The sequence below is a fragment of the Monodelphis domestica genome, chromosome 7 (assembly GCF_027887165.1).
Source record: "Monodelphis domestica isolate mMonDom1 chromosome 7, mMonDom1.pri, whole genome shotgun sequence".
Classification (NCBI taxonomy): Eukaryota; Metazoa; Chordata; class Mammalia; order Didelphimorphia; family Didelphidae; genus Monodelphis; species Monodelphis domestica.
Genome location: NC_077233.1, coordinates 159,837,135 through 159,981,313, shown reverse-complemented (window position 1 = coordinate 159,981,313; position 144,179 = coordinate 159,837,135). Strand labels below are relative to the sequence as shown.

Below are 144,179 nucleotides of genomic sequence, written 5' to 3'. Positions count from 1 at the left end.
TTACAACGCCCTGTGAGTTAAGTAGCTGGACCCTTCCATATTTATAGATTCAGTTTTTATTATATTAATTTTGCTTCAAACAAGTTCTGATAGGATATCCCCTAAGATCCTGGCCAGAGCTGCTCCTTGTGGAGGATACAAAAGCACAGGGAACATCCCTGCCCTCAGGAAGCAAAGCATTTTAGATACAGGACTTTGGGGCATGAATAATAACTGACTTTTATGAGGCCTTCAAGGCTTATAAAACAGTCTGTACATATATTCTCCTTTGAGATAGGTACTTCTCATCTAATAACCCTCACTTTATAGATTGGGAAACTGAGTCTCAGAGATATTAAATAAAATGTCTATGACACAACCAATAAATACCAAGTCCAGGAAGCTTTCATTATCCTATCTTGTGTCTTTAGTTCATCTGTATATATTATACTTGATATACATTATTTTATTTGAGTTTCATGATAAACCTGTGAAGTGGACACTGTGCCAATTTTATAGGAAAGTGAAATTCAGCTTTCCCCAAGGTTACCACACTATTCTTTCAAGTATGATTCAAACTCAGATCTTCTGAAAGTAAGAGCAGGGTTTTTTCTATTCTACTCTTTCATCTTAAAGGCCAAGTTAAAGAATATGAGAGGTTGAATGATATAATGGAGAGTGAGTTGATTTTGAAACTAGAAGACTTAGGTTCATTTTTGACCTCTGATTCATACTGACTTTATGATTTAGGGCAGGTCATTCAGCCTTTCCCTGTGATGTTTAGGAATAACTAGCACCTATGGTATGAAGACTTGGGAGCCCTTTTCAGGGCTGCTCACCTGCCTTCAGTGTCCATCTGGTACTCAAAGTGGCACTCAAAATGGCACCCATGGCTCCAAGAAAGCTACAGCACAAGCAGTGGCCACAACCTGTTAACTACTGTCAATATGGAATCTAGAAAACCCAACCTTGGAGCCTTCATCTGATGAACCCCAAGTTTTAGGGTTAGCTTGTAAGCAAAGATCCCAATTTTGTCACCATTCCCAGAGGGAAGTTTCAAATTTAGCTAGTCTCAGACTGAGCAATTGATCTTAAAGTAAATGACAATATTAGCTTAGGTGGAGCTGGCAGGTCTAATATTAGTTTTCCCCATTGTATCAGGTCCATTCCCAAGAAGATCAACACCAGGGCAGGGACTATCCTTTTAGTGTCTATTGTGATTAGGTCACTCCCTGGTACCCCAGCCTCTGGTTACCTGCTTGTAGCCTGTCAACTACTTTGAACACTCCCATTTCCTTATAACCATGGTAATGTCAATCAATCATATTTCCCTGTCCCTCAGTTTCCCAAAAGGCATATAAGTTCCCCAAATTCTTTTGTCCTCTACCGTGGTGTCACTGGCAGGGATATTGTCCCCAGAGTCCCAGGGTGTAGGCCCTGTAAAAGTTTTTGCATCAAGCTCTGAGTAAAGGGAAAAATATTGGACTTATCCCTTTCATGATTAAAGACTTGGTTTTTCTGACTACTTTTCTGTGTTATTCCAAGTTAACACTACCTTAGCAGATGGACTAAACCAGGTTGAGGATATCCATAAGCCACCAACCAGTTTGTGCATTAGGAGCCTCTCTATCCAGCCATGTGAAGACTTCTCCAAGTGGAATGGGTGGATGAGAATAATTGACTCCAATGGCCATGAAGCAGATACTGCTGAGCAACTAGAGCTTGGTTAGACATGGAAGAAGCTAAGGTCATCCACTGGATCCAGGGCCATCACCAATTGTCTTCTCTTTTGTCTTGCCAATGGACTTTGATAACTCTGGAAGAAAGAGTGAAGCTGACTACTTTGTGCAACTCTGTCTCACTTAAATCCAATTCATGCACAAGTTGGTTATCTTGAAAATGAAGGAAAAACAACAATAGCTTAAGGTAACTCTAAGGCTGTATGTGGAAGAAGTGTTGACCTGCATTGGTAAAGGTGTTGGGGGGGGGCTTGAGATGAACCCCCAGGGTTCAGGAAGGGAACCTTTTGCAAGGATGCAAGACTCAGAACCTTAGCCTAAAAATAAAAAGAGAAATGCATTCGTTTACAAGGTAATGTTGAATCTGACCAGGAGGACTGCCTCCTAGGGGAACAGCATGGGTGGAAAAGCTGTTCTCCCAGCATGATTTCTAGGGTCTTTATACTCTTTACCACAGTGAAGACATGACTTTGTGCCATGCTGAAGACATGACTCTAGAGTGGTATACACTGAGGCATGGGCAGGGGGGAGGTTTGCCTGAAGACATAAGAGGTGACCCTCATAGTTTAGGGGATGTAACAGGTAGATGTCTTAGATACAACCTGATGGTATCAAGGCATAGTCTGGAGGTGAATCTCTGCCCATCTGGAATCTAAAGGATGATCCAAGGAGGATAATCCTTTCAGGGTCTCATAGGAGTTATCTATCAAATGTTCTTGGGTTAGGAGTCACGAGGATAAAAGAGAGCAAAGGAATTTGCCTGCTTATAGTTTGCTTGAAACACATTTATGGGTGGTTTGGGGTGGGGAGCAAAATGTCCATGCCAGAAGGAATTTCCTCTCCTCAGAGTTCCCCATAGTAAGGAAATCATTAATCTAGTCCCTCTCCCTAAGTTAAAAAAAAAATATATATATATATATATAGTTAGATGGCTAGTTATCTTAGAATTGTAGCTATTTCTTAAAAACTTTATTAAGAATTGTGTATATATAATTGTGTGTGCATATATATAATATATACATATTATATCATCAGACTGCCTGATGACTTATCTGTATTATATGAGGGGGCAGGAGGAGACCCTAAAAGTTGGGGAGGCCTGTTTATAAAGGACTGGCAGAGGTTTCAGGGGAGTAAGGAGTGGTCATGGATATATGGTGGACTAGTGAATTTGGGATCCAAAGTAGAAGCAAGTAGGGAATTTTTTATTATTTGGACTGTTACCTGGATTGTTTCCAGTTATAATGATCTTTGGGATATGACTTCCTATTGTACTTGTAGGGGAGAAATGCAACCAGTCCACCAGCCTCTGGGTTTTTTTTGTTTTTTTTTTTATGAAATAAACTGAGTAGCGGGAGGCCTTATGGAACAAGGAAATACAAGGATAGGATGAAATACAATTGGAAGTAATGTAGTTTAGCTATTGAAGATTTGGCAGCAACAACATGTACCACTGTTTTATCTACTGACCCATTATCAAAATGACATGTAATTTAATTCCCCTCACCTCACATATGTGATTGATTGCATTGGGATATCCATACTTTCTTGCTTAGTCCGTTATGGAATAAAAGGCATGCATTTTCAAGATGGTTGGCCAAGGATTAGACCATGCATGAGGTACAAAGCAAATTGGCTTCAATAGGGATCAAGCTTTTCCATCATTTGCTGGTCATTTCTCTGTCCTCTCTCTCTCTCTCTCTCTCTCTCTCTCTCTCTCTCTCTCTCTCTCTCTCTCTCTCTCTCTCTCTCTCTCTCTCTCTCTCTCTCTCTCTCTCTCTCTCTCTCTCTCTCTCTCTCTCTCTCTCTCTCTCTCTCTCTCTCTCTCTCTCTCTCTCTCTCTCTCTCTCTCTCTCTCTCTCTCTCTCTCTCTCTCTCTCTCTCTCTCTCTCTTCCCCCCTCTCTCTCTTCAGTTTTTATTAATTATGAACAGTAAGGAATTCTTAAAACAAAGGAGAAACATTAGGAGATAAAGATTCCAAATAACTGTACCTCTTATTGGTGGGTAACTTCAAATGAGTCTTTTTAACATCAATGTAAAGGGAATAAGAATATCTAGTTACAGAGCTGTGATGGATCTCTGAGGTCATCCAGTATAATTCCCCACCCCCCTTCTCCTTTTTACAGGGAGAAGCAATTGAGTTGCAGAGACTCAAATGACTGAACTAAGGTCATACACATAGATGAATGAAGGTTGTTAAGGACTGCTATGGAACATTCTCATTTCTCATTTTCATTTTGAAGTGAAACTGAGGAGAAAGGGGGAAAATTATTCAAGTAGAGACGGTGATTTGATTAAGGCCTATAAAACACCAACAGTAAAATAACAATAGCTAAAATTTATATAGTGCCTACTCTATGCTATTTGTTGCTGTTGTTCAGTCATGTCTGACTTTTTGTGACTCCATTTGGGGTTTTCTTGGTGAAGATACTGGAGTAATTTGTCATTTCCTTTTCCAATTCATTTTTATAGATAATGAAACAGGCAAACAGGATTAAATGACTTGTCCAGTGTCACACAGTAAATATCTGAGGCTGGATTTGAATTTAAGGTGAAATTCCATTCAATGAAACCATCACATATAAGCGATCTTAAGATGGGTCTGTTGGTCCATCTCAATAAAGGTTTGTCAAATGAAATCTTTCAGGAGAGCTTTAAGAAAATCAGTGCCTTCTAGAAATACTCACTCACAATAAAACCCCAAATCTCTCACATCCGGATACAATCAATGGTCTTCCTTCTTGAGGATCCCAGTACCTGCTGTGCTGTTAACATCTGTTCTACAGCTGTACAGTGTTTTTCTTTTTTGTTTAGAGGCTTAAATCTTTCAGAAGCTGATTAAGAAAGTTCCCACCCATGACGTTTGGCTCCAGGTGAATTAGACTAGAGGACAATTTCCACTAAGGCAGTTTTGATCAGTAAATTTAGAACAGTGCTTAAAATGCAGCAGGAGGGGATCTAGATTAGTTAGCTACCAGAAAACATTTTTCTGGCAATAAGAATCGGTCCTGGAACAGGTTACAGAGCACAGGTTTGCTATTTCTTTCACTAGAGATCATTAAAACAAGGATAGATGCTTACCTCTATGAAATGTTTTAACTGAAGCCAACTCAAAAACATGGGAAAGACCAGCTGACTCCTGTTGACAATTGCTAGCTCTATATTTCGTGGATTTGTAGGCCATTAAGGTTGGGAGAGACCTTGGAGATCATCTCTTGTAGCCCTCTCATTTAACTGTGATCCTATATTAAGCATCAGTAGACTCAGTCATCACCTCCAAGTTTCATTTGGCTGTTTATGGTCTGCAATTGGACTTCATTTTAAGGAAAATGTGATTGAGAGGGGACTAGCCAGATGGATGCTGCATTTATTCACGCACACCCTCAGGCACCCACTGTCAGGCTTCTTCTGAAGCTCCTGTATACTATAAGCTGAATAACTAATGACTATTCAAGATAGGAATTTTAAAAAAATAAAAAAGCAAAACCTCTTACTTTCCATTTTAGAATCAATGCTGAGTATCAGTTCCAAGGCAGAGGAGTAGTAGGAACTAAGAAATGTGGGTTAAGTGACTTTCCCAGGGTCACACAGCTAGGAAGTATCTGAGATCATAGTTGAACCCAGGACTTCCCATTTCTAAGTTCAGCTCTCAATCCACTGAGCCATCTAGCTGCCCCCAAGATAGGAAGGTTATGTAAGTCCTTTTATAATTTCAATCCCCTTCCCCCATCTAGTTCTTAGGCATTCCCTACTCCATGCCTCGTAGAATTCATTTTGAATTTATTTTGCCTACATTTTATTCAATGAGTAGTGTGGCATAGTGGATAGAGAGCTGGCTTTTAAGTTAGTAAGATCTGGATTCAAGTCCTTCATCTGCCAGATACTATCTATGTGATTTTGGATGTGTTATTTAACTTCTAACTACCCAAGATAGATTTTTTTTAAACCAACACACCCAGCTCTAATGAGAGAAAGAGAGTGAGAGAGAGAGAGAGAGATGGATGAATGGATGGATGGATGGATGGATGGACAGATAGATAGACAGACAAAAAGATATAACTATATATGGATGTACAAAATATATTACATTACATATTATAGTATGCATATTATGGTAGACTGAACCATAATCATAAAATTATATGATTTTATATATAATCATAAAATCAGAAGATAAAAAATGTCAGAGCTGGAAGGAACCACAAATGATGAACCTGAGACCCCAAAGATAAAGTAATTAACTCAGTCATATGGCTAAAAAAAGTAGCAAATAAGGAATTGGGACCAATGTCTTCTGGCTCCTAATCCAGTTTTGTGTTGTTTTGCTCCTACATATAGGTAGGTTCTATTGACCTTGACCAAGTTACTTATTCCATCATTCTAGGCTTTGGTTTGTTCAATTATAAAATGAAGGATGTGGACTAGATTACTGATGTAACCCTTCTGTCTCTAACTCTACATTAATTAAATATTCACGTGTGTGTTGGGGGGAGAGACAGATAGACAGAGATAGAGTGACAGGCAGACAGAGAGAGAGAGGGAGAGAGGTGGGGAGGGAGGCAGAGACAGAGAGGAAGAGAGACAGAGAGAGGGAGAGATGGAGAGAGAGAATGAGAGGTGGAGAGAGAGAGAGAGAGAGAGAGAGAGAGAGAGAGAGAGAGAGAGAGAGAGAAATTCCCTTTTCATGTTATAATCTTCCAAGTCATAAGCCTTACACTTTGTATAATCCACATGGGCTAATGATACCATATGCACATATTGGTTCCTCAAAAAATGTTCATTTAACAAATTAATTTGAATGGACAAATTAATAACTCAGATGCAATGGATTTCTTTCTGTACTGTGACAGCTTCCTGTTACCTAGCTGAAACCATACCGGAAGGGCAGTGTGGTATAGTGGAAAGAATATCAGGACTATTTGTTATTACTTTGGAGAAAAAGAGTATATATTGGATATTGGAAAAACTTAGGTTCTAGTCCAAACCATATGACTGAACAAGAATAATAATTACTCACATTTATATGGCTTGGTAAGGTTCTCAAAACACTATGCATACATTAGCTCATTTCACCCTCCAACTAACACTGAGATAGATGATATTCCCATTTTACAGTTATGAAAACTGAGGCCCAGAGAAATTAAGCAACTTGCCATGAAACATCATCCAAATTCAGGTCAAAGTCTAATGCTCTTGTCACTATTCTCTGTAACAGTTCTGCTTACCTCACAGGGTTATTGTGAGAATCTAATAACTTGACTTGTAATATAATGAAAAGAAAAGAAAACCAACACTAAAGGCAGTCAAACTGATATTAATTAGTATCTAATCTTGGTCCTAGAGAAAATGACAATGAAACACTTCTCTATAGAGAAGTGAGGGACTACAGGTGCTAAATGTTGCATATACTGTCAGACCTGATCGCTTTCTTAGTCAGGGTAATGGCTTTTCTTTGTTAGATAATAGGTTCTCAAAGCCCTCTTCCCCCCAAATAAAAATGAAACTGAAAAACTATTTTAAAAAGGCACCAACAAAATATTTGAAGTGTTGGCTATGAATACATGGGCCAAGATGTTTGCTTTAAATAAATTTGAAATTTACAGAAAACACAGAAGGAAAAACTGACAAAAGTTTATTTGTAGAATAAGTGTGAATTTTTATTTTATCAGTACTGAAAATAATATTAAATTATTTGGATGGAAAAGTCATTCTTTTTTATTCCTTAAATAAGAACATTTGTTATTACAATAATATGTTTTTTGCTTCAATGTTTGTTAGCACTTTCTCTCTTCATTACCAGTACATGAAAGCTATTATTGTCCCTTAGGAACCTAGGTTGTAGTGAACTGCTACTTTTATAGGGAATGCACTGACCTCAACAGAAATGTTACATCCGTGTGTAGGAAAGCAGCAAGACTGAGCATGATTAAATGACTAGATTAATCTTTCTGATTCTTTAGTGATCATTTTCATTGGCAGAGAAGAGTCCTGATACCCTTAGAACTATCCCAACTTTTACATGTATTTGTTTATTTTTCCATAACTGTGTGTAATCTGTCCCTCTTACTATACCCCCTATCCACCCACTCATCCACCATTGGACAAAGACAAGAACAAAATGCTGGGGCATAGGGAATGTGGGTGGGGTGCAGAGATCCTCATCATAAACATACACAGTCCTACAAAACAAATTCCTACACTGGCCATGGCTGAAGAATAGATGTGTCTCTGCATTTGGGCATTCATCACCTCTCTGGCAGATGAGAAGAACATTTCCTCTTCAGTCTTCTGGACTTACAGCTGACTTTTTTTTAGCATAATACTAAAGTCTTTCCAAGTTGTTTGTCTATAAAACTACTGCCACTGAATAGATTGCTCTCCTGGTTCTGCTCATTTCACTCTATCAGTTCAGAGATCTTCCCAGTTTCCTCTGAAACTGTCCATTTTGTCATTTCTCATCTACAAACTATCTTAAAGAACTACAATTAATTGGATTGATGGGTCCTGTCCAATGTTAATTTGGTCTTTAAGACATTTTTGATGAAAGCTCTCAGAGTGAAAGGACTAACCATTTTGTTCAAGTTTTCCTACTCTATAAAGCACCTCAAATCAATAGAGATAGGAGCTAGAGAAGTAATCAATCAATAGTCAACATTTAATAAGTATCTACTCTATGCTAGGCATGGAGCTAAGTGCTCAACATACAAAAAGAGGCAAAAAATAGTCCCTTCCCTCAAGGCTTTCACAATCTAATGAGAGAGAAGTAGGTCAGTAGGTAAGCAGACACAGACTATGCCACCCATCTACATACTGGTAAATGAATGCCTTTGATTATAGTTTTTCAGCAAGATTTTGAGAATATGTATGTCTCATCTTCTAATGGGCTCCCTACTTTGTTTATTCTGGTTAACTCAAATGAAGGAAACTTGAGATTTGAAGCATCACAATGCCCACTTTCAAAATGTGTTCTTAAAGATTCAAGAGGCCTTGAGAATTTTTCTTTGAAGAATATACAAATCAGCTTACGTCAGAGTCTCAATAAGTCTTTGGAGCCTCTCACATTTGGGCACTGATATTTCTAAATGGATAAAGGGTAGGAAGTAATACATTGATGCATCCTGGCTATTTTTTGTCAACTAGCTTCCCATATTTTGGTAGAATTTATGAGAGATGTTGTGATCCTTTCTCATTATTACCAGTTCTTGGCATTCTGAAATATCAGGCTTGTCATCTGAAGCTTATCTTGTCCTTGTCAAATTTATGAATTTATAATAACTCTGTTTTCCTCACCTAACACAGGATCTTGATGTCTCAATAATTACTCTTACCAGTAATGAAAGAAAACATATGCTGTTGCCAGTTGTTTTCACATCAGTCATCTTCTATTCACAGTTTTCCTTTCTACATCAATCCAATAACATGTCACTGCATTACCATGAGTCTGAGTCTTCCCTCTCTTTCACCATTCTGCTTTCAAAGGAAAAATGAGTCTGTGAATGTTTATTTGCCATTAGAAACTTTTTTTCCTGAACAGTTTTTTCCTTCTTTTTAAAATAACATTTTATTTTCCCCAATCATTTTAAAATTAACATTTTTTTAAATTTCAGAGCTCCACTCTACCTCTTCTGCCTTCTCCCTGAGACACTAAAGCAATCTGATAAAGATTTTACATAGGCAGTCATGTAAAACATTTGTCCACATCGGCCATATTGTGGAAGAGAACTTGAACAACAAATAAAAAAAGAAAATTAAATATAACATGTTTTGGTCAACATCCAGATTCCATTAGTTCTTTCTCTGGAGGCAGATGACATTTTTCATTATGAGTCCTTTGGGATTGTCTTGGATCACTGTTTTGCTAAGAATAGTTAAGCTGTTCACAGTTATTCAACATACAATATTGATGTTACTGTATACAATATTCACCTGGTTCTACTCACTTCACTAGGCATCAGTTCATGTAAGACTTTCCAGGTTTTTCTGAAATCTTCTTGCTCATCATTTCTTATAGCAAAACCATTAGGACCTTTTAGGATAGTCTTACCTAAGTCAATAAGTCAGACAGTTAAAAAACATTTATTAAGCACTTGGTATGAGACAGGCATTGTGATAAATACTGAGGATTCAAAGAAAGGGGGAAAAGGAAAAGAAAGATGGTTCCTGCCTTTAAGGATCTAATGGTAGAAGACAATACAAAAGGAAGAGGCAAAATAGATGTAGGGAAGATAGAGAAATCCAGAGGCATGTGAGAAATAAAGAGATGACTAGCCAGTATCCCCCTTAACCCCATAACCCATTGAGGTTATGGGAGGATCTCTCAACTCTCCACCCTCTAATCACAGGGAAAGCAAGGACCCTCTGGGCAGATGGTATGGAAGAAATGTGAGTTTCAAGCTGATTTTGATCTTCCTAGGGTCCCTGGTCAGCCCGTAGCACTGCCTATGCCTACATCTGACCTTTGGAACATCACATTCAGCCTTTGCTCTTCTAGTCTCCCCTAGGGTCAAAAGTTCTACAAAAACTACAGGTAACAAAATAGTAGGATAAAAGATATTTAAGACATTGAACAAATCTCCCAAAACCAATAACCTGGAATATGCTCATTGCTTGCCTCTACCTCTCAGAATCTTTAGCTTTCTTCCTTTTATCAATCAATCAAAAATAATTTTTCAATGTACCAGGGAAGCAAATACAAAGAATTAGATGGTCCCTATCCCCACAGATGAGTGTACAATCTAAAACTCAGTTCAAGTGCCACCTCCTATAGGAAGCCATTCCTGATTCTCCTACCTCTAATAATCTTATAGTAACTGATCTTTTTATAAGTTGTAGTTCCCACTAGAATGTAAGTTCCTTGAGGGTAGGGACTATTTTCATTTTTTCTCTATATCCCCAGTACCTGTCATAGTACCTTGTACATAATAGGTACATAATAATTGTTTTTTTGCATCTAATTCCAATGCAAAAATCAATTCATATTTTATGGACAATTTCTTGAAAAGAGGTCTCATATCTAAAATACAGAGAGAACTTTGTCAAGTTTATAAGAACAAAAGCCATTCCCCAATTGATAAATGGTCAAATGATATGAACAGACAGTTTTTCAATGAAGAAATATAAGCAATATATAAGTATATGAAAAAAATATTCTAAATTACTACTGATTAGAGAAATGCCAATCAAAAACAAAAACAAGATGTCATCTCATACCTATCAGATAAGCTAAAATGGTAAAAGGGCAAAACGTTGGGGGGATATGAAAACATGGGGACACTTATACACTGTTGGTGGAATTGTGAACTGATCTAACCATTTTGAAAAGCAATTTAGAAATATGCCCAGAGAGTTAAAAAACCATAACCTTTAGACTCAGCAATACAACTGTCGGGTGTGTTTCCCATGGAAAAAGGAAAAGAAGCTGTAGGTTCCAAAATATTTATAGCAACTTTCCTTGTGGTGAAAAGAACTGGAAATTGGGAGGATGTCATACATGATTCTAAAGGAATACTAGTGGACCTGAAGAAATGATGAGCAGATAAATTTGTTTAAATTTTGGAAAGACCTAGATGAAATAGTGAAGAATGAAATTAGTAGGACCAAGAGAACATAATATACAACTATTGAATTAATATTTGAAGAATAACTTGTGAGTGTTCACCTCCAAAAAGAACTGATAAATAGAAAAATGAAAAACATAATTTATATACATTTTTTTGTTAGGCAATGACTTCTGTGGCACAGGAAGGGGAGGGAAAGGGTAATATACCTGGGACTTTTAATATAAACAACAAATAAATTAAAATTTTTAAATAAAATTCATCCATAAAAACACATTCATAGGTGAATGTTTCTGTCTTTCAAGGTTTGATGCCAGTCCCACTATGAAATCCTACCCTGACCTCTCCATGGTGCTGTCTCTGTATGTCCTTTGAAGAAATTTCTTTGATACTTTGTAGAATTCTTTTAACACTTAACCTATGCTCTTTTAAGTTCATTATATTTGCATACACATGTCCTCTCTCACCAACCAGACTGAAGGTTCTTTAAGAGTAAGGATTCATTTTTCATCTCTTTGTATCTCCCACTGTGTCTTGCACATAATAGAACTCAGTAAATGTTTATTGATGAATTGCCTATTCTGTTCAACATTTTTAGCACTGACTTAGATGAAGAAGAGATAGCGTGCTTATCAAATTTGCAAATGACACCAGGCTAGAAGGGATAGCTAATGTCTTGAATGACAGAATCAAGATCTAAAAAGATCTTGACAAGATGGAGTAGTGAACCAAATCTAATAATGTAGTCTTTGATAGAGATAAATTGAAATTTCAACCCTGGAGTTCAAAATAATCAGCTTTATGAGGAGAAGTACAAGATGGGAGTTTGGGGGTGGGGAGAGTAAGAAATATGGCTAGACAAGTTCATATGAAAAAGGCAAGGAAGTTTCAGTGGATTACATGCTCTTAAAGAGGCATTGTGGTATAATGGACAACATGCTGGCCTGGAAGATAGGAAGACCTAATTTCAAGTGCCATGTTTTCTATATACTAACTGTGGACAAATCACTGTCTCTCGAAGTTCTAGGTAATTCTCTAAGACCATATTATAGAGAAGGTACTAACCTGGAGTGGTAAAGGAAGTTTCTTCATCCAGGAGTTCTCTACACCAATAAAATCATAGGTCCAGGCCCTTTCCCCATATTTGGAGATTCAGAATGAGTTGGTAATATGACAAGAAACCAAAACAGTACTCTCAGGGAGCCTTCATCAGAGTATAATGTCCCAACCAAATGAAGTGATAGTCTTCTTGTCCTCTGCTCTGATCAGACAACATATAATTTGTGTCCATTTCAAGAAGAATATTGACTGTTCAAAAAGATATTGGAGTACTTCTAAAGGAGAGTAACTCGACTAGTGAAAGGATTCAAAACCATTTAATCCAAGGATTAGCCAAAGTCTTTGGATATGATTAGCTAAGAGAAAATTTGGGGGAGAAGGCAACAGTGATCTTGCAATGCTTGAAGGGTTGCCATATAGAAAGCAGATTATGTCTGTTCTATTTGGCCTCTCTGGACATAAGTAGGAACAAAAAAACAAATGTGAGAGGCATATTTCAGCAAACCAGAAGCTGACTTTTTGGTGCTATGTGCAGAGATGATTCCCTCTTCAAGTGTGGGACTCCTGGGCTTCTTTTCAGCTTGAGATTCTGTGATTCTACATCCTACCTGTTATCACTCAAAAGAAGTTCTATTCCTATAAGTAGGAGGCATTGTGGCATAGTAAAAAAGTATTTTCGATTGGAAGCACTCTGGGTTTAAGTCCTAGTTTGACCATTTACTATTTGTGTGACTTTGGACAAATCACTTAATTTCTAGATCTCAGCTTTCTCATATGTAAAAATAAAGAATTTGGATTAAACTTTTAAGATTCCTTCTACATGTAAATATGTGATTGTTTCCATACTTTACTAATAAAAGTTGTTATTCAATTTTATAAGTTGAAAAACCTTCAGAGTTCCTTATTTTGTCTTGTTTTGTCCTTCATGAACCCATCCATAATCTATGACTTTCAGCAAAACGTGGTATGATTATAAAGTAATGAGAATGATTTAAATAGGACACACAAGAACATCTGTCATTGCTTTATGGTCACACTGTATGTAACAACAATCAGTTTTCTCCAACTCTGTAGGAGAGCAGATGTTTTCTAACTACCTTCTAGATGGAATCTTTTCCTGACCTGTCTAGTTGTTAGGGATCTCTCCCTTCTATTTACCATGTATGTGTATATGTTATATATCCCTTCCAGTAGAATGTAAGCCCCTTGAGAACAAGAATGCTTTAAAGTTTGTCTTTCTATCAGCAGCATCTACTATAGTGCCTTGTGTACAGTGGGTACTTAATAAATTATTATTGTTTTGAATTTTAGAATATTTTTTAAGTTTTTAACAAAAATACATCTGAAATTTTTTAAATCTTTGGCTATGTTCAAAATCAACTCTAGAAAAAGAAGTCAGGTTAGAGTATTCTTGAAAATATCTGAGTTTTAGGCAAGCATAGATCAATAGTCTAGGAAGCCAGAATTAAGACAAGCAATCCCCATGACCACCCTTGTGGATCATTGACTTTTTAGATTGTCTCATAAGAGACAAATAAATCTATATCTACTCTAAACAGATTTCCAGATATCCCTGAGTAGTTCCTGTAGTACTTGGGGACCCATAAAGAACATTAAAGAATCTGAGCTAGAATGTCTTGGCTCTAACTTCTGAACCACTATACTAATCCTTATAAATTTCTAGACAAATGAGTAGCTGGCCTATATTTGAATACATTAGTGGCAAAGACCTCATTACTTTTTAGGAGGATCTATTCCATTTTGTCCAGTTCTAAAATTCTTTCTTGAATTATCCTGCAATCTGTAACCCTAAAGCTTTGCTTTGCACACTAGAACAATATAAAATAAGCTTGAACCCTTTGTTAGTCTTGCCCAACTTCTCCAGATAATTTTTTATTTTGGTTTTACCAATTCTAGTATTAGCTTTATACCAAATTTCAAAGAATTTGTGTTATTCTCAATATAGGCATTCTGTTCTTTAATGCACCTCACAATCCATTCTCATAAGATTAAGATGCTACCTCATTCTATGGGATTCTGGTTCATGTCTTCCCATAAGCCCTCCACAGGGGGAACCATCTATTATTAAAGGAGTCTTCCTCAGGTCCTCTTAGCATTGCATAGATACCAAAAGAACATACAGACCCTTCACTAGTCATCCCTTGATCTTTTTCCAAAGTCATGCATCTCTCGTGGCATCCTTTTCACTGGTTCTTTTGTACATGATTCTTGGCTGGTAATGTGCTACAGCTCAATTGTGCCACCATTTCCCCCTTCACTGGTCTTTGGGAGACACATCACTTTCATTCTTTGGAGACTATCCCAATTTTGTGTCTCTGTAAGGAAGAAAGACATGTCTTCTCAATCCAAGTCACTGTTGAGCAGAACATGATGAGGGCAGAATTTTCCACTATAGACCAGTATAGGTAATCATTAATCTGTACTTTTTTGGATATACTTATTGAATAAGCTATGTGATCAACATACAATTAATTTATTGTATTTCCTTCATCTACCTACCTGGCAGGAATCACCCTCTACCTCCCAACAGCATGTGGTATGGTTATCACTAAGTACAGTGAGCTGAACAGGGCAAGAGGGAGTGCGAGGGCAGGGACACTGGTGTAGGTAACAAAGTCTTTACCAAGTTTTTCTTGGCATTTCAATTTATCATCCTGAGCTCCAGGGATTACAACCAAACAGTATGGCGATAGGAGTATAATGACAAAAAAAATGAAGACTGAGAAATTTTCAATGAGGTTACTATCACTATATATTTCCAATATTATGTTGTAGGGACAACAAAGAGAGCAATATACATTATTAGAGGAATGAGTGATCAAGCAATTTTAGTTGTACAGACCTTTAGGTAACTGATAAAAAAAAAATCACTCCTAGTTGAAGCTAATTTTTATCTTTTTTGTCTCCTCAAATGATCAGTCCAAATCCCAAATCTCAGTCATTGTCTCTAATTTTATGTCCAGACAAATTGTAAATGTCAGTGGTCACTCAGAGTCTGCTTTTAACCGGCTGATTGATTTCTATAATGTTCCAAGCAATTTCAAGTTGTCAGGAAGAACTAATTCTGTCTCGTTACCGGTTTCACTCTTGGCATCTCTGTGACCACTTATTGGTTTCTGACTTCAATGTTCCATTTCTCCTGCTAATTCTAAAGGCTTTTTTTTCTCTTCTACCCCATTCAAAGGTTTGATGTGATAATCAGAGGGAGCCACCAAAGACAATTATAGGTAATGGTATCAGCACTTCTTGCGTGCTCAAAAGTTGAACCCTGAAGCCACATACATCACGAAACCTTCTGCCAAACCAAAATCCATTACAACCCGTGGCCTGTGGTGCTGTATTACTTAATCAATCCACCTCCTCCTGAGCTGTATTCCTCTCCCGACTTGACTGGATATTAAAACAACTTGTCAATCTGTAATTGTAGAACTCTCAGTTCCCTTCTCATCTTATGTACCTTAATAATATTGAATTTGATCTTGACCAGCTGCACATCCTCATGTCCATTTTCTCAATATCTAAAATAGAAACATTCTATGAAATGTTCCATATGGAAGATATCCAGTCATTTCTGATGTCACTATCATATGCAAACTCAATAAATGCATTTTACAGCAACAGGAATCATTAGCTATTTTGCATATAGGAATCAACTATTGAAAGTAAATTTATTTCTTTAAACAGTAAAGTTGTCATTAAATAAAAAGTGATCATTTCAATTTACATCACATGCATGTGGATGTATATTATTCTCAAAATCACAATAAAAGTTATTAAGCTGTTGATACCCTTTGACTCAAAGAACCCATGATCAGGTATTTTCTTCAAGGACAGAAAGAAAAGCCCTTAATACATAAAAATATCCACTTTTGTGGTAGAAATAAAACAGAAACAAAAAAGTACCTATCAATTGGAGAATGGTTAAAAAAAAGTCGTGATATATAAATGTAATGAGATACTTTTATGGTGAAAGTGATGAATAAACATGAGGAATTCAGAGAAACTTGTGAAAATGTATATGAACTGATACAGAATGAAAAATATAAAATCAGTAGAAAAATATACAATGTAACTCCTATAATAGAGATAAAAATAAAAAACTCAATATATCATATGTAGAGAACAACAAGACAGATACATTTCATGTGGTGCTTAAATTTTCGTCATTAAGTATCATTCTAGGTAATTCTTTCAGCCTATTACACAAATACTTTTCAGGCACAGGAAACACTTGTCGTTTAAGTTCAAAAATTCTAAGTCTAATTTACAATTTGCCAAAAGCCTTTTTTATGCTCTCTCCCTTGGGCAACAAGAGCTTTGTTTTTCAGAAACTAAAAAAGATTGATCTTTAGATCTCCCAGACTTATAAAATACCTAAGGTCACTCTTATATTAACAAGAGCCAAAACTCTTCAAACTACTCTCCAATCTTATCTTATTCTAGAATGGACACACATAGCTTCCCATAAGTCAGTTGATTTGTTAATATATTCAGAAGGGGGAGGAACAAAGAAATCAGCTAAGCTGCTTAGTATTGGGGTCAAGCCTGGAATCCATGCTCTTTCACTCACACCATAAAATCTTTGGAGGTGGCAGGGAGACACTAGTGAACACCCATTTTCTTGATACCACTAACTGTCTTGGCTATTATTAAGATCAAATGTGCTTGGGAAGAACTCTGAAATAACCTTTAAAGTAAGGAGACAATAGCTTTAGCCTATTCAACCCAATTTACCCCAACTACCTAAAAAAGTCCAGTAGCAGCAATAGATATTATCCCTTCCAAAATTGTAAATCAACAAAATTTCACTCCGAATGGAAATGCTCTTTTTGTTCTCTAATATCAGAATGGCATAGTAGTTAGAGAGCCTATCTCAGAATGAGAAAGCCCCGAGTCTTCACTCTGCCCCTGACATATACTGGCCGTGACTCTGGGCAGATGATTTAAATCTCAGTGGCCAGGCAACTCTCTACGTGGCAAAGCAGGGGTCGAGAATGAGAGTCAGAGATCCTGAGTTCAAAGCCTACCTGATGTTTACTACTCGTATGACCATGGTTGTCCCTTTACCTCCTTAGGGCTCAGTTTCCTCATCTGTAAAATAAGAGGATTACACTAGAAGGCCTCTAAAACACCTTCGGACTATAGATCTATGATCCTATGCTCTTCATTGGTAGAGAGAGTTCTCTACTCCAGTAAAATCATAGGTGCAGCCCCCCCAAAAAAATTAGACAATGTTAGTGATAATGCAGGCAGTACCTCCCTTATGTTAGATTATTAGACAAGGTTATGAATGAAAAATATAGGCACTAGAACTAGTTTTATTTTAGCCTAAAGACCAATGGACCTCAGGGATTACAGAAGCAAAGGGATCTTTCCAGTTTTCTCCCTTTCTGGTCTGCAAATTTTCTCATTTATTGTTGGGGAGGTGGGGTACCCTGAGGTGACACCATGAGAATCGGAGAGGCAGCAGCATCTTCCCCTTGTGGATTCTGGAGGACAGAAGCCATGGTAAGCCATGAATATCAGGAAAAGAATGGCAGGCCATAGAGGTTCTGTAGGATGAAATTAAGAAGGGAAACAGATCTTCTGCAATGTCCACAGGAGCTAGAACTAAGAGGAAAATGGCAGAGAAGAAAACCAGTGCTACCCTGTTCTTCATCTCCCATGAGACATTTAGAGCCATTTTCTAAGACTCAGAGAAGACTCCTCATCTCCGTGATCCTGAGGGTTCAATCATCATCCTCATTGCCATCATTACCAACACTGGTCTTTAAGGTTTGCAAAGTGATATGTACACATCTACAGACACACATAGATGTGAATATATATATATATATAAATAAATATATATGTATATATATATATACACACGTGTGTGTGTGTGTATGTGTGTGTATGTGTGTGTACTCACAACAACTCTGAGAGGTTCCCTCTGCAGGGACCTGCTATTATGCTCATTTTTCCTTGCAAAAAACTGAAGTTGAGAAACCAGTGATTTGCCCAGGATCATACAACTAGTAAGTTCCTAAAGCAGAATTTGAATGAAGGTCTTAGTAATTACAAGGCCAATAATCAATCCATATATTAAGCAGCTGGGTGGTAGAGTGCCTGATTTAAAGTCAAGAAGATGTCAATTCAAATTCTTCAGAAAGACACTTCCAATGAAACATGTAACCATGGGAAAATATTTTGATATAAAATAAAATAAAATTAATTAATTAATTAATTAAAAGACACTTTTAGGGGGCAGTTGGGTAGCTCAGTGGATTGAGAGCCAGGCCCAGAGATGGGAGGTCCTGGGTTCAAATCTGGCCTCAGACACTTCCCAGCTCTGTGACCCTGGGCAAGTCACTTGACCCCCATTGTGTAGCCCTTACCACTCTTCTGCCTTGGCACCAATATGCAGTATTGATTCCAAAATGGAAGGTAAGGGTTTAAAAAAATATAAAAGACACTTTTAACTGTGTGACCCTAGGGAAGCAATTTAATTTCTTTGTGCCTTAGTTTCTTTATCTGTGAAATGGAAATAATAATAATAATACCTTCCTCACAGAACTGTTATAAGGATCAAGTAAAATTATACTTCGGAAGTTTTATAAAGTGCTTTACAAAGCTAAAAGTAATAGGTAAGGGCTAGTTATTATTATTACCCACTCTGCCAATCTAACTGCTCAGGATCACAGATGAACAGCTTAAAAGGTCCACAAAGGCTATAAAAATCCCTTATTTTACAGATGAGAAAACTGTGGCCCAGAAATTTTAGGCAATTAAAGTGGAACTTAACCCAGATCTTCTGATTCCATATGCATGCTTCTTTCTGAGATGGAAGAGGTCTGCCAGGAGTCTGGACTCAGTCTGGCCTGGTGACCACCGCAGACCACAAATGGTCTAATTTCGAGGTCATGAGCCCTAAGCTCCCACAGGCCCCCAATGACGGTCATAGTTCCTACCAAGTGGGATGCAGAGAGCTAAGTCCTTTGGCTGGGCCTAAGACCAATGGCCCAGGCTTCAAGGACCATGGTACAAAGCCCAGCTGGCAGGGACTTTGGCTGGTTTTTGACAGGGGACAGATGTGACCAAATGCTTTCTGTTCTGGCAGGCATCACTATCCTCATCCCCAGCAGCATTAACCTTATGGCTCCCACCCTTGTGTCTGCCTCTGTGCTCTCTGAATGGCATCCATTTCTATGGAGAAAGAAAGGATGAAACCCTGGAGAGACTTATGAAATTGAAATCCCCACATTCATCTTGACAGATGATTGAAGCACAAGTAAACGAAGCCTTAGGCTGTCCTCACCAAAGTTCTAAAGATGATGGACTGTACCATCCACGCCGTCCCTGAATAAAAAGTTGAGATAAATCAATTTGGTAGGCTTGTTCATAGAGAACTCTCCCAACCTGAGTGCAAAAGGGCTTTTGTACCTAATTTTCATTTGCCCACATTTTTGCAAGCTGTTGCCAAAGCATAATTTGCAAAAATATTTGTGTTCTAGTTTTAGATTTAAGCACTTCTACATAAGCTTTACATTTTATTGTACTATTGGAGAAAAATAATAAGTTCTAAAACAAGTTGTTATACTGTGAAGTTTTCATTGATGAAATGAATGAGCTACCTTTCTCCAATTCACCTACATTCTTTATATCCTAGACTGATCCTCTATTAATTCCCCATTACATTGGGAGAGCAGAAAGTATTTCATTTCTACCTCTGTATTCCCAACCCTATAACAGGTACTTAATAAATGCCTAAGTGTTACAGTTGATATAGAGCAATAGGCCTGGAATCAAGAAGATTCCTCTTTATGAGTTCAAATTTGGTCTCAGACACTAGCTGTGTGATCCTGGTCAAGTCACTTAATCCTGTTTGCCTCAGTTTCCTCATCTATAAAATGATTCAGAGAAGGAAATGGCAAACCACTCCAGTATCTTTGCCAAGAAAACCCCAAATAGGGTCGGGAAAAGTCAAACAAGAAACAACAAAAACAACAACATGCCTTTTGGTGGGTTGATTCTTTTTTCTTTTGTTTTATAAGTGGGTTATCCATTAAGAACAACAGACACCCTTTTGATCCAGCCATAGCACTGCTGGGTTTATACCCCAAAGAGATCATAAGGAAAAAAAAACTTGTACAAGAAGCTGCACTCTTTGTGTTGGAAAAAAAATTGGAAAATGAGGGGATGCACTTCCATTGGGGAATGGCTGGACAAATTGTGGTATATGTTGGTGATGGAATACTATTGTGCTCAAAGGAATAATAAAGTGGAGGAATTCCATGGAGACTGGAACAACCTCCAGGAAGTGATGCAGAGTGAGAGGAGCAGAACCAGGAGAACATTGTACACAGAGACTAATACACTGTGGCACAATTGAATGTAATGGACTACTAGCAGCAATGCAATAATCTAAGACTATTCTGAGGGACTTCTAAGAAAAATCGCTATCCACATCCAGAGAAAGAACTGTGGGAGTAGAAACACAGAAGAAAAACAACTGCTTGATCACATGAGTCGAGGGGATATGATTGGGGTTGCACACTCTAAATGATCACCCTAGTGCAAATATCAATAATATGGAACTAGATCTTGATCAATGACACATGTGAAACCCAGTGGAATTGCTCATTGACTGGGGGCGGGGGAGAAAGGGAGGGAGAACCTTCATCATGTAGCCATGGGAAAATATTCTATATTAATTAAATTAAATTTTTAAATTTTTAAAAATTTGAAAATTAAAAAAAAAAGAAAAGAGCAGACACCTCTAGAAAATGAGAAAAAATAAAAAAAAATCCACTTTCCCTTTGGCAAATTATCTATAGGAAATTAAAAAGCAAGTTTTAAAAAAACAAGCCTCTATTACCTCTAGGACCAATGATAAACTGCTAGTTTGGTCACTTTAAGCCTTTCCTAACCCAACACCAACCTATTTCTAGCCTCTTTAGTCCAACTAAACTGGACTCTTGCTGTGGGAATGGTGCTTCCTTTCCATCTACCTAGCTCTGGGTATGCTGTCTATGGACACCTAGAAAACATTCCTTCTTCACCTTTACCTCCCAGAATTCCCAGTTTTCTCCAAAGTTTGGCTCAAGTTACCCATCTTCTATGAGACCTTTCTGATAGCCCCAATTCCTCCCACCAACATTACTTCACATGTGCCTTTTATGTGTTTTGTACATAGCCATGTGCTGCAGTGTGCTGGGAAGTGTGCATTTTTTCCTTTTAAACCCTTACCTTCCACCTTAGAGTCAATACTATGTTTTGGTTCTGAGGTGTAGAGTTCCAGGTATAAACAAATCATGAAAGCATTAAAGATGTATTCAAAAGTTTACTCTCCTGAGCAAAATGCTCATTTCCCAGATTTATGGGTATATTTCTAATATTTCCCATGATGGATCCGGATCCTTGAGCTGAACTGGAGTTCAAATCTTGTCCTCCCCAGTCCATAGCATTTTGGATAGCTTCTTAGGAATGGCCCAGGCACTCCATAGCATTTGTATGAGATAGGGCCAGTGTGCAGAAGGTGAAATGGACTTCTGGCCTGGGTCTTGGCTCCTCCATTGTTTTAGAGTGGCCCCTTTTATCTTGTCATTGATTTCTGATAGGGTGCTAATTTTCCCACTATGTCACCTCTTTGATTAACTTATACCACAGCCCCCATTTTTTGAAACCTCAATTAAAATCCAGTCCGGCTGTCTATACAAATGGCTCTAACACCATGAGAGCTACACAGAACAGGCTTGATGTTGTGCTGAAGAATCGTGTGTCTCTGGGTCTCTTTTCCTTCTCCATGCATTCCCTACCTTAATTTTTAAACCCTTCAACCTATATTCCCTCCATCCCCAGCTTCCCTTTCAGGTGGTCAATCCATGCAAGAATATTTTGTAAGAGCTGGAGGCAGGAGAGTTATGTGACTTACCCAGGGTCACACAGCTAGGAAATGTCTGAAGCCAGACTTGAACGCAGGACCTCCCATCTCTGGACCTGACTCTCAATCACTGAGCCACCTAGCTGCCCCCATTAGTATCAATTCTAAGAAGAAAAACAAGGACAAGACAATTGGGTTTAAGTGACATGTCCAAGGTCACACAGCTAGAAAGCATCTGAGGCCAGATTTCAGCCCAGATCTTCCTGACTCCAGGCCTGGCATCCACTGTGCTACTTAGCTCCTGTAGTGATAAATATTTAACAACCAGCTCTCTGTGGGATTGGGGTAGGGGGCAGAATGTACAAGTGTTATACTTTTAAATTTAATTTTAATTTCCCTTATTCATATTTTCTCTTTTATTTTGTTAAGTATAGACAATCAACAAAACAAGAACTCAAGCTTTGATGTGTCATTCTTAATTTCTGAAATGCAATGAAAATGTAACGATTGACTCTCACAAGTCTGTTCAAGCTGGCTCCAGTGCAGCACTACTTACATGGATATAGGTTGCCTTCCTTGCTAGAGTAAAAGGGACTCCGAGAGGTGAGTGGACAATAGACTTCAAGAAAAATAACGCAAGAGTTCATAAGTTAAGTGTCTTCTGAGGGAACCTTCTACCTTTCTGCAATGATAATTGGAGAATCCATCAATGTAGTAAGAGTGGCAAGCTAGTGATCCCAATTTCCAAGGGTTTAAGCAAAAGTAAATCTTTTCAAATAGATCTGTTGGGGGCAGCTGGGTGGTTCAGTGATTTGAGAGCCAGACCTAGAGATGGGAGGTCCTGGGTTCAACTCTGGCCTGAGATATTTCCTAGCTGTGTGACCCTGGGTAAGTCTCTTAACCCCCATTGCCTAGCCCTTACCACTCTTCTGCCTTAGAATCAGTACAATACGCAGTATTGATTCTAAGACAGAAGGTAAGGGTTTAAAAAAAGATAAAATAAAATAGATCTGTTGTTAATAATGGGCAGCTAGGTGGCTCAATAGATTGAATGCTCTCACTGAAGTCAGAAAGACCTGAGCTCAAATCCAGCCACATTTACTCACTATGTGAGCCTGGGCAAGTCACTTTACCCTGTTTGCCTCAGTTTCCTCATCTGTAAAATGAGCTGGAGAAGAAAATGGCAAGTCACTCCAGTATTTTTGCCAAGAAAAGCCAAATGGGTGTCACAAAGAGTTGGAAATGACTAAACAAGAATACAACATACGCAAAACACTGTATTTCATGCTAAGGATATAAGTACAAGGAAGCAAAATAGTTCCCTCAAGGAATTTATATTCTGTTATTCATTCAACCTTCAATAACCTTGTGGGGTAGGCATAATTATTATTCCCATTTTAAAGAAGAGAAAACTGAGGTTCAAAAAGGTTAAGTGACTTGCCCAGAGTCACACAGCTAGTAAGTATCCAACACTAGATTTGTATGCAGATTTTCCTTTATACAAGTCCAACATTCCATCCACCACAGAGCATTTTTCCTTTTCTTATTCCTGAGATGTTCCTCAGATATTTCCTTATTATCCCTGCCACCCACCATCACCCCTTGCATCTCTAAGGCATGTCCAATGTGAATTAATGAGAGGTACTACTCTCCTGTGAATGAGAGCTTATGTAAGGAGATTTTCATAATGCAGAATCCTTTTCTATGATTCAATTCTATTTTTTTTTAATCCATACCTTCTGTTTTAGAATCAATACTGTGTATTGATTCCAAGGAAAAAGAGTGGTAAGGGCTAAGCAATGGGGATCAAGTGACTTGACCATGGTCACACAGCCATGAAGTATCTGAGGGTAGATTTGAACCCAGGACCTCCCCTCTCTAGGCCTGGCTCTCAATCCACTGAGCTACTCAGATTCTATTCTATGAATCTTCTATTGCATGGATATGCCCAGAAGGCAACTTTTTGTGGCTCTGGATACAGTTTTTAAATCAATCTTTCTTCAAAACATTCCTCCAAAAATTCCCATTTCCTTCCCCCAGTGAATCTGACCCTCCTGACTTTTAATCATGTCCTAATGGAGAGCACTGAGATATCAGCAAAAATAAGTTCTGGTGTTTGTTACAGTCCATCGTCCTGATTAACATGCCCTTTGCCTCCAGGTAGCATCTTCTGAAGGCTCTTCAGAGGGATTTCCTTGGATCCTTTATCCTACTGTACTTCACGCATTGGTCCTGTGATGTCTAGTGCCTGAGGCAGACCAGTACAGGAGCCTGTCAAGAGTAGCTTAAAGAGGAGCTAATACAAGGGAATTGACACACGAGAACACAAAGCCTTTAAAAGGTAATTTTTAAGCCTTGAATGATAGAGTGAAATCAAACTGACCCACCCACCGACCGCAGTTATCTGGATCCACAAACCTAGTACCTGTCTCTGGGAGTTTGCTCTCACGTTGATTACACTCACTGGAGTAGATTATACAAGATCAAGAACATGGCATGCACTGGGTTTCCCAATGGGTGAATAGAATAGAAATCATTTGAGCACATCCCCGTGGAAAAAAATAATCAATTTTTCATAGACTTGTTATAGGTTTCATAAAATATATTGCACATATATTTTTAAAACTATGAAAATGGCTTTTTAATGATACTTCAAATATATGGCATGGTAAAAAAATTATTTAAAATATGCTTCAGAGGCCTAGAATTTGGCGCCACCTGCTAAAATATAAATGATTTGGATAAGTCTGTCTTCTTCAAATAGCTGTGAAATTTTGCTCATCTAGTTATAAAGATAATACAAAGAGAACTAGATGGCCAAGAGGTTTAGTTATTGGTATAAATCCTCTCTGCCTAATAGCTCCTCTAAATTTTTACCATTTAGTAGCTGTCCACTACTACTATATACTATACTGTATATAAATTAAATTCCTAGGCATAATCCAGGTCACCAACAGGAAAATTAACCATATTGGAAAAATTGCCAGAACCAAGGTTTCTACTAGTAGGCATAAATGTCAGAAAACAAGGAGATGATGTGGAAAAGGGAGGTTCCCTTCTGTCCCAAGCTTCTCCTGGGCTAATCGGCTTAATTTGCCTGCTTAAAGTATATGATTCAGGGCAGCTGGGTAGCTCAGTGGATTGAGAGTCAGGCCTAGAGACAGGAAGTCCTGGGTTCAAATCTGCCCTTAGACCCTTCCCAGCTGTGTGACCCTGGGCAATTCACTTAACCCCCATTGCCTAATCCTTACTGTTCTTCTGCCTTGGAACCAATATACAGTATCGATTCCAAGACTGGAGGTTAGGGTTTTTAAAAAATAAATAAACAAAATAAAGCATATGATTCACAGGACCAAGGCATCCACTCTGTGACAAGCTAGTGAACTAATCTTTTCCCAAGACTATTTCCTTATCATCTTGAAAATATAGACTAATGATCAAAAAGGATCCAAGGAGCAAGCACTTGGAGAGGGTGGGAGGGGGAGGAAAGTAACTCAAGTCACATGACATACTAATGGCAGGTCAATGGATGGTGGTTTGGTAGCTCTTGGTATAGGGCATACAGTCTATTCCATGATCTCTGCCTGTATAGCCCTAGAGAACTCAAGATCACTATGGGAAAGTGTCATCACCTTCTCCAGCCTTGATGAATCCAGTATCTCAGACTTTAGAAGACTGATAACTAAGTGACATTTGGCTTTCTTCTTTTTTTTTTTCATACATAGCCACTCAGAGAGATCATCTACTAAGACATGGAAAGAATAAAGATATGAGTCAGTGGAGGGAATCTCCACACTGTGGACATCACAAATACCTCAAATATTGAAGAATATGCAAAGTATTATGATAGTCATAAATCTAATAAAAAATAAAAACTCCTTGAGGACAGGCATTATTTTGATGTTCATCACTCTTACTTGAACTACTGTAGTAGTAGTCTTCTAATGAGTAGTACTCTCTGCCTAAAGTCTCTCCCCATTCCAATCTATACTCTACACAACTACCAAAGAGATTTCCCAAGGCATAGGAGGTATTTTACCTCCAATAAACTCCAATGGTTCCCTATTACTGTAAGATTAAAATTAATATCCAATAACTCCAAGTATCGTATTTTATAAAGTTTATTAATAATCGCTTGAACTAGAAGGAATAAAAGAACAAAAGTAAAACCCTGAGTAAAAACCACGTGAGTGAAATTCTCCTGCTTGGCACTCCCCCACCTCCACAAACTGCATTCCTGGGAAAAGAGATAGAGGACAGATCTACACACAACTTCTATCTTCCCTATGTTAGTATATTAGCATAGATATGTAAATGGGATGCTGAGAGAGAGAGTCCCTGGGGAGAAAATTCTAATTATACATTACCTTTTGGAAAGAACAAACTCTTTTGGGGAGGGGATATTTAAAACTCTTTACAGTGGTACTTAGACACACAAATTTAATTCATCCCATGACTGAGCTCATAACTCAATTTGCTCATGTGTCAAATCAAATTTCCCCTTTTAAATTAAAGGAAATGCAATTAATCCATTCAGGCCTCAAAAAACCACATTGATTTTTTGTTTTATATGCTTTTAAATATGAAAGTGTACTTTATAAATAATAAATAAATATATTTATAGATGTTAAAATTAATTTTGGTTGAGACTGAAATACAATAATTAAGTGGTCACCAGCATTTAATTTCTAAATCCCAAATGAATTACTAAAGTAAATGGAATTTATGATAGTTTATTTACAATAGAGGGAAGATATTAAGGAATGAGAGAGAGAGAGAGAGAGAGAGAGAGAGAGAGAGAGAGAGAGAGAGAGAGAGAGAGAGAGCGCGAGCGAGCGAGCGCGAGCGAGCGAGCTCTGGCTTCCTCTGATACCAGTTAGAAATTCTAAGCTCCAGCCAGGGGAAGAGAGTCTCAAGACAATGGGCCTTTCCTGGAGGCTTCACACCTCCAGAAAGGGGGTCACTAAGTCAGCCTTTCACTCACCAAGGATGACCTTTCAAATTGAAAAGCAGTCTGAAGTCTCCTGCATGAGTTCCTCCAGGGGTTCAGTTCCTCCAGTCCAACTCCAAGTCAGAGAATCCTCTATCCAACTCGAATCTCGAATTGAATATCGAATCGAATCAAATCCCTTCTTCTGGCCTCTGATCCTCTTTTTAAAGATCTTTTTCTCTTGTGTAACCTCCCCTAAATTTCACTTCTACCAATCACAGCAGACGCTTTTCTCCAGTACTGCCCATTTTAGTTTTTACCTTCTTTGGTTAGATTATATCTTTGTTACTTAACACTTTTTTGGTTACTTCACCTTTTGTAGTTACTTAACACCTTTTTTTGTAGTTAAGATGGGTAGATCTACTTAAAATACTGAGTTATCACATTTTGGGGATTAAAATCTAAAAATAGATTGTGGATTACAATTCAATCTTCCCAATAAAGGAAGAGCTAAGTACCTTCATTGTTACAATCAGGAGATAGCTAAATCCAGTCTTCACATAGATAATAAGAATGTAAAGAAATAAACTTGCTTATGAAATGTTATTTACCTTCAAGATCAGGCAAAGATGCTGGCGGAGAAGGTTTTTATTTCATGCACTATCTTAACATAACTTACTTCCTCCGCATGTAATGCTACATATCAGTCTAAGGAGTTTTTTTGTTTGGTGAACAAGAAGAAACCTTCAAATAAAGGGGATGCCTTTGTGAACTTTGGTGATGATCTATGTGTCAAGATGAAGTGTGACTTTGGAAAATAAGGATAATATGCAATGTTTTAAATTTCCTGGTGAAGTTAAAGCAAAAAGTGAGGTGAAATGAATAAATCCAAAACACTAAATCTAGAATTAAAAAAACATAGGTTTAAATTATTGCTCTTTTTTACTATTAACTTGTAATCATTGGCGAGTTTTTCCTAAGGCCCTGTTTCTCATCTGTAAAACAAGGGGATTAGACTAGATGATCCCAAGGTTCCATCTATCTATAAATCCTATGATTCAAAATATTTAATAATATTGGTAGAACACCAAAAGTCCATCATGTCATCAGGATGCTTCCTTATTCACCAAAAATAAACCAGGATTTGAAAGAATGGGCCCCTGAGTCCAGTCCAGAAAATCCAAGAGAGCAAATACTCAGATCAGATGTTATTGACAAAAGATGTCATTTTCTTTTGGGGCCACAAATGAATGACTTCCATCTTTAGAGAGAATCACGAGCCAGCTTAGACCTGAGCATCTTAGTTAAAAATTAGGTCAACTGAGAAAACCTATATGAACTGAAACAAAGTAAAGTGAGGAGAATTAGGAAAATAGTTTGTATGTTAACATAAAAATAAACAACTTTGAAAGACTTAGGAACTTTAATGAATGCAATAACCAATAAGAATTCCAAAGGACCAATGATAAAGTATACTTATTACCTAACTCTTAAAAGAAGTAGATTTAAGTAGCTAGGTATCACAATGGATAGAGTATCAGGTCTGGAGTCACAAAGACCTGGGTTCAAATATGGTCTCAGATATTTCTTAGCTATGTGGCCATGGGGAAGTAACTTAACCCAGATTGCCTAACCCTTGCCATTCTTTTCTCTGATAATTGATATTAAGACAGCAAGTAAGGGCTTTTTTTTTAAAGGAAGGAAGTTGATAAACTGAAAGATTTTAGTTTGGGGTATAAGAACTCACTATTTGACAGAAACTGCTGGGAAAACTGGAAAACAATATGACCAAAATTAAGTATAGACCAATATCTCACACCCTATACCAAGATAAATGGTCAAAATGGGTATATGATTTAGAGATAAAGGGTGATACTGTAGGCAAATTAGGGAAACACAGAATAGTTTGCCTGTCAGATCTATAGAAAAGCAAAGAATTTATGACCAAACAACAGAGAACATTACAGAATATAATATGAATAATTTTGACTATATTAAATTAAAAAGGGTTTATACAGACAAAAACCAATTTAACCAAGAATAGAAGGGAAATAACAAACTGGGGGGGGGGGAATTTTATAAAGAATTTCTCTGATAAAAGTCTTATTTCTCAAATATATAGAGAACTAAGTCAAATTTATAAGAATACAAGTCATTCCCCAATTCACAAATGGTCAAAAGATATGGATAGGCAGTTTTCAGATAAAGAAATCAAAGCTATTAATAATCATATGAAAAAATGTTTTAAATTCCTCTTGATTAGAGAAATGCAGATTAAAACAACTTTACTATACTACTTCACACCTATCAGATTAACCGATATGACTGTAAAGGAAAGTGATAAATATTGGAGGCAAATTGGGGCAAAAATGTGGACACCAATGAATTGTTGGTGGAGTCAGAAGCTGATCCAACCATTCTAGAACTATGCCAGAAGGGCTAGAAAAGAATGCATACCCTTTTATCCTGTAATACCAATTCTACCCAAAGAGATTTTTTTAAAAGAGAGAGGAGAAAGACTTCTTGAACAAAAAATATGTATAGCTGTCTTTTTGTGGTGGCAAAAAATTGAAAATTGAGGGGATGTCCATCAATTGAGGAATGGCTGAACAAGTTGTGGCATATGTTGGTGATAGAATATTATTGTGCTATAAGTAATGACAAAATGATTTCAAAAAGAAATGGAAAGACTTACGTGAACTGATGCAGAGTAAAATAAGCAGAATGAGGAGAACATTGCACAGTAACAGCAATATTGTGGAATGATCAAATGTGATAGACTTAGCTACTCTCAGCAAAACAATGATCCAGGACAATTCTGAGACTTAAGACTTATCCATATCCAGAAAAAGAACAATAAAGTCAGAATGCAGATCAAAATATGTTTTTTTTTCACTTTAGTTTATATGGATTTTTATTTTGCAGTTTTAGTTTTATACAATTAGTATATTATAAAAATGAACAATATCTTGCATAATACTTTTAGAACCCAGATTGAATTACTTGCCAGCTCTGAAGGGAGAAGGAAGAGAGGGAGGAAGGAAGAGAGAAAATTTGAATCATACATTTTCAGAAAATCTATGTGGAAATTTGTTATTACATGCAATTGGTAAAATAAAATATCTTTATTTTGCTTTTTTAAAAAAAGGAAAGAAGGTAGATCCTCAAGGTGCATAATGAGACAAATCTTTTTACACAGCCAATGGAAAATTTTATTTTGATTGACTATGCATGTTTGTGACAAAGGTTTTGTCTTTATTTTTTTATACTTCAGTAAAGTAGAGTGGGGGAGACACAGGAGGAGGAAAGGAGAAGAAGAGAAAACAAATTTTTCTTAATGGAAAAAATGAGTTTAAAACCTTAATTAGAATTCAATCTGAGACTGGGCAGATTTCTTTTATCCAAATTTCTAACAATAATATAACGATGAAAAATTATATAGCCAAGAGGAAAGAGCAGAGAAGACTAAGGACCAACCTTGGAGGCAAGATCACCTGCACACAGGTCTTGCTTCCTACACATGCAAGATGAGTGACCAGGAATAAGTTATTTAACTTCTCATGGCCCCCAGGAAACTTCAGACTATAAAGAGAAAGTGAGATGATTTCTATCAGTGTAAAGACTTTCCCTATATTTATGATCAGACTAAAAATATAATTACATGATAATAATTAATAGTTCTAGTATTCATATTTGTAATACTAATATAATAGCACTAGTATTAATAATACTAGTATTTAAGATCTACAAAACACTTTGCAAACATTATCTCATTTTATCCTATAATGGTGGAAATTTTAGGCTTCTGGGAGAGGTTATGAGCACTGTAATGGTTACAATGTGGCTACGGGATTTATGTAATATTAAACAATGGCCACCAAGGAATTTACTTATGAAATTCCTAAAATGAAACACTCAAGTCAGAATGAAGTTTATGGAGGTTTAATCACACTGGGAGTAGGAAAAGGAGAGGGAGAGAAGGAGAGAAGAGAAAAGGGAAGGGGGCTACTCAACCTCTGACCAAGGCAGAGTGAGTTCTAGGCCCAAAGGGCCCAGGTGGAAAGAATCAGTCCTTAACTCACGTGAGTGATCAGAAGGAAAGCTGTCTGCGGGCGTCCTCCCTGTCCAAGCTCCTAACACCAACTCCTCTCTCGCTCTCTCCACAGGAAGTGAGCGAATTCCAGAGGCTGTTCCCTACCTCACTTCCTGTGTCTCACAAATGCCAATGGTTGGCTCTAGCTTGGCTTAGGACAGCCCAGGTGGGCAGTTAGTTATTTCTGATTTGTCATTGACTAGCACATGCCCGTGTAGTGTGGGTGTGCACAATTTTTGGGTGCTAGACCAAGATGGAGACTTTTAAAATTCACAATCCTCATAACAACCCTGGGATGTAGATACTATTATTATCTCCTTTTTATAGATTAAGAAAATGAAGCAGGCAGAAGCTAGGTGATTTGATCAGTTACATAACTGTGTGCTGTGAATACAGTACTGACCCTTGAGTCAGGAGGATCTGAGTTCAAATTCAGCCTCAGATACTTACTAGTTGTGTGACTCCAGGCAAATCACTTAACCCTATTTGCTTCAGTTTCCTCCTCTGTAAACTGAGCTGGAGGAGGAAATGGCAAATCATTCCAGTATCTTTGCCAAGTAAACCCCAGATAGAGTCACAATCAGGCATAACTGATCAACAAAAGAGTAGATAGAGAGAGAGAGAGAGTTCCTAGAGTCAAGAAGACTCATCTCCCTGAGTTAAAATCTGGCTTAGACATTTACTGTCTGTATGACCCTGGGCAAGTCACTTAACCCTATTTGCCTCACTTTCCTCATCTATAAAATGAACTGGAAAAGGAAATGGCAAACAACTCCCCATATCTTTGTCAAGAAAATCCCTAATGAGGTCACAAAGAATTAGACACAACTGAAACAACTGTACAGCACACATCTAGGAAGTGTCTGAGGCTGCATTAGAACCCAGCCATTCAGATCTTCCTGACTCTAGGTTCAGGTATATGTGTGTTTGTGTTTATATATATATATATATATATATATATATAAAATACAATATAATATAATATAATAAAGTATAATACAATACAATAATATATGTATATATATATTTTTTTTTTTTATTACAGTGATTCCTCACCTATCCCGGGAGTTACATTCCAAAGACACCTCCCCATAGGTGAAAATTTGCAAAGTAGCAGCAATATAGTTATTTTATTATTTATATAATTTATGACTTTATAAACCCTTCCCACTCTCCTTTTCCACACTTTTATTGACCTATAGTCACTGAACCAATCAGCATCCAGAATACAGAACACAGTTGGTCGCCTTTTATTCCATCAGCTAAAAGTGTGCTGCAATAAGTATAACTTTGTGATACAGAATTAGATATACATTTTTTTCAAAAAGCCAATACAATGAAAAAAATAAAATTAAATTTTAAAAATTTTAAAAAACCAATACAGTGAAGCCACCATAATTGAACCATGATATAGGAAAGAATGACTGTATATATATACATATATATGAAACTTGAAAGTTTGAGAATGTTTTCTTCACAATATCCATGTGAGATAGTAGGTAGCACAAGTATTATTACTCACATTTTATGAAAGAAGAAAACAGGCTCTGAAAGAAATTAAATGGTTTGCCCAGTCAGCTACCAACAAAAACCAGAGCTAAAATTTGAATCATCTGTTCCCAGACCATCCACACATTTTGGGGATGATTCCCCTGTAGATCTAAGACACCCTTTGCTTCATAAGCAAATGGAAATGCACTCTCCTTGTCTAGAATATGAAAAAAATGGGGAAGAAGAGAAAGAGAGAAGTTAACCTGACAGCCAGGGCTTTCAGAAATGGCACCAGCACCTGAAAACAGAAAATGAAGATTTGGTTCCATCCCATTTCTAAAATTAGGGATCTAGGGGGCAGCTGGGTAGCTCAGTGAATTGAGAGCCAGGCCTAGAGACGGGAGGTCCTAGGTTCAAAGCTGGCCTCAGACACTTCCCAGCTGTATGACCCTGGGCAAGTCACTTGACCCCCATTGCCTAGCCCTTACTACTCTTCTGCCTTGAGGCCAATACACAGTATTGACTCCAAGATGGAAGGTAAGGGTTTAAAAAAAAATTTAGGGATCTAAATTGGTTCAGAGTTCAGGAGGTTAAAGGGGGTCAGTGCTTCATGTTGCAGCTGAGTAATCAGGAACATTTAGGAACACGGAAGGACAAAGAGTCCCTTGACTTACTGTGGGAGTTGATAGCCTGGAAAAGAGAATGCCAGAGTAAGTATGGTCTAGGGCCCATAGCTTCATCCTTCAAAGATTCTCAGATTCACATTGTTTCATTTTGAGTTTGGGCATGAAACAATGTGAATGACCATATCAGATCCATGTTTTAGAAAAATCAATTTGGGGGCAGCTGGGTTGCTCAGTGGTTTGAGAGTCAGGCCTAGAGAGTGGAGGTCCTAGGTTCAAATCTGACCTCAGACACTTCCTAGCTGTGTGACCCTGGGCAAGTCACTTGACCCCCCATTACCTAACCCTTAACATTCTTCTGCCTTGGAACCAATCCACAGTATTGATTCTAAGACTGAAGGTAAGGGCTTTTTTAAAAAAATGATTCTCCAGTAAGATCACTTTGACAGTATTGTGGAGTGGAGAGAAGGGGCGAGAAGGACGTACCTTGAGGAATCATTGAGTAAAATAGTTTTTAGACCTATAGTAAGAGGAAAAAATTGAGTTGGTTATATGATAGGTCACCCCTGGACTCAGCACACTCGCCTCTCCCTTGACTGTATCTCTAAGCATGGATGATGCTAGAGTCTAAATCTCCTTAGAGCCAGCTAGAATACAGTGGATAGAGTACTGGGCAGGGAATCAGGAAGATCTGAGTTCAATTTGATCCCAGATTTACTAGCTGTGGCATCCTAGATAAGTCTGTCTGCCTCAGTTTCTTCAATTATAAAATGGGGATAATAAGAGCATTTACCTCCCAAGATGGTTGTGTGAATCAAATGAGAAAATAATAGAATTGGACCTGGCACAGGGGAAGTGCTATAAAAATGCTAGCTATTATTAATGACTATATTACATATCATTTTATATTATTACATTTAACATAAGTATTATATTATTATATTGTATGTTGTATTTACTATTATTATTATTATATCTCACGACTATCCTTCAAGGAAGGAAGGACAAGCATTAATTAGTGTTCTCATGTCACGACTGAGAGACCTTGGATTCAGAAAGGTTCATTGATTTTGCTCATGGACCTGAGTATAGCTCTCCAAATTCCAAGTCCAGGCTCTGTCTGCTTGCCTCTGTAACATATTGCCCAAGGTAGGAAAAAGGACCATTCAACAATGTTCAGGCAAGAAGAGGGTACCATCTTTTCCCTTGTTGACCCGGAGGAGATGGAACAAGGACATAATGGGAAATCTGAATTCCTCATTGAGGAAGGAGAACAGCTCTCTGATCTGACTGCACAGGGAGAAGGCTAATCCAGCTCAAAGGATTGTGTTCTTGGCAAATTATAAGCCTCTTTCTCATTCATCAGCATTCAAGAATACTGAGATCACTTGAAAGTTGTCAGCTTTTGCAACCTATGGGGGGAAAGCCTAATTCTCAGAAATGTAACTACCCTCAAGTAGTTGAAACATTCTTGTTCAAAGAATCTATTTTAAAAAATCACATTTGCATAGCATCCTTTGGTTTCATAGGAATAATAGACATTTATAAAGTTTGCAAGACATTTTCCATGCATTATCTCACTTGAGCTTCATAGCACATCGAGGAAGGCATTATTATCACCATTTTACAAATCGGGGAACTGAGGTTCAGGAAAGTTCAACTCAGTCTGGCCTTGGGTCACATGGCTAGCATCAGAGTCTTTTTTAATACAAGTATGACACTCTACTCTATCACACTGTGCCATTAGCACCTAGGACATAGGAAATCCTTTATAAATATTTGTTGCCCAACTGACAACGAGCCCAGGGCAGAGGCAATGAAGGGCAGGAAAGGGGAAAGAGACTTGGTGTTCCTATGCCCTCGGAAACTTCACCTAATGTCTAAGAATGCTCAGGAATTCCCATGCCTATCCAATGTGTTGCATTGGAAGGAATCCTGGATTTTGAATTGGTGAACTAATATTCACCTCCCAGCTCTACTCCTTCCTAGCTGGGTGACCGGGGGCCCTGAATCTTCGTCTATAAAATAAAACAGTAAGATTAGATGACCTCTGGGTCCCTCCAGCTCTAGCTGAATAATCCGACGATTAGAGCAGCATATTAACTGTCCTTTCCCACGCCTAGAATGCTTCCCTACCAGCCATCTTGGAGTCTTGAAGTCCCTAGCTCCTAGCTCCGGTCCAGACTCAACTCAAACACCATCTCCCTCCCCAAGCTCTTTCCTGGTGCCCCTCATCTGTGCCATTTTCCTCCAAATCCCCTCGCATATATTTGGCTTTTATGCTACGTGCGCACATTTCTCCTGCTTTTGTCTCCGTATCACAGGTACCTAACTCAGTGTGTGGCCCCATAGAAGACACTTAATAGATGGTTGTTGCATCAGTGTCCGACTCATACCCACAGGCTGCTGCACTGAATACTAATACTAGAGATTTCTGCTTTCTTGATCGCGACCTGATCAGGGTAGCCGCCAACTTGTAATTGAGAGAAGAAAAAATAGCGGCACAACATGCATATTGTTTGCTAGTTGCATTTTGTTTGGGAAATCCAAATCCTAGCCCGCAGCAAATCCTGTTCCAAGTCTTCCTGCGTTTTCCCTTTGAGCAAGGAGGCTGTCTGGCTCTCATTAGCCAAGCTTTTGTCTCCCTCTCCTGCTCAGACTCTGAATAGCACTGAACAAAGCCGAATTCTAAACTTGAGGGAACTGCAAAAAGAACCGAATCCTCTGATGTTTACACAAGCTGTGTAAAGTGATCTTAAAGAGGGGGTAGCATTGTCACTTTGTACAGATAACGCTCAAATGAATACTTGCCCAGTGAAAGTAAAGGTCAAACCAGGTAGGATCGGATCAGGATAAATTGCAAACTTACCTGAGTCGAAGAGCAAAGTCAATGCAAGGGGACTCTGATCACTGGACTAAAAGACTCAGGACTGATTTCCCCCTTTTAGAAAAATATGAAACTCCTTGGTGAGCTGAAGCCATCTTTGAATTCTGAACCTCACAAAGGCTTATGGTGTGAAGAGAGAGCAATTTATTGAAGAAGAAACACTTTCTTCTGGTGCTTATATAGACATCTGGATGTGCACTATTTCATTGAGCAAGAGTTTTTTTAAAGTATAACCTTAGGAAAGGCCAAGTACCAGATTTAGTTATTGGAGAATTAAATGTGCCCCTAGAAATCAGCAAAATCCTAAAATGTTCCATTATCATCTCTTGACAATATGATCTACAAAGGAAGATTGTATTTCTAAGTGATCCTTTACCATTTTTGATCCCTTCTATTATAGAGCTGCCTCCACTCAGTAGTAAAGAGTGTATTAGACTTTAAGTCCCCTTGGAAGTCTTAGTTCCATTCAAGGCTCAGCTCTAAAGCTGCCTATTACATAAAGACTTTCTTAATCTTCACTATTAAGGTTCTTCCTCCAACCCCAGCTCTGGAGGGGGAAAAAAAAGAACACTTTGAATTTTCCTTGTATACATTTTGTATTTACTTAGCTCTGTCCCAGTAAAATATAAACTCCTTGAAGGCTAGGAATTTTTCATTTTTGTCTGTATTCCTGGCATCAGCTGACACATGGTGGTTGATTAACAAATGCTCTGTGAACTGAATTAAGCTGAACATCATTAAACTCAAACTTGGGAGGTAGCTAGGTAGCACAGTGGATAGAGTGCCAGGCCTGGAGTCAGGAAGACCTGGGGACAAAACTGGCATCAGACACTTCCTAGCTGGTATAACCCTGGGCAAGTTACTTAATCATCATTTGCCTAACCCTTGCCTTTTGGTCCTGTGCTTGATACTGGGACAGAAGGTAAGGGTTAAAAAAAAAAAAACACAACACTCAGGCTTGTTTCTAAGAGATGCAGCTACTGGATTTTACTCTATTTAAAGAGTCTTTTTTAAAAAACTATCCCCGCCTGCATCCTTCAGAGACATGCCTGGCATCTTTGTAACACCAAATGAGAAGACAATGTTTCTTGCTTTCTGTTACTCTAGGAAGGATCGCAAGGCCTTGTGATAGAAATGGGAAAGAAGTCCACAGTCCTAGTGATTTCCCAGGGACTAGGTCCGATTCTGCCTATTCACTCTCTCAGGTAAACCTCAGAAATCTAAAGTGGGAAGAGGCCTTAGAGATCAGTCCATGGTATATGGTTTTTGAAGTAGAAGCAGATTTTTAACAGTGTCATTCTGTGGCTACCTACTGCTCCTGTCCTGATACTAGACCATCCATTGGTCCATTAGGTCAGGAACATGAGGATAGATTGGAGCATAGGTGAACAGACTGTCATGTAGCAATCAAGACTTTGATGTCTGAATTGTTAGTGGTGTCTCTGAAATCCCAAAGCTCCTGCTCTAACAATTATACAGACCACATGGCAGTTGATTCAATTTAGCAAACTTTATGTAATACACTAAAAAAGATGTTATTGGGTCTCAAGGAGATGCAAAGATGGTATGGATCCCTGAAATTATGATCAATCAATTAGTTAAATATTTATTAAGCATTTACTATAGTCTAAGTCTTGGAGATTATAAAAAAATGGCAAAAATATTTCCTGCTCTCAAGGAATTTACATTCTAATTGGGAAGGCAACATGTAAATAAATAGATATATGCAATATAACGTAATAACTACTCTTTTGTTGTCTGCAGTATTTATAACAAAACAGCTCATTTTCTAGTAGGTTAACTAAGTTGGATACAAATAACTAATATAAAACAGAAAGTGTTAAGTATATAGGAGAGATACTAAGTGCTATGAATTATCTCCTTTTTTCTTTCATTCTGCCTGAATACTCATGTGAAAAAGGCTAGTTTGAAGAGTTCCATTTTACAGATGGATATACTGAGACTGAAAGCTATTATCATGTACCCAAGCTAAAGGAGGTAATCAGGATCATGAAATTTATGAATTTAGAACTTGAAGGGACTTCACTGAGTTCAGCCTCCTCAACATACAGGAGAAGAAATTGAGACCAAGAGAAGAAACATGAATTTGCTCAAGAATAAAGTTAGTTAAAAAAAAAAAAAGCTATAGTTGAACTCAGGTGCTCTGACTCCAAACTCAGTGCTCTTCCCACTCTGCCATGTTTCTGGCATGATGGAGAGGCATACCTAAAGAAAGCCATGCTCCAATTTCTTCTGAATCATCTACCTGAATAACCTTGCTAGATTCTTTCTATTCTCCACGTACATGATGATGCAGAAGCCACAGCCAGTCCAGAAAAGCCTTTGATTTTCCTTTTCATCCTTTGGGGCTACCACCATTGAATCACTTAAGATCAAAGAAATCAGTCAGCTGAGGCAGGAAGAGTTTCTTCTGCCCAACCTGTACCTCACAGTAGGAACAATGCCCAAAGCCCTTTAAAAAAATCATCCAGAAAGAAGCATAAAAAGCTGGGGGAGAGGTGGTTAAGGGATGTGTACTCAATCCATTTCCATTTCTATTGGCACCAGTTCCCAAGCAGCCTTTTAACAGAGATGTTTAATTGATCTTTATTGAGCAGAACCTTCCCTTCTGCTTGTAAAAGAAATTATCGTTTCCCCCCTCCAGTTCAATCTGGTAAAGTTAATAGCCCCAGTTTTCCCTTACAGCAGAGATACTTAATGACCGGAGACTATCATAAATAGAGTTTATTGTCTGAGATACAAGCCCATTTCTAATCAGCCACCCTGGCTCTGACAGCCTTACCTGAATTCGTTGACTTTTGGAGGGTCTCCTTCCAGTTGATGCAGGCTGTCACTTGGTTTCTGTTACTCAATTAGCTAGTGCCTTCGGCATAGTGATCTATAGGCTTTTGCGCTAAGCCCTTGAGAAGACTGTAATGTCTATTGATTGGACCTGCTCATGCTATCACTTCGAGACAAGGCACGAGCACTCTGCAGTCATCTGTTGCACACATTTAGCAGGAATATGTGTAGGTATAAAGAACATAATGATAATACTTCCTGAATTCAAAGATATACCTTATACATGGGCTCGCCCTTGGACGACTGGGAGAGGAAGAAATGAAATGGAATGAGGAATGGAAAAAAATGGAAATGAAATAAAAAAGAATGGAAAAATGGAAATGAAATAAACAAGAATGGAAAATGGAAATGAAATAAAAAAGAATGGAAAATGGAAATGAAATAAAAAAGAATGGAAAAATGGAAATGAAATAAACAAGAATGGAAAAATGGAAATGAAATAAACAAGAATGGAAAAATGGAAATGAAATAAACAAGAATGGAAAAAATGGAAATGAAATAAAAAAGAATGGAAAAAAATAGGTGAGGCATCTCATTATGCTCTCAAACACAGACGTCCTGCTCTGTGGACACTCATACGGTTCTTCACGGAGGCTTAATGAGAATATAAGCAAATCCTAAGATTCACGTTTTATAGACTGGGAAGCCAGGTTTAGAAATTAAGTAGAGTACTATAGTCAGCTCTTGCTTATTTGACATTAATGATCCTCTTTCTTCCTACTGATTTTTTTTTTTATCTAACTCTCCTCCATACCCCACACCAAATATTTTTCCTCAAATAATAGTTCAGCAGATGAACAATGAACTCCTCCATGTACTGACCTAGGAACCACTTTGTCAGAACAGGGCTCCTAGGCACTCCTTGGTGTGTCTTCTAGACTATGCAGTCTTTAAGAACAGGAACTTTGCTTTATACATCATTGTATCTCTCTGCCATTGGTTCACCTGATGGTTTGCTGACCAAAAGTGCTTAATGGGCTCTGGGAAAAAGAGCAGATGAACTTGTATCAGAAAATTTTGTGACTAATGGCTCAGACTGTGCCCTCCAACATCACACATAACCCTTCTCATTTCAGAGGCAGTTCCATCTCCAAGCAGTCCCTTAGCGTGGACAGAATAGAGAATTCTATAAAAAGAAAGGGAGGCTGATCTTCCAATCATGGGTAGGAGAGGACCCAGTAGCGCTCTCCTTGGTCCAAACTAGAATATTAAGCTAATCATCTTACCCTTTGGCCTCTGTCTTCTTATACCTCAATCTTCTGAGATTAGAAAATGTTTCCAGAAACTGAGAATATCATCAAAGTTCATGTTTTAGTAATTAAATAATAGTTGAGTTAGTTTTCTTCTCTCTTTCTTCTTCTTTTTTTGAAATTGGGAGGTATAAAGGAAATAGAATCCAAGCACATTTTTCTGGTTTCCTAGTCTAGCCATTAATGTATGACAAGCATGAGGTGCTAATAACTTTTTCACCCTCATTGCTGAAGCAATAGATAAATCCAATTTATAGCATCATTTTCCTTCCCCTAAAGCAGGCAATATTAATTAAGAAATAAGAATATGACAGGGTGTGCACTAATGGGCTATTAATGTATGCCATGGGCTCCTGGCCTGGTACAAAGCCAAAGGCCGAGTGACTTCCACCACCCAGTAAGTACACTAACAGCCAATTAATGCATATTCTGAAATAGCTTCTCTCTTGGACTTGCCAAGTTACTTCTATTAAAAAACCATGAAGTTTCTAAGTTACTTGTTTCCATGCATCTAGATTTTGCTATTGTGCTGTTTGGTTTGTTAGTTTTCTTCCACTTTTGCAGTGGAAAATGAATCCTCTAGAAGATTTGGGGAAAATGTACCAAAGGTCTCAGGTCAGATGGATTGAGCAAATGGCCACAGGAAATGTTCACTTCTTTCTCTGTGGTCACATTTATAGGAACTATATTCTAGTATATTGTGTTATTTGCTCCCAGAGACACAATTAGCATACTGAAAACTAGGATTTTGGCCTGGGTTACTGATGTTTTGGGGGTAGGAAGTAGAGGGATGCTTATAATCCCCAATCCTATATCCCCTTCCAGAATCTTACCTTTCTTCAGGGCTCACCCTTCCCTCCCCAATTGTTGCTGGAGTGAAGATCAGATTCAACCTGACCCTTACACCCACCAAAATGATGGCACCCATGAATGCCCTCTCCACCACTGTCCTCAGACATTTTAACTCCATCCAGGGTCACACTGTCCTTTCTTCAACTGTTTTTGACCCAGGTGAAAAAAAAATCTCTATTCGTAGAATAATCACAAGGTTATTTTCTCTCATGTTTTGACTATATATGTGTTGACCTGGTATATTTTTAAAACAAGTCAGCAGTTTATAAGAATATGTTTGTCTTTCAACCTAAATGATGTAGGGCAACTAGTATTCTGCTCCTTGGAGAGCTACGTGGTTCAGGGGATTGAGACCTGAGCCTGGACTCAAAAAGATTTGAGTTCAAAGCCAGTCTCAGACATGTCCTACCTATGTGATCCTGGGCTAGTCATTTAGCCTTTGGCTGCCTCAGGTTCCTCAAGAGTAAAACAGCATCTACCTCCCAGTTGTTGTTTTTTTTTAAAGATCAAATGAGATAAAATTTGCAAAGCACTTAGCACAGTGCCTAGCACATAGTAAGAGCTTTAAAAATATTTGTTTCCTCCCTCCTGGCCTGGAAGCAAACTATTCAGATTGACAAAGAAAAGTAGGAATAGATATTAAATCCTCTTTTTTTCTTTAGTACAGGGATCTCCAAAATAAGGAGAAGCTCCTCCTACGAATCCACAGCAACACTTTCTCTCCAACTCAAAAGTTTTAACAATTTGGCCAGGATTATGTAGCCTGTAGGTGTCAGAGGCTGGATGTGAATTCCAGTTTCTCCTGGCACTCAGGGTAGCTGTTCCTTGCACAAAGAACTTGGCAAACCTTAAAGCTCTCATTCTTAGTATTAGGACAAAAGTCACATTTCACTCTGATCTCTTGTATTGCCCACATTTTGGGAGAGTTTTGCATTTTAATTTCATTGGTATAGTTTGTATTTTCCTGTTCTCTAAGTAGGTATACTTCTACATAGGTGGCAACAAAGTGGATAAGATAACAATGGACTCATTGGGCTAAGCCAGACTGCTTTCCTGCACAATTAACGACTCTGCAGATGCTTAAGTGGCAAAAGGAAAACTATGCTTAAAGTGAAGGCTGTACCCAGTGGAATTGCTCATTGGCTACAGGAGGGGGTGGGAGTAGAGGAAGGAAAGAACATGAATCATGTAACCATGGGAAAATATTCTAAATTAATTAATTGAATAAAATTTTTCAAATAAAAATAAAATGAAGGCTGATCATTACTGTAGAGTTTCCTATTCTGTGGATATTTTTTAATTTAGAAAAAGTAACTATCTTCCTTTGATGGTTAAAATTTCATTTCACACTAAGATGGAAGCAAGGGTCTTTCAGGGTCCTTACCTAGACCTAAAATTCAAGGCTTATTTGAAGATCATGTCCTGGTACATTTGGCTTTATCCAAGTGAAGGAGTTGCCTTGGTATCTTGGAAGTTCAAGAATGGATCACTCTCTTCTCCTTGGGACATTCTTTCAAGTTGCTGAGAAACTGTTATCTCCTGGTTCCTTTTCTGCCTGGATGACTGCTCCTTTTCATTGACCTTTGCTGAAAGTTAATCCTTTTGTGCTCACCAATAATGGGTGTTCTCCAAGGCACTGTTCTCTTCTCCCTCCATACTATTTCTCTTGGTGATCTCATCAATTCCCACATATTTGATTATCAACTCAGATCTATTTATCTACCTATTAATAATACCTAATAATCTACCTAATCTCTCTCCTAACCTTCATAACCAAATTTGCAACTGCCTATTGAACATCTCAAACTGGATATCACACAGTCATTTTTAATTTTACATGTCCCAAACCATACTCATTTTCTTTACTCCTTAATCAGGTTTTTTCCTCTTCCAAATTTTCCTATTTCTGTCGAAGGCCCTATCATTCCCCCCAATCACCCAGGCTCACAACCTAGGTTTCACTCCCTTAACTCAACCAGTTGCCAAATCCTGATGATTCGACCTTTTAAATCTCTTGCATGTTCTCTCTTCTCTCCTCTGACACTGGTACTCCCCTACCTAGATTCCTATGAGAGCCTCCTGGTGGGTCTACCTATTTCAGGTCTCTCCCAGCTCCAGTCTATCCTCTACTCAGCTGTCAAATTAATCTTACTGAAGTGAAGTTCTGACCATGTCATCCCAATATTCCAGTGGCTCCCTATTACCTCCAAGATCAAATATAAAATTCTCTTTGGCTTTTATAGCCCTTCATAATCTCACTTGCTTCCTACCTTCCTAGTCTTCTCACACTTAATTTCCTCTCTGCACACTGGGATCCAGTGACAGTGGCTTCCCTGCTACTCTTCACACAAAACAAATTCTGTGTGTTTTCACTGGCTGTCCCTCCTACCTAAATTTCTCCCTCCTCATCTCTACCTCCTGGCTTCTTTCAAGATTTATTTCAAGTCTAATCTTTCTCACAAAACCTTTCCCAGTCTTCCTTAATGTTGGTGCCTTTCCTCTGAGATTATCTCTAATTTAATTTGTGTATTTTTTGTTCTTACATAATGTTTTCATGTTGTCTCCCTCATTTGACTGTGAGCTCCTTGAGAGCAAGGATTGATTGTTTTGTTTTCCTTTGTATAATCCAGTGCTTAGCACATTGCCTGCCATTTAGTAGGGACTTAATAAATGCTACAACTAGGTGGCACAGTAGCCAGATCATCTTCATTGAGTTCAAATTTGGCTTCAGATACTTACTAGCTGTGTGGCCTTGGATAAGTCACTTAGCCCTATTTGCCTCAGTTTCCTCATCTATAAAAAAAAGAGCTGGAGATGGAAATGGCAAATCACTCCAGTATCTTTGCCTAGAAAACCCCAAAAAGGGTCACAGAGGATCAGACATAACTGAAATATGACTAAACAATAACAATATAATGATAAATAGGCAGACAGACATACAGAGAAGGGGGGGAGAATGAGAGAGAGTCAGGGAAAGGAAGGAGCAGGAGAGAGAGAGAGAGAGAGAGAGAGAGAGAGAGAGAGAGAGAGAGAGAGAGAGAGAGAGAGAGAGAGAGAGAAAGAGACAGAGAGAGAGAGAGAGATTATCAAAACGAACCAGAGCAAGCCAAGAGCCTAACTAGATTGTTTTTCTCTGTTCTTCTCTGGCTTTAAATTTAATATAGTATCATATCTTTATTTTTCATGGAGTTTAGGTTTCTTGGTTTGAGGTTTTGTTTGGTTTGGTTTTGTTTTGGGGCAGAGAGGAAGTAGAATGAGGCTCACATAAGGATTTTCTTCCTTGGTACAATCTTTAGGCTTTTATGTTATACTTTTCTTAAAATGGACTGGAGCACATCTACCCTTCAGAGAATGATTTCTTATAACTGAAATTTCTGTTTTAAGAATTTTGCTGGCAGCTTATGTGCCCTCAGTAATAAAAGGTAGTTTCCAGACTCATTTTGAAAAATGAAAATCTGAGTTTCTAGAGAGCAAGAAAATGAAAAGTCCAGAGATTTGATTCTTTTATGACTTTTAACCTGATAAGATTGTCTCAGGTGAAAGACAGTTTACTGTAAATTGTTATTGTCCATAGGACTCCTTACAATTAACTCTGGATTATTCAAATTCATCACAATTTGAGGGGCTGTGGTTTACTGAACCCTTACATATTAGAATCAGAGACACACAGTAGAAAGAGTTCTCTTAATTACAGTGACTTCTTTGTTGATTATTTCCTAGTTATACCATATAGAGCTTATGTGTGTGTGTGTGTATATATATATATATATATATATATATATATATATTTGTTTGTATGTTGTCTAATCCATTAGATTGTGAGCTCCTTGAGGACAGGGACTTTTTGTTTTTCTTTGTATCCCCAGTCCTTAGCACTTATTCTTAGTGCCGTGCACTATGCAAACTGGGGACACAAAGGCAAAAGTAAAGCAATTCCTGCCTTCAGGAAGCTTACAATCTAATAAGGAAGGCAATAGAAGAGAGACACAGAGGTAGAGACAGAGAGAGATAGAGCCAAGAGGCAGAAGCAGAGATAGAGGCAGAGAGAGATAGAGGCAAAGACGAGAGAGAGACACAGAGAGAAGACAAGAGAAACATGAAAAGAAAATACAATATAATCTTAGAGAGGAAGGCACTTAGCAACTGGGAGAACCAAAAAGATCTCCTGAAGAAACTGGCACTTGAACTGAGTCTTGAAAGAAATCAGGAGTTCCAAGAAGCAGATTTGAGGAAAGAGAGCACTCCAGATATGGATCTGGTGAAAAGTCACAGAGATAGCCGATGGAACACCATGTGTGAAGAATATTAAATAGGCGAGTATGGCTGGACTATAGAATGCATGGAAGAGAGCAATATATAAGAATAATGGAAATGGTCAGGTTCTCTTTGTGCCAAAGAGAGGAATTTACTGGACCCTGAAGGAAACAGGGAGCCACTGCAATGTACAGATTGGGGCAGAGGGTGGAGAGTGACATGATCAGGACTACACTTGAGGAAAATCAGTTTGGTAGCATTTCTTTATAATAACACAAATACCAATCCAAGAGGACTTTCCTTAGCATGCTAATGTGAATGATGAATCCCAGACTGAGAGTGTTATAAAAGGGGATAGGACGACCATTTGGAAAGAAGATGATATCCAAGAGGGACGATGTAAATAGATAACTGTGAAAATTCTAGAGGGCATGTTTGTGGACAAATGGGACAAAGGAAGAGGGGCCAGAGATAGGAGAATCCAAAACGTTTAGTGAGCCCTAAAGAAATGAAGGGGGAATAGATGGAAAATGGATTCCTGGGTTAATAGGTAAGGACAAAAAGTTTACATTGGTGATGGAAGTAACAACACTGGAAGATATTCTAGCTGAAAGCTGGTTATCTCCTGGGACTCAAGAAGGAATGTCTTTTATTTTTCAAAAGATCAAAATGGCAGCCCACTGAGGACTGCTGAATAAAGATGGCAGATTCATCCAATTAACCACAATCCCAAAGGTAAGAGACCTCATTGATGGACCTCCAAGATCACAGGAGAAAGCACCTGCAAGGAAATGTTCTTCAGTGAAGACGGTTACAAAGCTGACACATATGAGCAGAGTCAGGTCTACAGCCTCTGATTTTGTACCATGAGATTCTTTAGAGTAGCAAAATTAGGTTGAATCACTTCTTTGTGTTGGATGGTAGCTTACAAGGCGGGAGGGGGGGATTTTTTTTTAGTACCACTGGACAAAGGGGGGAAAATAGGTCAGAACCTAGAGACAAAGTCTTCCATGATAGAGATCTATTCTATATTGCTCCCCTCTAGTGTTAACAGAAGACAGAGAGCATGAGACTGAACAGAAGTTATACAATACAGAGTAACAGACCCATTATCTCACAACCAGCATGAATCTTCAGATTTAAAGGAAAATATATGACACTAACAAAAAGTATATTAGATCTACTCACTTCCAGGAAGAATTTTCTCCAAATTTTCTCACTCAGATGGATTTTGCTAACTCTTAAGAGGGTTATCAAGAATCTCAAAGGAAGGATTCCAGTAGTAGCCCAGGGATAAAATATTTGCTATTCTAAATCAATCCTGAAGGTTGTTAAAGTTTTGCCAAGTGACCATGCAAGCATTTTCCAACCTGCTATCTAAAGAAATATAGAGTACTACAGGTATGGCTGATACCTAAAATTGACATATAGTAACATCCCAGTTAACCAGCAAATAGAATGAAATCTTTTTATCAAGAGCATCTAGATTTGGTTATTATGCTCATTCACTGTCCTTTGCTGCTTCCATAGTCTGAAAAATTTCATTCTGATATGAAAGGGGGTTAAAAGGATTTGGGCTATATATAAGTTTATTCTGCAAGGTAAGATCCCCAAAGAGAAAACTTTAATCATGAATTTCAATCTCTGGTTCCTTTTTCATCTGCCCCACTGTTTTTCTTATAGATTTTATATTTCTTATATTTCCAACTTATATGTCTCATTTTTCTATCCCAATTTTATTTTCAAATACCTATCATTTCTTAGGGACTTATATAACTTTATGTTTGATAGGTAGGTGCAGTTTGGTGGACAATATTTGTTTTTCTTGTTGGGATTTGTTCTATTAAACAAAAATAATGAATGACAATTTTAAATCATACACTTTAATGAAATTTCTTTTGGAAGTATGTACGTACTGTTCTTTAGGTATCTAGGTAACTAGATTGCAACTTTTGGTGGGGAAAAGTTTTAGGTTTTTTGGCAGCTGGATGGCTGAATTGATAGTCAAGTCTGGAGATGTGAGTCCTGGGTTCAAATCTAGCCTCAGATACTTCCTAGCTTTAACTATCTAGAATAATTCAATTCCTTCCTTGCCACCTCCCAAACTTATTTTTGTTAAAAGGCAGTTCCTTTCCCCATCTAATAGAAATAGAAATATGTTTTCAAAACTAAATATATCATTCCTTCTTTAGCAGGAGTAAAAAGGCTAGAAAATTGATTAATCAGGACCCTATTTTCCTAGTTTGAACTAGGCTAGTCCAATCGTATTAAACTCATTAGTGTTTGTCAGTAACTAAGAACATGTTTTCATTTTCACAAGCATGTCTAAATTGCATACATTTTGTACACAGCTAAGACCCAAGCTCAGTCAAAATTTTCTGACACATCCATGAACAGAGCATACATTTTTATTTGTTAACTTTCGCAATAGAACTATAAAAAGAATTGTACACACAATGAATTTGCTAATTGTTCTTCTCTGCCATACTATACTATGGAAACTAATTGTGAGTCAGTCTTCATTCTCAACACAAACACGTCAACAAAAGTATCTGAGGGTCATGTTGATTGTCTTACTTAAAATGACCCTCAATTCTTAAGATGATCCGTTCATATACCTTTTGAGTATATATGATTTCATTCCATTAGTATACCCAATTTTCTCTTTCCCCATACTATACTTTCCTAGAAAATCCAATTTTCCGTATCTAGAATTTCAAATAGAGCTTTTGTTTTCACCACATCAAACGAACAATTTTATTCTTTAAAAATCCAATACATCTCTGCAAGCTACTAGTTTTTCTATATATTTCTCAATATCTCTTTGATCAAGCTTCCCCAACCATTCAGAAGTAATCCATGGGTAATTATAACTTCTTAGCTTCTTAGCCTAAAAGGAGCCAATTTATCACAAACTGTCATGAATTCCAATTTTAAATTATCAAGAGCCCAATTACCAACAGAAGTAAGGGATCCTTCTTTCCAATTAAAGTGATTGATTTCATAGAAGACCCAGTAGCATTTCACTTTTTAATTATGCTCACCCTGATCAAATGTGAGAAGATACTTCCTCATTTTATTTTCCATTCAAAGAGTGAGATACAACAAACATTAATCATATACCAATATGATGCCAGACCTGATAATGCTTTCAGCATAATTGGACAATATTCAATCTATTAAAGTGTCCTGTCCATTTTTTATGACTATCCTTGGCTTCTTCTACTAATGATTATTCTAAAATATTAACAGTAATAACTTAAGGGGGGAAGAATTACTTGCTACATAATGCAATTCACCTATTTTTTTAAATCCCAAAGTTTTCCTGAATGAGGGCAAAATACCATGTAATCAAATTATATTAATTTTTCTAAGAAAATACAAAAAAGCTAAGAGTCAAAGGTAACACCAGTTCTATTTCCCATATTAGGGTTTAAGTGTGCAATCATAGCACTGCAGGACCTGCTGAGAAATGTACAAATCTCAATCTATGATGTAAATCAGGTTTTTTTTTCTATTCACTTCACTTTGGGCCTCAGTTTCCTCATCACTAAAATGAGAGGGTCTGAATAGATAATGCAAGGTTAGAATCACAGACGATTAAAACTGGAAGAAACCTTTTAAGTTCATCAAGTCCAATTCCTCCCCCGACAGGAATTGCAACATCTTTGACAGATGGTCTAGACTTTGATTCTACTGATAAAGAACTCACTACTTAATGAGACAGTCAATTCCATTGTCTGACATGTCTAATTATTAGAAAGGTCTTCCTTAATGAATCTGAATATGCTTCCCTAGGGCTCCCACCCATTGGTCATACTCTTGTGGTCCTCCAGAGCAGTAAATAATGTATTTTATACTTCCTTCAACATTTAGTGACAGCAAACAAAAATTAGTCTTTTCATCTTCAGTTATGTTTAGATTCAAATATTCTACTGTCATCAATAGTTATGGGAAAGTTGGGACTTCACTGGGGAAAGGAAAAAGAAGGTGCAGTCCAGCAGAGTATTACCAATTAATTTTTTTTTGTTTTTGTCATAATTTCTGGATATAATTTTTACATCTATTTTGGCAATAGTTGTTTCAGTTGCATCTGACTCTATGTGACCCTTTTGGGGTTGTTTTGTTGGGGTTTTTTTGGCAAAGATACATGAGTAGTTTGCCTCTTTCTTCTCCAGCCCCTTTTACAGATGAGAAAACTGAGACAAACAGGGTTAAGTGACTTGCCCAGAGTCACAAAGCTAATAGTTTTCTGATGCTAGATTTGAACTCATGAAGATGAGTGTTTTTGATTTCAAACTTAGTGCTCTATCCACTGTCCCATAAGACACACCATCAATTCCACATTCTAAAACAGAATGAAAATGAGGTCAGACCACTGAATTTTCACTTTCTAATAAAGAGACTAAGCCAGGTTTCCCTCTAAAATTTCCCACTTAGTATATTTACTGACACCTTTTTAAAGAGATCATATAAAGGTTAAGAGCTGCATCTTCCATCGCTTCTGCATTTTGTTTGTATTTACTTATTTACATGTTATTTTCCCTACTAGAACATCAGCTCCTAGAAGGCAGGAACTATTTCAGCATTTCTGTGTATCCCCAGCAGCATAGGCACATAAGCATTTACTAATGCCAATTAATTGATATACAAAAATCTCTTTCCTAAAACATGGAATGGGACGAGAATCATTTCACTTCTCTTCCTCCTCAGGTCCATTTGACTCTTAATATTCCTTCATTCTACAAACAGGTGCCATTATTTTGATCATAGAGGATAATTCTCATGATCACTTGCTACAGTCTTTCTGCTAGTACTCTACTTAAGATTTTTGCATCTATATTCATTAGGGAGATTGGTCTATAGTTTTCTTTCTCTGTTTTTGACCTGCCTGGCTTTGGAATCTGTACCATATTTGTGTCATAAAAGGAATTTGGTAAAATTACTTTTCATTGCTTATTTTGTCAAATACTTTGTATAATATTGGGATTAGTTGTTCTTTAAATGTTTGATAAAATTAACTTGTGAATCCATCTAGCCCTAGGGATTTTTTTCTTAGGGAGTTGATAACTTTTTCAATTTCTCTTTCTCATATGTGATTATTAAGTATTCTATTTCCTCTTCTGTTAATCTATGCAATTCATATTTTTGTAAATATTCATTCGTTTCCCCTAAATGGATATGTTTATTACCATATAATTGGGCAAAATAGTTCTTAATAATTTCCTTAATTTCCTCTTCATTAGAGGTGAGGTCACCCCTTTCATCATCAATACTATTAATTTGATTTTCTTCTTTCCTTTTTTATTAGACCAACCAGTACTTTCTCTATTTTGTTTTTGCTTTTTGTTTTTAATTTAAATTAATTTTTAGTCAATTTAGAACATAATTCCTTGGTTACAAGAATTATATTTTTCCCTCTCACCCCTCCCCCCACCCTTTCGGCAGCCAACACGCAATATCATTGGGTATTACTTGTGTCATTGATCAGAACCTAATATCCATGTTGTTGGTGTTTGCACTAGGATGTTCAGAGTCTACATCCCCTGGCATATCCCCTCAACCCATGTATTCAAGCAGTTGTTTTTCTTCTGTGTTTCTACTCCCACAGTTTTTCCTCGGAATGTGGATAGTGGTCTTTCTTGTAGATCCCTCTGGGTGGTTCAGGATCACTGCATTGCAACTAATGGAGGGGTCCATTACATTCGATTGTACCACAGTGTATCAGTCTGTGTAAAATATTCTCCTGGTTCTGCTCCTCTCACTCTGCATCACTTCCTGGAGGTTGTTCCAGTCTCCATGGAATTCCTCCACTTTATTATTTCTTTGAGCACAATAGTATTCCATCACCAACATATACCACAATTTGTTCAGCCATTCCCCAATTGAAGAGCATCCCCTCATTCTCCAATTTTTTTGCCACCACAAAGAGCGCAGCTATAAATATTCTTGTATATGTCTTTTTCCTTATTATCTCTTTGGGGTACAAACCCAGCAGTGCTATGGCTAGATAAAAGGGCAGACAGTCTTTTATTGCCCTTTGGGCATAGTTCCAAATTGCCCTCCAGAATGGTAGGATCAATTTACAACTCCACCAGCAATGAATTAATGTGCCAACTTTGCCACATCCCCTCCAGCATTCATTACTTTCCTTTGCTGTCATGTTAGCCAATCTGCTAGGTGTGAGGTGATGCCTCAGAGTGGTTTTGATTTGCATCACTCTGATTATAAGAGATTTACAACACTTTTTCATGTACTTATTAATAGTTTTGATTTCTTTAACTGAAAACTGCCTGTTCGTGTCCCTTGCCCATTTATCAATTGGGGAATGGCTTGATTTTTTTACAATTGGTTTAGCTCTTTATAAATGAGTAATTAGACGTTTGACAGAGGTTTTTGTTATGAAGATTATTTCCCAATTTGTTGCTTCCCTTCTAATTTTGGTTGCATTGGTTTTGCTTGTACAAAACCTTTTTAATTTGATGTAATCAAAATTATTGATTTTATAATTTGTGATTTTTTTTCTAGCTCTTGCCTGGTTTTAAAAGTCTTTCCTTTCCCAAAGATCTGACATGTATACTATTCTCTGTTCACCTAATTTGTTTATAGTTTCCATCTTTATTCAGGTCTTTCACCTATTCTGAGTTTATCTTGGTGCAGGGTATGAGTTGTTGATCCAAACCTAATCTCTCATACTGTCTTCCAATTTCCCCAGTAGTTTTTATCAAATAGTGGATTTTTGTCCCAAAAGCTAGGATCCTTGGACTTGTCATAGACTGTCTTGCTGAAGTCACTTACCCCAAGACTATTCCACTGGTCCTCCTTTCTGTCTCTTAGCCAGTACCAAATTGTTTTGATTACTACTGCTTTATAGTATAGTTTGATATCTGGGACTGCAAGGCTACCTTCTTTCACGTTTTTTTTCCATGATTTCCCTGGATATCCTTGATCTTTTGTTTTTCCAAATGAACTTTGTTATGGTTTTTCAGTAAATTCAGTAATTCAGTAAAAAAGGTTTTTGGTAGTTCAATTGGTATGGCACTGAATGAGTAAATTAATTTGGGTAGGATTGTCATTTTTATTATATTAGCTCATTCTACCCATGAGCAATCGATGTTCTTCCAATTGTTTAGATCTAGTTTTAGTTGTGTGGAGAGTGTTTTATAGTTGTGCTTGTCTCGGGAGATAAGATTCCTAAGTATTTTATATTGTCTAGGGTGATTTTAAATGGAATTTCTCTTTCTAATTCCTGCTGCTGAGATGTGTTGGAGATATATAGAAATGCTGATGACTTATGTGGGTTTATTTTGTATGCTGCAACTTTGCTAAAGTTGTTGATTATTTCGACTAGCTTTTTGGTTGATTCTCTGGGATTCTTTAAGCAGACCATCATATCATCTGCAAAAAGTGATAGCTTAGTCTCCTCATTGCCTATTTTAATACCTTCAATTTCTTTTTCTTCTCCAATTGCTACTGCTAGTATTTCTAGTACAATGTTAAATAATAGAGGTGATAATGGGCATCCTTGTTTCACTCCTGATCTTATGGGGAAGGCTTCTAGTTTATCCCCATTGCAAATGATATTTGCTGATATTTTAGATCGATACTGTTTGTTATTTTTAGGAAAGGCCCTTCTATTCCTATACTTTCTAGTGTTTTCAATAGGAATGGGTGTTGTATTTTGTCAAAGGCTTTTTCTGCATTTATTGAGATAATCATGTGATTTTCATCAGTTTGCTTGTTAATATGGTCAATTATGTGGATGGTTTTCCTAATATTGAACCATCCTTGCATTCCTGGTGAAATCCTACCAGGTCATATAGTGAATAACCCTCATGATCACTTGCTGGACTCTTTTTGCAAGTATTCTGTTTAAGATTTTTGCATCTATATTCATTAAGGAGATTGGTCTATAGATTTCTTTCTCTGTTTTTGACCTGCCTGGCTTTTGGATCTGTACCATATTTGTGTTGTAAAATGGATTTGATAGAACTCCTTCTTTGCTTATTCCGTCAAATAGTTTGTATAATATTGGGATTAGTTGTTCTTTGAATGTTTGATAGAATTCATTTGTGAATCCATCTGGACCTGGGGATTTTTTCTTAGGGAGTTCTTTGATGGCTTCTTCAATTTTTTCTGATATGAGGTTATTTAGGTAATCTATTTCTTCCTCTGTTAGTCTAGGCAATTTATAATTTTGTAAATATTCATCCATATCACCTAGATTACCATATTTGTTGCCATATAATTGGGCATAATAGTTTTTAATGATTGCCTTAATTTCCTCTTCATTAGAGGTGAGGTCTCCCTTTTCATCTTGGATACTGTCAAGTTGGTTTTCTTCTTTCCTGTTTTTAATTAGATTGACCAGTACTTTGTCTATTTTATTTGTTTTTTTTTTCAAAGTACCCGCTTCTAGCCTTATTTATTAAATCAATAGTTCTTTGACTTTCAATTTTATTAATTTCTCCTTTGATTTTTTGGATCTCTAATTTAGTCTTCATCTGAGGATTTTTAATTTGTTCACTTCCTAGTTTTTTAATTTGCATGCCCAATTTATTGACCTCTGCCCTCTCTAGTTTGTTAATATATGAACTCAAGAATATAAATTTCCATGAGTACTGCCTTGGCTGCATCCCATAGGTTTTGAAAGGATGTCTCATCATTGTAATTTTCTTCAGTGAATTTATTGTTTCTTTGATTTGTTCTTTAATCAATTTTTGAGAATCATATCATTTAATTTCCAATTAATTTTTTATTTGCCTCTCCATGTACCCCTAATTATTATTTTCATTGCATTGTGATCTGAGAAGGTTGAATTTATTATTTCTGCTCTTTTGCACTTGTTTGCAATGTTTTATGCCCTAATACATGATCAATCTTTGTGAATGTACCCTGTGCTGCTGAAAAGAAGGCATATTGCTATTGATCCCTATTTATTTTTCTCCACATATCTAGTAACTCTAATTTTTCTAAGATTTCATTCACTTCTCTTACCTCTTTCTTATTTATTTTTTGGTTTGATTTGTCTAGTTCTGATAGATGAAGACTCAGGTCTCCCACTAGTATAGTTTTTCTATCTATTTCATCCTTGAGCTCCATTAGTTTCTCCTTTAGAAATTTAGACCCTATGCCATTTGGTACATACATGTTGAGTATTGATATTTCCTCATTGTATACACTGCCTTTTTTCAGGATGTGATTACCTTCTCTACTCTTTTAACTAGATCTATTTTTACTTTGGCTTTGTCAGATATCATGATTGAGACTCCTGCCTTCTTTTTATCAGTTGATGCCCAACAGATTTGGCTCCATCCTCTTACTTTGACCCTATGCATATCCACTTTCCTTATGTGTGTTTGTTGTGGACAGCATATGGTAGGGTTTGGGATTCTAATCCACTGTGCTATTCGCTTGCATTTTATGGGTGAGTTCATTCCATTCACATTTAGAGTTATGATTACCAGCTGTGTATTTCCCAGCATTTTGATTTCTATTCCTAGTCCTGCTTTTCTTCTTTCACTATTTACTTCTACACCAATGTTTTGTTTTTAATCAGTCCCCCAACTCCCCCCCTTATTTTATTTCCCTTTCTATCCCCCTCCCTTCTTATTCTCCTCTTATTTTCTTTACTATTTTGTTTTTACAAAGTACCACTTCCTAGTCTTATTTGTTAATTCAATAGCTGTTTTACTTTCAGTTTTATTAATTTCTCCTTTGATTTTTTAGGATTTCTAATTTAGTTTTCATCTGGGGATTTTAATTTTTTTTCTAGTTCTTTAATTTGCATGCCCAATTCATTGACTTCTTCCCTCTCTGATTTGTTGGTATATGCTCTCAGGGATATAAATTTTCCCCTGAGTACTGCTTTGGCAGCATCCCATAGGTTTTGATATGATGTCTCCTCATTGTCATTCTCTTCAATGAAATAATTGTTTCTATGATTTGTTCTTTAACCAACCAATTTTGGAGAATCACATTATTTAGTTTCCAATTAATTTTTAATATGCTTCTCCATGAACGACCTCCAGGAATTGATGCAAAGTGAAAGGAGCAGAAAGGGAGAAAACCTTATATACAGAGATGGTACACTGTGGCACAATCAAATGTAATGGACTTCTCTACAAGCAGCAATGTAATAATCCAGAACAATTCTGAGGGACTTATGAGAAAGAATGCTATTCACATCCAGAGGAAGAACTATGGAAATAGAAACACAGAAAAACAATTGCCTGATGGAGATATGATTGGAGATGTAGACTATAAGCAATCACCCTAATGCAAATATTAATAATATGGAAATAGGACTTCATCAATGACATATATAAAACCCAGTAGAGTTGCTTGTTGGCTACAGGAGGGGGTTGGGTAGGGAAAGAACATAAATCATGTAACCATGGAAAAATATTCTAAATTAATTAATAAAAATTTTCAAATAAAAAGTTGCTTCTCCATGTACTTTTACTAACTATAATTTTTATTGCATTATGATCTTTAAAAGTGGCATTTATTATTTCTGCTTTTTTGCATTTGTTTGCAATGTTTTTATGCCCTAGTACATGGTCAGTCTTTATAAATGTATCATGTACTGCTGAGGTGCATTCTTTTTGTCCCTATTTATTTTTCTCCATGTATCTATTAACTCTAATTTTTCTAGGATTTCAATCACATCTCTTACCTCTTTCTTATTTATTTTTTGGTTTGATTTATCTAGATCTGATAGAGGAAGGTTCATGTCACCCACTAGTATAGTTTTACATATCAGGGCAGTTTTCTTGGATAATTTCTTGTAGTATGATATCAAGGCCTCTATTTTTTTCTAGATGTTCTAGTAGGCCAATGATTCTCAGATTGCCTCTCCTAGATCTGTTCTCCAGGTCTGTTGTCTTCTCAATGAGATATTTCATGTTTCCTTCTATTTTTTCACTCTTGATTTTCCTTTATTAATTCCTGCTGTTTGGTGAGATCATTAACTTCTACTTGCCCAATTCTAGACTTTCAGAGACTGGTTTTCAGCTATGATCTTTTGATTTTCCTTTTTGGTTTGGTCTATCCTGTTTTTAATGACTTCCAGCAGGTCAATTCTGGTCTCCAATTTGCTTATCATTTCATGTGATTTCTGGGCTTCTTTTTCCAAGTGGGAGATTCTGTCATTTAAACTGTTTGTTTTCTTTTTGAATTACTTGCATTTCTATTTCCCACTTTTCTTGCCAAGTTTCTTCTATACTATCTTTCTTACATGGTTCTTGAATTCCTTTTCAAGTTCCTTGAGAGCTTGTGACCAATTTCCATTTTTTAAAGTTTGGGTGTTTTTGCTTGTTTATGACTCTCTGCTGTCATTTCTGTACTGTTTTTCTCCATAGAAGTTACCCAACATCAGAGGCTTTTTGTTTTATTCTTTTTTTAATAGTTGAAGATTATAGTTCTTAGGTATTGGTGGTCATTTCTGTGTTAAGCTTTTTTTTTCCCCTTCCCAGTTAGAAGTCTGAGTGACTAGGGCAGGCAGTTCTCTGTATATAGAGGTACAGAGCAGTTTTTGCCTGGAGGCTATTTTTCTAGGCTCTTCTCTCTCTGCCCTATCTCTGTGCCCAATCTCCATGTTCCTTAGCCTCTGGACCCAAGTCTCCCTGCCCTCAGGGATAAGTCTGTGGTGCCTTCAGCCAGCCCCTGAGAACCTAGAGATTGTCCTGACTCTGGCTCTGTAGGTGGAGTGGGGGAGAGGTGATTAGCTCTCAGTTTGGTAGGTGTAATTTTACCCCCTTATAGCATGGAAATTCCCAAACCCTGCACACCTTCAAGGCTACACCCCACAGTAGAGCCTCTTCATTAGTCTGATTTTGATTTTTGTCCTTTTGAGGTGCTTTATATTGGTTAGTTGTGAGGAGAAGACCTTTTCTTCCACTCTGTGGCCATTTTAGCCCAGCAGTCCCAATACATAATATTGATTCTAAGACAGAAGGTAAGGGTTTAAAAAAAATGAACTTAGGATTAATTTAGGGCTGGGGATTCATGTTAGCAAAAGTAAATCATCCCAAGCCAAGGTATATCCTTGGGCTATTATGAGGCAAACCTCAACTTCAGAGTAACTCTAGATTCCACATCTGCTAGGCAGCTAGGTGGAATGATGCCTACATTTTATGAAAAGCCACTCCATATGATTATTAATAGGAAAAAATGCAAATGAAAACAGCTCTGACATTTCACCTCACATCTAGCAAATTAAAAAAGATGACAAAAGATAGAAATAGTCCATTTTGGAAAAGCAGCAGGAAGACAACCACATTAAAATGCTACTTGGGGAGGTGTAAATTGATTTAACTCTTCTGGAAAAGAATTTCAAATTATGAACAGTCATCCAAATGTTTTTATCCTTTGACTCTTGAGATCTTACTGCTAAGCCTATATCCTAAGATCAAAGAGAGAAAAATAAGGCCTTGTGCCATAATATTGATAGCAGCATGCTTTGTGGTAGCAAAAATGTTAGAAACAAAATGGGCCCACAGGGATTAAGAACTGAATAAATTGTGGTAAATGAACGTAATGGAAGACTATCCTGCTAAAAGATACTACAAATGAAAAACCTTCAAAGAAACATGAGATACAGAATTAAGGAAATTGAACCAGGAACATAATCCCAAAGTAATGTAAGCAAAAAAGAACCGTAAAATGATGCATCATCTTACACAATTATGACCAACCTGGGCCCTAGAGAAGGAATGAGGAAATGTCTCCATTCTTTACTTGGACAACCTGAGCTGATGCCCTTCATTTTGGTGCCTTACTTAAATTTTTTTCATTTTTAATTTTTTAAACCTTTAACTTCTGTCTTAGAATTAATACTATGTATTGGTTTCAAGGCAGAAGAATGGCAAGAGCTAGGCAATGGGGGATAAGTGACTTGCCCAGAGTCACACAGTCAAAAAGTGTCTGAGGCCAGATTGAACCCAGGAACTCTGTCTCTGGCCCTGACTCTCAATCCACTGAGCCACCCAGCTGTCCCTCCCCTTGTATTTATTGTGCATATACTTACACATATACATGGTCTTCCCACAAAAAGAAAAGCATTCTGACAGTAGAAACAACTTCATTTTCATCCCTAGTGCCCAGCACAGAACCTGGCTAAAAGAAGGCTGAAGAATGGATGGGTAGAATATTGCGTACCACTTGGTATATAGTGTATCCAGGAGCTGCCTCCTCTGGGAGATTCCTCAGGGTTGCTCCTTCATTCCCCTCCGGTGTCTCTTGTCTCCCCCAGCTCTCACCCAAACCTGGGAAGACTTTGCCTGCCAGAGCCTGTACATAACAATGATTTGTACTGGAAGCCATGAAGGCTGTCAGAGCTGGAAGCTGGGGACTGCTTAGAGCTTGGCCAGAAGCAGAAGGAGCCTCTGGAGACTCCGGGGCTATTGCCGGAAACCCTGGCTTTTGTCCTAACACCAGGACTAGATGATTGCAGAAGAGTGAGGCTGACAATTTAGTGCCACTCTGGCTCACTTAAATCAGTTTACTCCAGAGTCTCAACGTCACCTCATGATGGCGTTGACCAAATAAAGGACAAGATATAATAGCTGGCATTTATACAGACTTGCATTGGATCCTCCCAACAAGGAATGAGAAAATTAAAGAAATTAAATGACTTGCCTAGCCAAGTGATGGTCTGGCAGAATCTGAATCCAGTCCTTCCTAAGTTCAACACTCAGTCCCTTGTGCCACCTGTGTTGCTGTGCCACAACCAAGCTGTGTTGCTTTGCCACAAAGGAAGGTTTTCTGGGTAAAAGGGAGAGGAAAACTACCTGTAAATTATGATGCAAAAGCAAAAAAATCCAGTTATCTTTATCAGATGCCACATCATGACCACAATCTATAGAATTTGCAGAACAATTCACAAATGTCATCCCATTGGATCCTTACCAACAATGCTGGGAGTTTTATAATCTCTATTTTATAGATGAAGAAATTGAGGCAAATAGATTAAATTGGAAAGGGAAGATAGCCAAATGGTTTTCAGTGGATTGAGAGCCAGGTCTAGAAACAAGGTCCTGGGTTCAAACCTGGCCTCAATTATTTCCAAGCTGTGTGAAACTGGGCAAGTCACTTAACCCTCATTGCCCATCCCTTATCACTCTTCTGTCTGGAACCAATGCACAATACAGTGATCCCTCACCTATCCCGGGAGTTACATTCCAAGGACCCCCAATATGTGAAAATTCTCAAAGTAGCAACATTTTGTGTGTGTGTGTGTGTGTGTGTGTGTGTATGTGTGTATTTTAAGGCCATATAAACCCTTCCCACTCTCCTATAAACCTTTTCCATATTCTTATTAACCTCCAGTCACTGAGCCAATCAGTGCCAGGATACAGAACGCAGCATTGTGATTGGTCACTTTTCATTCTATCAGCCAATAGAGTTCTGTGGTAATTTTAACTCCATGATACAGAATTATTTTTTTTAAACCCAATGTAGTGAAGCTGAAATAAGTGAATAGGATATATAGCAAGGAATAACTATTGATTCTAAAGCAGAAGAGATGGGTTTTAAAAAAATGAATTGCCTAAATTCATTACCAGAGAGGTAAGTAAGCACCTTGAAGCTGGATCTGAACTCAGATCTGTCTGACTCCAGGCCCAATGTATTATCCACACCACCTAGATGTGTCGGTATTTTATGTCTACTTTCTCTTACCAAAAACAACAGTGCTTAATAAAACAGAGAATGAAAAACACTTATAAGAGGGATGTTTTAGTACTTTTAATGTGGTTTAATATGTTCAGTATCATATACTGATCCATAAAGACAAAGGAATGGGAAAAGAGCTCTCCAATGAGCATGTCAGAAGTCAGAGGACTGACCCATCAAACAAGAGGAAAAACAAACAGCAGAGGGAATAAAAATTTAGAGTATTCTAACAAAGGCTCTGAGTTGAACTTAACAGGTATGAGAGGCTGTGGAGGAGCGTGGGGTGGCAGACAGATGCTAATCTTCCTGTCTCAGAAGAAAAGCAGAAAAAAAAAAGAAATCCCATACCCTGTCCCTTGTTAATATACTAAATAAGCTTTCTTGCATAGCTATGATTATGAACGTACAAAGAACTTGAAATATAAATGCACAAAGAAAAATAGTATATGGTAGTAAAAATAGGCCTTACTAGAAACTGTCTTATCAGTTTTGTCTCTTTAAAAAGAGAACATACAGTACACAAAGGAAGACCCACAGTACCTTGAGTCTGTACCTTGAGTCTCTGAGCTCACAACCAGTGATCAAGTTTGGGTCTAAATAAATGGAAACAGACCTGACATGCACAGGCCACTACTCTATAGCAGGCATAGCAAACGAAGGCCTGTGGGCCAAATCTGGCCTGCCAGCCTGGAAGTTACAAATGGTCCTTCTATTTTAAAATGAAATTTTATTGTACTTAAAAATATAAAAACCATTTTTTAGCTAGGCTGCTGTACAGAAACGGGGAGAAGGCCAGGTTTGGCAGCCAGGCTGTAGCTTGCTGACCCTGGTCTAGTGTGTCCTTAGCACACCAAGAAAAGCCTCTGGTCCCTTCTACCACTGGCATCTGTGCCTAGGGAGGCCAGGATATTCAAACAGCTCAGTTAAGCACATGGCCGAAGTTGCATTGTGAGATTTAGCAAGGAAAAAAAATACCAGCAGGGAAGAAAAACAATGGACCTCGCATAAAACATAGGGAGTATAACTTTAAAAAAATGTTTAAAGTCTAGTGAGAGTGAAGATGGCAGTTATTATTGACTTTGCAGCGGCAAACTACCTTGTAACAGTTTTGTTACTTTTTAAAGAATTATAGTAGGCTTGCTTATCAGAAAAAATAAGTTTGTTATGTGCCGATAGGTATGTATGCCAATGACTTGAATAGGCAGTGGATAAACTTGCACTTCAGTATTCACTGCTGATGTGTTTCCATAAAGGTCTTCATGAAGGCCGCCAGCTTCTGCACATCCTCTGTGGTGACGGCATTATACAGAGAAGCACGAATTCCTCCAACAGACCTAGAGGAATCGAAAAGAAAATGTTTATAACCACACCTAAGAGAAGATGCTTACAAAATACACTACTTTCCATTTAACATTTTTTCTGAAGGAAATTTGGAATTAAGAATATATGAAGAGGAGGCAGCTGGGTAGCTCAGTGGATTGAGAGCCAGGTCTAGAGACAGGTCCTGGGTTCAAATCTGGCCTCAGACGCTCCCCAGCACAGGGTGACCCTGGGCAAGTCACTTGACCTCCATTGCTTAGCCCTTACTGCTCCTCTGTCTTGGAACCAATACACAGTACTGATTCTAAGAAGGAAGAAAAGAGTAAACATTTTTTAAAAAAAGACTATGAAGAGACCTTTCAAGGATACCAAGTCTGACCTCACCCCTCACCCAGGATGGGAACTGTGACATTCTTGACGGTCATCAAGCCTTCAATTCACCTGATAAAGAACTTGCTACTTAATGAGATGGCCAGATCCATCATGAGACAGCTCTAATGATTAGAAAGGTCTTTCTTAAAATAAATCCAAATAGGTCTCTCACTTCCATTCACTGGTCTTAGATGTTGAAAATAAAAATGAGGCTAGATCATTTCTATGACAATGGTTCTTTCTTAGCAAATTACATAGTTGGTACTCTTTAAAAACAAACAAACAAACACTCAAGGACAGGTGTCTGGCCATCCAAATCAATTAGCTTTTACTTTTTCCTGAAGAGATTAAGCCAAATATCAGTCTCTAACTTTTGGGTCATTTTACTTACCTATGCCCTTTCAAGGAGATCATATTAAGGTCAAGAGCTTTCTCCAGAAACTTCTTTTCTAAAGCATCATCTCCCTTAGTTCTGCCAATATTGAAAGGGATGTTCATTTTACTTCTGTTCTGTTTCTCCACTGGGCACCTGAAAAATAATACATTGGTTAATATAAATGTTATGGAATATGTTGATTATCATCAATAAATTATGCCTTGAAGTCTTCCTGCTCTCAAGACATTTAACAATGTATTCAGGAACAGAAGAAAAGGATAATACAAAGAAACAGAAAATACATCAACCAATAAACATTTATTACACACCTACTCTGTGCCAGACACTGGGACAAAGAAAGGCAAAATGAGAAGAAAATAGTTGCTGCTTCCAAAGAGAAGCCAGTAAGTGTGGTAGGAGTGTAGATACAGAGGAGGAGTTCAGAAAAGGGAGCATCACAGTAGGCTTGCTGGGGGCGGTCAGGGCAGACCTTTTACTAAGGAGGCCTTGGGATCAGTTGAGCCTCACTGAATTACAAAAGACCTTAAAAGACAGAAGAAAGGAATACTGTATTCTAATTAGGGGTAACAAAGCATTGTGTAAGAATTAGGCTCTTTCTTTTTCTCTCTCTTTTTCTCTTCATCTCTCACTTCTTTTTTCTTTTTCCTCTCTTGCTTCCTTTTTCTTCCTTTTCTTTTTTCTTTCTTCCTCCCTCTCTTTCTCCTCTTTCTCTCCCTTCCTTCCACATATCTAGATTATTTGGCGTAGATATAGATGCTGATTTGGTAAGCTAACTCCCCACAAAAATTTTTACCTTGTATTTATTTTGCATTCAATTAACTTGTGTATAATGCTGTCTCCTTCAATAGATATGATCTCCCAGGGCAAGGGGCTATTTCATTTTTGTCTTTGTATTCTTAGTACCTACCTGCCACAGTGCTTGGTACATAGTAGGTGCTTAATAACTGTTTGCTCATTAAGTGATACAGTCTTATACTACAGTCCTAACCCAATACTTGGTCAACCATATCCAAAATGGTGATAACTGGGTCCTCAAGGGATAAGCCAGGGGCACCCCAGGCTCTGGCAGGTGCTACCAAGCTGGAAAGGCCACAAACACGGGCCTCATGATGGGAAATGTCTCTCTTTTGTTTAGGGAACCTCCTAGCTGGGTTCAGAAAGCTTCAATGCAAATCCAGCTACAGGAAGAAAGCATTTTCAGTTCCAGAATGTTTCAAAAAACATCTAAATTAGATAAGATTTGCAAACTCTGTGAGCTAAAGGAGTACTGACATCAGTAAAGCAGACTTCCTTAAGGTTATTTATGTAATATAGCTAAACATCATTATTTTGGACTCCATAAACTCAAAATCTCCAATAATTAAAAGCTGAAGTTTCTCTTTGCACAATCTGTGAAAAAAGAGTGTAGGAAGTAAATGAATAATGTAAACGAGATTATAGGAAGCATGATTAATCTACTGGAGAGAACAAACTGTTTTTCAAGGCTTCAGCACACAAAACTACTTAAATGCAAATAATACTAATTATCACAAACTTCATCTATTCATTCTAGCAGGCCCAGCAGGGGGCACTTTTGTATAGCAGGCCCAGCAGGAGGCACTGTCAGCAGTGACTGTAGGTACTTAAAAGTAATAAAGCTTCATTTCTTTAAGAATATTCAATAATTTGTGTGTTTCACTGTTTCATCTAAGAAAGGTCCCATGAGGAAGCAGAATGAGGCTCACTCTGTCTATCCAGCTGCAGATTAGATGATGCTTCACATCCCATCGATCCATTCGGCTGCCCACTTGGGCCATTTGCCATCTGCCCTGCCACATATCAGATCTTAGTCCCTACCCTCCTTTTCCACCTCTTGCTCTGGACACGGTCATTAAATCAGGACCATCCTTGCTTCAAATGACTTCCCTTGGGTGGACTCACCATTCTTATCACTCCAGGGACCATAGCCCTCTTTCCTGGTCACCAGGCCCTATATAAGAGAGATGTGGATGCATAGGGAACTCCTCAAACAACTAGGAATTTTTAAAGAGATTTAGAGTTGATGAAAGCAAGGCCAGGAAACAAGAGAATTAATATGAGAGTGGCGAAGAGCTATAAAAGCATTCTCAGCAAGGTAAAAGGGCAAAAGAAGCCAAAGCTTATTTTAGAAAGGCTAAGGACAACATAAAGGGTTTAGTTTGGGGGAGGGGGTTGTTTTTAAGTTTGAGCAGAAGCAAAAGGAGACTCAAGGAAGAACCGGACTTCTGCTTGGGGTAGATGGAGCAATGATAAGCAGAAGTGTTCAGCTGCTATTTTGTTTCTGCTTTCTCTGCAGAGAATGATCTTTATGTTAGAAATAACTGAAAAATTGACTAACACAGAGTAGATACCCACAGTAAGAAATAAAGCCTTCAGTGAATCCTGATCATCTGACCCAGATAAAACTCCATCTTCTACACACACACACCCCCCAAAAAAACCGGTTAATGAGATTGTTGAGCCCCTGTTGGAGAGATTGCAAAAGATCATGGAAAGAGAAGAGGGTCCATGAGGCAGAAGGTGTCCCTCCTACTGCAACAAAAATTTGATTCTGTGAATACATGATCAGGTCTAGAAGGGACCAAGAACTCGGCAGGGAAGATAAGAAATACCTCTTGAAAAAAATCAGAAAATTTTGTGAACACAGACATACCTGCTCATGATTGGTGAAAGGCAAATAGCAGCACTCAGAATCTCTGAACAGTTCTCATTTCTGTCCCCCCCACTCCATCTCTGAACAGTTCTCATTTCTGTACCCCCCACTCCATCTCTGAACAGTTCTAGTTTCTGTCTCCCCCACTCCATCTCTGAACAGTTCTAGTTTCTGTCCCCCCCACTCCATCTCTGAACAGTTCTCATTTCTGTCCCCCCCACTCCATCTCTGAACAGTTCTAGTTTCTGTCTCCCCCACTCCATCTCTGAACAGTTCTCATTTCTGTACCCCCCACTCCATCTCTGAACAGTTCTAGTTTCTGTCTCCCCCACTCCATCTCTGAACAGTTCTAGTTTCTGTCCCCCCCACTCCACCTCTGTTCCAATTGCTGCCCCCCCACTCCATCCCTGAACAGTTCTCATTTCTGTCCCCCCCACTCCATCTCTGAACAGTTCTCATTTCTGTCCCCCCCACTCCATCTCTGAACAGTTCTCATTTCTGTACCCCCCACTCCATCTCTGAACAGTTCTCATTTCTGTACCCCCCACTCCATCTCTGAACAGTTCTAGTTTCTGTCTCCCCCACTCCATCTCTGAACAGTTCTAGTTTCTGTCCCCCCCACTCCACCTCTGTTCCAATTGCTGCCCCCCCACTCCATCTCTGAACAGTTCTCATTTCTGTACCCCCCACTCCATCTCTGAACAGTTCTCATTTCTGTCCCCCTCACTCCATCTCTGAACAGTTCTCATTTCTGTCCCCCTCACTCCATCTCTGAACAGTTCTCATTTCTGTACCCCTCACTCCATCTCTGAACAGTTCTCATTTCTGTACCCCCCACTCCATCTCTGAACAGTTCTAGTTTCTGTCCCCCCCCACTCCACCTCTGAACAGTTCTCGTTTCTGTACCCCCCACTCCATCTCTGAACAGTTCTCATTTCTGTCTCCCCCACTCCACCTCTGTTCCAATTGCTGCCCCCCCCCACTCCATCCCATCTAAGCAGCCTGACATGCTAGACTGGAAAGTGCTCAATAGCTATGGAGGGACCTTACTGACAACCAACAACTCTTGCCTAAGGGAAAGAATCACAGTTGGCTCTTGGGTTCTGATTTTGAAAATAATGAGCAACTGAGTATATTTTCCAGGGATACTATAGAGATATAAGAACAACTAAAACTGTTCTGGGAGGACAAAGCCTAGTATTGTGCAATCATTCATTTACTTACTTACTTATTTATTTATTTATTTTTAAGCAGAGACACATTCCATTTTATTTGAAGTCTCTGCTAGGTGGGATTCATTAAAATTAAACTGCAAATAAAGGCAGTAGAAGGGAATTTCCCATTAAAAGTTGTACTCTCCCCTAGAGGCTTATACATAATTCCTATGAAAGTTAATAGGAGTCAAGCTCACACCTTTAAGGCAGAATAGATACTAAAGGGAATAGCCAAATGCCTAGTAACTGGGCTTTGAACTTGAATTGTTGTCCCTTCTTTTCCAGGAGATGCTAGCTTTTTTCACAGCTGACATTTAAATTAAAAACACAATAGCTATGCTGTTTAGACATTCTACTGCAGGGAAATGCAAAGTACTGGTTCTAGTCTAGATGTTCAGCAATTAAGTTCACATCTTATTGAGAAAAAGGAGTAGCTACCCCATGGAGAACTTGACTTTCTCCCTAAAATTCACTTTTTCTACAGCAAGATAGGTGGTACAATGGAAAAAAGTACTGGCCATGGAGTCAGGATGACGCAAATACAAATCCTGTCTCAGACAAATACTAGCAGTGTGACCCTGCGGAAATCACTTTTTTTTTTAAAACTGCCTCAGTTTCCTCATCTGTAAAAATGGAAATAATAGCATGTACTTTACAAAGGGATTATGAGAACTGGACCAGATAACACAGGTAAAGGGCTTTGTTAACCTTAAAGTGCTATTTAAATCTTAGCTATTATGAAGAAACATAAGAGTCTACTACATACATGACAAAGACATCTTTCAAGTAGTTCTGCTGCTAACCTCCCATGTAACTTTGGAAAAAGTCACTTCCCCTGGCTAGGCCTCAATTCTCTCATCTTAAAATGAAGCAGGTAAATTAGATGATCTTTAACATCTATACTAGCAACAAGGGTCTACCAAGTTTCTATGAAAAAGAAAACCTGGAAGTTTACAGGAAGAAAATTTAAAAGTCTGCTTAATCATCTTTATAGACCCAGACCAGACTATTTAAAGCATAGCAAAGACTAAAAATAATTGATTCAACCTTGGAATGTTAGCCTTCAACATTAAAATATCTGAATGAGAAAATGAATAGAAGTCAAAAGAAATATATGAGAGACTGAGGAGGGAACAATCTCTTCTAACCAAGAGGATAATTAAAGCTAACATTTAACCAACTTAAAAAAAAGTGAGTTCATAGTCACGTTCTCCATAACTTTATGACAGCTATGTGGCAGGCATGGAGTACAAGACAAATCTGGACCCAGACACTAAATGTGTAGTGGTCCTGGGCAAGCCACTTAACCTCTCTCAACCTCAGTTTCATCATCTGAGAAATAGAGATAATGAAAGTACCCACAGAGTTATGAGGATCAAATGAAAAAGCCCATGTAAATCACTCTGCAAACCTTCAAATGCCATATATGTTTTTGTTACTGTTCAGTACGACTCTTTGTGTACCCATTTGAGGTTTTCTTGGCAAAGATACTGGAGTGGTTTGCCATTTCCTTCTCCATCTCATTTTACAGATGAGTAACTAGGAATGGGGAATGCTGCATATGCTATCAGAATAGATTGGTGGGTTTTTCCCCATTAGTTTTGCCTTATTACAAGGGTAGGTTCAGTCAGAGAGAGGACATTTAGGGAAATTACTGAGGCAAAACAAAACAAAAAATAGAATTTGCCGCAAAAAAAAACTCTTTTTTTTTTTTAATTGAATTGGCTGATGGGGGAAAATGGGGACACTAATGCTCTGTTGGTGGAGCTGTGAACTGATCTGACCATTTTGGAGAGCAATATGGAGTTATAAGCAGTTTGTAAAACTGTGTATACCCTTAGCAGACATCATATAATATACAATATCATAATACTATTGCATAGTCTGTTTCCCAAAAAGATCAGGGAAAGAGGAAAAGAACTCATACAATTTAAAAGACGAATAAAAGCTTTCTCTGTGATGGTAAAGAGCTGGAAACCAAGGGGATACCTGAACAAACTGTGGTATGTGATTGTGACAGCATATTCCTACTGCACCGTAAGAAACAATGAATACAGGTTTTTTTCAAAAACTTGCAAAGAACTATAAGAGGTAATGAGCAGTGAAATGAGTAGAACCAGAACAATATACACAGCCACAGAATTACTCCTAGAAGAATCAACTGTGAATGCTACCTCCAGAAAGCAAACAGAAAGGTGAAATATGAAAAAAACATGGTACCAATTTATATGGACATCTGTAAAAATTAAATTATTATCTAGTAATAAAAATATTATATTTTATGAGGTTTATTAAGGATTATTAGAAATCAAGGATACAAAATAAAAACCACATGCCCATGGCTGATTAGCCCATTCAAAATCCCTGTGTTTAGCTTACCACTAAACTTACTACATCACTGCAATGGAAGAGAAGAGAGCGTGGGAGGTGTTACTGCCAGTTAAATACCAATTGTGATCTCACCAATGTGGGGACTCAGGTGAGATTATAGGGAATTCTGGGAAATACCAAGGACTTCTGGGGATTGAAGTCTAGGGTTCAAAAATCTCCATTTTTATACATGTTGACTATGAGATGATCTGTGCTGTGGGAAGAGTAGTGAGGGGGTGGACAGGATTTATTATGCAGATAGGAAGAAAAATAAGCTAAGTTAAAAAGTGTCATAGATTTGTTTATTCATTTGAGTTAGGTGATTTGTGTAGAGTCACACAGCTACTAAGGGCCGAAGGCTGGTTTTGAACTCATGAAGATGAATCTTCTTGATTCTAAGTCCAGTGCTCTATCCAGTATACCACCTACCTGCCCCAATGATTAATAATGATAGCTAGCATTTATATGGCACTTTAGGATGTACAAATTGCTTTATAAGTATTATTTGATTTTAGCTACACAAAAACCCTTGGAGATAGGTGGTATAGTAACCAATGAAATAATGAAACCAGTGTAATAAAGATAAGAGGTCTTGATCTGTATTCATAGGAGGATTATCTTTACTGTTTATCAACGATCTCCTGAGGTTCTGACGATGGGGTTCTTCCAGGCACCCCCATGTTATATACTCTCTTCCTGGCTGAATGAAGCATGTGTGGAAATATTTCTGGACTAATGACTTAGCCATTACTCACTACAAGCGTGACCCAAAGACCAAAAGAAAACAGTATGTTCTGCCTTAGAGAACTGGAAACAAGTCTGCTGTTTGGACAGGACCCCCAGGATGCTCAGATATATCATATAGACCTGAGATCCCATATTTTGAGATTAAACAGGTAGGGATTCTAAGATTAATTCCCAGATGAGAGAAACTAGAGAAATCATATAATAGAAGAAATTAACCACTTGGAAGTTCTTTTGGATTTAATCAGGCAGTATTTCCTGAGTCACTACTATCTTCCTATGACCTTTGAGCTTTTAGCTTTAAAATTGGACAATCAGGAAAGTCAGGAATAATGGTGCACTGCTGATAAAACTGTCAATTAGTCCAAGTCATCCTGGAACTATGCCCCAAAAGTCAACCTGCAGCAATATTAGCCGGATAGTCCAAAATAAAGCAGACAGAAGAAAGGACCCATCTATGTACAAAAACATTCATTTTGTAGTAGCAAAAACTGCAAAGCTAAAAGAGTACCTTTTATCAGTTGGAGAATGAACAAATTATGGTTAATGAATGTAACAGAATACTCTTATAACAGGAAAAATAGGAAGACCTATATGAACTGATTAAAGGAAAAGTGAGGAAAATCAGGAGAACCTTTTGTACAGTAACAACAAAGAATTAACTTTGGAAGGTTTAAGAACCCTAATCAATCCAAGACTAACCAAGACTCCAGAGGATTTATGAGGAAATATTCTACTTACTTTCTGAGAGATATAATAGACTCAAAGGGCAGAATTAGGTGCATTTTTGGATACAGAGGGGAGTAAGGGGGAAAAAAAAGGTTTCACAACCATCATAAAAAAATTCTAAACATAGAATCTATTTGATACTATTTTTTCCTTGAAAAGACCAAAACAGAAGGCTTGGGACATATGCAAGCCACCAAACATCTTGAAACCTCAGTTATCTCATCTGAAAAATTAGGAGGTTGGATGTGATGACCTCTGGGGACATTTCCAGCTTAAAATCTATGATCCTATGACCCTCTGAAAAGGAATAGTTGGGCTCAGATGCTCTCCTTTAATGTGTGAGAGCAGCAAAAACAGAAGAAAAAATGCCCTGAATATGGCAGCAGCACAAAAGTGGACAGATCTGTCTACTTTGGGGGACACTCCTTTTGGCTTCCATAAGTTCTTCTGATCCACTTCAGTAACTTTTCCTGCTCAAGCTCTAGCTTGTTTGTACAGGTACATTTCTTTCTCAAAAAAATTCCCAAGAGTTGATGCCAATGAGTTCCATTCATCTCTGAATAATGTGCTTAAACTCCCTGAAATACCAATGAAAGAGCAGTAGGAGGTAGGTGTAAAGAGAAAGCAACATCCCAGGAGAATTTGTAGCTAAAAGAATTACATGATTTATACTGCTGCAAGAAGGTGAGAATCAGAAAATAGGAAATGTGGGCTTCAGCATTCCTGTAATGAATTGGGACCATTGTGGACTAATTGAACAAGGTAGTGAAATGAACTCATGGGAATCACTGGAATTTGAGTGCAAGTTCACTGGGAAACTTACAAATAATGAATGCTCTAAATGGAAATCATTTTCCTCAGTAAAGCTCTCCCAGAATTAAAGAAGAAGATATGTACCTGCGGAATGCCTTCAGGACATGCTAACTTCACTTCTAAAGGAAGAATATCTCAAGAAGCAAAAAGAGGTGCCAGAATGAGTCCTGAATTCAAAGAATGTGAAAACTAGAATTGACCGGATAAGTCATTTAGTCCAACCCCTGCCAGAAACAGGAATCCTCTTGAGAATATCATCAAGGAATGGTGAATCTAACCCCATCTTGAATACTCTCAGTAATAAGAAATTCACTACCTACCAAGAAAGCCAATTCCATTTCTGGGCTACTCTGACTATTAAGTTCTTTTTTTTCTACTGAGTTGGCATCATTCACCCTTTCTATTTTCTAGTTTTATTTCTATGCACTGAATGCAAGAATAAATCTAATTCCTTTTCCACAACCCTTTAAACACTTGAAGACAACAGTGAGCAACCTTTGCCAAGTCTTTTCTTCTGTGGGAAAAATATGTGCAATTCCTTCAACTGATCTCTGAATCTGAGAAGGCACTTTGCCCTGCTTTTAAAGAGGTGGGAGACTGTGCGTATAGGATACTATACATACATATATTCTGTGTATGTATGTATATATATTACATGCATCAGTCTCTACATAGACATATTCTCTCTATATTCTATTTGCAAATATGCTCTATGTTGTCATATGTCACTATATATTCGCAAAACTAATTCCTGAGATTTCAAAATATAACATTTAATGCAACTGTCATTTAAGTTTGGGAATAAACACTGCACATGGCTCCTGCTATGTTCTGGTTCCAAGTTCTGGTTCTATAATCCTGGGAAAGACATGGCACAAGTGTAGAGGAACACAAGAGTTATTGTGAAGCATAAAATGAAAGATTTTGGTACAAAGACTTGGAACAGTTCTGGGCAGTAGAAAAAACTCCAGGGTATCACGAGCCCCCACCATTCCAGTCCAGGAACTACTACGAAAGTAAATGAGTAATCGAAAAATAATGGCCTACCAGGGAATTCTTTTCCTCAATGAACTCCCCAGGAACTATTCCTCCTAGTCAACATCCATCACCCTAGTCACTGAAATGGAGTGTGGTCTCTTTCCTAAGCAAAAAATCAATAGCAAGAAGGAGTGTTGATTGCCCTGGAAAGTAATGGATCTTATCAAGAAGTCTGACTTTCAGTCTCTGGGTTGGAGCATATTTTGTCCATCCCTCATGCCCCTTGGGAGGTAGTGTCTCCCAGGCAGAGAATAGAGCAAAATTTCAGAAAGGTTCTAAGCAGAAGCAGGAAAACATTATGGAATTGACAGGAAGTTAAGCGCTGATCATTTTAAGGTTACATCAACAGTAGCAATCTGTTTTCTCTCAAAGAACAATTCTGCAAGATTATTTTGAATACAGCACGGCATAGGAACTGAGTGTTGAGTTTGCATTCAGAAAGATCTAGATTTGAAACCTACTTTGTACTTACTGTCAACTTCTGTGTCTGTTTTTCTTCCTATGCAAAATGATAACAATGATGCTGATAGCACCTATATTACAGGGTTGCTGTGAGATTACAATAAGACAAAGGATAGGAAACTGCTTTGCCAACTTTACAACTCTACACAAATGTTAATGTTATTTATTATTAATATTATAAAAGGGAAGGGGGCATCTAGGCATTCAATGGAAAGCCAGGCCTAGAGATGGGAAGTCTGGTGTTCACATCTGGCCCCAGATACTTTCTAACTGTTTGACCCTGAGCAAGTCACTTAACCCCAAACACCTAGCCCTTACTGCTTTGGAACCAACACTTAGTTCTGTGTCTAAGCCAAAAGATAAAGGCTTAAATAAATAAATGTGTACACATACATACATATTATATATTTTATATATTTATAAATCTATTCACTATTTATAAATTATTATTATATATTCTGTATATTATATAATATATTGTTTATAAATATATTCTATAACATATTATACATATTATGTATTAAATAGGATTTCTTGGGGCAGGAGTGCTTAGAATTAAATTCAAGAATTAAAACTGAAAAGAAATGCTTATAGTTTATTCTATGAGATCAAATAAATCCTAGGATAATACAGGTACAGAAACCTGAATGAGAACAGATGTCCTAAGGAGACTGAAGTCTCAGAACAAAATTGTTCTGCACCAGAATTGACAGTTGCCTACCAGGGAATAAATATCCTAGCTGCAGTCTAATTGTCAGGTGCATAATGAAAGAGGGGCTGCTCAGAGGTTCTTCTCCCATTTAGCTTCATCCATTCTTTTTTAAAAGACTTACCTTTTCCCAGAATCATTCCCTAATGCTTTATATTTTCCACATTAAGACCTGAACATATGCTCATATATTTAAAATTTATAAGGGCTTTTCTTTCTTTAATTGTCCATTTCCTTAGAAGAAAGCATATATGAGAGGAAAGTTCAACAAGACAGCAAGGAAGAGTAGAGTCAGTCATTGGGGGAAGTTTATATCCCACAAAAAAGCAAAGTATTTTAAAATAAGAAAAATTTAATGGTATGATGTTAAAGAAATTGGGGACTTCTAAAATGGGAATTTGAGGATAATAAGAACCATTCTAATAACATTTTTATTCTGGGAAAAAATGTGTGAATGGAAAAACATGTACATATATATACATACATACACACATGTACATATGTATAAAGGGGACAACATAGAGGAGAATTCAAAGAGACTAGGAGACAAGGGTAGAATAGGTTTCAAAGTAAGAGCCATGGGAAAGTTTCAGAGAATTATGCCATGACTGATATAGGTCAATGGTTCAATTATCATCATGACCAAACAAAACAGTTGGTCACTACCAGTCACCAAGAAGCAAATCACAGAGAAAGCAGATTTATTTATAATATTTATTTATATTCCCAGATGGCTTCCCCAACATTCGTTGCAAAGAATGCACAAATACAGAAAGATCTCAGGATATAAAGAGGTTAACATCAGTTGCTGCATCATTCCAAGAGCCCAACCTTTCCCAGCTAGCCTAGAAGTGGAGATGTATCAATAGGTAACAAAGATCATGGGAAGATCCAGATTCCTGCTTCTAACTATGCCTTGGCACTAAAAGCTTTATAGTAACTTCACTTGTCTAGTAGTTTTTGGAGAAATAGGTCTAGGCTCTGGAATGCCTAGGATGGTCACTCCACACCAGACCTTGGGGGGATGTAGCAGGGAGTGTGGGCTGGCTAGAGACTTTCTGCCTTCAACCTATTTCTATGTCAATCATGAACTCTCCACCTTAAAGAGGTTAATAATCTTTCAGGCCCCAGTATGTGCAAGGCTTAGTATTCCTGCTTCTTTATATTTACTTGTGCTATATTACCTTCTTGCAATTCTCCGTCCATCCTCATCCCAATACACATCCTACCTATCCTTCAAGACCCAACTCATTTCCCAACTCCATCCTAAAATCTTCTATTTGCTTCCACACACAATCTTTCCCTAACTCCTAAAGTACATTTAATTGGTTCCATTCATTCCAACACCTGAGCATAGGCTGTCTGGTACAGGCCTGTTAAAAAAGAAAGCACAGTGGAAAAAATGCTAGATTCAGTCATTGGTCTAAAATTCAAAAGGGTTCTGCCATTTCCTGACCCTGGTTCCTCATTTATAAAATTAAGGAGTTGGAGTAGATGACCTTTTAAGATCCCTCCCATATCTAACTCCATAATTTTATGATTCTAAGCCTCTTGAGGACAGCAATTGAGTCTCATTGCTTCATTTTTCTTTCTCCACAGCACCAAGCATGGTGATAGGCATTTAAATAAAGGTCAATTAATTAAAATAATAGTTTGATTATTTGGTTTCATAAATAATTGGTTGCAGGCAACTAACCTGTCCCCAGAGCAGACCTCATGGAGCTAGTCTGGGAAAGGGAACACTCTATATTAAGGAGCAAATACCAGGGGGAAGGGTATCCCAAGAAAGGCAGTTAAAACCCAAGTACAAAACAGGTGCTTCTGATATGTATCACCAGGATAAAAACATGGAAGTCTGTCCAAGGGGCATATAGAGGGGGCAGGGAGTAGAGATGTTTTCCCTAGAACGGACCTGCTCTTTTTGTGTGTCCTGGACCTTCTGGGCATGCTTATAGACTGCTTCTGGGCATGATGTTTTTACTTGTATAAAATAAAATACATAAGATTACAAAGGAAGCCACTTATATTGAAATTTAATTCAAAATACTAAGAAACAAAAAAGTTCCCAGACTCCAGCTTAAGAAAGCCATGTCCTAGAGGGAAAAGAAATCTGTTTGTTTTCTCCAAGGCCACTTTGGTGATGAGAGGAATCTTATATTCTTGGCTTACAAACTTGACTACCTTCGTGTTTGTTATACCTTTCCCTTCTTACCCATTTTCCTGTCTTAACTCGTCCCATGCCCTTCTCTCTATACCTACTTTTCCTATTTCTTCCCTCTTTTTAATCCTACTCTGGGCAAGCTGATTTGTCTACTTGGCCATTATGAAGAGACCAGGCAGATGGCCAAAGAAGTACAGTTTTGTTACCTCTCCAAGTAAATGTTGACAGGCTTTCCATCCCCATTAATATCCCCATTGATAATGGAATCTGCAAGTAGTTCTGTGGTGATTGTCTTTTAAGATTAATTAAAGTTCTTTCTTTCTTATAGAATTATTGGTTATATGAATTAACAGCAAGGAGAGTAGCTATGGCACAAATTATTCCCTCCCCTCCTCCCTTCCCCTAAATGCAATTGGTTTGAGAATGCATCACTTTTTAATTTGACTAATTACTAAATTAATCTGCATTTCTCTGTATGCACATGAAAGGACAGAAATATTCCTGTAGCAAGACATGCCAAACTCAAACTTAACATCTGCTTTGGATAATACATAAATGCATAGGGTAATGGAATGGCACTGGTCTTGGGCTCAGAATTTCTGGTTCCGATCATTACCACCTATAGAACCTTGGACATTCAAAAAAGAAATAATCATCTTTGAATGAACTACCTCATGGTAATGCTATGCTAAAAATGCTTTATAAAACTTAAAAGTGCCACAAAATTTTATATTGTTGTTAAAAACTAAAGAATCTACATATTAATTAATCCTAACTATACTTTAAACATAAAGTTGGTAAACTAGCTTTATGACTTCAAGCACTAAATAAATAATCCTCCTCATCATCATCCAAAAATAAATTAAAATAGACTCTCAGATCCATGGGTGCATGCCCTGTAGTGAACTAAAGGGAGGACTTGAGGGGGCAGCTGGGTGGCTCAGTGGATTGTAGAGCCAGGGTTCTCAATCTGGGTTAATCTGGCCTAAGACTTTTCTTTATGGAAAGAAAAAAAAAAAGCTTTAGTGACTACCTGTCACCAACTGTCATCAACTGTCAGTTGTGAAGTTGTCAATTACAACTCCTGAGGCTAACAGCCTTTGTCACTGACTCTGCCTATGAGTTTCCACACAGAATCAAAAACATCTTGGTTGGGGGCGGGGTGTTGGGGGAAGGGTAAAAGTCACTTACCAACTGCCACTCTGGTCAGTTACAAAACTGAGGAAGAGAGGTTATTGTAAAAGGGAGGCTGTACTAGGGCTGTCAAATTATAGGATCTAGGCATCTTAAATCCTGATTAGAAACAAATTTGTGGAGATAACAACCATTTTTTAAAATTAATTTATTTAGTCAATTTAGAACATTATTCCTTGGTTACAATAATCACATTATTTCCCTCCCTCCCCTCCCCACAGCCAACCCGCAGCCAACACGCAATTCCACTGGGTATTACATGTGTCCTTGATCAGAACCTATTTCCATGTTGTTGATGTTTGCACTAGGATGATGATTTAGAGTCTATATCCCACTAATATCCTCCTTGACCCATGTATTCAAGCAGTTGTTTTTCTTTTATGTTTCTATTCCCACAGTGTTTCCTCTGAATGTGGATACATTCGATTGAACCACAGTGTTTCAGTTCTGTGTACAATGATTGCCTGGTTCTGCTCCTCTCACTCTCCATTAATTCCTGGAGGTTGTTCCAGTCTCCATGGAATTCCTCCACTTTATTATTTCTTTGAGCACAATAGTATTCCATCACCAACATATACCACAATTTGTTCAGCCATTCCCCAATTGAAGGGCATCCCCTCATTTTCCAATATTTTGCCACCACAGAGAGCGCAGCTTTGAATATATTTGTACATGAATTTTTCCTTATTATCTCTTTGGGATACAAACCCATCAGCAGGGCTATGGCTGGTCAAAGAGCAAACAGTCTTTTAGTGCTCTTTGGGAATAATTCCAAACTACCCTCCAGAAAGGTTGGATCAATTCATAACTCCAACAGCAATGAATTAATGTTCCAACTTTACCACATCCCCTCCAGCATTCATTACTTTCCATAGCTGTCATGTTAACCAATCTGCTAGGTGTGAGGCGATACCTCAGAGTTATTTTGATTTGCATCTCTCTGATTATAAGAGATTTAGAACACTTTTTCATGTGCTTATTAATAATTTTGATTTCATTAACTGAAAATTGCCTATTCATGTCCCTTGCCCATTTATCAATTGGAGAATGGCTTGATTTTTTGTACAATTGGTTTAGCTCTTTATAAATTTGAGTAATTAGACCTTTTTCAGAGGTTTTTGTTATGAAGATTGTTTCCCAATTTGCTGCTTCCCTTCTAATTTTGGTTGCATTCATTTTGTTTGTACAAAAACTTCCTAATTTGATGTAATCAAAATTATTGATTTTACATTTTGTGATTTTTTTCTAGCTCTTCTTGGTTTTAAAAGTCTTTCCTTTCCCAAAGATCTGACATGTATACTATTCTCTGTTCACCTAATTTACTTATAGATTCCTTCTTTATATTCAAGTCATTCACCCATTCTGAGTTTATCTTGGTGTAGGGTATGAGATGCTGTTCCAAACCTAATCTCTCCTATACTGTCTTCCAATCATCCAATCCAGTCTCCTATACTGCTTTTCCCAGAAGTTTTTGTCAAATAGTGGGTTTTGGTACCCAAAGCTTGGATCTTTGGACTTGTTATAGACTGTCTTGCTGAGGTCACTTACCCCAAGTCTATTACACTGGTCCTCCACTCTGTCTCTTACTTAGTACCAAATTGTTTTGATTACCACTGCTTTATAGTATAGTTTGATATCTGGGACTGCAAGGCCACCTTCCTTCACATTTTTTTTTCATGATTTCCCTGAATATCCTTGATCTTTTGTTTTTCCAAATGTGAATTTCAAAACTATTCCACGATAATCAGACCATTCTTTAGAAGATCTGATTTAGCTATTTCCTGATCAGTAACAATAGAGATATTTGGAATAACAGAATCAGGTCTTTGAAACCCACATTCTCTACCCTACTCAGTGTAACAAGATTAGGAAAGGCTGCATCAAACTCAAGATTTAATTATTTGAGAAAATGGACTTCAACAGACATGTGCAATAAAAGGACAGACCTCTGGGCAGTCCTAAGTCAAGCTTGAGCCACCATTGGCACATGTGAGATGCAGGAAGTGAGGAGAACAGCCTCAGGAGTTCTCGGCACTTCCTGTGAGGAGGGCTAGAATTCAGTCCCATCCTGGAGCTTGAGATTGGAGGAGCCCCGCAGACTGCTTTCCTTCAGATTGGTCACGTGAGTGATAAGGACTGACCCTGTTCCCTGTCTTGGCTCTCCAAGGCCTTAATGCCAGCGCTGGCTCAGTATGAGCCAGTCATTCTGAATTAAACTCCTTTCCTTTTCTTCCTCTTTCCTTCTCTCCCTCTGATATTTTTTTCTTCCTGTTGTAATTAAGTAACCATAAAAATCTGGCAGCTTACTTGGGTATTTTATTATTTGGGATTTCCCTAGATTTTTTGCAATCTCAACTATAATTTTAACTGTAACACAAATGAACTTTGTTATGGTTCTTTCTAATTCAGTAAAAAAAAAAAACCTTTTTGGTAGCTCAATCAGTATGGCACTAAATAAGTAAATTAATTTGAGTAGGATTGTCATTTTTATTATGATAGCTCTGCCTACCCATAAATAGTCGGTGTTTTTCCAATTGTATAGATCTAATTTTAATTGTGGGGAGAGTGTTTTGTAGTTGTGTTCATATGGTTCCTATGTTTGTCTTGGCAGATAGATTCCTAAGTATTTTATATTGTCTAGGGTGATTTTAAATTGGATTCCTCTTTCTATTTCTTGCTGCTGAGATGTGTTGGAGATATATAGAAATGCTGATGACTTATGTGGGTTTATTTTGTATCCTGCAACATTGCTAATGTTGTTATTTATTTCCACTAGCATTTTGGTTGATTCTCTGGGGTTCTTTAGGTAGACCATCATATAATCTGCAAAGAGTGAGCTTGGTCTCCTCATTGCCTATTTTAATAACTTCAATTTCTTTTTCTTCTCCAATTGCTACTGCTAGTGTTTCTAGTACATTGTTTAGTAATAGAGGTGATAATGGGAATCCTTGTTTCCCTCCTAATCTTATGGTGAAGGCTTCTAGTTTATCTCCATTGCAGATGATACATGCTGATGGTTTTAGATAAATATTGTTTGTTATTTTTATGAAAGGCCCTTCTATTCCTATGCTTTATAGTGTTTTCAGTAGGAATGAGTGTTGTATTTTGTCAAAGGCTTTTTCTGCATCTATCAAGATAATCATGTGATTTTTTTGTCGGTTAGCTTGTTAATATGGTCAATTATGAGGATGGTTTTCCTAATATTGAACCATCCTTGGATTCCTGGTATGAATCCTACCTGTTCATTGTGAATAACCCTCATGATCACTTGCTGGACTCTTTTTTGCTAGTATCCTATTTAAGATTTTTGCACCTACATACATTAAGGAGATTGGTCTATAGTTTTCTTTCTCTGTTTTTGACCTGACTACCTTTGGAATCAGTACCATATTTGTGTCATAAGAGGAATTTGATATTACTCCTTCTTTGCTTATTCGTTCAAATAGTTTGTATAGTATTGGGGATTGGTTGTTCTTTGAAAGTTTGACAGAATTCATATATGAATCCATCTGAACCTGGGAATTTTTTTCTTAGGGAGTTCTTTGATGGCTTGTTCAATTTCCTTTTCTGATATGGTGTTGTTTAGGTAATCTAATTCTTCCTCTGTTAGTCTAGGCAATTTATAATTTTGTAAATATTCATCCATATCACCTAGATGGCCATATTTATTGCCACATAATTGGGCATAATAGTTTTTAATGATTGCCTTAATTTCCTCTTCATTAGAGGTGAGGTCTCCCTTTTCACCTTGGATACTATCAATTTTGTTTTCTTTGGTCCTTTTTTAAATTAGGTTGACTAGTACTTTGTCTATTTTATTTGCTTTTTCAAAGTACCAGATTCTAGTCTTATTTATTAAATCAATAGTTCTTTGACTTTCAACTTTATTAATTTCTCCTTTGATTTTTAGGATCTCTAATTTAGTCTTCATCTGAGCATCTTTAATTTGTTCACTTTCTAGTTTTTTAATTTGCATGCCCAATTCATTGACCTCTGCCCTCTCTAGTTTGTTAATATATGAACTCAAGGATATGAATTTCCCCCTGACTACTGCTTTTGCTGCATCCCATAGATTTTGAAAGGATGTCTCATCATTGTCATTTATTGAAGTTATTAATTGTTTCTATGATTTGTTCTTTAACTAACCAATTTTGGAGAATTGAATTTTTAAATTTCTAATTATTTTTTGATTTGGCACTCCAAGTACCCTTATTAGTTATTACTTTCATTGCATTGTGATCTGAGAAGTTTGCTTTGATTATTTCTGCTCTTTTTCACTTGTTTGCAATGTTTTTATGCCCTAATACATGGTCAGTCTTTGTGAATGAACCATGTGCTGCTGAAAAGAAGGCATATTGCTATTTGTCCCTATTTATTTTTCTCCACATATCTACTAACTCTAATTTTTCCAAGATTTCATTCACTTCGCTTACCTTTTTCTTATTTATTGTTTGTATTGTCTAGGGTGATTTTAAATGGTATTTCTCTTTCTAATTCTTGCTGCTAAAATGGGTTAGAGATATATAGAAATGTTGATGACTTATGCAGGTTTATTTTGTATGCTGCAACTTTGCTAAAGTTGTTGATTATTTCGAGTAACTTTTTGATTGATTCTCTAGGATTCCTTAAGTAAACCATCATATCATCCACAAAAAGTGATACCTTGGTCTCCTCATTGCCAGTTTTAATACCTTCAATTTCTTTTTCTTCTCTAATTGCTACTGCAAGTGTTTCTAGTACAATGTTAAATAATAGAGGTGATAATGGGCATCCTTGTTTTACTCCTGATCTTATTGGGAAGGCTTCGAGTTTATCCCCATTGCAGATGATGTTTGCTGATGGTTTTAGATAGATACTGTTTATTATTTTTAGGAAAGGCCCTTCTATTCCTATACACTGTAGTGTTTTCAATAGGAATGGGTTTTGTATCAAAGGCTTTTTCTGCATCTATTGAGATAATCATGTGATTTTTGTCAGTTTGCTTGTTAATATGGTCAATTATGTGGATGGTTTTCCTAATATTAAACCATCCTTGCATTCCTGGTATGAATCCTGCCTGGTCATAGTGGATGACCCTTGTGATGACTTGCTGGACTCTTTTTGCTAGTATCCTATTTAAGATTTTTGCATCTATATACATTAAGGAGATTGGTCTATAGTTTCCTTTCTCTGTTTTTGACCGGCCTGGCTTTGGGATCTGTACCATGTTTGTGTTGTAAAATGAATTTGGTAGAAGTCATTCTTGGCTTATTCTGTTGAATAGTTTGTTTAATATTGGAATTAGCTGTTCTTTGAATGTTTGATAGAATTCATTTGTGAATCCATCTGAACCTGGGGATTTTTTCTTAGGGAGTTCTTTGATGGCTTGTTCAATTTCTTTTTCTGATATGGGGTTGTTTAGGTAATTTATTGCTTCCTCTTTTAGTCTAGGCAATTTATATTTTTGTAAGTATTCATCCATATCACCTAGATTGCCTTATTTGTTGCCATATAATTGGGCATAATAGTTTTTAATAATTGCCTTAATTTCCTCTTCATTAGAGGTGAGGTCTCCCTATTCATCTCGGATACTGTCAATTTGGTTTATTTCTTTCCTTTTTTTAATTAGACTGACTAGTACTTTGTCTATTTTATTTGCTTTTTCAAAGTGCCAGCTTCTAGTCTTATTTATTAAATCAACAGTTCTTTGACTTTCAATTTTATTAATTTCTCCTTTGATTTTTTGGATCTCTAATTTAGTCTTCATCTGAGGATTTTTAATTTGTTCACTTCCTAATTTTTTAATTTGCATGCCCAATTTATTGACCTCTGCCCTCTCTAGTTTGTTAATATATGAACTCAAGAATATAAATTTCCATGAATACTGCTTTGGCTGCATCCCATAGGTTTTGAAAGGATGTCTCATCATTGTCATTTTCTTCAGTGAAGTTATTGTTTCTATGATTTGTTCTTTAACTAACTGGTTTTGAAGAATCATATTGTTTAATTTCCAATTAATTTTTTATTTCCCTCTCCATGTTCCCTTACTAATTATTATTTTCATTGCATTGTGATCTGAGAAAGTTGCATTTATTATTTCTGCTCTTTTGCACTTGTTTGCAATGTTTTTATACCCTAATACATGGTCAATTTTTGTGAATGTACCATGTGCTGCAGAAAAGAAGGTATATTCCTTTTTGTCCCTATTTATTTTTCTCCACATGTCTACTAACTCTAATTTTTCTAAGATTTCATTAACTTCTCTTACCTCTTTCTTATTTATTTTTTGGTTTGATTTATCTAGTTCTGATAGAGGAAGGTTCAGGTCTCCCACTAGTATAGTTTTTCTATCTATTTCATCATTGAGCTCCACTAGTTTCTCCTTTAGAAATTTGGATGTTATGCCATTTGATGCATACATGTTAAGTACTGATATTTCCTCATTGTCTATACTGCCTTTTTTTTCAGGATGTAATTACATTCCCTATCTCTTTTAACTAGATCTATTTTTACTTTAGCTTTCTCAAATCTCATGATTGCGACCCCTGTCTTCTTTTTATCAGTTGATGCCTGATAGATTTGGCTCCATCCTCTTACTTTGACCTTATGCATGTCTACCTTCCTCATGTGTGTTTCTTGTAGACAGCATATGGTAGGTTTTTGGATTCTAAGCCACTCTGCTAATCGCTTGGGTTTTATGGGTGAGTTCATTCCATTCACATTCAGAGTTATGATTACAAGCTGTGTATTTCCCAGCATTTTCATTTCTAGTCCTAATCCTGCCTTTTCTTCTTTCACTATTTCCTTCTACGCCAATGTTTTGTTTTTAATCAGTCCCCCTAGTTCTCACCCTTATTTTACTTCCCTTTCTATCCCCCTCCCTTCTTATTCCTCCCTTATTTTCTTTAACAGTCTTTTTAAACTACCCCCCAACCCTCTCCCTTCCTTGTACTGATTCCCTCCCCACCAGTCCATTTGTTACCCTTCTACTTTCCTATAGGGAGCAAATCAATTCTCTGCCCCAATGGATTTGATTGTTCTTCCATCTTTGGGTCAATTTCAATGCACATAAGAGTTGAGTATTTCCTGTCTCCAACCTCTTTAACCTTCTGGTGTATTGATGTTCTCCCCCTCATGCTGTGAGCTTCTTTGTGACATATAAATTTACCCCCTTTTTTGGCTCTAGTTGATATCACAGACATATATATTTATTTATGCATATATATATATATCTATATACATATATTTATGTCTTGGCATTTCATCCTATACAATTTGTCACTGTTCCCTAAAAGTTTTATTTTTCTAGATGTCCAGCTGATAATAACAATTTTTAGGAGTTACCAATGACATCTTTCCTTTTAGGGATACATATTTTAACTTATTGAGTTTCTTAAGAAAAAGTTGGTTTGGTTTTTTTTTGTTTTTGTTTTTCATTTTTCCCCTCTTTTTAAATTACTTTTTGATGATTCTCTTGTGTTCTGTGCTTGACCATCAAATTTTCTGTTCAGATCTGGTCTTTTCTTTACAAATTCTTGGAATTCTTCTATTCTGTTAAATGACCATACTTTCCCCTGTAAGAATATAGTCACTTTTGCTAGGGAGTTGATTCTTGGTTATAGACCTAGTTCCCTTGCTTTTCAGAATATTGTATTCCACGACTTTTGGTCCTTCAGTGTAGATGCAGCCAGATCCTGTGTTATCCTCACTGTGGTTCCATGGTATCTGAATGACTTCTTCTTGGCAGCTTGTAATATCTTTTCTTTGGTCTGATAGTTCTTGAATTTGGCTATAACATTCCTTGGTGTTGTCAGTTGGGGATTAAGTACAGGAGGTGATCGGTGGATTCTTTCAATCTCCACTTTTCCCTCTTGTTCTAGAATATCAGGGCAGTTTTCTATGATAATTTCCTGTAGTATGATGTCCAGGCTTTTTCTTTTGTCATGGTCTTCTGGTAGACCAATGATTCTAAAGTTGTCTCTCCTGGAACAATTTTCTAAATCTTCTGTTTTGTGAATGATGTGCTTCGTATTTTCCTCAATTTTTTCATTCTTTTGGTTTTGTTTTATAGTGTCCTGCTGCCTTGTGAAGTCACTTGATTCTAGTTGATGTATTCTGGTTCTTAAAGACTGGATTTCATCCCTGGCTTTTTGGTCATCCTTCTCCTTCTGGTCTCATTTTCTTTGGAGGTCATCTTTCATCTTCTTTACCTCATCTTTCATCTCCTTTGCCTAATTTTCAAATTGGTTGATTTTGGCTTTCACGAAACTATTTTCTTATTTTAGTTCAAGTGCCTCTGTTTCCAGATGACTTATCTTAGTTTTTATGTTCTTTGCCCAGTCGTCTTCAGCCTCTCTTAATTGTGTTTTGAATTGTATTTTGAGTTCTTCTACAGTCTGTATCCAATTTTCTGGGTTTCCTATTTTGTTTTGTTTTTAATTGGTGTTCCCTTATTCTTCTCTGTTCCATTTTCTCTTTGTTCATTGCTTGTTTAGAAGGTGTCAATTGTAATTTATTTTTTTCTTTTTATGTTGTTTGCTCATATTTACCCCTTCTTTACTCCCTGCAGTTGCCTGAGCTCTTGCTCCTCTTATTTTTTTGGGGTTTGGGGCTTTTCTATCAGCCTTCACCCTTGGGAATTTTGTCTATAAATCTTTCAGTGAATTCTGTGGGGGAGAGGTGTTAGAGCTTAAACTTCCCTGCCCTCTAGAGGCTTTGATGGGATGAATTCTAGCAGTCTGGGGGGGGGGGGGGGGGTTGGAGCTTGAACTTCCCTGCCCTCTTAAGGCTGTGATGGGATTAAGTCCAGCTGGGTTGCTGGATGTTCCCTGAGGCCAAAACCTCAAGAAGGGGGGGGGCAAGGGCAGGCAATATGGAGTGTATCCACTGCTGCAACTGCTGCCCATTCTTCACTCTGCTTTTCTTCTCTATCTGCTTCCCCACTGCCTGTGTTGGACGCTCTGAGCGTGGCACAGCTTTGCCTGCAAAGTACTCCCTTCAGACCAGCACCTTTGCCTGCCCAGAGGTTCCTGCTACCACTGGAGACTTAGGGCTCTAGGTAGGGAAGGGGTCCTGCAACCTTCCTTCCACTTAAACTGGAGTGTTCTCAAATTCTGGCTTTGGGGGGAGGGTGTACCTTTTAAGTCGAGTACAGCAGGAGGGTTCCTTGGCTCTGTCATGTTGTTTGGTTTGATTTTTAGTCCCCTGGGAGCATTTAGTTTGTAATCAATAAGGAAGGGTTTTCAGAGGTCTGAAGGTTTGCTGCCTCTATGTCACCATCTTGACTCCACCTCCCCATAACAACCATTTTCTAACTGTTAACTCCTGGCAGTTAGAGCCCAGAAAAGATCTAATGGCAAATATGTTACAACTAATACTGTGGTCTAATGTGTTAGGAATAACTGCCATTTACTGGGGTTACTGTATCTTTTATAATACAGTGGCAGGGATGACAGACAATGTTCTGGAGACATTAGCCAATATGACTATGGGATGGACACAGTTACCAATGAATTATCTAGATGTGAATTTACCTCTGGCAAATCATACCCCAAGTCTATGTTGTGTTCATGGAAGTGACTAACATCTTAAAGTTCATCAAAGCTGGTGATAACCTGACTTTCCAAAAGAAAACTGTACATGCTTTAATCATTGATAATAGATTAGAGACAGTGTTTGGTCAGATCCTTATTATAAATGAGATATGCCAGGATTACTTGCAGAGAAAACAAGGAATGGGGAAGGGAACCGACGAGGAGACTGGGGACATGATGGGACAAGACTAATAAGGACCATGTAGTTACTAATACTAGTACTGGGACACCATTAGGGGCAATAGGGGGAAATGACCTTGCCAATAACATACAGGCACAAAACAAGGCACCAACTAATGCATCTGCTAACAATCTTGCAAATGAATCAAAGGCTCAAAAGATTATGCCTTTGCAAGATGTAGCTAAGGTCACTGATCATTCTGGCATCTTACATGCAAAGTCATTCACCCACCATGACTTAAGAGTCTTTATGTAAAATCATGCCTGAATTTTTATTAGAACCTCATCTCGCAATTAAGGAACTAAAAAGAGCATTCTGCCTCTTTGAAACAGATTTTGAAGATGTAGAAAATTCTTTTAGCTGAATTTTTTACACCCCAGGAACATAAAAACTTATTTGAGCAAATTAGAAAAGATTCCTCACTCACGAGCCAGCCAGAAGTTTTTGAGTATCTGGATTTTTCTAATCCAAGATCAATGACTTATCTAAGAAAATGTCACGAGGATCTATTACAGGTAATGAAGCAATTGTCAGAAAGACCCAATGCATGGGGCAAATTTGACAGATTATCCCAAGGAAAAAAATGAACACCCAAGTGCAGTTAGCAATCACCTTATGAAAAAACTGAGGGACTATTAGGCTTTAACCTTGATTCAAAAGAATCAGAGGCACAGTGAAGAGACAATTTCTCAAGTGCTGTGATAAGCAGGGAGGGATTTCTCCAGGAACTCTTGTCCTAAGATTGACACCATCTCACTTAATGAACTTAAAGACACTTCCACCTATCTCCATGATAACAAAGTAGATCAGGAAAAAGAAAAGAATAATCTAAAGAAAAAGCTCCAAAAGACCTCTGAAATATTAAGGCAGAAAGAATTAGAGGAGGTTAAGAACCTGGCTACAATTAAGACATTTAACATAAAAACCACACGGTATATAAAGACACATCAAAGTCAACAGAGGGTGCAAAGAGATACCAGGACTTGCTTTTTGTGCTCTTGTCAAGGACACACAGTGAGAAACCGCCCAGTAAAACATCACTATGAGCAGGGCCATGATGGGAAAGGTCAAAATGCATATTATCAGGGAAAAGTATATAATAGCAAAAACCATGGGAGATAGGACTCTAATAGCAAGCAGAACAGGAGACCCCAGACTTGAAATCAATGGAAGCAGCAATAGCTTCTGGAGCAAAACCCCGTTATTCAGAAGTGGTAGCAAGGAATAATCATTATACCACATGATGCCAGGCTCTAGCATTATCTAGTAAAAAAGAGACAAATTTGGTTAGGTACCCCAGGGAGAAAACATGAGGACATAAACATAAAGTACAAAAGGGTAGATGGTAGAAAGGAAAAAGAAAACTTTAAAATTTTAGTGGTAGAGAAACAGATAGTTGGACAAGATGCCAAGGGAAGCAACTTAAATACAAAACAAAAGTCTAAAATTGAGGTGGAGAATGAAATTGCACAGATAACAGCAGACATGGAACCTGGCATTTATGGTTCACAGCACATGGGCACACAAAACTTCATGGAGAAAAGCAAAGAACAGATTAAAACCTTTTTGGAGAATTTCTTAGCTTGCAGAATGGGTCTAGGCAGTGGAAAATCAAACAAGGCTAGCAAATCTTAAAACAGCAACTTCAGTATCCACACCATTCTGACAAGATAGCCAAATGAGACATTTTTGCAAGAGACTTCGAAGCTGATACATTTATGCATCTAAGAGGGAAAAGAAAGACAACTGAGGGGAGAACTAACTTAAATCCAAAAGCCAAAGACTTTTACCCATGTAATCCTATAATACTCAAAGACACCAGTTCTGGGGATGGGTTTAGCATAAATTACTACCAAAATTCCAATTGTGAATTTTAAAACTATTCCACCCTAATCAGACTATTCTTTAGAAGATGTGATTTAGGTATTTCCTGATCAGTAAAAATGGAGATACTTGAAATAAGAGAATCGGGTCTTGGAAACTCTACATTCTCCACCCTACTCAGTTTAACAAGATTTTTAAGGTCTACATCAAACTCAAGATTTAATTATCTGAGATGGCCTTCAACAGACATGTGCAAAAAAAGGACAGACCTCTGGGCTGTCCTAAGTCAAGCTAAGTCCTCACTGGTACAGATGAGACACAGAAAAGTGATGTAAAAACGTCCATATAAGGCATGTCGCTTCCTGCCTCTTTCTCTTTCCCCAGAGAGATGACTCTGGCTGGCAGTGTGCTAAGCATTCCAACATCTTGGAGTGCTGGGTGGTGAGTTTTGCCCTGGAGCTAATTTCAGGTTTGGGCATCTTAGCTGAGCCCCTTTGGAGATCAGGCTGATTCCTTTCTCCTTCATACTCCAAACCCTTACTCCCTTATCTCCTGATCTCCTCACCCAATATTAATAAGGTGGGGGGATAGGGAGAGAAAAAACCTACTCCTCCTTCTTTCTTCTTAATCTCTATTATATCAATTAAATCATCATAAAATTTGGCAGCTGACTTGGTATTTTATTATTTGGGTTTTTCATTAGGATTTTTATAAATAAAACCCTTGGTGACCTAATTTAATTATACATTCAGTCTCAGCCATAATTTCACCCTTTATACAATGACTATCTATTCCCTGAACCAGAGACTACAAAACAATTTAAGGGAGTGGGAACAGAAGAGTCTTTGATAGTGAAACCTCATCCAAGCAGTTCTCAAACTGAAATTAACACAAACACAAACCTTTCCTCTGAGCAAGCTGTTAGCTCACAGACAGCAGTGTGATAGCAAAGTGATACAGCGCTAGTTAATAATAGTGAATTAAATGGGGATGGAATAACTGAAGAGGGGATGATAGATTACACTATAACATCTACAAAGCCTGAAACATCTACTAGTTATACAAGGGTATTACAAACCATGGGGCAAGAAAAAGGTTCTGACAATAATAGGAAACCTGTGCATGCAAACACCATAATAGCTCATTTACAAGAGATTCCAGAGCCATACCTTGAGACAGAAGTGGGAGAACAGAATTCAAAGATCTCAGTGATACAGGGGAAACTTCCCAGAAGATGCCACAATACAGGGAATGGTTTCTATTGTACTAATTAAAAGAAATAATAATATTTCTTTCTACCCATGAATATATAAGGGTAGACAATCATTCCTAAGTAACCTGACCATGTGATAGTTACTTAGCCTGTATCTTACTCATTCCCCCTCACTTCCTAGTGTCTCTCTCTCCTCGGTCTCCCCAGGTCCTTCTTATTGGTCTCCCCCAATACTGACCCAAACTTTAACTTTTAATGATGTACAGAACTTACACCAACACAACCCTAGCACAACTGTGGTATGTCAGGAATGTTTGATAGACAGGTAAAGTTACTGACGATGGGGGGAGGGGATGAGCTTCCTTGACACACTATGTCAACAGATTCACAAGAGAGAGTAGAAAAACAAGAACCTGATCCAAAAGATATGGTGGAACCTGTGTACTCCAGTAAAATAATAGCAGATCCACAGGAAGCAGTAAACCCACCAGAATCAAATTTGTCACCACATAAAACAGAATTAGAGCATATTACTGGGCAACAGCTAGGAAAAGAATTGGGAAATATAGAAATCACTGAATAGGGTCAGACCAATACACAAAACCTGATTTAACAACACATGACAGAGAATTACAACAGGTCACTGAATGAAAGCTAATGAAAGACCTGAAGAGTTCAGAAATCAGTGACCAAGAGTCAGACTCAGACCCAGATGATACAGTACCAAATGGTACAATAATAGTTTACCAAAACAGTGATGAAGAACAAGAACCTGATGAGTACATCAAGCTCTATGGTAAAGTTCACAAAGATTTAGATGAATGGGACACAACTTGGCATAGTGAACACCTGAATTCAGAACAAACAATTTTTTTTCTGATTCTGATGACGCAATTGAAAACATAGGAAACTCTTTATCAGTAAAGGAAATACTGTTTTTTACAGGAGTCAATGGTTATGAAGAATTTTGTAAGAAATATGACTTGGGGTACAGTGATACTGAATTGGAAGTAATTTGATAGAGAACAAACTGAAAAAGAGATAAACAATGAAATGCTATTATCACAGCTGCTTTATCCAACCTTGAGCATCCCATAACATAACAGATACCATCTATTGTGAATACTTGGTACCAAGACTGCTTTGAGTTCTATAGGGTAGCAAACAATACAAAACCTTATAAGAACCCAGACTGGTACTAGGCATAAGATCTGAAACATGATCCACAAAGAAACTTTAATCAAATCAGAAAAACCCCTAAGCCCATAATAATAATCCTTGGCTTGGAAAACAAACAAAAAAAAACTGAGACAAGTCCACGAACCCCAGTAAATGTAGATGAGAAACATCCAAGATGCTTTTGGAGCACCTTACCCAAACAAAAGTTATCGCATGAAACCAAAATAGAATAATGCCCAAGACAGATAATATAAATTTAGATTAGTTAGATCAGGGAGTATTAGTGTAGCTAATCAGTAGTATAGGAGAAGTGATTCCTCAAGGAACCTGGGAGTTTATTTGGGTGGATTTAGAATCCCTTAGAATTAGTAAACATATATACAAGTATCCATCTCAAGTCTAGACTAAAATATCATTAACCTCTACAATCAACCACAAAGGAATATAATTGCCTTATAATCACAAATTAAGAAAGATACCTACATTCATTACAAAAAAAAGGAAAATCTCACTTGCATACATGAAGATGGCATATTCTGTATATAGTTTCACTCACATGCATCAACATACACACTCTTACATGCACATACATGTTAATCTTACACACATGCATGATCCTGTAGTTCCAGATACCTGAGATTGTTTTTCAAGGTGACAAGAGGCAAGTATATATCCTGTAAAGGTGAAGACCCAGGACCAGTGACAAACTTCAAGCAATACCAAAGGATGGAAGACACACTGACATCTGGAAAGAACTTTGAATCAAAGAGATTATGGGGAATGAACTTCTGGAAAATGGGTCACATAAGATTAATCACCAATCACATTAACTTCACATATAGGGAAGTACATACACATGCACATTGGAATAAATATGCATCCACCACGACATATCTAGAACACAAACAAATTTCACACCAACATTAGAAGCTGTCCCGTAAATAAGGACAACCCATAAATTATTTATCTGTAAATAAATCTCTACTATCAGAGGATATATATACGTATATAAATAACATGTGACATATGTAAATGTGTACAAATAACATACATGTATATATGTAGCATAATAACGATCTAATCCACTAATATAGATAGAAAGGAGAGAATTAAAACACTAAACATTAATAGACAGGGACAGAATAGTTTAGGGTTAAAAGGGAATGTTGTGACTAGAGAGGTAAAATAGGGACAGAATAAACCAGATTTCAATTGATGCAACTTAAGACACATACACACACACACACACACACACACACACGTATATATATATACATATATAAACATATATCTAATTGTTATGAATTGTTACATTGGAATTAGCATTACATAAGGTATAAGATAGTTTAATTTTGCTTAAGAATTAAATTTTATATTGATTGTAATAGGAATGACTTTTGTATTAAGAAATTGTTATATTGTAAAACTTTGTTGGCACATAATCCTAACCCTCTTCCCACAATTCAGTCTTAGCATAAAATAGGACCTTAGATTAGCAAATAGGCAGATTAGGATAAGATTTATTATTTTGGAAGGGGGGAGGTTAAATGGAAATAATACGTAATATAGAGATTAGAATAGACATAGAAGGTAGGTAACTGGCATGGGACAGGGTGGCACCACACAAACAACAGGAAATGGAGGTTTTATGACAGAGGCTGGCACTAAAGAAAAAGTTCCGGGCTAAAGAGTGTGTGAAATTGATCACCTGACAGGAGAGGAGCCCCAAGAGATGGGAATCTGGAGGAGGAGAAGATTCTGGCTGGTAGAGGAGTTGGTTGTTCTTAGTCTTGAGAAGCCAAAAAGAGTAGGTGGGAAAAGACTTTCTCCTGAGGGTTACCCACTTTTCCTGCTGGTGACTGGAAATCTTTTCCCCCAACATTTCCCAGTTTAAGGGACTTTGTGAAGAAAAACCTAAGCAGACTTTACCTCAGCTCCTGTTGCCCAGGGGTGAGTCAACCTGTCTTTCTCTCAGGGGGCTCAGGCTGCCAAGGCCTGAATTTCCCCCCAAAATCGAGGAGGGAGGGGAAAAGGTTTAGGTAGAGACAGGGACCTCCTTTCCCCACTTTCCTTTTCCCATTCTTCCCTGCCTGTTATTCCTTTTGTAATACCTGATTTAGTTGGCATTAAAAGTTATCTGTTCCCCAAGTTGAGTGTGAGTGAACAGATCAAGGGAAGAGCCTTTGGTCTCAGGTAGTAGAGAGGGGGACAAGAGGGACAAGAGCGAATTGGGGAGGGCAGCTTTAGCTAAGGAGGAAAGGCAGAAGGGGGAAAATGTTCAAACCCCCTCTCCTCTCTCGGAGCCAACCCTAAACATCAGCTGTCTCCCCTGAACCCCACTTTGAGATGGGAGGTTCTCCACTCCTCTTTTCCCCTTTATAATACAGGGCTTAATAAACAAACAAACAGGGGACAGCTGGGTAGCTCAGTGGATTGAGAGCCAGGCCTAGAGAGGGGAGGTCCTAGGTTCAAATCTGGCCTCAGACACTTTCCAGCTGTGTGACCCTGGGCAAATCACTTGACCCCCATTGCCTAGCCCTTACCATTCTTCTGCCTTGGAACCAATACAGTGTTGATTCAAAGATGGAAGGTAAGGTTTTTTAAAATAAATAAATAAAAGGAGGACTCGACAAGAGTTGAATGGGAAGGCCAAGAATGGACAGGTATGATCTATATCACTCACAATAATATTCATGTTAATAAAAAGCACAGATCCACTTGAATAAATAATGGCAAAGAAGATATTTTATGTAACAGCGATGACTATATAATAAAAATAAAACTGATCACTATCTTTCCCAGTCCCTCCCTTTATTCCCCAGGCCATCAAGACTTCACATAGGGCAAGACTTGACATGGTAATCGATGCTACCTTTGTAAGCTAGGAATATTCCTTCTGGTAAGACAGAAAATCATCAGGTCCTGCCACTTGTTACCACTATATTTTAAGACTTTTTGGGTCTTACCATTTGCCCTGGTGGTATGCGCAAACTGTCAGGCACTATGTGACCCTTATTCTGTTTACCTTAATTGAAGGAAATGACCAAGAAAATTCCAGTCAGGAAGATCTAGATTCAAATCTGGCCTCAGGCACTGACTAGCTATGCCTCTCTTGAGCAAGTCACTTGGCTTCTGTTTGCCTTAATCCACTAGAGAAAGAAGTGGCAAACTACTCCATATAGTCAGACATGACTGAATGAGTAAACAATAACTGGTAGATATACCCTAAAGATCCCTGATCCTTGCCACTATTTTAGGCATTGTTTCTCCCAATTGTAGAATGGGTCCCTTGAAAATATAAACTATGTTATTGTTTCTATTTCTATCCCATATGTTTAGAGCACAATTCTTGACACAAAGTAAGAACCTAATAAAATTTTTTTTCATTTGTTTACTCTATTATTTCAAGCACTTGAAAGCAGTGTGGAATTAGTGATGAGGGGGGAGAAAAGGAGAAAGCTCTTTTTAAAATACCCTTTAATCCAGTACAACTATAGTCGTTTCAGATACAAGAAAAAGTCTATTTGCAGGTATGTTAATAAGTATCCGTTGGCTGATTACACTCACTTACTGGCAATGGAACACACCAAAAAAAAATGTGTTTATAAATGATGAGATGTTCAAATGTCATTATCAATTTAACTTACATAATCTTCTTTCCTTTCAAAAGTGTTTAGTGTTATTTTACTCTTAAATGGGTGATGCTTCCTGTCTGATGCTATGGATGGAGAAAATGTGGGCTTATTAGCTCTCATTTCCATTACAGCCCTGGGAGAGCATAATAAGAAACTCCTCCTCATTTCCCATTTCAAGCCCTTCACAATCTGGCTCCAGCTTACTCTTACCTTTTCAGATTCATTCTTCATTAATCCCCGTCACATCATTTTGGCACAGCCAAAACTGGCCTATTTTGTCTCTAAACAGAATGTTTTCTTCTGTGCCTCAGTATGAGCTGTCCAAGACCCAGGATGAGCCTCCTCCTGTCCTCTGGCTAAAGCATATTATGAGACTGAGGTCACCAGCACAGAAATGTGAGCCTCTGGCAATTGGGAAAGTATCACAGAATGGAGTCAACACCATGGGAGATAAAGGTCCCAATCGCTATTGGAACAATCTAAAGTCAGCCCTGACTGAATGGAATGACACTCTCTCCCCTATCCCTCTTCCCTCCTCTTTTAGCTTATTAACCAATTACAATGTTTACAAGACATGGAAGTGACAGAAGAATATCTTGCTTTCCCATCACTTGCTTCCTTAAAAAATACCAAAGGAAGTTAAGGAAAATGGTAACATCACACCTGGAATACACATTAGAGACAGAGCTTTCCTGTACAAAAGAGGAATGCTGGGAAAACACTTAGGGGCTTCCCTCTTCCTCCCCCTATGTTGGACTGATGTAGATACAGAGATCTACAGTATCCCTTGTCTCTAGCCTAGAAGGATAGAGTGAGGGGCCCAGAGCCAAGAAGATCTGCATTCAAATCCAGCCTCAGACACTTCCTAGCTCTGTGACCCTTATTCTGTTTACCTTAATTGAAGGAAATGACCAAGAAAATTCCAGTCAGGAAGATCTAGATTCAAATCTGGCCTCTGGCACTGACTAGCTACGCCACTCTTGAGCAAGTCACTTGGCTTGTTTGCCTTAATCCACTAGAGAAAGAAGTGGCAAACTACTCCATATAGTCAAACACGACTGAAGACTGAATGAGTAAACAATAACTGTCTCTAACCATTCTGGGGCAGGGCCCAATTAGCTGGGGAAAGCAACATTCAATAAATCTCATTTGAATAAGCAAGTTTTGTGCACCTTCTCTTTTCTTTTCCTAGTACAAAAACTGATTTGCCACAACTTATTTGCAAAGGCATTTTTTGGCAAATATAGGAATTACAATAGGTTAGAGAATTTAATAAATTCTCTTAATTTTAAGAAAAAAAAATCCTGTGAACTCAAAAAAATAGCAAAATTTCTAATGCTTATCTCTGGTAGAAATTATGGCATTTCAAGTAGTAATAGGTAAAGGCAATTTTCAAACAGCTCAAAAAAAAAAAGTCTAAGAAGCAACTAAATAATCCTTTAACCCAGAATATAAAAGACACTTAATTTTAAAATGCTTGTAATTAATGTCAGTGGTGACATTAATGTCAAATGAATAATGTGGTATCATAAATATACATTTTTAAGTTAATACAACATAAAAGAGTGAAATGAGATCATATCAACTTACACATAGAATCCTTGGGATTCATCAATGATATCATAAATCATTTGAGATTTGATAAGGCTAAGTTCCTCCATAGCTGTAGCTCCTCCATTATTTTTAATCCATTCCAGGACCAAGCCCATGATGTAGATGCTGAAATAATAGCAAAAGAAGACATTTAATTTAGCTCTGTCAAGGAAAGAGGACACATGTAAGTGGCATAATCCAAGTCCCTAATAAGGATTAAACATACATATTTATTTTCCACTGCTTGAAAGTCCTAAAAATACTTCTACTGCATTACTACTACTATTAAGATTCTCTTCCTCCTCCTTTCTTTGCAACAACCTCAAAGTAGTCTCATTATCTTTAATGGTCTTGGTAAATTCAAAAATTTGGTTTTGAAGTGAGGAATCACACTTGGGGTTCTTGACTGAAAGGACTTTCCAGGCCTTTTGGATCCTGATAGGGAAGGAAAGTTTGGAAACAATAGCATTCAAAATATATAGAGGAGAGTTCTGGCTAAAGTACCTTCACAAGCCCAATCTAATCTTGCAAAACCTTTTTTTAAGACAGTTGGCTTCCCTCCATTTCACAGGTTGTCTTTTAGGCCAGTGCAGGAATATAAAATTGTTTTAGGGAAAGGGACAGAGTGGGGTCAGCATTCAAAGTAGTCCAGCTATTACTAGTAATATTCTCTTTAGCAGATCTGGAATAATGGTACTCAGCCTCTGTGCAGAAGATACATCTCATACTAAACACTAAAAAGATGCCTAATGACTCTAAAACATTGATGGCAAACCTTTTAGAGATGGAGTGCCTGCCCCCCACCACATGTTGGGTACTCTCCCACCCCCAACTAGACTATTAGGGGGAGGGGTGGAGGAAGAGAGGAATATCCTCAGCAGACAGAGGGGAGAGGGGAGTGCCCAGCACCTGTGCATTCCCATTGGCTAGGCTAGGCAGAGGTGAAAAAATGTTCTCAGGAGTGGTGGAGAGGAGGAGGGGAGCAGCTCTACCTTCTGCCTTTCTAGTAATGAACTGGGGAGGGGGAAGATAAATTTTGAAAGAAACTAGGGACTTTAAAGAGTCAAAGATCTCTAATAATCAGAGAAATGCAAATCAAAACAACTCTGAGGTATCACCTCACACCTAGCAGATTGGCTAACATGACAGCAAAGGAAAATAATGAATGCTGGAGGGGATGTGGCAAAGTAGGGACATTAATTCATTGCTGGTGGAGTTGTGAATTGATCCAACAATTCTGGAGGGCAATTTGGAACTGTGCCCAAAGGGTGATAAAAGACTGTCTACCCTTTGATCCAGCCATAGCACTGCTGGGTTTGTACCCCAAAGAGATAATAAGGGAAACTTCCTGGTAAACATGGCTGCAATCTAGAAGCAAACTTTTTCCTCTGCCCCAGCACTGAATGGAATAGACTACCTCAAAGAGCATAAAAATCATTTTTGGAAGAACAGAGGGACTCTCCAGTAGGCCACAGCAATGAAGGTATGTGGGGTTTGAGCATTTCCACACTATAAGAGGGAGAGAAAGCTCACACTCAAACATGAGTTGAACTACCCTCCCCCACCTCACCTATGTAACCAGAGTAGGGACCAGTGCACTAACCGGATATAGGGAGGGAGGGAGGAATGTCTCTGTCGGGGGGGGGGGGGGGGGGGCGGGGGGGAAGGGAGGGGGAAGCCCGCACCAGGGTACTTAGGATCTAACGAGGACTGCCAGGGAACTACCCCTCAGAGTGGTTTCACAGGAAACTCATGCACACTGGAGAGTGCGCAGACCTTGGAGGCTCTTGCTAATTGCAAATGCCTTGGAGACTCTAGAAACTGCCTGAGGCCTAGAAACTGCCTGAGGCCAAAGCTCTGCTCCTCGCTGTAGTAAGAGGAGGGCACGTCAGGATCCTTGGGAATTGAAAAGGTCAACCAGGAAACTACCCCTCAGAGGAGTTTCACAGAAGAAGCCTGCGCATGGGAGAGAAGAGACCACAGACCAAGCTGGCATGCTAACAAACTGCAGAAAAAACCAGCCTGAGGCAAAAGCACCGCCACTTAAATCCACAGAAAACCCACCCATCTCACTCAGACCTCTAACTAAAAAGGAAAGGGAAAACCACCAAAGGGATGGCTCATACTGCCCAAGATCAACCCTCCAAGAAGAAAGGGGAAAAAGTGACTATTGAAAACTTTTATGGAGGGAAAACCCAGGCCACAGAGGAAAAGGAGGATAAAATTCAAACAAAATCAAAACATGCCCCCCAAAATGGAGATTATCCACAAGCTCTGGAAGTACTCAAAATGGAGCTTATCCAAAAGATGGAAACCTTCTGGAAAGAAAAATGGGAAAGAATTCAGAAAGAGGTCAACAGCCTGACAGACAAAAACTTCCAATTGGAGAAACAGCTGGAAGCCTCAAACAGAAGGGCAGACCAAAGTGAAAAGCAAATCCAGTCCTTAAAGGCCAGAATTAAGCAACTGGAAGATACTAATTTTGCAAAACAGCAAGAATTAATAAAGCAAAGTCAAAAATCTAATGAATTAGAAGAAAAGAAAATATCTCACTGACAAGGTGACAGACCAGGAAAACAGAGGAAGGAGAGACAATTTGAAAATCATTGGTCTACCTGAAAAAACAGAGATTAACAAAAATCTCGATGCCATAGTACAAGAAATCATCTAAGAGAATTGCTCTGATATTCTCAAACAAGGGGGCAAAATAGAAATCGAAAGAGTTCATAGAACACTCTCTATACTAAATCCCCAAAAGACAACCCCCAGGAATGTAATCGCCTAATTCAAGAGCTTCCAAGCCAAGGAGAATATCTTACAAGAAGCTAAGACGAGAAACTTCAGATACAGAGGAGCCCCAATAAGGATCACACAATCCTAGCAGGGCCATGCTAAGAGACTGCAAAGCCTGTAACACAATATTCAGAAAGGCAAGAGAACTGGGTTTTCAACCACGAATCTACCCATCAAAACTCATTATATACTTCCAGGGGTAAGTATGGGAATTCAACAAAATAGAAGATTTCTAAATATTTGTAAAGAAAAGACCAGAACACAGTGGAAAGTTTGACATCCAAACACAAAGAGCAAGAGAAACATGAAAAGGTAGATATGAAAGAAAGGGAAAAGGAGAAAAGTGTTTTTTTTTTCCTTTTATTCAAACTCTCTTCTATAAGGGCCACAATTAGATCAAATTATATATACTAACACCTGGGGGAAATGTTAGGGTAACTTTCAAAAATTGTATGCATTAATAGAGTAATCAGAAAAATCACTCATAGGGAAAGATCAGGGCATTAAGATGAATTGGAGGGGGAAAAAACAAAAAGAAAGAAAAAGGGAGGGGGAATAAATGATAGTACTAAGATATACTTGAAGAAATAGAAATAAATAAATAAAACAAACTTTGTCACATAAAGATACACATGGGAAGGGGAGGGGAGGAAGTTTCTTATAAGAAGGAGAGGAAAAGAGTGCTAATTGGTATTACTTAAACCTTTCTCTCAGTGAACTCAATTCTGAGAGGGAAGAGCATCTAGATCCATTGGGATTGTGAATTCTATCTTATCCAACAGGGTAAGGGAGAAGAAAAAACTAAGGAGGGCTGGCGAGGGGGGGGGGGGAGGGAGCAAAAAAAGGGAGGGAAGAAGAGGGAGAAGGGGAAGGGAACAAAAAGGAAGGGGCCAGAAAGGGAAGCTTACCAAGGGAGGGGACTAGGGGGATTGATGTAAAGTAAACCACTGGTTTAAAAGGTTATAGCAAAAGAAGAAAGGTCAGAATAAGGGGAGGATATCAAAATGCTGGGGAATTCACAAATGACAATCATAACATTGAACATGAATGAAATGAACTCACCCATAAAACATAGACAAATAGCAGAATGGATTAGAATCCAAAACCCTACCATATGTTGTCTTCAGGAAACACACATGAGGCAGGTAGATACTCACAAGGTCAGAATTGTAAACCTTAAAATTTCTTAAGACTTATAAATGTTGGAAATTTCACCATTGGGAAATTTCATACTTGAAAAATTTCCTACTGATAGTCTATTGGAATGTGAACCCCATTGGCATGGGAGGGTCATTCTCCTCCCTACTTAAGATTTCTTTAGGACAGAAACCTTTTGCTGAACAATGGAAAGGGCTTTGACCTATGCTTAAGCATAGAATAGGAAGTTCTTTGAGTCATGATTTATTTTAGAATCGATACAATAGAGATACTTGGAATGACAGAACCAGGTCTTGGAACTTCCAATCTCCACCCTGCTCAGGGTAACAGGATTTAGGAAGGGCTGCAGCAAAGGATCAAGATTTAATTATTTGAGAATTGTCCCTTCGTGGTCGCCACAATGTGACAAGGAAATCACTTTAAAAGACTGATATATATTAATTTAAGGTTGCCAAGGAATTCAGCTATGTAATTCCTAAATGAAAACTCAAGTCAGCAGTCAACCCTTTATGGAGTTTAGTTACAAACAGGAGGAAGAAAGGTATTAGAGATAGAGAGAGAGAGGGAGAGAGAAAGGGGAGAGAAGGGAATAGGGCTTAAATACCCCTTCTGTTTAGGCTGGGCCAAAAGGCCCAAGCCCTTAGATAGCTGAGGCAAAGAAAAGAGATCAGTCCCTATCACTCACGTGACCAAAATGGAGAAACAGTCTCAGGGGCCTCCACCTCCAGCTTCCTTCAGAGCAAGCTTCTCAGAGCACAACCTCTCCAACCAACCACCCTCCTGGTCCTCAGACCCCTCTATCTTTAAGGAAACTATCCAAGTTCCCTCCCCTCAGTTCTCACATCTACCAATCACTGTCCATGTCTTCCCTGTGCCAATGGTGGCTCTACCTTAACCCAGGACTGCCCAGAGGTCTGTGGCTTTGCACATGTCTGTTGAAGGTCATATTCTCAAATAATTAAATCTTGATCCTTTGCTACAGCCCAAATTTCCTAGACTTGTGAATGTTACATATTTCACCATTGGAGATGCTTTTTGGACATCCGCCTATACAGGCTAAGCCTTTCTCCCCGGCTTATACATCGCTATTAGGGGGAGATATTACTATTGCTTCCTATATACAGGAGTTACAGCACAAACTACGTGAACTTCATGAATCTGGTGCTGCAGTACAAGCTGGACCATTAGACTTTTCTCTGCATGACCTGAACCCAGGAAATAAAGTTTATATCAAGAATATCAAGCGAACTAGAGCAACTCAACCTTCATGGGAAGGACCATTCCAAATATTATTAACTACTCCAACATCTATAAAGATTGGAGAAAGAGACTCTTGGATTCACTGCTCACATGTGAAGAAAGCATCTTCTGCTGAGACTGATTGACTCTATCCTATCATATGAATTGTGACTATATATTATCATATGAATTAGAGATAATAATCCATAGACAAATGGATGCTGTTTTTTCAAGAATATATTGAATTACTGATTTTTTTCTTATTTTTCTTATTTCTTTTATTTTTTGATCAGAATATTTGATTTTTTTCTCATTTTTTGTACTGAAGGTACACATAATTAATATTAATATTTTTTCCCTGCAGTAATACAAGTTAATATATATACTCTTGCTATAATATCAATATATGCCTAAAAGCTTTAAGCTATGGGAACCTGCCATTTATTGATAAAATATTATAGGACTGTGATTAATGTTTGTGTCTGATTCCAGGAAAAGGGATAAAAACAAGGAGCACAGACTAAACCTGAATAGTGCCAATAGAGCACACAAGAAATATTAAAGTGAGACTCGAGGTTGCGACGCTTAACTTATGTTTAAGTCGTAGGACTTCCTTGTATCTACACTCTTTATGAAGTACTCAAACAAGTACAAAGCTTGACTATCATGCTGGCTCCCTATATCCCTGAATGAAAAAAAAAATCAGACGAGGGAATGACATTTCCCCATCAAAATAGAATTCTAATTCTTTTCTTCTTATATTATGGCAACTTCCTGTAGTCTTGGCTACAAATGGCTAAGTGAAATATTACTGCATCCTGTCCTACATACTTGTGGGATAGAAATTACTTTAAATTGGACCTATACAAGGCCTATTTTGAATTTTTCTTATGTTTTTGATTATTTTTCTATTCTTTTGATAATTGACACATACATCCCCATAACTGAACACTGCATTCTGAACTAAACTTGATATTTTTTTAATACTTACTTCAGGGGGGATTGTATTTTAATTTAAAATCTAAGAATTTTTGAATTTTTTTTTGTTTAAGATTGTATTTTTATAAAAATCCAAGAATTTTGAATTTTGTTTAAGATTTTACTGTTATAAAAATTCAAAGATTTTGATTTTGTTCGAGAAAAGATCTTCAAGAAAGAAGCTTGAAACTTTTATATCCAGAGAATGAACTGTTGCAGAAAGATGCCGAAAACCTACACTTCATCAAGAAGATCAAGAATGAACTTTGTATGATTTGATTGGACTGAACTTTTGATTGAACATTTATTGTAATTGTACACATTTATGCCAAAAGGGACTGCCCCTAATTTGGCTTTCTGTCAATGCGCCTAGCAAAACATTAGTTTTGCTTTCTTTTCTTTTCTATTTCCTCTCTCACTATTCTAATTTCTCTTAGAAAATTGAATATTGTGTATATCTATAGTTAGAAGTGCATTTAGAACTACAAATTGATTATGTTAAATGATCAATGGGGAGACTAGTCTCCCAATGATCACAGGGAGGATTGTAAACCTTAAAATTTCTTAGACTTGTGAATGTTGGAAATTTCACACCATTGGAATGTGAACCCCATTGGAAAGGGAGGTTCCTCCTGCTCCCTTCTTAAGATTACTTTAGGACAGAAACCTTTTGCTGAACAATGGAAAGGTCTGCAGCATAGATCAAAATTGAATTATTCCAATCTCCACCCTACTCAGGGTAACAGGATTTAGGAAGGGCTGCAACATAGATCAAAATTTAATTATTCCAATCTCCACCCTACTCAGGGTAACAGGATTTAGGAAGGGCTGTAGCAAAGGATCAAGATTTAATTATTTGAGAATATGACCTTCAACAGACATGTGCAAAGCCACAGACCTCTGGGCGGTCCTGGGTTAAGCTAGAGCCACCATTGGCACAGGGAAGACATGGACAGTGATTGGTAGATGTGAGAACTGAGGGGAGGGAACTTGGATGGTTTCCTTAAAGATAGCAGGGTCTGAGGACTGGGAGGTGGTTGGGGAGGTTTTGCTCTGAGCGAGGTGGCTCTGAAGGAGGACTGAGGAGGTTGCTCTGTGGGAGGACCAGGAGAGAAGCCTGGCTCTGAAGGAGGAGAATTCTCTGGAAACATTTCTTGAAAGGAGGCTCTCTTGAAGGGGGAGCCTGAGGTTGGCATGAGAAGCCTTACCTAGACAGATCTTGGGTGAGTGATAAAACCAACTGACTGATTTATTCATTCTTATTCCTTTCTTACTTTCTCTCTTTTTCTATTGATTAATCAGTGTATTATAAATTAAATTTCTCTATAAAACCCAGTTGGCTTGGGCATATTCATAAATTGGAAATATATTCCCTGACAACCATCTTATATTTATATAAAACCAAGACACAGTAGAAAACAAATTTCAGTGGTCATAATTGATATATATATATTTCCCTTGCTCCCAAACATTTTAATTATCACAGAATTAAAGGTTGGAGTAAGACCTATTGGGCCTCAACTGACAGAAAGAAGGCAGGAGTTGCAATCATGATATCTGACAGAGCCAAAGCAAAAATAGACCTGATTAAAAGGGATAGGGAAGGTAAATACATCCTGATAAAAGGGAGTATAGAAAAGGAGGAAATATCACTAATCAACATGTATGCACTGGTATAGAACCCAAATTTCTAATGGAGAAAGTAGGAGAATTGAAGGAGGAAATAGATAATAAAACTATACTAGTGGGAGATCTGAACCAACCACTATCAAATTTAGATAAATCAAATCAAAAAATAAATTAAAAAGAGGTAAAGAGGTGAATGAAATCTTAGAACAATTAGAGTTGATAGATATATGGAGAAAAATAAATAGGGACAAAAAGGAATACACCTTCTTTTCAGCAGCACATGGCGCATTAACAAAGATTGACCATACAGTAGGTCATAAAAACATGGCATACAAATGCAGAAAAGCAGAAATAATTAATGCAACCTTTTCAGATCATAAGGCAATAAAAAAAATGATCAGTAAGGGTACATGGAGAGCAAAATTAAAAAAAATCAATTGGAAATTAAATAATATGATGCTCCAAAATCGGTTAGAGAACAAATCATAGAAACAATAATTTCATTGAAGAAAATGACAATAGTGAGACATCCTTTCAAACCTTATGGGATACAGCCAAAGCAGTACTCAGAGGAAAATTCATATCCCTGAGTGCATATATTAACAAATTAGGGAGAGCAGAGATTAATGAATTGGACATGCAAATCAAAAAACTTGAAAATGAACAAATTAAAAACCCCCAGAAGAAAACCAAATTAGAAATCCTAAAAATTAAGGGAGAAATGAATAAAATTGAAAGTGATAGAACTATTGATTTAATAAATAAGACAAGAAGCTGGTACTTTGAAAAAACAAGCAAAATAGACAAAGTACTGGTCAATCTAATTAAAAAAGGAGAGAAGAAAAGCAAATTAACAGTATCATAGACAAAAAGGAGGACCTTACCTCTAATTGCCCAACTATATGGCAATAAATATGCCAATCTAGGCAATATGGACAAATATTTACAAAAATATAAATTGCCTAGACTAACAGAAGAAATAGAATTCTTAAATAATCCCTTATCAGAAAAAGATATCCAACAGGCCATCAAAGAACTCCCTAAGAAAAAATCCCCAGGGCCTGATGGATTTACAAGTGAATTCTATCAAACATTCAAAGAACTGCTAATCCTAATACTATACAAACTATTTGACATATTAAGCAATGAGGGAGTTTTACCAAATTCCTTTTATGACACAACCATGGAATTGATTCCAAAGTCAGGCAGGTTAAAAATGGAGAATGAAAACTACAGACCAATCTCCGTAATGAACATAGATGCAAAAATCTTAAACAGGATACTAGCAAAAAGACTTCAGCAAATGATCAGGAGGGTCATTCACTATGATCAAGTAGGATTCATACAAGGAATGCAGGGCTGGTTCAATATTAGGAAAACCATCCACATAATTGAACATATCAACAAGAAAACTGACAAAAATCACATGATTACCTCAATAGACGCAGAAAAAGCCTTTGATAAAATACAACACCCATTCCTATTAAAAACACTAGAAAGTATAGGAATAGAAGGGTCATTCCTAAAAATAATAAACAGTATAGATCTAAAACAAACCATCAGCTAACATCATCTGCGATGGGGATAAACTAGATGCATTCCCAATAAGATCAGGAGTGAAACAAGTATGCCCATTATCACCTCTAGTATTTAACATTGTACTAGAAACACTAGCAGTAGCAATTAGAGAAGAAAAAGAAATTGAAGGCATCAAAATAGGCAATGAGGAGACCAAGTTATCACTATTTGCAGATGACATGATGGTCTACTTAAAGAATCCCAGGGAATCAACCAAAAAGCTAATCAAAATAATCAACAACTTTAGCAAAGTTGCAGGATACAAAATAAACCCACATAATTCATCAGCATTTCTATATATTTCCAACACAGCTCAGCAGCAAGAATTAGAAAGAGAAATCCCATTCAAAATCACCTTGGACAAAATAAACTACTTAGGAATCTATCTGCTAAGACAAACAAAGGAACTATATGAACACAACTATAAAACATTCTCCACAAACTAAAACTAGACTTGAGCAATTGGAAAAACATTAACTGCTTGTGGATAGGACGAGCCAATATAATAAAAATGACCATCCTACCCAAACTTATCTCATCTATTTAGTGCCATACCCATTGAACTTCCACAATTTTTTTTTGCTGAATTAGAAAAAAACCATAACAAAGTTCATTTGGAAGAACAAAGGATCAAGTTCATTTGGAAGAACAAAGGATCAAGGATATCCAGGGAAATAATGAAAAAAATAAAAAGGAAGGTGGCCTTTCAGTCCCAGATATCAAACTATACTATAAAGCAGTGGTCATCACAACAGTTTGGTACTGGCTAAGAGACAGAAAGGAGGATCAGTGGAATACACTTAGGTTAAGTGACCTCAGCAAGACAGTCTATGACAAACCCAAAGACCCCAGCTTTTGGGACAAAAATCCACTATTTGACAAAAACTGCTGGGAAAACTGGAAGAGTGTATGGGAGATATTGGGTTTGGATCAACACCTCACACCCTACACCAAGATAAACTCAGAATGGGTGAATGACTTGAACATAAAGAAGGAATCTATAAGTAAATTAGGTGAACACAGAATAGTATACATGTCAGACCTTTGGGAAGGAAAAGACTTTTAAAACCAAGCAAGACATAGAAAGAGTCACAAAATGTAAAATTAATAATTTTGATTACATCAAATTTAAAAGTTTTTGTACAAACAAAACCAATGTAACCAAATTAAGAAGGGAAGCAACAAATTGGGAAACAATCTTCATAACAAAAACCTCTGACAAAGGTCTAATTACTCAAATTTATAAAGAGCTAAATCAATTGTACAAAAAATCAAGCCATTCTCCAATTGAAAAATGGGAAAGGGACATGAATAGGCAGTTTTCAGCCAAAGAAATCAAAAATATTAATAAGCACATAAAAAAGTGTTCTAAATCTCTGATAATCAGAGAGATGCAAATCAAAACAACTCTGAGGTATCACCTCTTACCTAGCAGATTGGCATTAATAACATGACAGCAAAGGAAAGTAATGAATGCTGGAGTGGATGTGGCAAAGTCGGCACATTAATTCATTGCTGATGGAGTTGTGAATTGATCCAACCATTCTGGAGGGCAATTTGGAACTATGCCCAAAGGGCACTGAGAGACTGTCTGCCCTTTGATCTGGCCATACCCCTGCTGGGTTTGTACCCCAAAGAGATAATAAGGAAAAGGACATGTACAAGAATATTCATAGCTGTGATCTTTGTTGTGGCAAAAAATTGGAAAAGGAAGGGATGCCCTTTAATTGGGGAATAGCTGAACAAATTGTGGTATATGTTGGTGATGGAATTGTGCTCAAAGGAATGATAAACTAGAAGAATTCCATGTGAACTGGAGCGACCTCCAAGAACTGATGCAGAATGAAAGGAGTAGAACCAGGAGAATATTGTACACAGAGACTAATACACTGTGGTACAATCGAATGTAATGGACTTCTCCATTAGTAGCAATGCAGTGAACCTGAACAACTTGGAGGAATCTACGAGAAAAACCACTATCCACATTCAGAGGAAACACTGTGGGAGTAAAAACACCGAAGAAAAACAACTGCTTGAATACATGGATTGAAGGAATATGGTTGGGGATGTAGACTCTAAATGAACATCCTAGTGCAAACAACATGGAAATAGGTTCTGATCAAGGACACAAGTAATCCCCAATGAAACTGTGCATCGGCTGCGGGAAGTGTGGGTGGAGGGGAGGGAGGGAAATAAAGTGAGTATAGAAAGGAAGGAAGGAAGGAAGGAAGGAAGGAAGGAAGGAAGGAAGGAAGGAAGGAAGGAAGGAAGGAAGGAAGGAAGGAAGGAAGGAAGGAAGGAAGGAAGGAAGGAAGGAAGGAAGGAAGGAAGGAAGGAAGGAAGGAAGGAAGGAAGGAAGGAAGGAAGGAAGGGAAAAAAAAGAAAATCTGCAAACTTACAATAAATTTTAAAAAAAATAAAGAGTCAAAGGTCTTCCAAGCAGAGGGACCAGACCAAGCCCAGTGACATAAGAAGAGAATAAGAGATAATGTGAGTTTCAAGTGCTTGCTTCCATACACTTTCACCTGCTTTCTTAGGGAACCTGAGACTATTTTGGAGATACAGATTCAAGACAAAGGTAGCCCAGGCCTAGCTCATCATTAATAGTGCCTCTATAATTGGGACAAGATGACAGACTACAATGAAATAAAGACAAGATCCTCAGAGACAAGTCCTAGTCTCTGAGACTCTACACCCAATAACTATTCTAGATTCTGAGAGTCTTATTAAAAAAAAAAATTTCATCAGTTCCAAGGCTACCTAAACCCTATAGGGCCATAAAAACTTTGGGTATCAAGGGAAGACACAGTCCTTGTAACACATAGTCCCAAAATGTTCAAAGTATCTTAAAATGTGATTCCAAATACCTCTAATACTATTTCAACAACTAAGGGGCACTCAGCTTAATCAGGGAAAGAACCCGGCATGTGGAATAGAAAACCAGGATTCCAGAGCCAGCTTCATGACTTGCCAGCAATTGAACCTTATACAAAACATTCAATGCCTCAGTTCCACATCAGTAAAACAAGGAAGGATAATGTTGGCACTATGTCAGAAGACTGTTGTGAAGACCAATGAGATAAGTATTACAAAAAGCTAAAGAGATAGTTATTATTAACTTCAAGGTTCATTATTTTCTTTTTACACATATTGTTATTGAACTTAAAAACCCATTTCCTGAATCAATTGCCCTAAACTGCTTCAATTTCATCTTTAACAAGGTTAGCTTGTAGGTCTGTAAGTGCCTGGGAATTTCCTTTTGACATATGTATCCAGAATGTGCCTTTTTAATTTCTTCAATTTTCAATTCTTTGCCATCACAAAAAGAGTTGCTCTAAGTATTTTTGTACAACTAGTTCTTTTTTTTTTCTATAACTTCTTTGACTTAGTAATTGTATTGCTAGGTCGAGCATAGTTCCAACTTGTTTTCCAAAATGGTTAGATTAGTTCACAACTCCACCAACAATGTATTAGTTGCAATTTTTCCACATTTGTCATTTTCCTTTTCTGACACATTTTTAGGCAATCTGATAGGAGTGAAGGGCTATCTCAGAGAGTTGTTGTAATTTGAATTTCCCTAACTAGTGCTGATGTAGATCACTTTTTCATGTGACTACTGATGGCTTTGATTTCTTTTTCTGAAAACTGCCTTCTCATATCTTTTGACCATTTATCAACTGGGGAATAGCTTTTTTATACATATAAATTTGGTCCAGTTCCTACATATTTGAAAAATGAGGCTTCAGAGAAAGAGAAACTTGTAAAATTTCCCCCTCCATTTTCTTTTCTCCCAATTTTGGCTACATTTGCTTTTATTTTGTACAAAAGGTTTTTAATTTCATAAAGTTATCCATTTTGCATCCTGGGATGCTCCCAATATCTTGTTTGGCCTTATACCTAGATCTGACTGGTACATTTTTCCATGCTCCACTAGTTTACCCATGATATAATCCTCTATGCTTAAACAGTATATCCATTTTTATCTTATCTTGTGAGATAAGTTGGTCCTTGCCTAGTTTCTGCCAAACCGTTTCCAGTTTTCAACATTTTGTCAAATGTTGAACCTCTTACCCTAAAAGCTTGGCTCTTTGGCTTTACCAAGTCCTAGATTATTATGGACATTTATTACTATCTATAGATATAGATATATATTATATATTACTATATATAGCTATATCTATAGGTATACCTAAGCTATTCCATTAACACACCACTCTACTTCTTAGCAAGTACCAGATTTTTAAAAAATTTAACATTTTATTTTTTACCTAATTACAAGTGAAAACAATTTTTAACATTCCTTTTTTAAATTCTGAATTTCAAATTCTTTCCCAATGGTTTTACAGATGATCATATTGTAAGTAAAAATTTTGTATTTGTTGATAGCTATTAAGATAAAAATTTTAAAAGAAAAGATGTCAAGGAAATGAGGGCTCAAGAGAGATGGATAATACTCAGGAATGAAATTCTGGACAATACAATCACCAATTAACCTAATTAGACAATAACGGAAGTCACTAAAAATAAACAACCTAGCAGCTTAATAATCTGATGAGCTCAGATTTTTAAAGGACATGTACAAGAAGATGGAAAGACACCTATAAGGAAGATAATTACTATGAGGTGGCATAGAAAAAGCAAAATCTTGAGTTGAAACTTACAGAAAAAAGTGAGAATAACAAAAAAAAAGTCTTAGTAAGAGAGTAAAGATAAATTGCTTGGTAAAACGGGAATAGGTACTAATAATAGATGAGATGAAGCAAGCTTTACAATCCTTATCATTTTCCCTTCATCATTTCTCTATAAAGCAAAATGATCTTAAGACTGAAAGGGGTAGAAAAAACATGATCAAGAGAAAATTGAAACCCCAAGTTAGATTAGGTTATAGTAACAGCCAACAATACATCAAACAAAGTTTCTCATAATATCCTTGTGAACAAGATGGAGAAATATGACCTGGGTTATCATAAGGTTACATGATTATATGGCTCATTAAAGATTGAAGCCTAAAGTACTGATTAATGGATCAATATTAATGTGGAAGGAGATCTTTAGTGGCAATACTTAATAGTCTATCTTAATTCTTATCAGATTCAACACTTTTAGTACCCATGTCTGAAACAAAACAACAACAACAACAACAACAACAAAAACAGAAAGTTAACATCAATTTTGCTGATGACAGAATTATAAGGAACAACAAAAACAGAAAGTTAACATCAATTTTGCTGATGACATAGAATCATAAGGAATAACCAACATATTTTAGGGCAGAATAATGCCCCCAAATACTGAAAGAATGTTAAGATGGGATAAATTTAACAAGATAAAATTAATATATAAAATCTAGTATTTAAGTTGAATAAGTATGGCACAAATAGAGAAGTCCTGGGTTTAAGAGTACTTCACATGGAAAATTAGGGTTTTATTTGGCTGTAGCTTCAATGAGCCTACAGATGTTGTCAAAAATGCTAATATCACCCTGGGTTTTCTTTAATATAAGTATAACATCCAGAAAAGTGGAAGGAGCCCTACTCTGTCTTGGCAAAAGGACATATGGAGTAGTATATCTATTTCTGGAACCCAAAAATGATTAGAGTTTAGCCAGGAGGAGGAAACCAGATAAAGACCACTCCATAAAAAGTGATGGGTAAAGAGACCAAAGATTTGGAATCTAGATAAAAAGAAAATGTAGTGGGTTGTGAGACCTGTCTTTGACTATCTTAAGGGCTATGATATCAAAGGAAATTAAATGTTCTATGAAGCTCAAAGAAGACAAAACTAGTACCAATGGAAAGAAGTTACAAGGAGGCAGATTTCAGCTCAAGGAAAGGCTTGTCAATAAATGAGTTGTGTGCAAAAATGGAAAGGGTTGTCGTTCCTGTTAACAAGAGTTTAAAAAGAAGCTACACAATCATATGTCAGAAATGACAAAGAACATGGGGCAGGATACTGAACTAGCAATAATGGAACTCTTCCAACAGTTTCTACACTGGACTTTTGTAGTAGTAAAGAATGAGAAACATAATAGATATCCATTAATGGAGGAATGACCAAATAAGATATTGTACATGAATATAGTGAAAAATTGTGGATGTATAAGATTTACATATGGTACTATATATACAAACACATACATACTATATATAAATATGTATATACACATATAAACATATCTGTGTACACATATACATTATACATATATATTCAAACATTCACTATAAATAATGGAAATGATGAATACAGAGAAGCATGGAAAGACTTATATAAACTGATGCACAATGAAGTAAGTTGACCCAGAGAACAAACAGAAATGACTATATCAATGTAAATGTAAATAATGATCAAAACTGAATGCTGTGAAATTATGATGACTAAGCCTGGCCTCTGTTTATCTTTTATCTTTTTCTTTCTTTGGTGTCCAGGTTTAGGCATCTCTAAATAGGTTTGTTGACAGATAGAAGAATGGACAGACAGATGGACAGACAGAGGTACTGTATGATTGAAAATCTGTTACTCTAAAAAAGAACTACATATCCCAAGAGCCCACTGACTTCCTGTCATTACATACTTCCTGTAGACAGAGGATAAATTGAGTGGGCGGTCCTACTTTGCAGTCTTTACTTCCTGTCCCAAGCTTGGTGGTGGTAAGGCAGGTGTCTGAACTGGCTGATCAGCCATGGGCATGTTGTCTTGATTTTGTATCTTCTACTACAGGTGTGGAATACTACATATAACATCAAATTTTTTTGCATTGCAAATAATTTTTAATTCTTTGCTCACTGTGATAGGGGAGGAAGAAGGGATTTATGAAAAATTATTTCATAAAAATAGGTTTATTCTGGGACATTTTGGAGCAAAACAGAATCACTTGTTCCATAAAACCTAACCTCCTGCTACTACTACTGCTATCTTCCCTTTTTCTATCTATCTACCTATATTTTGCTACTGTATAGGGTTTGGTTTTTTAAACTCTTACTTTCCATCATAGAATCAATACTGTGTTTTGGCTCCATGGCAAGAGTGGCAAGGGCCAGCTAGGAAGTTTCTGAGGCCATATCTGAATGAACCCAGGACCTCATTTCTCCAGGCTTGGCTCTCCATCCCTGAGGCATTTAGCTGCCCCCTGGTCATTTTTTTTTTTAAAAGAAAACTCCTACTGAGAAGAAGTGGCACTTCCAAAGAGGGCACCACCCTCACCCCCAGCCCCATTTCCTGCCAAGCTCTGTCTCTCCTGAGGTGCACAGGGAGACTCCAGCCATGCTGATGAAAACTTCTCCTTAGTGACCTCTCTCCCAAGCTACATATCCAGTTGCTGCTCCCCTCACTGAAATGAAAGCCCACTGTGAGTCGACCCATAAATTCATTGATATTTATATTGCCAGAACCTAATGTAGAGCCTAGAACATAGTAGGTATTTGCTGATTGATTATGCAATGTCCCAGTGTGAATCCTTTAAGACAAAAGAAATTCACCCAGAGGAACTTTCTACTCACTGCTTTCTCATTTCTCTTTGAGGCAACATTGCTTTTATCCACTTTATTAATAAATGAAAATGCCCCAGTATGAAAAGATAAATCTAGCCATCTACACACTGAGGACCTAAATCTTCTTTTCCTCTCCCTTCTCAGTCCTTCAGGAGATTCTCGGGCAGTTAATAAATCCTGAGTGCCGGCAGATTTCCATAAGGAGAAGCCCTTGAGCATAGAGTTGAAAAGTTGAAAAACTGCTGCTGAATGGTGCTGCTGTGTGAGCTCTCATTCAGCTGGTTTGACACTTAGATGAAGGGTCCCCTGCAGATTTAGCTAAAAAGTAAAATTGCATTCTGAAGCCAACCATTTTACTCCAAAGAGCTGCTGGATTATGGCAGCTCAGGGAGGGGGAGGAGGCTCCTACTTTGCAGTCCTCCACAAAAATGAAATGGTTCTTTTAAATGCAAGTCACAGCAGTGAGGCCCCGACAAGCTGCAGGTTAATAGCAAATGCTGGCCAGTGGCAAATAACCATACCCAAGAGCCAAGCAAGGGAAGAGAAGGAGCGAGGGAGGGAGGAGGCCTTAACAAAAGGATCTGAGAAGATTAAATCACTTGTGAACAGAAATATTTCCCTCCTTAAAAGAAGGCATTTCCATGTTTGTTTTCTTAAAATATAGCCCCAGATCCCATTCTTAAATACAAAGTCCCCACCATTACCTGAAGCAGGGAGGGGTGTTATATAAGGAGTTGTTCCCGGCTTGAACTTTGTAGTCTAACACAGACGGACATTCTTTCAGTGCAAATCCCAGCAAGTCCTCCCGTACTATCACCACAGTGACCCCAGCGGAGCCAATGTTCTTCTGGGCACCAGCAAAGATCACACCAAACTTAAAAAAAAAAAAGTAGCCATTTTAAGAGGTCATACAATGGCAAATTGGAGCTAGATGAAGTCCCAGAGGTCATCTAGTCCAAACACTTACTTTACTGAGAACCTGGGACCCTGGGCAAGTCACCACTAGGAAATGTTCGAAGCAGATAGAATCTAGATCCAGATCTTCAGATTCCAAGTCTAGTACTCCATTCACTAAGCCAAAGATGCCACCCTCTAATTGGGATTCATAAAGTCACAAAAACTTCTAAACCCCCTTTTCAGATATCTATTTGTTTCTAAACTACAGTTACAAAAACCAGAACACTGTACATAGTCACTGAAACATTGTGGGAGGATCAAATGTAATTGATTTTGCTACTAATAGCAATGCAGTGATCCAGGACAATTAAGAGGAGCTTAAGAGAAAGAAGGCTATCCACATCTAGAGAAAAAACTGTGGGAGCAGAAATCCAGAAGAAAAACATGCTTATCACTTGTTTATGTGGGTATAGGCTTTGGGGTTTGGGTTTTAAAAGATGACTCTACTACAAAAATGAATAATATACATATAATATGTGTGATAATATACATATAAAACCCAGTGAAACTGCTTGTCAACTCCAGGAGGGGGGGGAGAAGAGGAGAGACAAGAATCATGAAACCATGGAAAAAGATTAAAAAAGAAAAGAAAATGTAAAAGAAAAATAAACAAATTATGGCTATAGATGACAACAAATAATTTATCAAAAGATAATTTCAGAGGCTTAGATGCTCTATTTTTAGCAGAGAGTCTAAGTGAGCATACAAATGAACTCAGCTAAATTATAAGGAGCAACATTCATTCTCTGAAGTGAGACCTGAACTGAACAGGGACCAAGGATCTGAAGAGACCACAAAAGGTCATTTAGTCCATCCCCTCTATATTTTACAGATGAGGAAACTTAAGAGGATAAATGACTTGTCCAAGGTCACAAAGGTAGGATTTGAACCCATGTCCTTTGAATTATCACCCAGCACTATTTCCAAAATAGTGATATTGCCTCTGATTTTTTTTTGACACTGCTTTACTTCTCTTTTGTCTTTATCATAGTTTTTCAGCTATTACATTTTCCCTGCACCCAATTATATCTTCCTAGAGAAGAGACATTTTTTTCCAGCTATCCATAATGGGCATTTAATAAGTATGTTAGATTCAACCAGATCTAGATTCAGAAAGACTTTCTTTAACATGGGGCAACTAATATTGTCACCTTCCTACTCTTTAGCTCCTTTGCCCCAAAACAATAAAATGGTCTTGATATGTATTGTTCCTGGTAAACCTAAGAAAGTGCTAACAGGTCCTCATGGCTATTATATTCAGAAGAGGCCAAATCAGGTTAATTCTCCATTCACTTAGGGCCAACTTCAACTGTGTAGTATGTTTCCTTGGCTTCACATCAAGCAGAAACCAGAGATGAGTGATGATGAAATGTTATTTTGTGTCAAAGCCAGGTACAGTATAAAAGACTAGATCTCCACTTAGTAATACAGTATGCTTTTCCAGAAAAAAAGATCCACTTGTTTATTTTTATTTTCCAGGAAAGCATGTTTTGCATCTATCCAAGTGTGGATGGAAGATAAATCTTCTAAGTGTCTCCCCACATTCTTTATCACGTCGACTGCTTTCGGTAACAGTTTGGCTAATGCAGTATTCAAAAGAGTGGCCCTACTCTGAATGCTGTTGAAGCACTTTAAAAAAAACAAAAAAAAAAAACCTTCTTGGGGTAGCAAGGTAGCGCAGTAGCTAGAAGGCTGGGTCTGGAGGAAGACTCATCTTCCTAAGTTCAAATCTAGCTTCAGATCCTTATACTAATTATGTGACCCGGGACAAGTCATTTAACCCTGTTTGCCTAAAAACAAACCAAAAAACTGTTTAGTTTCATGAAAAGTACAAAGAAATAATGTTTTCTTTCAGTCTAAAACTTTTTCCAGACTCTACACTACAGAAAAGTAGAGAACAAAAGCTAAGGCTTTTCTTAAGGAAACAATATAAAGATTTTTTAAAACTTATCGGCTTAAGATCATTGCCCTCTCAGCCACTAGAAGTTATTACATCTGAAGTTACTATCTAAGGGAAGTGTCTGCTGCATTCAAAGTTAAGACAAGGGTGACAGAGAAGATTTTTTTCAAAAATTGAAAGGAGAGATCAATGAAGTAAGAACTAAATAATCATAATTCTCAAATGATAATCCTAAACTATATTTTAACATCTTGCATTACTTCAAGAATGTTACCTCAAATCATGTCAAGATAGACATATCTATGGATGAGGGAACTGTTCTAGTCTGGACATCTTTACACTAGAAATGTTGATATTATAGAATAATGTTAAATTAAATAAAATCATTTCTGGCATATTTGTGCTAAAACACAGTACAGTATAAATGTTTATTTTCTTTGATAATATATAGGTGTGCAACAGCACCAATGAAATACAGTAACATGTGGGGTAAGTTCATATCCTCTTCCTAAAATTCCCCTAAAAGGCTTCATCCTTTTTGATCATGCTAATATGCTTCCTGTGCTTTCTCCTTCTGCCCAAAAAATATATGTCTGGGCATACAGGCCTGTATATTGGGGGTTCCCCCCCAAATTAACCCTCACAGAATAATGGCATGTTCTGTGTCCCTTCAGAAAAATGGGAAGAAGGAAGGAAGGAAGGAAGGAAGGAAGGAAGGAAGGAAGGAAGGAAGGAAGGAAGGAAGGAAGGAAGGAAGGAAGGAAGGAAGGAAGGAAGGAAGGAAGGAAGGAAGGAAGGAAGGAAGGAAGGAAGGAAGGAAGGAAGGAAGGAAGGAAGGAAGGAAGGAAGGAAGGAAGGAAGGAAGGAAGGAAGGAAGGAAGGAGGGAAGGAGGGAAGGAGGGAAGGAGGGAAGGAGGGAAGGAGGGAAGGAGGGAAGGAGGGAAGGAGGGAAGGAGGGAAGGAGGGAAGGAGGGAAGGAGGGAAGGAAGGAAGGAAGGAAGGAAGGAAGGAAGGAAGGAAGGAAGGAAGGAAGGAAGGAGGGAAGGAGGGAAGGAGGGAAGGAGGGAAGGAGGGAAGGAGGGAAGGAGGGAAGGAGGGAAGGAGGGAAGGAGGGAAGGAAGGAAGGAAGGAAGGAAGGAAGGAAGGAAGGAAGGAAGGAAGGAAGGAAGGAAGGAAGGAAGGAAGGAAGGAAGGAAGGAAGGAAGGAAGGAAGGAAGGAAGGAAGGAAGGAAGGAAGGAGGGAGGGAGGGAGGGAAGGAGGGAAGGAAGGAGGGAGGGAAGGAGGGAGGGAAGGAGGGAGGGAAGGAGGGAGGGAAGGAGGGAGGGAGGGAGGGAGGGAGGGAGGGAAGGAAGGAGGGAGGGAGGGAGGGAGGGAGGGAGGGAGGGAGGGAAGGAAGGAAGGAAGGAAGGAAGGAAGGAAGGAAGGAAGGAAGGAAGGAAGGAAGGAAGGAAGGAAGGAAGGAAGGAAGGAAGGAAGGAAAGAAGGAAGGAAGGAAGGAAGGAAGGAAGGAAGGAAGGAAGGAAGGAAGGAAGGAAGGAAGGAAGGAAGGAAGGAAGGAAGGAAGGAAGGAAGGGAGGGAGGGAGGGAGGGAGGGAGGGAGGGAGGGAGGGAGGGAGGGAGAGAAGGAGGGAGGGAGGGAGGGAGGGAGGGAGGGAGGGAGGGAGGAAGGGAGGGAGGGAGGGAGGGAGGGAGGGAGGGAGGGAAGGAAGGGTAATTAGAATGCTGGGCTTCCCAAAAACATTATTTTTTTGTACTATACCTTAGAAACATCCACTGGCTTGGATAAGAAGTTGGAGGACATATCACAAACCAGGACAGCTCCTTTGACATCAGGTACAAAATTAAACTCCACACCATGGACAGTCTCATTTGCACAATAATACACATAAGATGCATCTGGGTTAAGATTCCAGGTGTTTGGATCAGGAATTTCTAGCATTAATTAAAAAAAGAAAAAAGATTCAAGACTGAGTTCCCACTTTTACTTCACTGGCTCATTGCTTATTTTTCCTATTTGGTCAAGAGCAGACTCAGTTTCCTCCACACAATAAGTACAATAATGCAAATCTATCTTCAATAACATTTGAGGGGAGTCATGAACCAATCAATCAGTAAACATTTATTCAAGGGCTTGCTGGGTGGCTCAGTGGATTGAGAGCCAGGCCTAGAGACAGGAGAGCTTGAGTTCAAAACTGGCCTCAGATACTTGCAACCTGTGTGGCTCTAGACAAGTCACAACCTCCATTGAGTAGCCCTTACCACTCTTGACTTGGAACCAATACACAGTATTGATTCCAAGACAGAAGGTAAGGGTTTAAAGAAAAATTGATACTAGAACCAAAGGTATGAGTTTTAAAAAAATGCTTCAATCTTTTGTCACCATCATAGTTATTTTCTTTCCATTTCCCCATGCATTTATTTTTAAAATCTGAGATAGATACCAATGCAGGCACAATGGTTTCTTTCTTTCTTTTTTAAAACACTTACCTTCTATCTTGGGATCACTACAGTGAATTGGTTCCAAGGCAGAAGAGCAGTAAGGGGATCAAGTGACTTGCCCAGGGTCACACAGCTAGGAAGGGTCTCAGGTCACATTTGAACATAGAACCTCCCATCTCTAGGCCTAGCTCTCAATCCACTGAGCTACCCAGTTGCCCCCTTTATACTTAACCCAAATCACTTACTTGTATAACGCTCAAGTTTGGGATGAACAATGTTAACAGTAGCAAACTTTTTGGCCTCTTCGGCTGCTTTGGCAGACCAAGCTCCAGTCACAACGTAATCAGCGCACCTCGCTTCTTTGAGTCCAATCAAGTTTAGAGGGATGGCACTAAACTGGCCAGACCCACCTCCTTGCAGAAAAATCACCTTGTAGTTGTCAGGAACATTTCTGTATCAAAGCAGAGATAACATTTACTATAAAGAAACATAAGACTAGAGGATTCTAACTGACTCACCTATACAGCATTTACATGTGATGCATGTCATAAAAAGAACACTGAAGTGGGTTTGGAGAGAACGAGTTCTACTCCCTTCTGGAACATGAAATAGCTGTGGAACACGGAGTCTCATCCCTGATTCTTTTTCTGTAAGATGTGGGAGCTAAGACAGAGGATTTCTAAACTCCCATCCTGCTTTATAATTCCATCTCACTAAATGATAAAACTTGCATTGTAAATCATCTTGTTATACGATCAATTTGGTTATACTTTAGTGTCTTACACATAGACATTAGGCAAACCTGTCTCTTCTTAACATCCTCCTCTCTTCACCAGAGAAAAACAGGGGTTTCACTATACTACATAAATAAAATATTACAACATTCCTCTTTACCTTGGCAGGTTAAAAATATACCAGAAAATCAATGACTGTATGTATACCTATTACCTCTCTTCAAACAATCTACTGAAGGACACAAAAAAAATCTGCATGGCACCAGAAATCTCTAGAACACTAAAAACCATGGCAGATCAGCATTTTATAAGTGATTAAGCTGAGAATCATTTTTTTCACTATAAAATCAGTGCTAAGCCAAATGATGTTTTTGATTATGACTTGAGATTTTAGAAGTCTCTTATATTAACTCATGAAGATGTAAATCTAAAAATAAGCACAATATTGTCCAACCTGAGTTCCCTCTCAAATCCAAACAGTCCCAACTCCCATTCTTCATAAAAAGAAATTAAAATGAATACAAAAGACCCACAAAGCTGAGAATAAGCAAAAGAAATCACAGTGTGTGTAGTATACTAAATAAGCAATATTAACATAACCCAGTGTTTAAAAATAAAACTTACAGCAGTTCCCGAACCAGACTCTCTGTTTTTTTAATAATTTTTGCAAAATCAGGTGATCTATGGCTCATTTCTGTGGGAAGTAGGAAAAAAGTAAAAGAAACTTTCATAAACAAACACAAATGAAAGATTCCAGCTCTAATACATCTTTAAATACAGAAAAATTAGATATTTTTTCTAATTAGATACGAGTTTAACTATAATTTTCCAAATCTGAAGTCTCACAAAATGCAGGAATCTTACCAAGGACACTAATTCCAAGTCCTTTGTAGTCTAATAACTCTTTCTGTACTTCCAGCAAAACCTGTAAGAAAAAAAATTAAATTAATTTAAAATAGCATTTGTATCTACACATCTCCAAATTAAGTAATACAGACCCAAAGACCCACATAGACACAAAATTTTAATATAGTTCTGCTAAAAACATATTTTGCTCACAAGGAGTATGTCTAAATAGTGTGTGTGTGTGTGTGTGTATGTATACATACATATATATATGGTGGTGGGGTGAGGCGAATGGCTGAGATCATTTTTATCAAAGAATAAATGGGTATAGAGAAAAATCTAATGGTGTCTTAGTAAATGTTTACAATCGGCTTTCCAAAAAAAAAGTCTTCATTTTAAAATTTAACTTGCATTGTTAATTAAAAATTTCTCTATCATTTTGTACCATCAACAAAACAATATAGTTTTTACTTATCTATATGTTCTATTGTAAATACACTGAAAATTTAACAATCAGATCTAGCCTATTTGAGAAGGCTCCAGAACACCGCTGGGGTAAGGCCAAATTTGTCTTAATATCCAGAAGCTCAACTGAAATTTCAGTTAAAAAGATTTAAACATTTTTTTAAAAGACCATTTTATACAAATTGTGGGGGGTTACTTTTTAAGGGAAACTGCATAAGAGAACTATATTCCAAAAATATCAACAGGCTAGTACACTTGGAGCAAAAAAAACCTATCATATAGCCAAAAAACTCTTCATTAATTGCTTGCAGGAAGTATTTGCCTCCAGTACTTTGGAGTTCAACAGAGTTCATCTGACACATAACATAGCTAATGATGCAGGGAACAAAGATGGGTAAGAAGTGCTGACCAAACTAAAAGCTCTCATGTGGCATCCCAAACACAAGCTTTCTTATTTTCTTTCACTTATCAAATGGTCAGCCCTAAATTATGCTAATACAATTTAACCAAAACTTCAAATTGTAATTCTGAGATGAAAAGGATGCTATATTTCTCCCAAGACATGAATTCACTTAAATATCAACAATGTTTCTTTTTTACAAACTATCTTTATTTATACATACATACATACATACATACATATATATATATATATATATATATTTTTTTTTTTTTAACTCCTATAGATACTTGTTGAATTGAACTGCAGACAGAAGCACTTGGGGAAAAACAACCCATGCTTTATTCACTGAGATCTATTGGGAAAGACTTTCATTCTAAAACATAAAATTAATTCAAGATTCTCCCCAGGCAAAACTATAATAATGAACATCAAATCAAGTGGGATCAGGCCTAGACTAGAGACAGGAGATCCTGGCTTCAAATCTGGCCTCAGACACATTCTGGTTGTGTGACTCTGAGCAAGTCACTTAACCCTCATTGCCTAGCCCTTAGGGTTCTTCTGTCCAGGATCCAATATACACTATTGATTCTAAAGTGGGGGTTGGGGGGGAATCAAGTGGAATGTGGTTTCTATGAGTATAAAGAAGGGGACAGATTAGATCCAGGCAAGTACCTTGTGATGGAAGGAGTCCAGGGTTTGGCCATATAGGGCTGAGTGACCTTGAGTAAATTATGTCTCCTCTGGGAAACCTCAAGTTTAATCATTTGTAAAATAAGAGGATTACATTAGGTGAGCTACCTTCTCTTCTAGCTCAAAGAATGCTGATACACTGGAAAGAGGCCAGCTAGGTGGTGTACTGGATAGCTTGGAGTCAAGACTCCTTTTCCCAATTTCAAATCTGGCCTCAGACTTCTACTAGCTGTCTGACTCTGGGTGAGTCCTGTTTGCCTCAGTTTCCTCATCTGTAAAATTAGTTAAGAGAAGGAAATGGCAAGTGACTCTGGTATCTTTGCTAAGAAAACCCCAAAGGGGGTACACCAAGAGTTCAACATGACTGAAAAACAACCAAACCACAAAATAATGCATCAGAAAAAGGATATGGGCTGAAATCTCACCTCAGATGTTGGCTACCTGTGTAATCTTGGGCAAGTCCCTAATACATAAAATGAGGGAACTGAACTCTGAGCTCCCTTCCAGCTCAGGAATGATCTAAGAGTAATTTAGATCTTTGATATTGCTTACAGAAAATAAATTAAAAAGAATTATCAAAGTAAACATGGTATGTTTTTAAGGTGTAAATACAGTAGTAAATGGCAAGACAGGATAGCAATGGATAGTCATGCCATTTAGATGTGGATCCTGCCTCTGATCCGTACTAGCTCATGACCTGGGCCTGTAGATATTGGGGAAAGGAGTTTCCAAACCAAGAGTTCGGATAAAATCATAGCTCTAGCCAAAAATAAATAAATAAACAAATAAATAAATAGATAAATACAGACATACAGCCACCTGTACTAAAATTCTCAGAAGCAATAATTTATGGCCTGAGTTCATAAAGAACATAAAAAACACACACAAGCACGAAGATTTCCCCTTACAGGTTCATCTTCCCTCTATGAGAGCTCAACCATGCAAACAAAAGCAGTTATTCAGGACAGCATGGTAAGAAGGGCATGAGTTCAAATTCCAAATTTGCTGCTAACTACCCTTGTGACTTCTTATCTCTCTGAACCTCAGTTTTTTCATCTGCCAAATCAGCGGTCTGACCGCCATCCTTAGCTTCTTAGATGGCTCTCTAATTCCTCTGACTCACCCAAGTCCAGGAGGCACATACACGCTACCACTTAGATCCAAAAGTATCAGGGTTTAAAAGGAAGTTATTAATTTCTAAAGTTCAGCATTTTTCTTGCTTCATCATGAGATGGGGATGACCCCTGGACTCTCAAAGGCTATGCTGATAGAACAGAAATTCTACTAAGTCCTACCAAGCTAAAAAGTATTTCACTTCAGATCCTGTTATCTGAGGCCCAGGCTAGGATGACCACATAGCAAAGAATTTTTCAAATACAGCAAATTCTGACCATCTATTAACTTAGAGGGAGATGGTAATCTTTGTCAGGGTACGGTTTACTCATACCCCTGAAATTACAGATCCTTGAATCTGGGATTCATAACTCTATACTCATGTGAGCCTAAATATTTCAACAGTTAAGCTCTTTTCTTAGTGTTCAATTTTTGGTAATAATTATATGAGTAAAATATTAAGCCCATTATGTAAGTAATATCCCAGAACTATGTCCCACTCAAAAAATGTTGCAAAAATAAGACAGAAATTAATAAGTACATGACTCTGGCAGAGGAACCAAAGGTAATGCAAAAAAACTTAGAAATAAAGTAAAGTCTGTTATCTCAGTCATGAACAGTTTATCATTCACTAGTTGGATTGGACATCATCCTCTGAGGGACCTCTCTGTGCTCAAATTCTCTGCTCTTTCTGAGGATTTATTTTGTAACTACGACACTACAAAGCTGGGTTCTTATCTGTTATAGCATTAGATCATGGGACACACAGGGGAGGAATGCTTCCATGGCCTGGGCCCCAAGCTCACATTTAACTGTGAATAGCATTGTCACTCTTCAAAGAGTATTATCTTTATCGTAGCTCAGCAGACTTAAAATCTACTGTAACAATGCAAAAGAGTTGGGGGTTTCCTCAATAATGCATTTTCACTAAAAAACATTTGTTAAATTTTGTTTTGAATTGGCATTGTTCTCACTTTCTGCGTTCTGTGTTTTTATGACTTTTATAAAAAAAAGTATCAACTTGGACAAGAATCAGGATAGGATTGGTGGGCACAGTTGAGTTTCAGATCCAAAATGATTAAGAAATCACAGACCCATATGTATAACCCAGAGGAACTGCTTGTTAGCTCTGGAAGGGGGGAGGGTTGAGGGGAGGGAAAGAACATGAATCATGTAAGCATGGCAAAATATTTTAAAATTTTTAAAAAGGAATAAGAAGGTGAGCCAAAGATCACATCAAGGGTTAAAGAGGCTCACTGGAATATGTGGCTGGGTTATAATATGCAAAAACCTTTCCCATTTCTCCTTAATGCTGGTTCCTTCCTTGTAAAATTACCTCCAAGTCATCATCTTGTGTGTACATAAGAGGTTTGCATGTCTCCCCACTAGACTGTGAGCTTCTGGAGAGCAAGGACTGCTTTTGCCTTTCTTTGTATAGCCAGCATTTAGCCCCATGCTTGGCACATTGTGAGTTTTTAATCAATGCTTGTTGACTTGACAAATAAAAAAAAGAAAGAAAAAGAAATCACAGATCCCTTTGATTATTTGATTATGAAAAGGAATTTCATTTTTAGGTAGAAGCAACAAGGGCCACAGTGTACCTCTGAGTTGTTTTGTTTGTTTTTTTTTCTCTCCACAATAGATTAAGCACCTGGCTAAACTCCCTTTTTCTTAAAATGTCAATATTCAGACTCATCACAGTTTGGTAACATTTCCAAGTAGACTGTTGCTTTTTTCCTCTATTTTGTTGTTGTTGTTGTTGTTGTTTGTTTTGTTTTGGTTTGGGTTTTTTTGGTGGGACCATAAATTTCAGCAGTTTAATCAGGGAAGTACCCTCATCATTGCTGCTTAAGGCAATTCTAATTTCTGAGAGTTGCTCAGGGCACTGCGACTGTAACTTGCCCAGCCAGTCTATCAAAGATACGACTTGAGCCCAGTCTTTTGAACTCCAAAACCTCCTCTCTTATCTCCTTTAATTTCATTTAGAAAAAAAAAAAGAAAAGAAAAAGCCCAGCAGAAGCAGCAGCTTGTCTTTAAGCTCTTTATCTGAAGAACTAAAAGGAGTTTTCTTAACCCATGGAGTTCAGTTGAGAGGGTAAGGGAAAGCAAAGTACCTATTTTTCTTTCCTCTTGACCAAAAGAAAACTTATCTCTTCGTTGTGCTGTATATTATGGAGAAAGCAGCAGGGAAGTGGATAGGGTTTCTCTTTGGAAATCTGGGACTGGCCAGATTGCAGGTCCCTTGAATTCCATTACAAAAAGTTTTTGAAACATCCCCTAGTTCATCCCTCTGTGATTAGCAACAACTATAACAAGTGTCGTTTACAGGTGTCTCCCCCTTCACTGAAGGAGGGGACTAAGTTTCTCACCCTTCCCAGGGATTAGCACAGTGCCTGGCACGTGGTTAGCGTTTAATAAAAGTTTTCAGACTGACTGAGCACGGAGGAAAAGTGGGGTCAGCAACCCATCCCCAGGCTCTCGGTGGTGAAAAAGTCAGGGAGACAAAACTAGGAGTGAACGGCACCTGTATCATTACTAGCAGGGGGCCCTGGGCAAAGCTTAAGGCAAAACGAGGGGGCTGGACTGGAGGTCCTTACAGGTCCTTTCAAACTCTTTATGATTTCTCTACCTGCAGATGGGTATTGCTTCCCTCTCTAACCAGACCAGGGACAAGAATGCGACTCTGCTTGAAAGCTGTCCTAGGGGTAGGGGACTGCTGCAGATAACTCTGCCAGGCAGTAGTTGCACGTCCAGGAAGGGCACAGAGCCCAGGGCAGTGAGTCAAATAGTCGGCCACGAGGCGGTTCTGCACCGTTGCTCTAGTTGCTAAAGTGGAGGCCTAATCTTGGCAGTGGCGTTGACCGTGCCAGCCTGGTGAGCTAGTGCATCTCAAGTTGCCTTGAACAAGGACTCCGGGGCTACAAAAATGGGGGGGGGGGATAGAATAGCAGGGAACCCCGCTAGAGAAGGGGCTCCCCGCTGCAAATGGGGAAAGAAGGTACTAAGGCAGCTACGAAAATGCATATGCCTCTCCCCGCCCCCAACCTCCCCTGGTTCTTCCGCCCCTCTCGGGGAGCGCCTGGCACTTACGGAGCGAGGAAGCTTGGCGGGTCCCGGGCCGAAGTTGACCACCTGGCGAAGAGTGTCCATGGTGCTGAGCGCAGCCCTCGCGTATGCACAAGAGACCTGGGAGAAAAAGAAGGAGAAAGAAATAGAGAGCCCGTGGCACTATGGACCAAGCAGCGAGAGCTCCTGGATGCCCTCTCCGCGCCCCCCGCGTTCTGCTACCATTCCCACCGGCCCCGCTTTTTCATTGGTTCCCTTTGTCCACTGCCCTCCGCGTATTGGTGGGGCTCGAAGCGGCTCGCTGTCTCATTGGCTAAGACGGCACGCGCAGGCAGCGTGATTGCCCCTCCTTCCATCGCCTCCGTTTTCTATCTCTCTTTTAAGTTTCCAGCCCCTTTTCCACGCAAGGCAGGCTCGAGATTGCACCATCTGACAGTGGCTCGAAGCGATGTCGTGCCCATGTTCATTTCCTTGACTCCTAGACCGTATCTCTGCAAGAAAAAGACTTGAGAAAGACATACGACTGCGAACTAATACTTAGTTTTTTGCTTGTTTTTAAAGTGAGTCATAGTTTGTGTTAATCAATCTACAAACCTGCATTTATTAAGCACTTAGTTAGCGTCCTTCCCTTTGCCAAGTACTGAGGATGCAAAGACAGAAAGTCGGTTCTTGAGCTCTAGGAGCTTACACTCTTATGGGGAAGGGCCCTTTTAGATACAGGGTCTTAGGCAGTGAACTGATGCCATACAAAATAACACTAACTTTATTAGGCCTATTTTGGAGCTATCTTTTTATTTGTTTTTTGTTTTTTTAAAGATGCTTGGTATCTTCTTAATTTGGGAGGAGGGTCCATAGAATTTCCACTTCATCTCTTATCTCCGGAAAAGTAGGAGAAAGGGCTGAGGGAGTATCACAATAAGAAAGAAACACTATCTCTGGGAAGGGGCTCCTTTTGCAATGAATAATAAAGAGAAAATTGATCTTAAAATGATTTTAAAATTCTTAATTTTTTTCACAATAACGATACTAACATTTAAATAGTTTTTGATATAGATGCATAGGTATGTGTGTTTGTGCAGATGCGTATAATCTGATCATTTGAGGAAAAACCTTGTGAGGCAGGTCCATTATTAACTGCATATACCAAATAAGAAAATTGTAGTTCTCTAAAGTTAAATGACTTGCCCAGGGTTACACAGCTAGTAAACGTTTCAACCAGGATTTGAATGTGGATTTTCCTGTCTCCCAAATCCAATCCAAAAATTAGGAGAGCCATGATAGAATTGTTAAATAATTTAGTCAGCCAATGCATGCCATTAAAGGCTATGCAAGCACATCTATCATGAGGAAGCTCTCTAGATCAGTGGTTCTCAACCTGTGGGTCGTGACCCCAGTGTGGGTCCAACAACCAAAACACAGGGGTCGCCTAAAACCATCAGAAAATACATATTTCCAATGGCTTTAGCCACTGAGAAATCACGCTACTTTACAGCAAGATCTCGGAAAGAATGGGGACCCTGCTGCCCGCACATTTTACTAATATTAGTTACCTATCAGCAGCCCTCCCCCTATGAGGGACATGCATTTACCCTGTTGCCTGGAGACTGGACTCAAACAGAGACCCACAGAGAGCACCTGGGCGCTGGTTACTGAGGGGTTAAGATCGAGTCCTGGAGCACATAACAGAGCCCAGTAACCTCAGCAAAGTGAAGCCTCAGCTCGAAATGGAGGGAAAGGACAAGAAGAAGAAGGCAGTGTCTGCTCCCCAGGCAGGACTTACCTCCCGTCCCAACGCTCAGGCTACCTCCTGCTGGATTAATATTTCTCAACATATAATTAAATATTGTTTTTGTGATTAATCACTATGTTTAAATTATGCTTGATTTGTATCAATGAGAATACATAATGCATATCAGGTATTTACATTCCAAATCATAACTGTAGCAAAATTACAGTTTTGAAGTAGCCACCAAAATAATTTTTGGGTTTGAGGTCACCACAACATGAGGAACTGTATTGCGGGGTCACGGCATTAGAAAGGTTGAGAACCACTGCTCTAGATAAAGTTTTATAACTGCTGTAGTAACTATTAGTTGACCTTTTGACTAATATGAAGTGATGCAAAGTGAAGTGAGCCAAACCAGAAGAACATTGTCCAAGATGAAATAGCCAAAGGTTAGAAAAGTTGGAAGTGGGTTTTTTTGTTCTTTAGATATGATTATCCTCCTTGAGTTCAGTCCTCAAACCTAGGAGGTTAGTTTTGGAAGAAATGGACAAGACCAATTCATAAGCAATTTAGTCGTTATCTGCCTTTTGAGTTCTTTGTTTCAACTCCTTAGGAAAGAGTCTGAAGATTCTCTGCAAATACGGTTCTCAGCTTTGGGAACTTTAAACAGATAAAAAATTAATTCCTTAAAAAAAATTGTAATGAATAATATGGAAATAAGTTTTGTTCTATAATACATGAATAACCCCAACTGAATTACTTCTCAGCTCTGGGAGGTGAAAAGGAAGAAAGGACAAGATAAATCATAAATTTGTAAAACTTGTGTGGAAATTTGTTATTAAAGTAAATATAAAAAAAAAACAACAAAAGTTTTTTGAGACCAATTCTCCTCACTTATGCTGGAAGTACCTGGAAGTAGGCTAATTCTACTATTGATTGTGTTAACTGGGTTTTTGGGAGCCCCAAGTTTGCTCCTGTCCCTTGGCAACTTGCCTTAAGGTAAGTCCCAGACTGATCTTGTTTTAGACTGACCAAAGGACCACCAAGCATCTATTGAATATCCTGAATAGGAGTGATAGAAATGCTCAAGTCCTCAATCACACTTTTTGCTTTAGAAGTTTCCCCTGCATTGTATCAGAGATCCATTCCCAGGATGACCAGCATCTAGCTAGAATCATCCTTTTGTATCCATTATATTTAAGACACTCCCTGATACCCCAGCCTCTGGCTACAGTCTCTTTCCCAAACCTGTCTGCCACCTGTCAGTGTGTATTTGTTGTACTAAATTCCCCTAAAGGTATATAAGACTCCTAATGTTTGATTATTCTTTGGAAAATCATCTTTGACTGTGGGTTTTCCCAGAGACTCTGCTACGAGAGTGCCAGGGCTTTTGGCTCTGTGTGATATTAAGCTCTGACTCTGTGTGGTGGCCGAATATTGAACACTGTCTCTTGCCTGATTAAAGATTTGTTTTGTTGACCACCAAAGTGGTTCTGTGTTTTTCCAAGTGGACAATTGTCAGGGAGCTTTGACCTGCTCTATTTTTAACCTGTGTAGATGAAGATCTCTGAGCTCCAAAATTCTATAATTCAAAGAACTGGAATATGTTGGCAGCACTGTTGTGGGGAATCTTTGAGCAAGTCCTTATTGTTGTGGGGTGCTGGAGGTGAACCCCGAGGTTCGGGAAGGATACCTTTTGCAAGAATGCAAGACTCCAAAACTTAGCTTAAAAATAAAAAGAGAAGTTTATTAATTTAGAAAGTAATGTTGAATATGGCCAGGAAGATAGCAAGGTGGAACAGCAAGATGGAGAGCTGCTCCCTGGGAGGACAGCATGGTTAGAAAGGCTGTCCCCCAGATGCCATCAGTTCTAGTGTATACTCTTTACACCAGTGTAGAAGTGATGCTGTGCCATGGTGACTCGAGAGTGGTAAACACTCAGGCATTCAGTGGGGGGTGAAGTCAAATTGATCATTTGACTGGGTCTGCCTGGAGACATAGGGGTAATGCTCATAGTTTAGGGGACAGATGGCTGTCTGAGATACAGCCCAATGGTATCAAGGTGTAACCTGGAGATCTATCTCAAATCTAAAAGATGGGCCGAGGATGATAACAATCTCAGGGTCTTATAGAAGTTATCAGATGTTTGGGGTTAGGAGGCACAAGGACAGAAGGGAGAAAGGAATTTCCCTGCTTACAGTTTGCCTGAGTTTGGGGGTTACAATGCCCGTGCCACTTATGACAGATGTGTCCAGGTTCTGTAGGACTGATCTAATCCCAGGGGCTAGAAGGAAATGCCTCCGGATGGCAAAGATATCATGGCTGGGGCCCATATATCACCAGTACAACTATGACCTCAATTTGAGGAGTCAAGGAAGAGGACGATTCCCTGTCCAGGGCGAGGGGAACATCTCCAATATCCAATTTCCATCATTAAATTCCCTCATGCCATTTCATTGTGACTCAGCTACTAAGAATTCCTCCATTTAGTCCTGTCCCCCTGGACTCTTTATCTGTTGTCAGAGGTTTGCTTCTGAAAGGAAAGGCTTTTATATATTTCTACTGGCTCCCCCTGCCAACACTTAGGTTTACTTGGTCCAAAACTTTAGAACAGTTTTGTTTGCAAAGTAGAGAGCTCATTGGCTTCACTGGAAGGTGAGTTCAAATTTGGCCTCAAACAATTATTAGCTGTGTGACTCTGGGGAAATCCCTCTCTGTGTCTCAATTTCAAATATAAAATGATATGATAATGTTTATTGGATAATACATTTTTATGATATGATATAATATTTATAAAGTGCTTAGCATAGTGTCCAGTTCATATTAAGTGCTTAATAATTACTTCTTCCTCTCTTTTCAAATTCAATCCAATATTGCTTAAAACATCTTCCAGCAGTCTCAGATTTCTGTGACTTAAAATAAAGGGAAAGCTGAGGTTTGTTCTTCCAAATAAGCGACCCCCTTCAAGGCTGCCCATGTTGTTCTTTGCTGGGCATTTATCCTCCAGTTCCTCTTGCTGTCTTCTAAACTCCACTTTTAGCTCAATTCCATGACTGACTTTCGTATCTCTTCCACTAGTGTAGAGAAACTGGCCTATACAAAGAGACTTTTTTTTTTAAACCGTTACCTTACGTCTTGGATTCAATACTGTGTATTGGCTCCAAGGCAGAAGAGTGGTAAGGGCTAGGCAATGGGGGTCAAGTGACTTGTCCAGGGTCACACAGCTGGGAAGTGTCTGAGGTTAGATTTGAACCTAGGACCTCCCATCTCTAGGCCTGGCTCTCAATCTACTGAGCCACCCAGCTGCCCTCTACAAAGAGACTTTTTAAAAGTTTCTATCTTTTCAAATGCATGGTGTCTTCATCTCTTTTGAAATCTGCTTTTGTGCATCCAGATGCCATGACCTTTGTCCTCCAACTTCACAAGTCTAGCAAGGTACAACTAGGTCTTGATTAGTGGCAAGTAATAAGTTCCATAAAATGGAGTAAGTATTCATATTCATGCTTTTCTAAGGTAGAATTATGTGGAATAAAACAGATAGGTCCTATCTAAAGAAAATATGTGGTGAGAATTCAAATAATAATACAACTGCTTCAGAGGAGTCATTATTCACAGTAATTGGGCCCTGGATTTAATTAAAAATGTTCCCATCTTTCACTATTGATATGAGTCTCCCTCTACCTTCTGACCGACAGGACTCTGTTGATGTGTTACGTAATGGTTCTGGATTCATAGGATCTGGATTAAAATTCCATTGTGACCTTCCTAAAGTCATTTATCCTCCATGGGCCTTAGTTTCCTCATCTGTAAAAATAAGAGATGGCCTCTGAAGTCCATTCCAGATCCAATTTAATATCTCATGAAGATAGTTCTTCACTGTCAAAAATAATCATTAAATTGCATATATGATAGTAAACAGACAATTGATAATATTGAGTGATGAGTCAAGATACACTCAGTTTTCTCCAATACTGTATCATGACAGATAGAGGAGAATACTATAATAAGGGCTTAAAAAGAACAAAACAATAGATGATAACATTATTTTCATGCATCAATGTTCCATAAAATTGTATTGGTTAACTTCATTTTTTAGTTTTAGCTTTTTTTTTTTTGGTCTATGATTTCATCTGTGTAAAGAACAAAAATCCCTGCAGAAACAGATAAGCAATTTTTCATAATTTCTAGCCTGCATAGCTGCTTGGGACACTGAGAGATTGGCCCATGGTCACACAATAGTATGAGTCAGAGGAGGATTTGACCTAGGTTGTCCTGACTTTGACGATGGTCCTTTATCCACAATGTCATGATATACTTTTAAATGCTCTATTACCTCTAAGAAATATAGAGCTTTAGGGCAGCCAGGTAGCACCATGGATTGAGAGCCAGGCCTGGAATAGGGAGGTCCTGGATTCAAATTTGACTTCAGACATGTCCTAGCTGTGTGACCCTGGACAAGTCACTTAACTCCAACTGCCTTGCCCTTGCTGCTCTTCAGTCTTCAAATTGATAGTTAACTGGGGGAAAAAAAAAAACAAAACACAGAACTATTAAATAGTCAGAAAAACCACTCTTCAACTTAGGAAAGGGATTCATTGCTTTCTTCAAGGCCTCCACAGAGAGCTGAGTGCTACCCACCCACACAGAGTCACAAACAAAAGAATTTAGGGAACTTTTATATATTTTGGGAAACCAAGGGACAGGGAAATATGATTGATTGACATCTCCATGGCTACCAGCTGGCTGACAGGCATGGGACAGAAACAGTAGCCAAAGGCTAGGGTGCCTACCGTAGAATGGATACTAAAAGGATGGTCCCAGCCCAGGTGTGGGGCTTCTTGGGAAAAGGCCTGAAAGAACAGGAAAAACTTCTAAGATAAAAGGAACTTTAGCATTGCTGCGCCCCATCTTCCTGAGATGATCATTTACCTTAGGGTCTATTGCTCAGTCTGAGACCAGCTAAATCTGAAGCTTCCCTCCAGGAGAATTCTCACGGGAACTTTGGATCTTACAAGCTAACCCTAAACTTGGGGTTCTTTAGATCTTACTAGCCTACAAGTTTGGGGGTTTCTATCTTCCATGTTGACAATACCAAGACAGAAAGTAAAGAGTTTTTCAAAAGAAAGGGAGAAATATAGAGCTGGAACAATCACAGTCATAGGTATAATCTGGTCAAATCCTCCTACCCCCTCTGATTCATTGGTGAAGAAACAAAGGCCCTCTGAGGTTAAATAATTTGTTCAGTGGCACACAATAGCTGAGTTAGTGATGCTTTCTTCTTCCTCAAGTAATCTAATTTATGTGTTATATCCTCCAGGTAGAATGCAAGTCCCCAAAGTGCTAGGATTGTTTCTCTTTTTCTTTATAACAGTACCTAAAAGAGTGTCTTGTATTTAGTAGGCAATTAATAAATATTTATTGGGGGGCAGTTGGGTAGCTCAGTGGATTGAGAGCCAGACCTAGAGACGGGAGGTCCTAGGTTCAAATCTGACCTCAGACACTTCCCAGCTGTGTGACCCTGGGCAAGTCACTTGACCCCCATTGCCTAGCCCTTACCACTCTTCTGCCTTGGAGCCAATACACAGTATTGATTCTAAGACGGAAGGTAAGGGTTATAGGGGAAAACAAATAATAAATCTTTATTGGGTTGGATTAGAATGTAGACAAGAAAGAACCCAGCTCTCCATTATGATACTCTTTCCATTAAGACAAGCCAAATAGTATCATTGCCCTCATTTTATGGAAGGGAAAGCCAAGACATAGCTGTAATTTACCTAAATCCATAGGCAATAATGATTAATCCTGAAAGAAACCTCCATATGTCTGAATAACCAAAAAACCCACTACATTTTGTCCAAGGCACATTGCTCCAGCTAAAGTGACTTGAAAGCAAAATAATCACAATTTTTTTTGATTGATTGCAGTCTTTTCAAAGGAAGCCGTGCTACAAAGAAATGGGAAAGACCAACATACAAAACCTTACAAGATGAAAATGTAGCGTAATGTATATATATAAAGTGTTTGAAGAGAGCAGAACACAGGAAAATACATGCCTTACCTTGCCCCGAACTTCTTACAAAACTGCCACTCCCTTCAAAGAGTAGGCAATTATTCTATCTTACTGGGTTAAACATTCCCCTTTGAATTTATATTAGGGAATAAGATAAAATAAATCTCCACAAGACATTTCAATGGACACACCCTCCTATTCTCGCTGCTCCAGGTCTAAAGGATTTGATTTATAGTCAGAGAACCATGCATTCAAATCCTCATCCAGACACTTCTTATGTATGATCAGAGCAAATCAAGTCTCGTTGTCTTGGAAAAGGGGACAACTGTGGTAAGGATTACATGAAATAATTCATTTAAATCACTTTGCAGGGCTTGAAACTACCATGTAAGCTACCATGATTCTTGATGTTGGCCTCATATCATAAGCAATTTCAGCCTTGCCTCTTGCCTCACTTTCTTCCATTTCCTCTTTTTTCTCTATATTCCGTCTCCAAATCAGTCATGCCCACTACTTTTTCCATCCTTAACAATTTTTAGCAATATTTACTATGTTTCACCAATATAAGCATCATTTAAAATTTTTTAAATATTTTAAAATTTAATTTATTTTTAAAATTAGCATCATTTTAGATGTTTCACTCATCATTACAAACTTCTTGTAAGAAGAAAATAAGTCATTTCAAGTCATGCATATGAGGCAAACTGGTTGAATGAATGTTGACAAGTCACAAAATCTCAGTAGCCCCAGGCAATTTTCTCAGTAAGGTTTCACCTTATGTAACAGCTACAGAAAATTTCCTAATGGATGATTCCCAGTGCTGAAGAAATCAGTGTCTCTCTTCCCCCTAAAAACTTTACTTTGGAATTATCCCCAATACCAAATAATGCCAAATAAATTACAAAATAGAATCTAGATGGATGTTAATAGGGGAAGAGCCTTTCCATTCCACATCTAGACCTATTAATTTAGATGTTGATAAGCTCTTAGTTCTTTATTTTATTTCATTTTTAAGAATATGAAGGGTTTTTTAAATTTTATTTTAAAATATTTTTCCATGGCTACATGATTCATTTTCTCTCCCTGCCCTCTTCCCTACCCAATCCTAGAGCTGACAAGCAATTCCACTGGGTTATACATGTATTATCACTCAATACCTATTCCACATTATTTTTGTAATAGAGTAATCTTTTAAAACCAAAACCTCAAATCATACAGGGTTTTATTTTAATTTTTAATTTAATTTAATTTTAAAAAATTTACCCCTTGGTTGCATGATTCTTGTTAACTCCCTCCCCTCTCCCAGTTGACAAGCAATTGATATTGCATTGGGGTTAATTGTTCTTTAAATGTTCGGTAGAATTCATTTGTGAATCTATTTTGCCCTGGAAGCTTTATCTTTGGGAATCTGAAGGTTTGTTCAGTTTCTTTTTTTCTGTAATTCTGGGGTAAGTGTTCTATTTCCTCTCTTGTTAATCTGGGTCATTTGTATTTTTGTCAATATTCATCTATTTCACTTAGCCCATCAGATTTATTGGCATAGGTTGGGCAAAATAACTTCCAATAATTGCTTTAATTTCTTTTTAATTGGTTGTGATTTCACATTTTTCATTTTTGAAATTAGTAATTTGGTTTCCTTTTTTTTAGTCAAGTTAATCATGGGTTTATCTATTATATTTATTTTTCATAAAATCAGTTCTTTGTCTTGTTTCTTAGTTCAATGGTTTTCTTATTTTCAATTTTATTATTAATTTCATTAATAATAATATTAATTATTATATGATAATTAATTAAAAATAATAAAAATAATTAATTTCTTCTTTGATTTTCAAGATTTCCAATTTGGCCTTTAGTTGAGGATTTTTCATTTGTTCTTTTATAGGTTGGTTTTTTTGTTTTGGTTGCATTGATCTGCTCTTTTCTATTTTATTGACATAAACAGTTAGAGGTATAGATTGCTCCCTCATTACAGTTTTGGTTGCATTCCATATATTTTGGTTTCTCGGTTTTGTTTTGTTTTACAGATATACCAGCAAAGCACAAGCTCTATTGGGTTCTAGCATGCCAGAAATTCTTTGAATGTCACCCTAGAAATAGATTGTATCTATTCCAAATTGTGATGAAAGTTTTGGCCATGACGAGCCATGAAACACAACACAATAGGACACAACACAGCACAACAAATATACTCTTATTCCTGTGCAATATCTTTAAGCTTCTACAGTATGATGCCAGAATGTTAGGAAAGTGATTAGGGAAAATAAGACTCACACAGTTTTGGGTCTATCAATAAACTTCAATTTGGCAATTAGTATTTTGCTGGAAAAGCTAAAGTATATCAATCTTGACATTCTTAATATAAACAAAGTCAGAAGAAAGAATTTGCAACTAAAGGAACTAAATGGAAGGATGGTTCCTAGGTTCTCAGTAGAGAACCAAATAAAGAATCGGCTAAATGGGTTTTATCATACGCCCAAAGGCAACAAGAGTAATTTTTCATGACTCATTTGGTCAATGCATGTTACAGTACTTAATAAATATTTGCAAAAGGACCCCCATGAAAAGAGCTTATTGCTGAGAATAAAAGAGGTAGATAAATTCCATGAAGGACTTGATAACACTCAAATCACTATATACTTTACCCTGTCATGGAAAGGTGGAGAAAGGTGAGGATAGGGAGAAATATATGGAAAAATCATGATTCAAGAAGTGGTAATGATAGAAGATAAAGGAAGATTTGAAGATTATGCAGAAACTTCATGCCTCATCAACACTTCCTTCAAGAAAAAATTGATAGGTGCTGGTCATGACAAGCACAAAATAAATTCTATCTAACAGACAGGAAAAAGATTATTATCGAAGTGGGAGTTATCCCTGAATCAGCTGTCTGTGTACAGTTAGACCATCAACTTGTCAGATAGAAAATCAGAATTAGTATAAAGCAAAAAGGATAAGAATAAGAAAAAGCGACAGGATATAATTGAAAATTCAGTCCTAAGCTATTCCGAAAATTGATCATCAAAAATGGGAAATGATCAACATGAATTACGTTGACACTGATTATAATAATTTCATGCAGAATTTGAACCAATATAATTTAAATGTTACAATAAGGATTCCAAAAAAGCCCAAGAAGCCCCTAAGTCAGCAATATGTGATTTACTTGCCAAATTGAGAGAGATGTCTGCCAAAGGCAATGCTAGGCTAGAACAGAAACTTGTTTGTGAGGAGGAGGATGGGTGATTAGGAGGAGCATTGCCTCATAAAGCAGAGAGAAGTGGTTTCAAGAAAACTTGACAAGACATGCAACTAAGCAAAGTCATTCCAAGGACATTTAACAGTGAAAATGGGGGAGAACACATAAATTGTTTTCTCTGTCAAGGACAGTAGAACCATCAAACTTGGCCTCAACATTACAATGATAAATGTGCTTATAGGGAAGGGGAAAATGGTACTATAGTGAACAGAGATAGGGAAAGCAGCCCAGTTGCACCAATAAAAAGAAAATCTATGATTGAGGTGGCACAACTATGAAGTTGTTGAGGGAATGAAACAAAGCATCTAAAGGAGAAGATTCCAAGGATATAGGAAAAATCTCAGACCGTTTTAATAAAGAAAAGGTGACAATAAGACACCACTAATAAGCATAGCATATCATTCTACTATGTTATTAAATATATTGTATTCTTGAAATATTGTTATTAAATATCACATTTTAAATTTGATGTTTTTATTTTTAATATTAATATTTTAAAGTATATTATTAACTATATTGTTTAAAAGATGCCTAAGAGGGCATTGATGACTGCTGAATTATTTGCATGTTGTCTCATCTATACAAATATCTGATGAAAGTAATTTATACAAAGATTGAGGGCTTCCACATTAAAGACTTTAGTAGGGAGCAAGTAGGCTTTCACAAGTGTCTTACCCAAGGTCTGTCAAAACTGTAAATATTCAAACAAAGTGTTGTGAGGATAAGGTAAAATAATCTCTAAGTATAAAGGGTTAATATAAATCCCTACTAGGGGGCAGCTGGGTAGCTCAGTGGATTAAGAGCCAGTCCTAGAAAAGGGAGGTCCTAGGTTCAAATCTGGCCTCTGCCATTTCCTAGCTGTGTGACCCTGGGCAAGTCACTTGACCCCCATTGCCTAGCCCTTACCACTCTTCTGCCTTGGAGCCAATACACAGTATTGACTCCAAGACGGAAGGTAAGGGTTTAAAAAATATATATATATAAATCCCTACTAGGCGATAAGATCCTTGAGTTGGATAATTCTGGCAAAATTCTTTAGTGTTTAGTCTCCCCAGTACTAACTACAATGCTCAGCATACCTTGGCCCAATATATTGAGGTGAGAAGTATTCCATAGAAAGCTGATTATGAAATTTAAAAATTGAAAAATAAATTATATTACTTTATTGGACAGCACTGATAGACTTGACATCTGCTTTATCATTATCACACTCAGTGAATCTAACTAAACTTGAATGCATGCATCAATAAAGTTTTCTACACTGGGTTGTTAAACTTTTCAACAATAATGGTAAGCAACTTAGTCTTTCTGGTATGGAACAGTGGATTTTCTTCTCACAAATGATATACACAACAGTTCTGTGAAGAATAGAACATAAAATCAGAATTTCAGAGTTGGAAAATATCTCAGAAGATCAATTGCCTGAACAAGATTCCTCCCACTCCAACATCATTAATGGCCATTTAATCTCTAGTGATGGATGGGACCTCATTATTTCCCAAAGTAGCCCATTTTACTATGAGTTTGCTGCAATCCCCCCCACCCAAGTCAGTTTCTGTGAAACTTTTTTCCACTGCTCCTAGCTCATAGGTTCATTTGTAAGAAAAGCAACCCAAACCAAATCTACCTTCTAAATGATAGCTCTTCAAATAATTGAAGGTGGTTAACTATTAGTAAACCTCTCATCCATCTGAGTGTTTCTTTCTTTAGACTAAACAAGTCCCAGTTTTTGTGGCATGGCTTCATTCCATCTTCATCATCATGGATACCTTAGAATCATAGAGCTAGAACTAAAAAGGAATGGACCTCAAAGTCCATATAGTTCAATCCTATCGCTTCATATAAGAGGAAAATGAGTTAAAATAACTAGATAAATAATCTACCTAAGGTGGTAGTAAATCTCAGAAACAAGATTTTAAAATAAATCCTTTGATTCCAGAACTGATACATTTGGACTTTCCTCCTATAATAATTAAAATAGTGGAAAACTTAAATTGTGGCAGATAAAAGAGTGGATGACTTAAATTGTGACTGCAGAAAATATGTTTTCAAGACAGTGTCTTGTTTTTTAAATCAAATATAAGGTGGTCGCCAGGGGAAAATTCCCAAATATGAAATATACCCAAGTCAACTGGGTTTTATAAAGATTTTATTTTAATTCAAATGAGGAATTAAAGAAAGGGAGAGAGAGAGAAAAAGGAAGTAATGAGAAAAAGATAGGCCGGCCCAGGCCAGCCCAGGCCAGTCGAGGCCCAAGCCCTAAGAGAGAGATCAGTCAGTCTTTTATCCACTCACCACAAGATTTGTCCCAAGCAAGATTCTAGTGTTCAGAGAGATACCAGGCCAGCTCTATCTCAGCTGACTCCACCAGCTGAATGTCCCTCTCTCTCCTGAGGCCTCCTTTTAAAGGGAATTTTCTCCTATGCCACCTCCCCTAAGTTCTCACATCTACCAATCACAGTAGATGTTTTTCAAAGGACAGACCATTCTTAATTCACACCTAAGAAAGCTTAAATTTTTGATTAAGTTCACACCAGAAAACCTCTGAGTAAGTTTCTCACCTCTTTGCTCCTTGTAAATTCACAAATTGCCTGACCTTTATAGGTACTTAGCACCCTTTTGTATTAGATCTAAAAATAGGTACAGCTTAAGAACTTTTGCCTTACTATAAGTATGGGTTTAAGTATTTTTCATTGTTCAGCAAGGAGTTTCTTCCCTAAAGCATGCTTAAGTAGGGGTGGAGTAGAGGTCTCACATTCCTGATCTAAGTTCCTTCATTATTTAAAATGGGGAATGGTCTTAACCAAATCTTATGAAGTAGGGTCTGAGAATTTTTAAGATTCACACTCCCCTTTTCCCCCCAGTGCTTTATGAATCCTCTCTTACAGATAAAGAGCCAGAAGCTAAGGAAGATTAATCAGTCTACCCAAGGTGTCACATATGGGATTCAAACCCAAGTCCTCTGACTCCAGAGGGCTAGAGGCTCTTTATACTATACAACTGTTGTTGAGCAAGCTCCAGAATGTCAAAATCCTTCCTAGAACAAGAACAAGAGTTAACCTCTCTTCTTCCAGACACTATTTCAATGACTCTATGATGTTTCAAATGTGGGTAATTTCTCCATCAGTGTATGTCCCATCTAAATCTTGTAAAGGGAAAAAAAGGGGTTAATTTTTTTCAGTGCTGTCTTTTTTTTTATTTTAGTTAGTCAATTTAGAACATTATTCCTTGCTTACAAGAATCATATTCTTTCTCTCAATCCCTGCCCCGCACCCCTTCCTATAGCCAATGTGCAATTCCATTGGGTTTTACATGTGTCAAAAGGGGTTAATCATATAAAAAAAGTTTGGCTAGATTATATTTTAAAATAAGGTCATCAGGAATTTAATTTATTCCAAAGAAATTTATTTACAATTTATCTACAAAATATAGAAAGAATGAAGTAGGAAATCAGAGAAAGGATAGGGTGAGATATCTAGTCTAAGCACTAAGTAATTTACTCCTGGCCCCTGGCTCAACCCCTGCAGGGAGAGTTAGTCCTTAGCTGGAGAGGCCTCAGCAAAGCCAAGGACCTGGGGAAGTCTCTCTCAAGAGGTAGGTCTCTCCAGAGGCTAGTCTCTTCAGAAAATCCAGGAAAGGAGTCAGCTTTTTTCACTTACCACATGTCAGTCCAAAGGAAGAGATTTAAGAACAGCCTCACCAGGAACAGGATCTCAGGTCCAGTCAGCAGATTCTTCTCCAGTCTCAACTCCAAAGAATGAAGAACTATCTCTCACAGGAAGTTATAATTCCTTTTAAAGACACTTTCTTTTGTGTTACTTCCTGTGCCTTCCTCCACTTTTTATGTAGATAAATCATAGTCTAAAGCCTTGCTTAGAACTGCCTAGGAGGTAGTCAGTCACCCACTATTGCACACGTGGGTCACAGACCTTCCCACTAAATGATTAAGTGGGATGTTTACACTTTGCTGATTAGATCTAAAAATGGGCAGGTCTTCCCACTCAACTTTAAGTAGGGTGTTTATGCTTTTGGTGATTAAATCTAAAAATGGGCAGGGGAGTTAATTTAATTTTCACAATCAGGGGAGAGTTAAATTTAATCTTCACAGACTTGTAATCAAGTATAATTCTTATTCATATGCTTCCAGAAAATGTCTAAAAAATATCTTCCCAAAGTACTTGTGGTTCAATTCTGAGGTTTTTAATATTTTTCATGGATCCCACTTCAACACTGTCATTGCCCATTTGCTAATGTTCATTTGGTCTGGAGGATTTTGTCAAGTTTCATAGACTTTCTCTAATTCTTAATTCTTTGGAATAGATGCTGATGCCAGAGCTGCAACTATTTTCATGCTGGTTCCTTTTCCTACATCTAATCTAAGCATCTCAAGGTAATACGATGATGAGTAATTGTCATGAATAATGTCTTTTCTTGCCTGTAAGTGCACAATGAAACCAGATCCACCAGCAGCTCCATTGTTCACCTCTGTTGTTGTTGCTGTTCAGTCATTTCATTCATACCTGACTCTTCATGACCCCATTTGGGGTTTCATGGCAAAGATACTAGAATAGTTTGCTATTTCCTTCTCCAGTTCATTTTACAGATTAGGAGACTGAGACAAACAGGATTTAGTGATTTACCCAGATTTCACCTCTTGGAGGCCCTATAATCTGTCTTTCCATTTAAATATAACATATTTCTATCCTCTGGTTTTATTTATACTTGAAATGTCAATATGGAATTGATGATGATCCGATTAAGAACAGCAAGATATCAAACAGGTAGGAAAACTAGAAGAGATCAAAGACACAAAAACTCAAAGAGGAGTAAATTTACAGAAGGAGAAGCTGGCAAACGGTTTCAAAAAGGCTCAGTAATCACTGCCGTTCTGGAACATAGGTTAGCCTTAGTGATTTGTACTCAGAGTTACTAGATTACTCTCACTATCTCCTCTCTTATGGATTGCAATTCTCTGTTAACCATTTTTGTTCTATCCTCATTCCATATATCAGCAAAACCCAATTTTGTTCCTACTTCTGCCATCTCCTGGCTGTTTGGCCCTGAATTCAAGTGATTCTCTAAGACTCCGAGTTGAAGAGTAGGTATGAATCTATTTTTATGGAGGAAGTGCCTTACTTGACAGTAAATTCCTTACAATATGGGAATGAAGAACTGAACAATTCTTCACTAATGGCATCACAAAGCTGGTTTTAAAAAGTAAAAAATAGTAGAGAAATCTGGCACATTTTATATGTGTTTAGCTCACTGTCTGGTACTTATTTAGGCACTTAAATGCTTATTTGTTCACTGCAGATTGCTATAGAGTTAAACAAACCAGGTGCAACTTTTTTTCACTCTTTCTGTCTTCTGGTTCTCACTCTGATGTGACTCTCCTGATGACGCTTCCTTCTCTCTCCCCCATTTCTAATAATGACTACACTTTCTCTCATACCTTCTGACTCATTGGTCAAGGTGAGGGAGTCAGAATATTCCTTATTCCCCATTGTCACATCTGGAAGAATCTGGCACCTCTCCTTTTTTTGAGGTTCACTTTATCCAAATATATCACAGCTTCTAGATAATGGTAACCATTAATCCTTAGGGCATTTTTCTTCCCCAGAGAGTTCAGAGCCAGGCTTACAGTCTTTGCTCTCCTTCTATAGCCCTCTTTACTAGGAGCTTTACCATACATATTGATACTCCCTTCAAATAGCCTAATTTTTCAATCCTTCAATCTATTCAATTCTAATGACCTACTCTTCCACTCCACTTCAACTATTCGGGGATGATTGTAGCCTTCATTTTGCCATCACCTTTGTGTATCAATCACTTTCTTGTTCACAAACTCTGAAACTCCTTAATCTGATCATGAACTTTTCCCATTCCATCTTTGCCTATGCTTTATGACTCTAAAGCCTTTCTCCTCTCTGTGATCTCCATTCCTTCCACTCTTCAGTTCTTTCCCAGGTTATCATCCCTGCACTAGCTACTTTCTTCCCTTCTCTAGACCCTTTGCTCCCTTCTTCTATGGCTAATCATGTTTTGGGACAATCTTATCACTAGATTACTTCCACTACTTGCCTCCTTCATTCCTATTCACATGCTGATTAACAGAGCTGTCAGAAATCATGAAACTTTTCTGATTGTGACCCACTACAAACATATGTTATCTACTTTCTAATTGATACATTATTCCACTCTTCCAAACATTCTTATCTTTCTTTAATCCTCCCAGTGAACACCCTCCTTACAGCCTCTCAGTTGACCTTGCCCCAAATTTCATTGAAAAAATTGAAACCATTTGATAAGTACTCCCCTCATCTTACATTATTCAGACATCTTTCCCCACTTTCTGTTCCTTTGACAAAGAGGTAGTCCTTTTCCTTGCCCCTCTATTCACCCTTGATCTCATTCACTTTAGCAAGTTGTTCCCACTACCTTCTCCAATCTCTCATCTTCCATCTCTATCAGCTGTCTTCTTTCTTACCTCCAACAAACATACCCAAGTCTTCCCATCCTTAAAAAAAAAAAGTTTCTCTTTATCCTCTCATCCATAATAGTTATTGCCCTTTATCTCTCCACCCCTTCATGGCTTAAAGCAATAATAAAAAAAAAAAAAGCCTCTTATACTTGCTGCCTCCAATTCTTTCCCCTTAAACCTCCTGCAATATGGCTTACAATTGCATCATCCAACTGAGAAGTCTATCTCAAGTCATGAAGTTAACTGTTACTTATTGAATCTAATGGTCTTTGCCCAATCTTCCATTCTTCTTAATCTGTCTATAGCATTTATCATTGGATCCCTTCCACCTTTATACTCTCTTCTCTGGGTTTTTATGATGCTCTTTCTCTGTTTTTGCTGGATGGTCATCCATATCCTACCCACTAGTCATGATTATCCCACAAGGCTGTGTCTAGGACCTTTTTATCCTTTCACTCTATATAATTTAGTTATCTCATCAGCTTAAAATGATTCTCACATCTATATATCCAGCTTCTCTCTGCCACACTCCCATCAACCATTACTACTTTTTTAAACCCTTATCTGCTCTCGTAAAATCAATACTAAATATTGATTCCAAGGCAGAAGAGCAATGAGGGCTAGACAATTGGGATTAAGTGACTTGCCCAGGGTCACACAGCTAAGAATTATCTGAGACCAGTTTTGAACATAGGACCTCCAGGCCTGGCTTGCTATCCAGGAGTAAGAAGAGTGAATCAAACTTCCTTTGTCAATCAATCAGCAACTTTTAAGTTAATCAATCAAAAACTTAAACACCCCTACTTAACACTGAGTTTCCAAGTCACTTGCTAAAGTGGGTGACAACTCCAGAGGCCACTGCCCTGTCCCTGGGCAGTGCTAAGCAAATTGAAAGACTGCGATTGGTTCCTGTAAAGTAGAGGAAGGGACAGAAAGTGATGTGGGAAAAGGACTATAAAAAGTCCTGAATTTCCTGTTCAGGGTTCTTCTCCCTCAGGACTTCACCTTGTGACTTCGCTTTTGGACTTCACCTTTTGGACTTGGCCTTTGGTCTTCTCCTTTGGAGTTGGTATTGGGAGACTCTGCATTGGTGAGCTGGACTGAAGGAGGAGACTCTTTCCCTGAATCCTGCGTTGGCTTGCTGGGTGAGTAGCTGGTCTTCCTTTCCTGGCTTTTGGAGAGATTGTTTCTGGAGAGGTCTTTCTTTCCTGGAGGAGGCTGTATTAGTGGAACCCTTGCTGAAGACTCCACTGGGTCCTCTGGCTGAAGATTATCCAGCCCTGCTGGGGTTGAGCTGGACACTGGGGCAGTACTTAGGGTGATAGGCTAGATAATTCTCTACCTTCTTACATTTCTCAACTTTCACTCTTTGTAAATTAAGCTGCTAAAAGTCATTTTGACTTAAGCTAAAATATTTTTAAATTGGTGACCACAATATTACTTTGTAACTTTCATATTAGCATAAAAAAAATAATTTTTATTTTCTTACAGGACCCACCTACCTGCCCCATGAACTTCTTTTCAGCACATCTAAAACTGGATGTCTTAAAAGCATCTCAAAATCAACATATCCAACACAGACCTAATTTCCTTCCATAATACTTCTTCTCTCCACCCAGGTTCTTTATTGTTGACTTTAAAAATAACCCTTTTTCTTTATGTTTACGTGCATTTATAATCTGACCCCAGCATAAAAAATACAA

At 37.9% G+C, this 144,179-nt stretch overlaps 1 protein-coding gene across 1 annotated transcript; it reads right to left on the bottom strand.

Moving 5' to 3' along the window:
- Positions 1-60,193: 60,193 nt before the first annotated feature.
- On the bottom strand, positions 60,194-125,373 carry PSAT1 (phosphoserine aminotransferase 1). The gene is made up of 9 exons (XM_001367044.5): positions 125,028-125,373; positions 119,285-119,345; positions 119,045-119,114; positions 117,932-118,137; positions 117,007-117,179; positions 113,094-113,263; positions 95,525-95,653; positions 62,220-62,357; positions 60,194-61,470 (listed from the first exon to the last, which is right to left on the bottom strand). The coding sequence occupies exons 1-9, from the start codon at positions 125,085-125,087 to the stop codon at positions 61,365-61,367; spliced, it is 1,113 nt and encodes a 370-aa protein (XP_001367081.2). The 5' UTR covers positions 125,088-125,373; the 3' UTR covers positions 60,194-61,364.
- Positions 125,374-144,179: the final 18,806 nt, after the last annotated feature.

Coding starts and splice junctions, on each gene's coding strand:
- PSAT1 (XM_001367044.5), bottom strand. CDS start 125,087: ATGGACACTCTTCGCCAGGTGGTCAACTTCGGCCCGGGACCCGCCAAG. Junction 119,346..125,027: donor CCGCCAAGCTTCCTCGCTCC/GTAAGTGCCAGG, acceptor TTTTTCTTACAG/GTTTTGCTGGAAGTACAGAA. Junction 95,654..113,093: donor AACACCCCTCCCTGCTTCAG/GTAATGGTGGGG, acceptor CTATTATTTCAG/CATCTACATCATGGGCTTGG.